The 121,429-nt window shown below is 43.0% G+C and overlaps 5 protein-coding genes across 9 annotated transcripts; 3 read left to right on the plus strand and 2 right to left on the minus strand.

Annotated features, from left to right (window-relative positions):
• Window positions 1-30,625: 30,625 nt before the first annotated feature.
• Window positions 30,626-74,959, plus strand: camkk1a (calcium/calmodulin-dependent protein kinase kinase 1, alpha a). 2 transcript variants are annotated; one of them, XM_035433032.1, is made up of 16 exons: window positions 30,626-30,973; window positions 37,216-37,263; window positions 38,442-38,495; window positions 44,962-45,013; window positions 45,360-45,493; window positions 47,850-47,886; window positions 48,319-48,340; window positions 49,725-49,813; window positions 50,793-50,992; window positions 56,158-56,211; window positions 56,379-56,452; window positions 57,273-57,360; window positions 58,906-59,034; window positions 59,959-60,062; window positions 63,273-63,320; window positions 68,640-74,959. In XM_035433032.1, exons 1-16 carry the CDS (start codon window positions 30,653-30,655, stop codon window positions 68,710-68,712), a joined length of 1,527 nt encoding a protein of 508 aa, XP_035288923.1. In that variant the 5' UTR covers window positions 30,626-30,652; the 3' UTR covers window positions 68,713-74,959. The 2 variants fall into 2 exon arrangements, with proteins under 2 accessions (XP_035288923.1, XP_035288924.1); XM_035433033.1 differs by lacking the exon at window positions 63,273-63,320.
• Window positions 74,960-77,353: 2,394 nt separating this feature from the next.
• On the minus strand, window positions 77,354-91,458 carry p2rx1 (purinergic receptor P2X, ligand-gated ion channel, 1). Of its 3 annotated transcripts, none has more exons than XM_035433035.1 (13): window positions 90,972-91,458; window positions 85,786-85,930; window positions 83,315-83,386; window positions 82,857-82,914; window positions 81,627-81,714; window positions 81,367-81,447; window positions 80,603-80,744; window positions 80,233-80,378; window positions 80,065-80,155; window positions 79,856-79,921; window positions 79,538-79,633; window positions 78,512-78,568; window positions 77,354-78,251 (listed from the first exon to the last, which is right to left on the minus strand). In XM_035433035.1, the coding sequence occupies exons 1-13, from the start codon at window positions 91,175-91,177 to the stop codon at window positions 78,246-78,248; spliced, it is 1,254 nt and encodes a 417-aa protein (XP_035288926.1). In that variant the 5' UTR covers window positions 91,178-91,458; the 3' UTR covers window positions 77,354-78,245. The 3 variants fall into 3 exon arrangements, with proteins under 3 accessions (XP_035288926.1, XP_035288927.1, XP_035288925.1); XM_035433036.1 differs by having other exon boundaries at window positions 78,536-78,568; window positions 82,845-82,914; XM_035433034.1 differs by having other exon boundaries at window positions 82,845-82,914.
• A 2,876-nt stretch (window positions 91,459-94,334) lies between these two features.
• Window positions 94,335-106,594, plus strand: dhx33 (DEAH (Asp-Glu-Ala-His) box polypeptide 33). Its single transcript, XM_035433653.1, has 12 exons — window positions 94,335-94,683; window positions 94,982-95,142; window positions 95,356-95,583; window positions 97,597-97,767; window positions 97,989-98,174; window positions 99,002-99,113; window positions 99,309-99,468; window positions 99,663-99,751; window positions 101,367-101,494; window positions 102,227-102,430; window positions 102,755-102,841; window positions 103,515-106,594. The coding sequence occupies exons 1-12, from the start codon at window positions 94,476-94,478 to the stop codon at window positions 103,821-103,823; spliced, it is 2,043 nt and encodes a 680-aa protein (XP_035289544.1). The 5' UTR covers window positions 94,335-94,475; the 3' UTR covers window positions 103,824-106,594.
• Window positions 106,595-111,190: 4,596 nt separating this feature from the next.
• Window positions 111,191-114,916, plus strand: c1qbp (complement component 1, q subcomponent binding protein). The gene is made up of 6 exons (XM_035433654.1): window positions 111,191-111,572; window positions 112,145-112,295; window positions 112,581-112,668; window positions 113,204-113,299; window positions 113,596-113,721; window positions 114,044-114,916. Exons 1-6 carry the CDS (start codon window positions 111,311-111,313, stop codon window positions 114,191-114,193), a joined length of 873 nt encoding a protein of 290 aa, XP_035289545.1. The 5' UTR covers window positions 111,191-111,310; the 3' UTR covers window positions 114,194-114,916.
• Window positions 114,917-115,206: 290 nt separating this feature from the next.
• Window positions 115,207-117,839, minus strand: rpain (RPA interacting protein). Of its 2 annotated transcripts, XM_035433655.1 has the most exons (7): window positions 117,672-117,836; window positions 117,000-117,188; window positions 116,846-116,918; window positions 116,392-116,506; window positions 115,897-115,960; window positions 115,602-115,742; window positions 115,207-115,347 (listed from the first exon to the last, which is right to left on the minus strand). In XM_035433655.1, exons 1-7 carry the CDS (start codon window positions 117,741-117,743, stop codon window positions 115,318-115,320), a joined length of 684 nt encoding a protein of 227 aa, XP_035289546.1. In that variant the 5' UTR covers window positions 117,744-117,836; the 3' UTR covers window positions 115,207-115,317. The 2 variants fall into 2 exon arrangements, with proteins under 2 accessions (XP_035289546.1, XP_035289547.1); XM_035433656.1 differs by lacking the exon at window positions 115,207-115,347 and having other exon boundaries at window positions 115,653-115,785; window positions 115,849-115,960; window positions 117,672-117,839.
• Between the last annotated feature and the right edge of the window lie 3,590 nt (window positions 117,840-121,429).

Genomic DNA, 121,429 nt, shown 5'->3' on the forward strand with positions numbered 1-121,429 from the left:
TATAGTCAGCGGTATCTGTCGTCCCTGATGGATGAAGTCTGTAAGTTGACGGGTACTTGTAGGCTACTTGAGTTTGGTGATCTGTAATTTGCTTAGCAGCCATCCTCATTTTTATTCTTTTTCATCTTGAAACTCATCCATATTGGAATCAACGATATCTCACATAATAAAGATTTTACAGTAGCGGTAAAATTATTGATTCTTTTTCATAGTGCTTACATATTAGAGGAATTAATAATATTACTCTCGGACATTGCCCACAACCATATAAAATTACAATGTCTAAAAAGATGGAGTATGAAAATGTAATGCATGTACTTAGTACACCATGGGTCTAAATTCAGTTCAATTGAATACATGTTCAAGAAACATACAGCCATTATCGCACAGAAATGACTAAATAAAAATTCCAGATATATATATGATTTTGTACTTTTAAACTTGAAGTAGCCTACTTGATGAGTGTAATCCGCTAAGCAATTCTGGGAGTTTTCTTCTTACACAAGTGTTACATTTAGTGATCACCAAATTTGTGTAAGAACTGAACACTTGCTTTTATTGATTTTTTTTTTTCAAAGGAAAAATCCTGTCGCTGTTTGAATGAGTGTGCGCTCTGGGAAAATAAGAGTCCTTTTATAACTTGGCTATTTAGCCGAACAGGCTTGCTCCAAATTATTTCCCTGTACAGCAGCATCTTAATGGCCGACACATTCAAAGCATGAGTCATGACTCTGTGACTGCTGGTGTGGGCCTCATACATATTACTGTTCTCAAAAGCTGACAAAATCATCATCAAGAGATTTGCTAGTGCCAGTATTTATATTAGGACTTCTGAGTTTCATCTGAATCGCTCTTCGGTTAAAAATTAGTTGATGTCCCCCGGACTTTCAAATTCATATTTCAAAGGTCAAGCGTAATTTGCAGTGGGTATATACCATGGAACTTAATGTCATTTAGTGAACAGACTAGAGGCAGCTGCTGTGAACTCATTGGAATTAATTTCTGGTTCTTGGAAGTTCTCAGGGTTTGTTTGTATAGCAGCAGAATGGCCGTTTGCCTGAGGAACCTTTCGTCTGTTTTGTGATCTGTTGCATTGAAGATGATTCACCTGCTGAGTCATGCTGTATGCAGGAGGCACCAGTCTTTATCGCACTTGTACTTCACTCTCCTTTGGAATGCTTTAAAGGCCATTTGAGCTATGGAGCCAGTTCAGCATAGGTGTGTGTTTGTGTCTATGCGTTTTTATCAAATTAAATGAAAGGATGGCCCAAAGTATTGACGCACATGCTCGTATGCACGCACGCACACAAACAAAACGCATACCACACACACGCACGCACACACACACCACACACACAAACAGACGTACACACACACAAACACACACACACACACACACGCACACGTACAAAGGCAGCATGTCAGCCTGTGGAGCCTAGCTACATCTCAGCGGTTATTTCTTTAAGATTCAGTCTACAGATTTATCATGGTAGTCCTAATGATATGTCCTGGGGATGTAGAGAATAGGTCATGTACAGTACACAAAGCATGTTGACTCAGGAAGTCTGAATTAATGTTTCAGCTTGGCTCCTGGACACTTGATTTGAATGGTGGAGTTTTTTCAAAGTATAAAGATTTAAATGATGCATGTTAATAGACTGATGTGTGTTTGCTACTCAGTACCTATCTACTCATTGCATAGAAACCAAAATTATAATCTGTAGCCAATGATATAGCCTATTCGCGACAGTGGTACAATGTCTCTATCATGTTACCATCTGTCTTGCTAGCCTAAAGGTACTCAAACTGCAAGACACTTTGTTCCTGCTGATAATTTTCTATGTCTGAAATGGCCAAGTGCAGTTGTACTCAGCATTTTGTTGTTAAGCCATTACATGTGCCCAACCCTGTGTCGGCTGGGATCTTCAATTCTGTATAAATCACCTGGCAATAAAAATAAAAAAATGAATGAGATGGAGTTCAGAGTAGGCTATGTTGATTCTTGCAACTGCACATTTACATTGCAAATAACCATGTAGGCTATATGAAAGGACATCGTGCACATGTATTAAAGTACTTCGGAATGACCGTTAATGGATAGTTACTAATAGGTTTTCAAAGCTTGGTGCCGATAAAAGCTCATTTTGTACTACGTTCTGAAGGCAGCAGGGGATGCATGGGTGTGGCCTTTTTAGTCATTCAAATGAAACAAGCCTCAAAATCAATCCTCCGTTTTCCATTTGTCTGAATGCATAGTGAAATGTACTAAACATTTAGTTTATGTAGAAATTACGTAGTTTCAAGTTGTCTGACAGATAATAGAACAGTGTTTCTCAACCCTGGTCCTGGGGACCCACTGCCCTGCATGTTTTAGATGTCTACCTGCTCCAACAGACCTGAATGAATGGGCCGTTATCAGCCTTCTACAGAGCTTGATGACGACCCATTCATTTGAATCAGGTGTGTTGGAGCAGGGAGACATCTAAAACATGCAGGGCAGTGGGTCCCCAGGACCAGGGCTGAGAAACACTGTACTAGAACAAAAAATATGATGTCATTTTTTTCTGCACCTAGCCCTTTACGGCTGCTTCTATACCACGAGACTCACATTATCATTTTTTCTTTGAACCTGTAAGCTTGTAAATGACAACAGATGGAATATGTGCTATTCACCTTATGTAAATATACAGTATATGGCTTTCGTGAAATATTAATTTGTGATTCCTGTGTTCGGGACTCTCGCGGTCCCGTTTTGTTCAATCGAGCCGTCTCCAGCTCTAAGGTGCTCTGTCCCTGATCCGCGTTGCTGTGGGCCTCAGTGCCATTTGGCTCTAATGCCCAGAGCCTCATTAGACCGGCTGGAGATAGCGACGTCGCCGCCCCGCTTCCCTCCTCGCAGGCTGTTCTCACATTATGCCTGAATGGCCAGGGTGGCTCACAGCGCACAGGCGAAAATGAGTCAGATACCTTCGTCTTTGGGCGCAGATGTGATTCCGATAAGCCGGCCCACGCTGTTTTGTTTGCGGATCGCACTTGAGAGCGAGTCAGGGAAGCCCCTTGAGGCTTTCAAAGTGAGCGATTTGAAAGTAACGTGTTTAGCAGGTGCTCTCTTAAATTGATCATCGAAATTCACGTTTTTAGCCCAGTTTTATCCATCGTTGCGTGTGCCTCAAAGGGGGTGGGGGTGGGGGGGGGGGTGGCCTCCTTTCTTCAGACATCTGTGATTCCCCCTCCCTTCTTCATTTACAATGGGGAAATTTTAATAGCACCTGTCCTCGTGCAGTGCATACACAGTACCTGGGATTTGCACTGCGTATTTATTTCTTTCAAAATCCATTCTGACATTTAAATTCATGCAAATGTGCCCAGAATGAAGCTTGCAGAGCCTTGGATAATTGTTGCATCTACGTTGACAGGGGACTGGGATATGCAGTTATTCTTTTGGAAGGAATTTGGAGTCTGTTATTTGGTCCTCAGTTTTATCTTCGCCTTCCCGCTGTCTGTCCGAGGAGCTCGGATTAGGTAACAGCAGAATATTTCCGGAAAAATCCTCAAAGGCTGTCACATACTACAGAAAAGCGAGAACTGGCATCTTTAAAACAAGCCTCTCCAGTTCCAAAAGAGATGACTAAATCAGAACAGTGGGCCCTCCGAGATCCCGCATGCTTTTGAAATGTCCTTGCTTTGTTTCTTAAGCTCAATAAAGAAAAGCAACTTCTCAGAATTTAAGTGTCCGTTCCACTGCCACATTCTTCTCAGCAGCCATAGAACCACCCACAGCAGTCTAACTCATGGAGCTGCTTTTTCTGGGCGTCATGCGAACAGTCTGTGCCAACTTGAACTGGGTGACAGACCAGAGGGGGGGAAAAAAAACTCTGATTGAGTTTCTACAGAACCAAACTGCTGATCTGGAAGATCAGCCCCTGCTCACAGCTCAGTGCTTTGCCGTGTGATTTGTCTGTTCTTCGAAGAGGCCGTCCTTCAGAGCAGGCTCAAGGGTGCGAGTGACAGTGATGCAGTGCTACCGTATACCAGGTTTTTATCTTGCTGTTTAGATCTGCTGTCTTCCAAGTGCTATACTATGCTCGGCTGGCTTGAACGTAATGGTGAAAACTCACACCGCCATTCTGCTAAGGGAAATTATACTGCCCCTGCTGTGTGTCTTTTTAAAGGGTGGAGTGAGGGGTTCTTTTTGTTGTGTTCTCTCTGTCTCCATTTGCTGGTTTATGAGTCAGACCCTGTCCGGGATTCCCTCAGGCATGACCCCATTACTGCTCGGTAGCAGAGGTGACAACTGTAAGCTTACCGAAGACCATGAGTTGTTTTTTCTAGTACATATTTACATAATTATTCTGGGTTTTTTTGTAAGTAATTATATGTCTTAAGTTCAATATTTTGGGAAGTGTGTGGGTGAGAATTAATTTGGCCAGTGAGCTATTAGGATGAATTACTGTGAGGGCAATTGGCTGGATCAAAGCCCAGAGTTCACAAAACCCTGGGAAGTGTGACTGAATTCAGTGAGTTTAGGATCGCAGATTAGTATTCACAGGTCTGATCTTGCTTTCACTCGATAATCTATAGATCTCAATAGTGATATACAGGACAGTTTGTAGCTCTCCGTTGTAGGTGTCCAAAAGTAATAGAACAAATTCACATAATCTTAAAGTCATCATATTTAGTATGTGGTTGGAAATCCCTTGCAGTTACCTATATACATCACCAGACGCTGGGTATCTTCCCTGGTGATGCTCTGCCAGACCTGTACTGCGGCCATCTTTAGTTCACGTTTGTTTTAGGCGCCTTCTCACTTCAGTCTTGTCTTCAGTAAGCGAAACACATTTTCAGTTGGACACAGGATGGGTGACTGACTTGGCCAGTCAAGAACATTCCACTTTTTGGCCCTGAAAAACTCCTTGGTTGCTTTAGCAGTATTTTGAGCAAATTTCCAATGAAATTTGAGGCATTTGATTGGATTTGAGCAGATAAGATGTAATGGACTGCATTTATATAGTGCTTTTATCCAAAGCGCTTTACAATTTATGCCTCTCATTCACCAGAGCAGTTGGGGGTTAGGTGTCTTGCTCAAGGACACTTCGACAGGCCCAGGGCGGGGTTTGAACCGGCAACCCTCCGACTGCCAGACAATCGGTCTTACCTCCTGAGCTATGTCGCCCCCGACATAGATGTTTCTGCACACTTCAGAATTCATCCTACTGCTGCCATCAGCAGTCACATCATCAATAATGACAAGTGAGCCAGCTCCAGTGGCAGCCATACATGCCCAAGGCGTGATGCTACCTTCTCTGTCACGGTTGAGGGGGTGCTTCGGATCTTGAGCAATTTATTTCTCCACACTTTTCTCTTTCTATCATATTGGTACAGGGTAATACCCGTCTCATCTGTCCATAAGACCTTGTTCCAGGATAGTTTTTTAATGTGCTTTTTAGCAAACTAACCTGGCCATTCTGTTCTTGATGCTTAACAGCGGTTTGCTTCTTGCATTGAACCCTCTCAGGTTATTCTGGTGTAGTCTCCTCTTTTATGGTAGTCTTTGACACTTCTGTGCCTACATCATGGAGAGAGTTCTTGATCTGTTCAACAGTCGAAAAGGAGTTTTTTCTTCATCCACAACAGTGGTCCTCTGTGGTCAACCAGGTGGTTTGCTGTTGCTGAGCTCACCAGTGTGCTCTTGCTTCTTAATGTACCAAATATTTGATTTTGACACACCCAGCGTTTTCGCTATCTCTGTTCAACCTTGTGATGGCCTGCTTTTCTGGCATTGACACTTATTTGGTCCGCATGTTGAGAGACAACAGCAACAGACTACAATGCAAATACTACGCCTAGAATCAATGGTAGACCTTTTGTTAGCTTTCTTGTGCATGAACTAATGATGCAACAACACATAGCTGGCTGAGAAATGGCTGTACCCTTAAAGTCTATATCTTTGACCTCATATTCATTATTTCATTTCAGATCTAATGTGGTGGAGTACAGAGGCAGAACTTGAAAATTTTTTGGCACTGTCCCAATATATATTAACAACTGTCTAACACTTGTCTTACTCAAGTTATTTAGGTGCTCATGCAAAATTCAGCGGCAGCATGTCTATTTTACGCATGTACTTTGGTGTCAGCAGTGATAAAATATTTTCCTCAAAGCAGAGAAGGCCTACAAATGGAAGGAAAATAAATTTTTTTGCATCCATTATGGATGAATTCACGAGTAACTGAGGATGTAATTATGTGTAAGGTCAATTTAAGGACCGTCAGTCATATCTCAGCCAAAGAAATATTGGCAGGTTGTCTATTAGCCTATAATATAGGTATTTATATTACCGCTTTGGGAACCTTTAGTCATTATTTATGGCTTTCATAGTGATTTTTGCATTTCAATTAATAAATTGCCATTATAAGCCATGGCATAATAAATGAATACCAGGATGTAATTTCTTAGATGTTATTTGAAATGTACTGAAAGCAATTTTCCAGCTCACCTTGTCAGGTTCTTGTTACACAAATCTACAGATTGCAGATAAAGACTTGGACTCTGGAATACACCTGTCAGAAATTGCAAATAGTATGTCCAACTCTGAACAGTAACCTTTACACTGACCTATAAATGGTCAAGATGTTTCGTGGATGATCTTCTGTTCGCCAGCCAAGTTTCAATTTACTTTCAGTCCAACTGTGGTGCGGAGTCCCTGCTAGATAATGGCTGTGTTTCGAAGTGTGACTTTTTGCTCAGAAATATCAGCATGAATCAAATTAGCTCAAACGGGTATGACAAAGGCCTCCATCATTTCAAAACCAAACAAAAGATTTTTTTTTTTTTTTTTTTTCCACTTGCCGGATTTTCACATGGTCCACTCGACATCCTTGTGTGGATGTTTTCATTTCAAAGGAGCCCCCACGTAGAGAGCCATACTATACAAATCTAGTGTGCTAAAGAGATTACTGGTGTAATCTGTTTAAAGAACCGAGCTTAAGGAAACAAAAGCCACACAAGATGGGTTCTCCGCCCACGTTGTTGCCCCTGCCACCGTGTGCCTGTGCAGTGCACACAGACGCGCAGCACATCCAGCGTTAATGGCTTCCTTTCCTCTGCTGATGTCATTCCTGGCCTCTGCTCTTTACACACCACCATCTTTTTTTTTTCCCCCTTAATTGGATTTGGCTGGTTTGATGCGTTTGGATAATAGGAGCAATACTGAATTTGTAGGGCACATGCTGAAAAAGAGCAAGGTGTACGATAGTAAGCATTTCACCCACTTGCAAGCCTCAGCGCTGGTGGAAAATGTTTTTAGGGAATCACTGGCCACTGTCCAGCATTATTATTTAAGACCTAGCTGGCTTTTCTTACAGTTAACATTTAAAAGCTTGTATTAGTAGGTAATTTCTTAAATGCTAATATAATACTAAGGTTATGAATACTATAGTTTTTTTGTTGAATAATGTCATGTTTAACATTAGGCTTATGTGTTCCCATTGTATGGCATTCTGTGCTCTTTTAAAGATTTTCAGAGTAACTCATTATGATAGTTCTCCTCTTCGTCTAAGCATAGGTAGATATCTGTGCCACGCATATGAGATTTGAGCTAAAATAAGCAGGGGAAATTAAGCCAATAAGTGCTCATGGGGGAGCATTCTGATACAGAAGGTAGGAGTACTGTGGTCTATATCCAGTACTTTACGACTGAAGAAAGCCTACTATAAAAACCTGGAGGCCCCTCTAGACGTGAGTCACAAACTGCGTGTCATCATGGGTTCCTGGAGACATAGCCCAGAAGACTTGATTTAAATGTCAAGTTGTATATGAGGCATGGTATGTAGGAGAGGTAGACAGAAAGTTCAATATTCAGTTGCTGGTACATGAGCTTTATGTATGTGCTGTATATATTGAGAGGCAAGACAGATGGTTTCATAATTTTGAATGTGTGAGATAGCTGTCATTTTTAGAATGAAATATCTCTGGAGGTCACAAAGCGAAAGCATTTCGCTAGGTTTTCATTGCATTTCTTCGAAAGATTTATATTAAGTTATCCAAACGATTTAGAAAAGGGGGCCTCAATTTTTCAACTTAAGATACTCTATTGTCCCTAAAATTTTTGGAAAATAATCAAACACATAGGACTATGTGCTTATACTATGTGGAAGAAAGGATCTTGACATGACAGGTAGTGTTTCAGATGACCAACTGGTGAGAATGTACTATCAATGATAAATTAATACATGGCCATTTTTCTAATGGTGAAAGTGAGCAATGCCCTTTCATTAATTTGCAGTTATGCAATAATCAGATACTCAGAAATAAGGGCAGTTTGGTCCTGCCTGTACATTTTTCATGTAAACAACCACATTGCCAGTGGGACGATTCACTTCCGTGCAGATACCTCAAAATATTTCGTACATTTTTGAAAAAAATCAGGTTGCATTACCTGAATTTAGTTATTTTCTGGAACTTGTAATACTGCAGTGCACAACAGAAGTCCCGTGTGCCTAACCAGACACAATGGAAAAGGAGAACTGAATCACTGAATCCCATAAATACTGAGCTCGCCGAGCAGCGCTAATGCCATATATGTCTTTATTGTGAGACACTGATTAATTACAGTTGTTAGGGTTTAAAACAATACATCAGGCTGGAGCATACAAAGGAGAAGTGACATTTGCGATGTTGTTTGGATTACCAGTTGAAAGGCGCTCGCAGTCTGAGCTCTGCGTTTTCAGCAAACAGACACTGTACCCTATAATTCATGTGAAATCTGCTGCTTGTCTGTCGCTGCTTTTGTTGAACACATCACAAGAAAACTGGGTGTGATGAAGCAGTGATTAATTAGCTCAATAGGGGCCGATCACCTAGCAAATGATCAAGTAAAATGGGTGGATTGTGGTATAAAAGTCTTTCCTTGAACAAAACTGTCCTAAAATATCCTTTTGGCGCACTCCTAGACCAAGGACTTGGTGTACACGAACACAATGATGCTTAAGTTTAGTAAATTAATATAAATATGAAATCCGAAATAATGTTTTTATTTACAATTAATTGCACAAAACAAAAACTTTTTCGCTTCATGTAACATTATTCCTGTGAAAAAATAGTAGACCAAGCATACTTGATATAAAGTAGCTAACTTCCTTAGCAAACTGTAAACTGCACATTCTGTTTTTGTTGCTTACTAGTGGTTTGCATCTTGCAGTGTAGCCTCTGTAGTTCTGTTCATTAGTTCACTGACAAATAGTAGTCACTGAAAAATCCATGCCTGAAGAGTGTTTTTGATCTGTCAGACAGGGTGTTTGGGGGTTGTTCTTCATTATGGTGAGAATTATTTGGTCATCAACTGTTGAGGACTTTCTTGGCCTACCAGGCCCTTTGCATTTACTGAGTTCACCAGTACTCTTTCATCTTAATGATGTTCCAATCAGTTGATTTTGGTAAGCCTAAGGGTTGGTCTGTGTCTCTGACTGTTTTTCTTATTTCTCAATCTCATAATGGCTTCCTTGACTTTCATTGGCACAACTTCAAAAACCTCAAAGGCAATCAAAAGCCTAGAATCAAGACTAGATACTGGAAGGCCTCTTATACCTGCACTAATGAAGAAATTGAACACATCTGACTAAACATATAAACATATAAACACCCGAGAAGCCATTTGTCCCAGACATTATGGTGTCCTGAAATGGAGCGACCATATATAAATTTGCTGTAATTTCTTCATGGTGAAACCAAAATGTATGAAAATACCCTTAAATCGTACAGTACAGAGTACAGAAAGAGTACAGAACCAAATCAAGAAAAATATGTCTTTGTCCCAAACATTATGGAGCTCACTGTACAATTTCATTTACTAAGCATCACATATTATGCAATGAATACTATCTAAAAGTCTAAAAATCCATGTCTAATTCAAATTATTTTGTGATACGTTGTGGTTCATAGGCAAGAGGACAGTTGATGAAATTGTCAGATGTCAGAGGGAATTTTTCTTCCCACTTTAGAATACAAACATAAAACAGATCCACAGTGAGATCTTATTAGTGGCGACTATGTCCTTCGTCTTTCCCTACATGTGAAACCGTCAGACATCATTTTGGTGCTAGGTGTTATGTAACCTATTAGACACTTAGCCACAGAACACCTTCTCCACAAGGAAGATTAAAATCTGGAGTCAGACGCTCAGATTACCTAGAGCAGGGTGAACAGCTCTGCTAATCCCCCTGGTCTGGCTCACTCGATGGCAAACAGCTGAAAGGGGTGGACAGTTAAATCCAGGCGAGAATGACTGGTCCCTTTGGAGAAGCATTCTTGGCCACAGATGTTGTTTTGTTTAGGGTCTATTACGGTGACCTCATTATGACCCTCGCCCAAGCACTGTTGTTGTCCACACTCGTGAGGAATATTCCCGTTGGGGAAAGGGGAGGGGCGGTAAACCCTTGGAGGATTTAATGCAGCTGGCTGGGGTTACCGTGGTTACGCCTGCTGCCAGGAGGAAGTCCCCGCTGGTCTCAGAGGCGCTGGTGTGTCCTTCGGCCTCCGTGGTGCCGGACCTCACAGTCCTGTGAGCTCCACCATCAGGACCCCAGTGCTACTGTACCTGCGAACACGAGTCCTCTTCTTCCCCCTATGTGAGGCTCCTGATGGCATCCTGTCCTTAGCTGTTCACGCTCAGAGAGGTTATCTGGGGATTTGGCTTGGATTGCTCCAGGTTATTTTAGTCCAGTCAGATCTTCCATTGTTCACTGGCTTTCGGATTTGAAGTGTCTCTGTGCTTTGTCCTGTTTCGTTACTGTTTATGTATTTTATTTCAGTCAAATTGTCAATTGAGTAATTTGACGTTAAGTTTTTTCTGTGATTTATAAGCCTAGTTGTGGTATTTACAGTGAGATGCCATTCTTTGTGTTTGTTAAAAGCTTCCCTGCCTGTCTAAAAAAAAAAAAACTTTGTTGAATTGCAGGAAAAATGCAATTGTAACAACACTAATGTAATTGTACATTGAGTTGAACCTGATCATGCAAGGCAAAACCCTTCAGTCAAGAAATTGGATATGCAGTATGATATGATATGCAATCTGTAGTCCCAGATTGACCACAGCTTTAGTGCTTAAAATCCTGTTTTTACGTTGCAGATACTAGCAGATACTATACAACGATCGCGGCCAAATTGTAATGCTTTACATCAGAATAGCTGGGTGCTGTGGTTCAGCTGGGTGAAAAAGACGGGTCCATAGGGATTCAAATGAGAAAATCCTGTCCAACTTCCACGAATAGCTGTGAGCGTTTTGTAGAGGCATTATTGAAAATGGTGGTTTTTCGCTTTAAATTGCTGCCTACAACAATGCAGACGTGGGGCCACAGTCATAAAAATGCCCCTGCACTTAAACGTAATATTTTCCCAAGTTACATTACATTACAGGCATTTGTAAGTTGTGTTTACGCCTGATTTATAAATTTAAAAAATGGACACCGAAAAAAGTAGCTAAAGTTGGTTTCTGCGTCTTACGCATCTGTGATATATAAAACTTGTGACGTAGAACTCATGTGAACATGTGTTACCATTACCTTTCTTTTGAATGCAACCAATGGCAGCCATCTTCCTCTAGATAGTATTCAAGCCCGAACACAGCCGACTATAGCCTACCTCCACATGTCCAGCAAGCAACGTACTTACATCTGGTATAAAATGTACGTAGAGATACGATTATATCCACGTCAGAGTGCGATTTTATAAATGAATATGTAGTCATGGTTTTCTGCGTAGGCCATTGTTTAAGATACAACAGGAGAATGGCTAATAGACGCCTGCTGCGCTCGGTGACAGTGTTTCGTCAAGGCAAGTTTACATAGCACAGGTTCCGCAGCTTCCTGGCATCCTGACACCAGTCCTTTGGTGTTCTGCCATATTTCCTGCTTTCCACGCTAACATATTGTCCTCCGCAATGATTCTGATCCGATACTAAAGTGTAAATGACATTCCAGTAGCAGTGTGAGCTGTCTGTGTCACACCTCGTTAATATACCCATGCCTGCCATGTACAGTAGGAGCACTTGAAAGCATCTCAGTATGGCCCAATGTAGCAAGCTATATGCTAGTAATGATGCATAGTTCATTTAAAATTTATTTTGAAACAATGTTGAGCCAATTCAACGTCTGTTTTATAAAACTTGTGAAACTTACCTATGTGCGATATTTGTTGTTTTTTTTTTTAGCTTCACAGAGTAGCTGTTCAAAGTTCAAAGGTCTGTTTTTGTTGCTTTTATCAGCAGTGAGACAAGCTAATTTGAATGATTTAGTAGTTCTGCAGCCGTATCCTCAGGAACTGAAGACTCTTACCAGCCCCATAAATCATTTTTAGTTTTTGATTACTCCTCTCCTCTCTGTTGCTGGTGAGAGAGACCTTGCTTTGCCGGCCAGAGACCAGAGGCAGAAACAATCTGGACAAAATCACTGAACATTTCAATTAAATTGGTTCCAAATGAATTACGTGCTCTTAACAATGTAAATGGCTTCAGGATAACCATCTAAACGTGCTCTTAGGGCTCGGGTTTGGATCACAAAAACACTGGCTTGTTGCAGGGAGTCTGAAAACAAGTTTCATTTCAAATCTAATTAATTTGAGCGGGGAAATGTAATAGTTCAGACATCAGATTGAGTAAAATCTGATTAATGAATTGTCAGTGCTGGCTGCATTCCTTATGTAATTTTGATTTGTTAGATAACACGCTGGACACGTTTAGTGAACTTATTCTTCTCCACAGTGGGCAGTGCTGGGCTCCACAGAGATGGGAATGATTCGGCTGGACTTACTGTCAGAGAGGTGGTGTCTTCCTTTAGCCAGTGGGTGAAACACTCATTGGAGAGCTCCCTGCTTCTATAACGCTCCCACCCCCTGCTTTATTTCATACAGTAATAATGTCAGCTTGTTTCCACGTCTTCATAGCTGCAGTTTTCTGCACAGCCAGACTCACATTATTTTGTCTTTTTTAAATTAAATAAAAAACCCATCGATAATGTTTGTACTCGGCCAGGATATTTCATTTCGTACCAGCTCTGTTTGTGTTGCAGCGTACACTGATTATGATGGCCCCCATTAATAGCACTGACTAAGATGGCTGAGCTTTTCTCTCGCGCTGGAGTAATGCGGTAAATGGGGTACATAAAATTACCGGAAAATAAATTACCAGGGAGAGCATTTCTGGTAAAGCATCCTTAAAATAATTGCAACTGTTGTGATTTGTTATTGCTTATTTGGTTCGGTTTTGCATTATTTTGCAATTCAGATGCCTCAGTTCCAGTCCTCTGATTTTACATATTATTGCGATTCTGTCTATTTATATTAATGAAATGTGAAATATTTTTATGTTCTTTTCTTTTTGAGAATATCAGGCGAAGCGGATGCTCCTGCAAATATTTATAAATTTTGATGAAATGCACTTTGTGGAATTTTAACTCAACCTGGCATAGAATGAACTGCCCACGCATAACTGGTGGTTAAGATGGCACACGCTGGCCCTGTGCCTGGAGCCTGAATGGAGAAAGTGCTTTGGGTATGGCTGAAAGTAATGGGGTCTGTGGCACCCTCATGCTCCTGCCTGTTACAGCCCAATTCACCAATGACCATTGAAAAGAAGCTGCTCACAGGATGATTGATGGCAGTGTCCAAAGCACCATGCAGAAGCGATAACAGTGACATCACAGTGGGGACGTCACTATGGGGACGTCACAACAGTGACGCTCACGTCTCTGGGGGCTGTGCTTGGATTGGTCAGCATGCTGGTCTTATTGGGCCAGCCAGGGCTGCTGCACCACACTGGCTCATCAGGGGGAGTGGCCTAGTTGGCACAGGCCCGCCCACTTCCAGATTTACCCGAAGAACAATGGGCAAAGTCAATGAAGAACCATGAATGGGAAAGTCAGGTTGTTCCCTTCAGTCTTGAGCCCTGTCAAGCTGGGAGGCCACTTCGTTCGGCATAACATCCATCAGCGCTCGGTAGAATCTGTTGACTCATCTGCCGCGCGGGTGATCAAACCTTTGATAACATTTGATACAAGAGAAATTAATTCAAAGAGATTGATGTGTGTGCAGGAGAAAGAACATTTCGGTTGGTTTTTGAACAGTGAAAATGGCACCTCTGATTGTCAGTTGGTGCGAAGAGCCTTTCTGGCCTATTGCAGTTGCAGATAGGCACTGGTATATCTCTTTTAACGGTCTCTCTGTTTGAATGTAAAGTGCTTAGCGGCGCTGGAGACTTCCTGTCAGTCCTGCGGCTGAGGAAGCCAGCAGTCGACACCGCGGAAGATGAGAAACGACAAACGCCGCGCGTGTCTCCCTGTCTCTTTCCCCCCGCTGTTGGTGTGCGAGCGCCAGCGCGGCACTGCAGTTCTCCTGGGAGTCTCCCCCTGATGAAACCTGTCACAGGTGCCCTCACGCAGGTTATCCGACGGGTCAGAAGTGTGTCCGACAGCCAGGCAGATGTCAGCTCCGTGAGCCACCGCACGTTATTCAGAGCTGCACTCCGAGCAGAATGAGGAATGTGAAATAACGGCACTCGTGCCCCACGGCCGTCGGGGTGAGCTGAGTTTGGATACAGTTCCCAGCTCTTTGAGGCCGTAAAATTCTCCGTCTCTGGCTTCTTGCAGACCTTAATAAGCAGAGCGACACGGATGCCTGAGAGCAAATGAATATGCGGCCGAACACTGGTCCTCTCGTGAGATTCGTTCCTCCTCCCTGACCTTTAAGTGGCTTACGAGACATCGTGGAAGCCGCGCACCTGGCACCGAGAGTCGCGTAAAATCACATTATTGCTGAAAAGCAGAAAAGTCTCCACCTTCTGCCACCTTTGTGTGAGATCGTTAGGGCTCTGGCTTGGACTCCGAAACGAAAAGTGTCCTGGCTAGTTTCAGCCTGACACTGTTGTCATTTCCCGTCTAGCGCCTATGCTGTTAAGTTAGCACATGACCTTGCTCCCACGCAGGCGGGTTGACCTCAAAGTGAGGTGTGGTTGTGGTAATTGTCTGCCTATTGCTATTTTGATGCAGCTGCAAGCTTTTGTGGTATGGCCAACCGATGCCCTGGTCATAAGACATGTGACAGTTTTACTGTTGTTTTAAGGACACAATGTGAAGATGGTAATGTGCCTGCATTGGCAGGTATGCAATGCGCATACATGCCTCTGTCTGTTACACACACAGTTGCACACACACACATGCATAAAAATATAAGAATGACAATGTGAAAGATTATTATTGTATATACCAGAAATACACAATAAAAATGACGACATGTCATAATCAACAGTCATAATATGGATAGAAATTAGGCAATCGCAGTAATGAGGAATAAAATTGGCAAATGGACAATTTTGGGACAATGGCTATCGTGTCTGATGACATGTATGTAGTGCTCGAATTGTAATGCATTGGATAACTCACATAAACACGCACTGTGGCCTAACAGAGACGAGTTTCGAGAACCGAAAATGCACTTCAAATGTTTGCATAAGACAGGTGTAAAATTACGGTACGGCTGTCAGCTGGCCTGAACATTCCTTTGTGGCGTGCTGCATAGCATTACCAAAAGTCGTGAGTGTCTCAGACATAAATGAGGGCACATTACGGGAGCGTGGTTGTGAACTGCCTGTCCAGTTAACGAATCGAAACGCACCAGCATCGCCGCTGAGGAGGAATCAGCCGCCAGGAGAGCTGCTTCATCCATAGCCTGGTAAGCAGGAGGAGTGGTTTATTTGATTGGTTTAATTGATCTGCTGTCAAACTAGCAAAAGTGGATGTGGCCACGCCCTAAGTGCACTAGCGCATTGCGCTTTCGACCGTTGAAACAGAGCCCTTAGAGTTACGCTTTGGCAAGGCTACAGTGTTGTGGTTTGCAATGGAAAATGGAGAGGAGTTCTCATGGTGTCTGCAGTTTGACTTTTAAAATGGTAAATCCTTCGCTGCCATGGTAATGCAATTTACGCACATTTGTTTGGGTCCCTGGCTGGCCCTGATTGGCTGATGTGGAGATACCCACGGGCTGATCCCTTAAGGGAAGCGGCCTGGTTTCTTTCACTGTTGAAATGGCATTGTTCTCTGCCTGGAAGTCATGGACGTACGGAGCAGAACAGTGAGGATTCTGCGTTGCGATGCCAGGTGTTCAGTGTGTTTTAATTGCCTGACCTTTTCCGAGTCCCCCACCCCGCCCTCTGCAGAATTCCTTTGTCTGTATTTACGGCGTGCCAGGGGAATAAATATCTCCCCTCTGCTCCACGTGTGCCAGCAGGGCTACGAGTAGAGTCAGGCCATCCCTCCACCTCTACAAACAGCTGGGCAAAAACCTCCAAAAACACCTGCGACCGTGACGGTAGCCAAATTGGGAGTCGGGGGGACATTTTTGTGCTGGCAACGTATTTGAGCCGCGAGGGTGGGGTCGCCAAAGTGTCGGGTTGCCGCGAGAGACGTGAGACGGCGGGCCGGTGTGTGGGTAAAACCCGATCTGCGGAAGGCGTCGGCCTGTGAAACTTTAATGGGCCCCTCTTTTGTAGGTGGGGGGCCCCCTGCACCACAGAAGAAGGCGGGAAATCCAGGTTTTCTCAGATCTAGGTGAGCCTCCGCCGCTCCACTCCGCTTTCTCCCAGGGGCTCCCACAGCTCCTGTCAGAGCTGCCGCTGCAGCCGTCCCAGTGGAATCCAGCTTAGCACTCAGCCCTCTACAGGGTCTCTTCTGTTTTCACGGCTTTGGCTGATGTGCTGCGTGTGTGAGTGTGTGTGTGTGTGTGTGTGTGGGTGTCTGTTTGTGTGTGTGTGTGGGTATGTCTGTGTGTGTGTGTGTGTGCTGTATGTGTGTGTGTCTGTTTGTATGTGTGCAGGTGTGTGCGTGTGTGCATGTGTGTCTGTCTGTGTGTGTGTATGTATACACGTGTGTATCTGTGTGTGTGTGAGTGTGTGTGTGTGCGTGTGTATGTGTGTGTCTGTTTGTGTGTGTGTGTGCGGGTGTGTGTGTGTCTGTGCGTGTGTTTCTGTGTGTGTACGTGTGTGCGTGTGTGTGTGTGCGTGTGCGTATGTGTGTGCAGTGAATTGAAATTCACACATTTCCTCTGAAGGGATGTTTTATTCATGAGGTATGAAGCTGCATGACGGTGCATCCTTGTTAACACCACAATGCGAAGAGCCCGTCAATATCTATTCTGCTACCGCTACATTTTCTCTTTCTGCATTCAGGCGTTCAGCGTTGGGTGCCTCATGCTGTGCCTTACATATGCAGCGGTCAGAGTCTGGAACTTCCCCTGACATTTTGAATCGAGCACCAGCACCTCCAAGCTGAAACAAATTCTCAGCTGGATGTCGTTTGTCAACAAAACCTGTTTTAGCGATGCGCCTCCTGTCTCCGACTAATGTTGACATATAAATGCGGTTGGTTGGTTCTGAGGTACCAGGATATAGAAGTAAAACGTAAGCAAAAATAGCCTTTGCTACATGTGAAGGGGGAAAGTACAATGACCTAGATACGTGGCTGTAGAAGTTCCATTGTGCCAGACACGCTCAGGAAAATTAAGGGCGTATACCCTAATTAATTATATCTCTTCTAAGGGGAAGTCAAAGCAAAAGCCCAACAATTGTGTGCAATTGATGCCTGCTCCTAATTCACAAAGGCAGACTCCCTGTTGAGGCTTCTTAATGGAAGGTCTGCGTCGTTATGATTCGGAGCAGTTCGTGAGCGTGTGCACAGGGTTGTGTTAACAGGCTGTGATGTGAGCCTGTCGCCGGCGATTCGCTGTCGCTCCATCACCTACGCCAGATCTCTCGGGGATGTATATGTATGTTTTATGAGCTCCTCGTGCGGCATATAGATCGGTATTCTGTTGCTATAATTCACGCACGTGTCAGTAAATGCCTTAATGGACCTGGAACATAAACAGAATTGAGCACATTAAAGGGTTTAATTAACTACGGCATTGTGGGGGAAAAGGTCTTCCCTTAACAGGCAATGCGGTGTGTCTTGCACCTTACTAATTGACAAATTCACAGATTATTTTTTCCTATGCACCTGATGTCATTACTGCAATAGGTTTTAAACATGTAATCATACATTTTACATGGGCCTGGAGTATTTAAATTACATTGCTGTTAATTTGTGACATTTGGAACGGTAAACGTGTTTAATGGGTGTAGGAAATGAAGACATACTTAGTCGAATGTTCATACCATTAACCTACGTGCACGCACACAACAGGGTGATGTCACTGCGGATCCTGGTGTAGAATCAGGGAGAAGAACTGTAAAGCCCCTTCATGCAAGTTGATACATTGACACCATTAATCCTTAATTTAAGGTCTCGGTGCAGTTCAATCTTTGTCCGCACTATGCTAATTATGTTCTGATTGCTGCAATTAAGAGGGGAAAATGTTGGCTGGGAGAGTGACCATGCTGTTCTTGGGAACCATCTTACATTTCAAGGGCTTATAAATGCATATACAAAATATAAGTTTTTTTTCTTTTAAGTGTAATATTCAAGTGTCCAAAGCTGGTATAAAAGGGTATGGCTGATACAGAGCAATGACAAGACAGGACTTGCACTCAGTTGTCATATGAATTAATTTTGATTTCCATTATTACATTTTCAAACAGTATGAAGCACATAGATGTGTTTTCGCTGACAAAATGTAATTCATCAAAGAAAAGTAACTTGGCAAACATAACTATAATATAACTAATATTTGTGTGTATTGCTGCCTGTAACTTCAGAGCTACTGCATTTCCTTTCATTCTAGTGGGAATTTTATTTTCAGTGACTTGGAGGAATAAAGTGAACTTTATTTATTTATCTTTGCAAATAGCTTTTTAGCTTCCAGCAAAAGTAGTTGTCTTTTGGGGTGTGTGGGTGCTGCATTTCCATTTTCCAAATTAGAGAATTCATAAATTGAAATTGGCGACAGTCTGTGTGTGTGCACATTAAGTTTTTTTTTATTATTACTTTGGGATTGAATGCAAACAAACAATTATTTAAAACATTAAATTAAGCTATCTAATTACAGTACAAACTTTTTATAGTAGTTGTGAGTTTTCCAGATCTACTGTAAGTCAGTTTATTTTACAGAACTTCTACACCAATAGGGAACATTTTGGAAAAAAATCTTTACAGATATCACATATAAAAGTTACTTCCCACTTCAGTCTGTGCTATTTTCCAACCCACCCCTGCAGTCCCCCCTAAACTTCACCCCTACTGCTCAGTCGCTTAGTTGCTGAGTTGCTTGGTTGCTTGTTTGGTTCACGTCACTTTTCTTGGTGATTTCTGCTCTGCTTGGGCTGCTGGGAAAATCTCATATTATCTGAGACGTGACTCATGCTCTTCCTCGAACATTACTGTCTGCGGTCTGAGTAGTATCACAAGTGGGAGCAGTAGGCAGAATAAATTCAGGGAAGGTTTGAATGACCTATTTTATAAGATTTCAAAGCCAGTTTAATTTCTACTCCTCTTATGCTTTCTCCCTTATTTCTTCCCTGTTGTTAATGCCCAATCAATTCATCATCGCTCACTGATGCAGCCTCCGCTATCAGTTTGGGAGAATGCAGGCAAGCATGTGCTGTCCTCCGAAGTACACAGTGCCAACTGACCCTTCTTATCTCACGATATTTTGTAAGTCCGGCTTGTACAGACTCGAGTCAGAGGAAGACCCCTCATGCTGAGCTTAACAGGCAGACTTGTGGGTGCCCTATCTACCAGTGGGAGTGGCTGGTGAGCAATGAGATGCTGTCATCCCAGCTGACTGAAGCCCACCCTTCCCTGGGTCACCCTGCTAGGCTGTTGGGCCTAGTGGTCATTGGCGTGGTCCAGAATCCATATCTGACCAAGGGACCCATCCATGACCTGGAGCAGTGTCTTAAATAATAGTCCTTAAAGGGCCAGTTCACCCAAAAATGAATTTAAGGTATGTTTCTACTCACTCGGAGTAGTATCTGTCCACTCAGATGGTTTTGCTGCAGTGTGATGAGTTTTCTAGATATTTGCTGCAGCTCACCTTGATAAAACAGACTGTGCAAGTCCATCCTTGTGCCTGAAAGCACCAAAAATTTACCCTCGAAAAATTCAACAGCAAGGTCTCTTTCCAAACATAATCACACAGTTACTCACAAACATCCACAGAGCTTAATTTGTGCCTGGTTTCATCGATTACTCCTACCACAATACACGTTTCAACCAAGGTATGCCATGGAGTGTTGCAGTTTGTAGTCCTAAAACCTGGAAGTTAGCATTTTTTACCCATGAGTTCCCTGTACAGATTTTCAATGCTTTTTCCCATAGGGTTTTCTTTTTGTGCAGAAAATAACATCTGCAGTTAACATAAACTTAAACGAGTTTCACGTTTTGTTATACAACATATATTACACTGATTAATATCTGAAACATGAATTTAAACGCTGTTATGTGCTTTAATAAAGTAAGTTGCTAACTTAAGTTGCTAAGTGGAATCATACCTTCATTTAATTTTTGGGTGAACAGCCCCTTTAATTTTTTCATATTAAGAAATGCCTGGTTTGATACCTTTTCGCACTGGCATTTTTGTAGCAATATCAAATGTCATTGCATTCTGTAATTGCTCATGTATATGCTATTTCCCTCTGGTGGTGTTGGGTGTGACAATCCCACCAAGTATTCAAGTGTGATGACATACACACAGGAACCTGCGTGCCGAATGGGAAAATCTAAAAGGCATCTTTAAAATGAGGTTTGATATGCTCCTCAATATTACTATGTCAGATGGCATTGTTGGTTTTCTGCAGGCAGTCTTATTTATCTGAAATATGCTACTGCTAGATTATCTTTGGAGAAAAATAAGCACAGGCAAAAATTCTCTTGTTTCGTTTCAAATGGAACTCTGGTATTTGGAAGTTGAAAACAACCACCAGTCACCACAGATGAAGGCAATTCCACCAAAACTGAAAAAGGATAGACACTTTAACAGGATGAGCCACTCAGCAGACCAATGATCTACTTCTGTCTGCTTAGCTACTTCATAACCAGCTCATTAAATTGGATCAGCTGGCAGGACACGGATATCAGGCACAGGCAAAATAATTCTGAAAACTGAAAAGAGCATAAAGGATCCCAGTTAATCAGCCTGTTATTTATCAGTTCAGCATTTATCTGTTTTGCTCTTATCATTTAAAATGTCAAGGTTAGTTATGCTAAGCTGTTTTTCCCTTGGCAAGATTTCATTCTACCATTTTAAATTTATTAAAATGCATTGTAGGGTCTGGTTTTAGCCGTTCATTGGGCCAATTCAGTGTATTGCCCTAGTTGAAAATAGAAATCCATTGTTATTCATGAACCTCAGAATTGTTAGAAAATTGGCTGCATCACTTAATTTTGCTACAGATGCACAATTTGTGATCATGAGCACATCAGCAGACAAAAGCACACAAAACAGTCACGTGCAACACATATAGTCGGCAGGCTTAACAGGAATAGTGAAAACGATAATTGCCATTTATCTATCCAATGCTTTCTTTACTAAAGGAATGTTTATGAAAAGGGTCGTTTTGGGGGGAGGGTCCAAATCTCCTCCACACCGGCTCGATCGGTAGGGTGCCCCAGACAATCTCCCTCAGCGTTTGCTCGTACGCACGGGCCTGAGCCGTGTGGAGCGTGGGCAAAGAGGCCGGGGGACGCTTGGGAACGCGTCTGATGAGGCGTACGATGGGCACGTGCGAGAGGAAAACGCTCAGATACGCCCACCTGCCACACGCTCGCGCACCGACGCCGCTCGCGCCAAGGAAACGGCAGGACGAAGCATCAGAAACGAGGGGGCGGGGCACAACTGTAAGACTGATCATCTCGAGGGGGCGGTACACGTTGCCCTCCGTGTGGGACAGACTTCTGATGAAGTGCCAGAAACAGAGGGGAGAAAGTGTGTAAATGTGCGTTTGTTGGTCTCTTCTGAAATGTGTTCTTTTTCGTGGAGATCACCTTTGTCTCCATTGGCTATGATGCCATGAAAGGTGAAGATTAGAATTAGAATTGATTTTCATCCTAACCTGAAAATAATTATCTTAAATTAATTTTTGGCTCACTGCACGTTTTATGCAGTATATCTGAATTATATTTTTTTTAAATATTAATTGTACAGTGGATTGCAATATATGGATTTCTTCCTGTATGCATTTTCTTGCATTTTTCGGGAAAGTGTGTACAAAAGCACTGCAGCTAATGAAGTTAAATGGGGTTTACTGTACATTTTCTTCATTATTAGGATTATGTATAGCAAAAATATTAAGGCCAGCTTCCTCATTCATTTTTTTCTTTGTTTAACTTCAGAAATCTGATTGATTATTTTAAGAGAAAAGGCAGCCCTATATGCAAATTCAGGTCAGGATACTGCTTGACGGCCAATTAATTTCTCAAATTAGTTAGCTACAGTAGTACCAGATGTCAAATTCAGGAGTGTGTGTTTAACTTAATTTGTCAAAGTCATTTTGACAGTGATATGATCTAATTTAAAGGTTCCATTAATTCCTCTATAAATATTTCAGTGTTAAGACTGCTGACATTTATCTTGAGTGCATGTGTTAGCTCCAAATGATTGTGCCCTGTGCTTTCACAAAATTGAAAAGAAAAAATGTTCTGGCTGCTCTCAATTACACTAAATTAAATGTTTTACTGAGGAAGAAACCAAACTACTGAAAACGGCAGTGTTGCAAACAGCAAAGAACAAGAAAGCCAGTAAAGCAGTTAGAATTTAGAACTATGTTACTAATTACTAATACATGTGTTACTAAATCTATTTGGCATTGATAGGTTCATTTTAAAACATGTTGAAAAATAAATCTGTTAATACATGTAAAATAAAAAAAGTTTAGGGATTACTATTTTGAATCATAAGTAACTGGAAACTTTATTTACACCAAACCTTTACTTTTCAGATTACAGTGAAGATTTACTTTATCAATGGACTGGCATTAAATTTCTTTTTACCTTTACAAGTTCACCTGAAGAATATTATTGAGTTAGAAGAGATTTTAGAATTTTCTAAATATGTAAACTCTTGTAAACCTCCTTATAGCACCAAGAAAAGGACCAGAAAACTCCAAAAGGCCATTCTATTATTGAAACAGTTAAAATGACAAATTATATAATATTCCGTATAATCGATACTAATTCTAATTAAACATCCAAAATTTGGCTATCCTTAACATTTCAGTTTTGGTGGATTTGGTGACATCTGTGGTAACTGCTGGTCATAACAGTTGATTTTTATACTCCAAACAACAGTTCCTTTCAAATTGAAGCTATTACTAAGGCTCCTAAGCAGGTGGAGTGCGTTTTTTTTTTTTGGACGATAATTCAGCAGAAGCGTATTTTGGAGAAAGAAGACTGCCTAGAGACAACCAAAGAAGTGGTGTGACATTGAGCAGCATGTCAAACATTTTTTAAAAGACACTTTTTGGATTTTAGAAGCTTGCTCTTTTGCATTCGGCATGCAAGTTCCTGTATGTGCATCATAATTGGCGGGATTGTTGACACTGGAAAACAGCAGTGTCAACACATTGAATTTATATCGCTAGAAATATGCCAGCTTGAAAATGTACAACGTGCCATTTTCTAATATGAAAATATTAAGGATTTTCACTTTAAGTGGACAATTAAACTGTAAACTGGTGGAATCTGCAAGTAGATATTTAAAGAAGTGCATAATGACAGAAAGATGAACAGAAATAATAATCATACACTTGCTCATGGATTTAGGCTCACTACATAAAATTAACAACAACAAAAAAGGCATTTAGAAAGACATTAGACTGAAAATGACCAGAGACCAGTAAACCAAGCATTACCAAATAAACACCAAACGTCTACCTTATGTGCAACAGGAACAAAAGCAAGGCAGTACAAAAAAAGATGGGCTAGATAGGTTAAGATAGAAAAACGCAACTAAGGAGGCACCAAAAAATGACTCAAGTCATTCTCTCAATTTTAAACTCCAAAATCTAAACTCTAAGTGCTTCTGACATCACTTGGCAGTCAGATAAATAATTCAGTCAGCTAGGGATTGAAGCTGCTGAGCATGACCGGGTGATGGTTGTTGATTTGTGGTGAGGGCTGGCTTGTCTGTGGTCTGCTTTTTCTAGAAGTACAGACTCTGTTAAAAGGACAGACTTTTTTCTGAAAGAAGCTGGTATGTCAAAGTAGAGCTTAGCACTGATATTTTTGAAAGATTCATTTATTTTTTGGGCCTCTTTTTAAGGACACCAAACAGAAATGTTATTGAATAGCCCTTACAAAAATAGTAAACTGTGAAACCGACGGACATTATTTACACGGGAATCGAGATATTTAAGTAATATTCTCAGTTGAACACTATGAATTGCTCTTTTTTATTTTAAAATAAATGGCTCAGGCCATTCAAACTTGAAATGGGTGCTAGTGTTCTCATAGTGCAGGGGTGGAGGTCCTGGAGAGCCAGTGTGTATGCAGGTCATTTTGTTTCCACCAGTTACCCTGGCTAAATGAGCCAACTGACTGTACACACCAACACTGGTTCGCTCGTAGATTAGATCACAGTACAATGTTTCACGTAGGGACACAAGGACAGTCTTTGGCTGTCATTCATGCGCTTATGAAGAAATGTAGCTAAAACATCAGATGGTGTAAATGTTCGGGCTAATTAAGTCATTCAGGCCTGGAGTTAGCACGAAAACCGGAAACAGTTATGGCCCACATTGCCCAGAGGCCTTAGTGTGATGTGGCCATAATCTAAATACTCCTGTGCCCGCATACCTTTTCAGTGAAGTAATAAATGATAAACGGCTCCTGAACACTTGTGTGTATCAAGGGCTTCATCTTGTCTTTAATTGTCAAAGACTTCCTTTTGATGCCTGGGTGGGAGGAGAGCAGGAAAGAGGCATGCTGGGTATTAAACTTTGCTTAATGGCTTAACCGGAGTGGATCGCCTTGCATCAAAACATACCTTCCCTCTCTCGTATGTTATCTTGAAAAACTAGGGGTCCAACTCGTGTAAACTTTCAATATAGACAAGCATCAATATTACGGTCATTCAGAGTTTTCTCTCTGTGTAGGAAAATTCATTTCACTTGGCTCAGTGAAGGCAATCTTAGCAGTACTCGTTCCGAATGGCTCTGAAGATTGTCTTTGCCTGTAGCCGCGGACGGACTGAGTCACGTACTCCCCAGGGGGTTTTCCCTGGCTCGAAATAGGGCCTAGGTGGTGACTTTCTGTGTGACAGCGACTGCGGCCCGTCCAGCTTTGGCGCCACCGATGCATCGTCTCCCTATATTTAGCTACATTTAGACTGTGAAGTTCTCTCTTCGAGAGGTGCATTGAGATGAGGAAACGTGACAAAAAAAAATGGAAACAATTAAAATATTTATTGAAGGGTTACATATTGTGCCAGATTGGGCTTTGGGGGAATACAACATAGCCTATTCTGAAGGTTTTACGTAGTGTAAGGTTGTCATTCTACAGGAACAGTGGTATTTGGAAATGCAAAATGTCTCAAAATGCTTTTTCATTTTCGTTGCTCAAAACTTGGGTGTGATATTAAGTGTTTTACTTAATGAATCCACACAAATGGCAGCTAACTATATTTAAATATTTTTTACACATTCTCTCAATGAATGCTTGCACCATCCTTTTTTATGACTGGTGTTACTTGTACCTTAAACAACATTTTCAGAATTTTATTTCGTAGCTCAATCTGCGCAGATAGGCAAAAACAGTATGGGTTAATACAGTAGAATCCAATTAATGGCATAATGGCCATATGCCATAGTTTGGATATGTTCATGGAATTATATCTAATTACATCGCATAATGATCTATAAATATACGTTAAATCTGGGCAGATGCGGCATAAATAAACAATTGCCGTATAAAGATGCAAATCCACCAAATTTTATGAAGGTAGGCGGTTTTTGCCGAAGGTCACGTCGATAGCGGACGCCTGAGTGGCATGTGTGGTTGTCAGCACTCTCTATCTGTTACTGTCTGTTTCCTTCTTTGTGCATTAAAGCAGACGCTACTGTAGACGCTAAAGTGTCTAAGCTTGAGAGCACTCCGAGGTTATGCGCGATTTCTCCTATAGGCGGCTCAGGCAGCTTGAAAAAACACTTAGGCGGCCCGTTTAAGGCATTTCGGTGCAGGAGAAACCCCGCTCCCCTTCCCTCTCTAGATACACCCTTGTGTTAATGGCTCAGTCAAATAAAGACAAAATGCCAGGTTTTTTTGTTCTACCTCAATTATAAAATTAGGACAAAAAACTCTGATGGGATTCTCAAATCATTATCAATGGAATGTTCCAAAAAAGGTACGACTGTATAAAACTAGACTATGACCTAAAAACAACTCTTTTTGTATACTTTTCGTTTCTTGCCTCGGGTTTCTTGCCTTATGTGTTTGATAAGTAAAGTCATGCTGACAGAAAGCAGGATTTGGATGGTGAATAGGATCAGGATGGCTCACCCACTACATTCTGTCAAAGGCGGATTATTGATTATTTGATGTATTCACATGCCAAAGGGAAGGAAATAACTTGAGTTTCACATGAAGTGGACTAAGTCAGCCAGTAGTGCTTGTGTTTTGCAGCATTTCTTAGAGAAGAGGGAAGTTACGTAAGCACAAGTGAAGTTCTCTGCAATTCCCTTGCCCTTATTTAGCTAGGCGTTTGATATTTCCAGCTCAAAGCCACCTCCCACCTTCAGACCTTTTGTTTACGCTACACGCAAAAAAAAAAAAAACAGCTTACAGACAAATAAAGCTTGTATTCCCTCAGGAGGAGTCGGCCTCTAACGGAAAAACACAGTTCCGATGGCTTTGAATGTCTGAGTCTATGCCCTGGATGACTGGTTTTGGTTAATTTTTTTGTGGAAAGATGGAAAAAATGCTAAAAGGGAATTTTGTTTTTCGGCTAGGAGATATCATCAGGTTTCTGCTTTGCTGAGATTGAGTGCAGTAATGGGGAAGTTATTGAATTCTGAGTGAAACCAAATCTTGTTAGGAGCAAATGGAGCATTAAATAAGGTTAAATATCAGAAGAGCATAAAGTTTCTAGTACTAATTGCATTTTTCAGGGTGAAAAATGGTATTTCATTTTAATTAGTGAAGCTCAAAGCCAGTGCAGAACCCATGCAGTGCAATGATCCAGTGAGATATTTGAATAAAAATAAGCATTGAAGGTGCCATGAGTCATCAAGATCATTCAAGGTCATTCAGAGAACCTGTGCAACCTGTGCAGGTGATACAGATAAATATTTAAATGTATTGAATGACACATTTTTTCAGTTCAAATAGTATTGCATCGTATGAGTCTTTGATGGATAGTTTTAAAATTGTATTATAAAGGGACCTGCTATTAGTCCAAGTAATAGATTTATTTGTTTGAGATTTAAATCTCCTGTAGTGTGCTGTAACATGCTGCATCACCAAACCATTCGGGCGTGTAATGTTAGATAAAATCTACTCACTGGACCCGGTGGACCTTTGGGATTGTAACTGAATTTTACAAATACACCTAAGAATAATTGTAATTGGTATAACACATAATTAGCTTAACTATTTACCCTGATCACAAATGTGTGATTTGAATGTTCTAAATTGAATGTCCACTACTGGTAATTGAAAGAAAAGGAGTCCTAGAACACTGACTTTTAAGTTTTTAGAATGTTTTTTATTTTTTCTAAATTCTACTCTTCAAAGGGTTAAATGTAAAATAAGCATGTGTCATAAATTGGGTCTGTCTCAAGAGCACTGGTTTAATATGTCATAGTGCATTTCCAAAGAAATTCTCTCTCTCTCTCTCTCTCTCTCTCTCTCTCTCTCTCTCTCTCTCTCTCTCTCTCTCTCTCTCTCTCTCTCTCTCTCTCTCTCTCTCTCTCTCTCTCTCTCTCTCTCTCTCTCTCTCTCTCTCTCTCTCTCTCTCTCTCTCTCTCTCTCTCTCTCTCTGTGTCTGTGATCTCATTCAGGTGATCAATTTAGTGGGAAGTGCGGAGGGGGGCAGGACACTGTTAAGAGCCCGCAATTGATTCCAAAACAGCCATTATTACTCACTCCAGTTATGGGCTGTCTGTGTTTTGGAAAGATAGGCATAGTGCCTCTGTGATGCACATGAAGAATACAAAACCCACCATAATGCAGCCAGCAGGACAATAGCCTGATTGGACACCGACCATGCATATCTCTTTACCTCCAGAGACAGGATACTTTGTAGTGCAGTTGCTACTCCTCACATAAAGTGGATTTTGGGATGTAGCCTATTGGCAGAGGTGTTTAAGGGAGGATTTAGTTTATATTTCCTCTTAAAAACTCTGTTCATAATTTTCTGTATTATCTTCACATTTCTCAGTTCCTGTGCATTCTGCGGCCTTGTTTTAGTCTCTCCCTTCTGAAGGCGGCATTGGTTGCCGAAAGCTTTGCTTTCTGCTGAGTGATGCCAGTAAAATCAATCCTTCTGCTCATGAAAGAAGATATGTGGGCCATGACATAAAAAGGACATACTTCTTTTGAACATGAAAAATTCAATGATGACCAATGTTATTTGATGGGGCATGAATAGATCCGCACCCTGGAAGACTGCAGTTCTGTGCTCGAAGGCCTAGTGGTGCCTGTACAAGTGAGGGGCTGCGTGTCATTTCGGAGTTAACGCAGAAGTGTTCCACGGAAAGTTCCGGAGGGTAAAAAAAAAAATCATTTGGAAACTTGGCTGTCCTAATGCAGTGTAATTTCCAGGAGAGAAGAGCGTTGTTTGTCAAATTTAAACGCGGGACATTTCTGACTGAAGTGTTGAGACTCTTAGCCACTGTAGGGGTCACGAAAATGAACCACATTGCATTAGCTTCCCTACATGGTTAGAGTGCTAAAAAGCACCATCATCGCACTCTCCCGTCTGCCAAAGCCTGTCGACAGCTCATTCAGATGAAAAGGTAGTTTGTTTTTTTTTGTAAGTATTATGCATTGCATAATACAATATTTCAGCTTAATGGGTTTCTTTCTGTTCCTAGTCAAAAGTTTTGAAAAAAGTGTTTATTATAGTTCGGCGGATTATACTCAACTCATGCGCTTAATTTTGGTAGTTAAAATATGAGCATTTATATAGGTAATATATGTTGTGTTTCTACACATGTGCTTCGGTTGAGTAGTTCAGTTGATACCTACATGATGATGTAGTGTTAATCTGAAGGATTTAAGTCAGGAGGTATTACCTACAATGATGTTGTTGACTGTGGGATTTCATCTTAATTTGAAGCTACAATGACAGTTGCTGCGAAGGGTTATGGTGGATAATGTGTGGTTTTTCTGTTTTTCTCCCCTTTGGATTTGGCTGTTTGCTTTGGATTGTGGGTAGCTTTAATCGTCTGATAACGTGTTTTACAAGCTTTTCTCTTAGCTAGTGCTATTGAACACATTACGTCCAGATAGCCGTTCATGACAAAAGGAAACCTTGATGAATGCAATTCCTCAGAAATCATGTTAGGATGTTTGGGAAAATTGGAAATCCATTATCGTCTGTCTGCCTTTACATGTACGAGCTGTAACCTTGCAGTATTTATGAAAAACGTAGCTTGGAATGAGCCCTGTTTTTGACTGACAATCTGTGACTTCCAAGTACCCCTCTCGAGCTTGTGAGTCTCTTAAGAACATCAATGTTGGAAGTCAGGTTTTGCAGTCCTTTAGTGTTGTGTGCTAATTACATAGAGAACCTCTCAGAAATGTTACATGTGGAGTGGAGAGGTGCATATCCCAACCATTTAGCCAGTTGTTAGCAAATTGAGTTGCACTAATAGGAAAAGAAGAGACTGCATCCTTAGGGCGGGCGTACATTATACGATTTTCTCACGGGTTACGAGGTCGGGAGTTCGGATGCCCTCTCACACTTAACGAGGTTCACGTTGTGACAACAGGTCAGATGATGGCATAGACTATACGAGCTCCCGACCAGATCAGATAACGTTACAGTCGACAAAGCACAGTGGGTCATACACGGAGCCACCTCCTGATTGGTCAACGGGAACTGAAACACAGAATCGGCTCGCGTGACCTCTCACACTTGACGAATTCAAGCTGACTGTACCCAGATTTTTTTGGGTATGTCAAAAAACATTCGGGAGCCCGTAAGCTCATACCTTGCGAATTATGACCTATTGTTTTTTTTGGTACGATTTGGTACCAGTTAGAAAAAAACTATCAGGAACCTGCACGTATAATGTACGCCCGCCCTTACTCTCCCCTCATTTAGTTCAATAGCGATATCATGTGTTGATGGTTCTTTATATGTTGAGGGGTAACATTGGTTTTCTTCTGATGCCTGAAAGGTCTTGTATATGACAGCATTGTAAAAAAAAAAAAAAAAAAAACTTTTGTGCAAAGAGCAGCTCTGATTCGCCCTGATGTCTCCGTCGCGGTCTTCCGGTCCCCTGTAATCCTGGGTCTTCCTGTTCCGCGCGGTCCCCGCTGCTCCCTCTGCGCGCCGCTCAGTCCCGCTTCTCCTCTTGTTGCAGCTCAGCGGAGATCCCTCTGATCCCGGGAGCCAAGCTGGCAGCCGTGACGCGGTTGATGCGCGCTGCTGGAGGCCCCCTCGCCCCCCCGCCGCTGTCCCCCGCCTGATCGCGCCCCCGTCCCCCGCCCCCCGTCCTCCCCCCCCTCCACCAGCGATGGCCATGAGCACCGACCCTGGCTACGCCGCGCCGGACTCGGACCCGGAGCACCAGACGGAGCTGGCCGACATGGTGGCCGCCATGGACGTGGCCGCCGCCAAGGAGGCCTCCGCGGCCGCCAACGGCGTGAAGGACAGGACGCCGGACCCGGCCGCCAAGCGGGCCCCCCAGCGGCCCGTCCTGTCCAACAGGAAGCTGTCCCTGCAGGAGCGCGGGACCTACCTGGGGGCCGGCGGGGGGGCCTACCCTCACATCTCGCCCAGGGTGGCCCGCAGGCCCACCATCGAGTCCAAGCGCGTGTCCATCTCTGACGCCCAGGTGAGCAGTCGCAGCAAAGGAATGAGCCTGCCACTGTCGCTCTGGGCATGCTCTTGAATTGAATTGAATTGAATTGAATGAAGGATAGCATAATAGCAAGAGCAGGCCATTGAGCCCATCTAGGCCTGTCTTTTACCTGTAGCCCAGAGAGTGTCCTACACTGTATTAAGCCTAATCTTGAACACCCACTCGGCCTCTGCCTCTACTCTATGACCTTGCAAGCTGTTCCATACATTAGCAGCTATTCAGACGGAAAATGCTTCCTGATATCTGAGGGGAACCTGCCTTTAATCTGCAGGGGAAACAAATGGCCGACCCCACCTGATGACTGTACGTTGTGGTCCGTGTTATTCCATGTAGAGACTATGTACATGCATGGCAGTTTTTTTTTTTTGAGAAATTGTTTTTGAAAAAGAAGAACATCGAGCTGTGCTGCAGCAATTTCTGCAAGGAGGTCAGAGCTTTAGTTTAGCTTAAGACTTGAGTCCTGATAAATTATGTACAGATAATCCTTCTTTATTTATGCTCAGCTCTGAGATAGATCAGCATCAGCTATGGCGGGTCCCATCCCAGATCCTGTGCTGCGGCCATCTGACAGTGAAATGTATTTAAATAAAATCTGTAATCCACAAGCCACATTAAAAGGCTGGCTGAGTAATTCAAGATTACTTTAACAGGTGACTATGCTGTATTTATATATTTTTCTTATTTAAAATAATGTGTTTTTAGGATGACCTACATCCTGAAATATTTATATTTAGGCTCAACATATAACCAGAACTTCCTCCAGTAGGTATGGAAGATTTCACACAAATTCCAATATAAAGCATCCACAGATATATGGTACTCATCGTACCACAGATGTGTTATAATGCCTAAACTCAATATGCTAAATTCAAACTCATAATGATATTTCACTGATTATATAGTTTATAACTGGTGGTTGGTGAAACATTGGCAGTTTTTTTAATTTTTTTTTTTTCAAAATGGCTGCTCAAACAAAGGAGGTGTTGGAATGCCTTCCTCTACACCACCCCATCCGCTGCATTACGGTTTGGAACACACTAAGGGCTTTACCGCACCTTACAGCGTCGAATTGTACATTCCTGTTTACTATTCTCCAGATCTTGCAAGAACATCATGCAGATAATCCTCATTGTTATTCAGCTCAGGCAATGCACCGCTAGTATTTTTTGAGATTTATTCCCCTTACACTAAGCATAGTCATTTGTTTGGCTGCTTACTTGCTCTTTCGTGTGGTGCCTGCCATCAGTGGCGATGGCTTCTTCATGCTCGGCTGATCAGTTCTGATTGCCCATCTCCTTGTAATTGAGGGGGCCAGTCTATCGGGAGAATCAAAAAGTGCATATCACAAAAGCATATCATATCATATCATAAAAACTATTTTGTCAGAGAATTGATACGCATCATGTGTGGGCTACAGCCATGAGGACCGGAGGCCTTGGGTCTTCTTATGTAAGTTGTCTTGCATAACACACGGAATATGTCCCATTTTCTTTAAACCTAACTTTTGACATTTTTGTTGAACCATAAAAAGAATCCTGTTTTTTGAAGGAGTTATTTTGCACTGTTCAGTTTTTTTTTCCCCTTTTTGGTTTGAAGTAAGAATGACATGAAAGTATCTGCTGCATTAAGTTCAATGTATCTCTTGTCACTTGGTTCAACTGACTTATTTACAGTAAGCTCTACTATGAATAGAGAATGGGAAAACTATATGAAAGCAGGTGCTTTGCTTTGTTTTTGTTTTTTGTTTTTCTAACAAGGCTGCCTTTTCTGGAAGAAGAAATGGATCACCATTTTCTGTGGGGATTTTTTTCCCCCTTTGTAAGTGAATCTAAATGGGTCTGACCCCACTCAGAAAGACTGACCCTTAATGGATTGTGGCATTGAGAGTGGTTTTCTGTCAGTGCTGACGCCGGCTCCATCGCTCTCCCGGGCTAACGGCTGCTGTCGCGCGCTTCGTTTGCAGGGGGGTGGAGGGGGGCCGGGGGGCGGTGGCGGTTTGGGGGGGACCGGGAACAGGGACAGATGTTCCCGCGGGCTGAACCCACCGAATAGGCCGTAGGTAGCCCTTCTACCTGTCCCGAGCTCGTGTCCCGGCTGCGGAGCCTGGAGGGGAAGCTGGTGTTGGCCCACCCCCCCCCCCCCCCACACACCTCTTCCCCCACCCCTCACAGATCCCGCGCAGCCTGCTAATCGGGACAGCAGCATCTGGCGCGCACGCTAACGTGCTACTACTTGCGCTTCGATCGAGATCGCTCGGCAGATGCTGAGGTCGGCGTCTGAGTCAGCGGCTCCTGAGCAGCGCCGATGATGCGATACCGCCGGCGGACGGGCTCCTCCGTCGCATTCCCGCCGCGTTTCCGCGGGGCACATCCGCTGACCAGACCAGCACGGCCCCACAGCGGGCTGGCTGGCCTCGCCGCAGACAGGACAGCGAGCTCTAATCATTCTGGGTGCCTCTGGTTTTGAAAGGTTAATATAGCGAGCTGTGGATAATACCCCAGATGGGGCATCCCTCTCTGCCTCTCGCTGAGATTTTTAATCAACGTGGGCCATTTTTGGGCTGGGATTAACTGTTATAATCTGGAGACAGGCACTGTGAGTCCAGTCAGTGTACCTGTGAATAACAAGTACAAAAAAAAACATTGAGTTCTGTTTTTTTGCGGTTTGTGTGTGTGTGTGTGTGTGTGTGTGTGTGTGTGTGTGTGCAGCTGTGTGTGTGTGTGTCTGCTTGTGCGTGTGTTTTTGTGTGTGTATGCGATCTCGTGTATTTGTGTTGCTGTACACTATGTTTCTTTTTATTCTTAGCTTTTAAAACAAATGCATCAGAAATGGTGAAAAAACTGCTTACATAGAATGCCAGCATGGCTTGGCATATCAGCATTATGTGTAGAGCTGTTTGGAGACCTAGAATCAAGTCTCCAAACAGAAACGCTTCCCCTCCAACTGAAGCTTCCCATATTAAAATGGTGACAGTACTTAAATTTAAGAGGTTAATAAACAATGATTATGGCACACTTAGGAACTGAATAACTACCATATTTATTTTAAATATGACCAATTCTTCATCACGTGAAATAAAAGGAAGACCAGAGCTTCAGGCTTGTGCGATTGTTGTCAAGCGCTTCATTCGTCATAGCTGTAATAATCCGCTTACCGTACAATGAGTTCAGCGGTTTTGTATTGAAGATGAAACACCTGCCCGTTCGAGAGCATCTGACGGAGTGTCTCCTGTCTCTCGGGCCTTCGATCACTCACGTCCTCCGAGGCAGTACTGAATTCACGGTTTTTGTTCACCTGCAGGTTACCTGCCTGCGCGGAGTAGAGACGAGCGAATATTCAGTGCAACTCCTGTGGCACTTTGCGTATAAAAATATGAAAGTGCTTCACGGTGACTTTGAATTCGAAATGCCGTTTCTTTACTCTCGTGGGTAGCCATGTTGAAAGACATTCTTTCTTTTAGAAAGTAAAAGGTTTTATTGGTTGAACAAAAAACAGTACTGTGCACAAATATTTATTAAAAGTTGTATTAGCTAATAACAGCCCATGTGCCAAAGTAACATTAGCATATATCCTATCCACTGTGATGCAAGGTTACATATTTCAATCACTATTGATTGACTGGGCATGGAAAAAATATAATATTATAAAACATTATATTTTTAACAGTTAACCAGTAAGAATGGCCCCCACTAATTGATAGGCAAATCTGAACCAAAAGCACATCTCATGCCTATCAGTTAGCCAAAAAGCTAATTTCAAAATTGGTTCCTCATTTTGTAGCCTGAATTCTGGTGACTGTAAGCAGAAGGGATTGACAGAATGTGACACATTTGGCTTCAACTAAAAAATAGAGGAAAATGCTCATAGTCAATAAATAAATAAGAGCATATCAGGATAGTGGCTCGGACATCCTTTTAAGCCTCATATGCAGGCTTACTGCTGACTTGTCACTGAATTCAGGTCCAGTCTTATCTGATGAATAAGAGGGGGGCTATCACATTTCCATATCAGATCTTGAAGAAATTTAAATAGATCTGCTTTAAGAGTATGCGTGCGGTACCTTCTAAATGATAAGATTAAGGTGCGCCATCCTAAATGAGATTTTTTCCTGGAGCTCCCCATTGAATTGAGTCACCCAGGGTTAAGAACAAAGCACCGTAAAAGTTTAACTGACTTCAAGGCTTAATGGTGACCTCAGAGCACCTCGTCTCTCTCTCCTGAGCGGAGTGAAGTGTGTCGCAGGAGCCATTGAGAGGCCCTGGCTCCGCTCGATTCACTGTGAAGGTCAAACGCAAGCGAAGAAAGGGAATGAAAAAGCCACGCTTCGCTTCAGACTCGGAGTAGATTATTTTTCAGCCGCGATATTAAATGTACAGGATTGTCTGACCATGAGAATCAATTCCGATAAATCTTCTTATGACCGAAGAACCGCCCCCCCCCCCCCCCCAGGCTTTACTGCTGGAGCGTGTTGAAATTCAGCGCGTGGCCTTCTAGCGTATGGATATGAGTCGTGACCTCCAGGGTTCACTTCTCACTCAGCGCTTACCAGCAGTTTAAATTAGTTTCACTCTTAGCGGTGGGAGCAGCCAGGGGGGAAAAAAAAGGTTAATAAAAAAAAAAAACAATTTAATTTCAGGAGAACGTTAACGAGCAGGCGGGCTGTAATGAGGAAATGCTTAATGGCCTGTTTGGTGAACCCGGTTGGTTGGGTGAGGTACATCTCGTAGTGTGGCGCGCGGTCCCTGAAACTGCAGGAGCCAGGGCAGCGCTGCGCGCAGTTTCACCGTGTTCATTTCAGGCTCGATATCCCGCCATTTTGTCGAGCCGGTTTCCGTTGGCAGTCTCTTCTTGGGAGGAAGGGGGGAAGGGTAGGGAGAGAGCTGGCCAGCCCTGACATACTTTCTTTTCTAGTTTAATTTCAGATGGAAAGTATAATCAATATAAATATGGCGGCGTGCGGGGGGGGAGGGGGGGATTAAATAAAGCGAGCAGGCTGCCGGTGCTCCTCAGGCAGGCGGGGGAGAGGGGGATATTGGAAAGGCTGTTAGCGGCGGGCGTTGCAGATGGAGCTGGCGGCTCATCGTATGATTTATTGAAGCCCGGCCGCCTGCGCGCTCAGCCAGGAGCCGCTCGGGCTGGAAGAGACTGAGCTCGCGCTACCGCAGCGCCGCTCGCACTGAGCATGTGCCAGCGCTCTCTCTCTGGCTCGCCGCCACCGCCGCGCGCTCGTCCCGCGCGCTTGCTTTATCCGTCCTCGCTCTCCCTCGCCTCGCGCGCTTTGCCCATGACGGGAGGCCGAACGGGTCGGAAACGCGCGAGATTGACGTCTGGAATCACGGGTTGTCGGCGCGCTGTCGACCCCTCGTTCGCGCGTTCGCCACGCGTCGACAGCGCGTGATTCCAGATGTCAGTTTCGCATGCTTACCTGTTTGGCCTTCCATACTAGGAAAGGGCAGGAGGAAAGGAGGCAGGGAGGTTAATAAATAAGCCATTGGAATGCGCCCACAGTCTGGGCCGCTGGTTTCCTCTCTCCTCAACCTGAGAGCAAGGGAGCTTGAGGCCATTTGGGTTTCTCAGATATGAGGGTTGTTTTTTTTTGGGGGGGGGGGGGGGGTTGCGGTGGGGGGGTTCGTTGTTTCCTCTGCACATTGTCCGTTTGTACTGCAGGTTGATATAAATTCAGCCAGCAGTTCCCTCAGGCTACCGTGGCTGCAGTGTCAGAGCCCCCGCTTGTGAACAGAACACAGCTGCAAGCCACCTTCTCTGACTGCCTCACCTCATTACGCCCGTTTGTTGTTATACTGGGTAAAAAAAAAGGCCTCCTAGAAACAAGTTTACTTTTGTAGTCAGCTGTTAGTCTAAGACAGCTGTTCGGGAAAGCATTTAACAGGGGGAATATTATGTAGAAATACAAAAACTTCACGTCCATCAGAAAAAACTTTTGTTTTCTAACTACGTCTTTTCTAGGCTTTGCCGTAAATTTCCACGGCTGATGTGAAACCTGTTACCTACATTCACTTAAAACGCTGCGCTGTTTCTGTTTTACATGCAGCTGATCTGTTGAGTTGATTTCATTGGTTGGGTCCCTGAAGTTAATCTGTGTGTCACCCTGCCTCTATGGCACTTTCCGTTTAATGGAGTTTTTTTAATGGGTTGATTTGTGTTTTCAATCTGGCCTAGCAGTGTGCTCAAACACCCCCTTCTCTTTCTTGCAGGACTGCATCCAGCTAAACCAGTACAAGCTGAAAAGTGAGATCGGAAAGGTGAGCGCATGTCCGCTGTCTCTCTGTGCTGTGCAGAGCACTCGGCGTTTTCTACAGCACTGGTTTTACATAAGCAAGCTGCCCTCATTCTAAATCAGAGCACATTAGCAACAGATTTGTTGTCAGGATGTAAGGTGTGCTGTTCATTGGCACAGTGTTCTATATAGAGCTAACCCCTTGATTGTGTACCCCAGACATCCAAATGTGCTACATTACTGAAAGACACACGGTGTTGTCGTTTTCACCTTCCTCTATTATTCCTGTGTAACAGGTCTAAAGCAACCGTTTCTGGAAGTGCACGTATTTAGGCATTTGCTCTGTTTACATTTGTTTTCATTAGATTGTAGTTCTGTTGTTTATTCTTGCCTCCATCGGTCCATTTATAATTAATGCCCTTGATGACGCTGCCATTTTTTATTGCATTGATTGGCTGCTGGTCCATTTCTTTCCTCCAGTGCAGGCTGTCGATACTGCCTTCCGGTCACAGTGCCGGGCATCAGTCAAATACACTAGACTTGCGCTATCTTTGCACTGATTTGGCAGAACTCAATAAAATGGCATGACCTGATGTCTTGTGAATAACAAATCACTTTTATTTGATTTTATTTATTATACTAGTTATATTATGTTTTACTGGATCATGAATAAGTAATATGTGAAGTCTTGTGGTATACAGAAGATTGGGGATTGGCTGCTCCTTATCACTCATATACCTTTAATGTGGTCCTGTTTAGCACTGCCAGGGTATATAATTGAATGTTGGAGTAGGTTCTGAGAATTTTTTTTTACATTTTTGAGTTGTACCCAGTAACGAATGGAAACCATGAACCGTGAAAGATGTCCCCCTGAAAAAGTAATGTTTAAACACAAATTACAGTTGCATGCTTTTATTTAGGAATATATTGTAAAGAAACGTATAATGTAATATACTGTATGTTATACCATATACTGTTTGTATACAATAGTGAGTTGTAAGTCAAAGTGGCAATAATTTACACATTTAATAATAGATTACATTTAGTTCACATATTTTAAAATACACGTTCCTTATGTTTTGGATTTTGTACTTTTCCATTGCTTTCTCTCGGCGGCTGGCTGAGCTGTCACACCTGGAAGTCCCCAGACTCAGTTCTTCTCTTTTCCACCTTCCCTCCCTTCTCTTGTGTCTCCTTCCACAGGGCTCGTATGGGGTGGTGAAGCTGGCGTATAATGAAGACGACGACAAGTATTACGTGAGTCCCCCCCGCCCTTCGGGAGCATAGGTGTTAGCCTGTCCGTCTTCCCGTTTTTTACGCGATGGGGTTCGGTGTCGTCCCCTCCCTGCCGTCTGAGTGCGATCAAAACATCCTGCCCGTGACCGCTTTAGCTGCCCCTGTAATTGGCTGAGACCTACTGGGGGGGGGGGGTCGCCGGGAGGGGCGTGGCTCCCGCAGAGTGGGTGGGGATCTGCCCCCGGCTTCTACAACAGCACCGGAGCAGCTAAGGGAACTCCGTTCTATTGTCCTGCTCTCACGAAAATCAATGATTCACCAGCATCTGACGTGCAGAACGAACTCCAAGCGTTCAACGTCGACAACGAGGTCTGAGAGAACAGGAGCCGACAAAGAGCGGGGGCGCGAAGCGAACACTCGAGCGCAGGGCTCGGGGCGGACCGCGGAGAACCTGATTCGCCGCGCCCGAACGCCCCTCCTGTTACCTTTCCCAGGCAGATTAAGTATGATTAATCATTTACACCTCTCCAGGGAGAGGGGCAGCCGGCCTTGAAATGTTATTTGAGTGACTCAAGGCTTCTCCTCTCCGCGCTTGTTGTTTTTGTCGAGCGGAGCGCGCGGCCGAGACCTCCGCGGCGGCGGCGCCGCATGCCGTACCGCACGATTACGCGGTCGGGGGGAGGGGGGAGGGGGGCGGGGGGGGGGGGGGGGGGGGGGGACTCTTCCTCCTCTGCTCTGCTCCTCTCCAGCTGAAGGAGAGAGCGGCTTTTAACTCTGAGATTGCGTGTCATTACCGCTCGTCGGCTTGAAAAGCCCGGCCTAGCCTGAGTAGCTGGGTACGGGGGAGTGAGGGGGACGGAGGGAGATAAGGAGGCAAAGAGAAAAGGATCCTCCGAGCTGTAATCGCGCTCATTCACACTGACAGGCTTCTTCACTGTTTGACATGAAGCTGAAAGGTGGTCAGGGAAATGGCCCGTTTTGATAAGGCATTGAATAGACTCAGTGCACAGCCACTGTTTGCTGCTCGTTGCCAAAATATTGTAGCCAAAAAGAAGAGTGGAATAACAAGACGCAAACAATATGCTTGCTGGCATTGTTCAGAGAATTGAGCTCCAAGGTAACAAAGCAAATGTTTTTGGAGAGGTGAATCTAATAGACTTGCAATGACATTGCTCATCTTTCCTCACTCACTCTCTGGTTCCAGCCTGGGGAGATCTTAGCTGGAGACTTTGATTATTACACTGCCCAGGCTGGATATGAAAAGGGGACGGCCCTGTAATCATGAATTTAAAAGTCGTTGCTTTCTGATGTGGAGTCGCCGGTAATCTACATCTGCCTTCCAACGCCCACCACACATTAGCCTCTGATTTGTCTCGGGAGCAACCGGTTTAGCTCGCCTGGTGCTTCGTCGCACATGCGCAGAGGAAGTTCACATTAGCGTAGCTGCCAACCAGTGAGCCGGAGACGTTCGCTAATTTGCGGTTTTATTTCCTTGTTTACAGACTGAGTCTGCAGTCGCCGTTTTCTTTTTTTTTTTTTTTTTGGCTATTTAGGCTGCTAGCAGCGCTGTAACCTAGTAACAGTGATGTGCCTGCCAAGCTCCTAGTCTGTCACCAAGGTCGGCAAGATTTTTTAATGTTATGACTAGCTTTCCACAATGGTGGCATTGAATTGAAGTGTCAATTTTGTCAGAAACTGTGTAGTCACTGGCAAACCAGAGACCTTTTCACACAGGTCCTCGATGTAGTGGACATTTTGTCCAGAGGCCTGGGAGTATATACTGTAGCACTGGTTGTCTGTGGCCTCTGCATTGTTCTGTTCCTCATCCTGAAAGGGATTTTTGTAGAAAAGACCACAGACCCGAGAGATCGGGGTTGCGCTCGGTTGTGCAATGGATCCAGTCTTGTTTATAACTACAGAACAACCTGTAGCAGCAGTTACAGTTAAACTGTTTTCTGTCTCTCTTCAGTCCTTCTGAAGTCACTAATCACACCATCATTTTAATCAAGGGAAGGTGTGTGTTGTCATGTTAAGGAGTGCAACTCGGTTAGTCACTGCGTTGGAGTTTGCAATCAATTTTTTTCCTTTCCTGAGAAAACAATTGATTGCAAATGAGATGTTCAGTTAAAAATTTCATGCAAATTTTCATTCATTATATTAGTCATTGCTTTCAGTTAATCATAAATGATCAGTTAATAATTAAAGATGCTACTGCATTTTACCTGTCATTTAAACGTAATCAGCAAGCTTTGGGCCAGATTTACTAAACCTTTTGCTACTAGCGTCAGCGGCTGATATGACATATTCTGCTCCAGAAGCGTGGGTCTTAGGTATCAAGCAGGCGCACGTGGCAGGAAGCGCGGTGTCACGTACGCCAGTCATCGCAAGGTGCGCTTCTCTCCTTCATGCATATGCATTTAAGCGAGGATCTTGCAAGTCATGGGTGGAGACATTACACAGTAAGTGTGGCCGATTATGCGTTCAGTTGAATTTACTGACGTTCAAGTAATTGACGGGGGGTCAGTTTTTGTGCGAAGGTTTTCTGCTGCTAAAGAGCAGGCGTAAATCAAGGTGCGAGCAAGACGGAGACCGGGGTATAGGCCTCTAAGATGCACTGAGAGAATCTTTGCAACAAGAATTACTCTGTTTCAACTCCTTGAGTAAGAAATCATCAAAGGGTGGAGATTAAGTAGCCACGCAATAATAACTAGGTGTTTGCCACGGAAAATACTGGCGAAAGTTGTTAAAAATAACGAAAACCTGAAACAAGTGGCAGAAATCACAGAGTGTTTTAAGAAAATTAATTTATTAAATTAACCTACAGATCTCATGCGCAGCAGTGGGAAATGATCTAAATAGAATGCCTAACTGTAGAGACAGTAGCAAGCGCTTTAATTTTCAAAACAAATCAGCAGGCAGTTTTCACTAGTAAAAAATATGAGCAAATACATTGATAGGCTGGGGCGTTTAATTCCTTTTGTCCGTCACGGAGAGAGCATGCTTTTTGCCTTTAACAAACATTTTTTAATGAAACAGCAAACTGCATTACTGAAAATATTCATGAAAACTTACTGTGTGTTTGTTTCTTTAAAGTTATATTTAAATGTGTGAGTCTTTCATGGAGTGCCTGTTGTTACTGACAACATGTAGCCACGGGACAAGGAGCACTCAGCATCAAGAGTTTAATTGCCACAAACATTTAATTGCCACAACTTGCTGTGGGCGGTGTTATAATTACCATCCTAAACTGCTGAAAACTTCATGGAAAGCTCTAAAAAATTAGGAAAGACACGGAACTGCTAAAAAGAGAGAAAAATCATGGAATCAGTGGCACCTGCGACTTCTGTGACAAACACCCAGCCCTAGAAATAATATATGACCTAGAAACTCTCTCACGACGTTCCCATTCCAGCAATAGGTCAATCTCCTTGCAGCATCTCGCATCTGGGTCATTTCAATCGACAGTTACCACCACATCTGGAATATCATGTTCCTCATTTTGTCCTGCGCTGTCTAGTGGTGGATACGCTCTTACACTGCACCAGAAGATACATCAAATTCCCCACATCCAGTCAGGATATTCGACGCACTGTCCGGGAGTGTTTCGAACTGTGCATTTTAAGCTCTGCTTCATTCGCAAAATGCAATTAGTAGGCAGTCTCATTCACTGCTAGCGTAATTAGCTGTAGCCTTAGTAAGAAGACTGCGTACGCACTAACATACCCTCGTCGGGCCGCATTCTGTGCTGTAAATCTTATATACATACATGTGGAAGAACACTAGTAACACTCATGAACTACAATCCTGTTCACTACTACATAACATTTAAGGGTTCCTCAACCCTAGTTACTGAATTGAAATGCTGTTATTTAAGAGCTGAAAGGCTTTCAGCTGTTTCCTTTCCACCAAGGAAAAGTATGGTCTGCAGGTGCAAGAATTAACACCCGATTAGTCTTTCATTTGAGAGCTTAATAAGCAGTATCTGGGAAATGTTTCAAAGCACTTCTTCTGGAGAAAGCAGAAAGCTGGTCGCACACAAAGGAAGAGGGTATCTTTTATCCTGGTAGCTTTAGTGCAATGGGAGTACACTTACTGAGTCACTGTGAAGTTGAAGTTGTGAAATACAGCATGTTGTCCTCTGGACAAATGAAAATGATTACCTCAAACATATCGCTGCACACACTCAGCATTGTGGTGATTTCACAAGAAGTGATGTGTCTTAGTACACTGACAGCAGAGCCCAGGAATTTTCTGTCAAGCATCTACACATATTATTATTATTATTATTATTATTATTATTATTATTATTATTTGTATTATTGTTGTTGTTGTTGTTGTTGTATTATCATTTCTTTTATGTATTATTTATTGACTTGTATTGTGTGACACCCAGCTTTATTCAGCAGTTCTTGCATTGCTTACTTTGTGCATGGTATCCGTTTATACAGCTGAATACATGCAGAAGCATTTCAGGTTCAGCACTTAACACTGTAACGGGAGCGCTCCAGAATTTAAACCTACGCGATCAGTTGTTATTGGCAGTTATTCAGTGGTAAATATGCTGTTGCCTACTTGTGCTCCTCGTCGGGGTTCTGACTGCAGCTTTAGTTGTGCGTTTGCTTTCCTGAAGGGAGAAATCAAGGGAGCTGTGGGTGCAGTGCACTGCTGAGTGCAGTCTTAATAGAGCACTTCCGCTACGGCCATCTCTCACTGTTAACATTCGCTCACATTAAGCACCAGCCGTGCCGCGAATCTTAAGTGTGCAATTAGGAAGCGCAAATTAATCAACCTAGGCAATTGAGAGTTTGTAAAAGGGTTTCTTTTTAATTAATATGGAGTTCCAGGAAACGCAAGAAGCCGGATCACTGCATCATCCGACGAATGCTTTCTGCCGTAAATATGCCTCTTAAGTGCTTTGTAGAATCGTAACGTGATTTCACAAAGGTTACAGCAACTTACATCAGGGTAATATTTAGGGCCTAATGAAAAGAATTATCTTCTTAATAGAACAACAATGAAGTTGTGCTGAACTATTTGAAAGATTACGCAACGGTGGAAACCCAGAGCACTTTTTTCAATGAAATAGGCCACATGAAATTGTTGAAGCTTGTGTTTCCCTGCACATAAACTGAAGTTTTATCTGATCTGAACTGGAGTAAATAGAATGCAGGGCCCTGGCTTGTCATACTGTAAATTCCTCCACTGCTGTCACTGCTCCCCTTGTAGGGGTGTGATTTGTCAATCCTAAGAAAAGTCCATTTTTGGAATGTTTCTAGTTGCTTTCAGTTGCCAGTAGCGATTGTTACATCAGCATTAGAATGTTCCGTTAAGAACATTCTAATCGTATATTTGTGATCTGATACCTGAAAAGGCAGCGTCTGTAATGAAAAGGAGAGTGGAGGGAAATACAGGAGCGACAGATCAGTTCGTCTGGCAATATGACGAAACGCAAAAAAACAAAAGGTTCAGACCCAAACTGTATTCATGTGTAGCTCCCTCTCTCTCTCTCTCTCGAGACCTTGTGAAAACACAGACCCGGTCTGTTTGTGTATCTGAGTCTGTCAGTGTTGTCATCTGCCATGTGCCTCTTTTCGGTGTGTGTCCCTTTTCGGTGTGTGTCAATACGTAAGGGTGCCGTCAACTTCATGCACTTCATCCAAAGGCCAGCCAGCATATATTTCTTGTCCTGAGAGGGCTACGTACAGAACACACTGGTTGAAACACATTCTGTAGGCATAAGAAACACCGAGGACACCCTTGTAAAGAAATGATAGGAAAAGGTTTGGTAGACAGAGGCAAGGTTATTCCTGATAGTTCCTGCATTTGTCAGGTTATTTTTGCCCGTCTCTTGTGCGCGAAAACGTAGCTGTGGCTCAGTGTGATGCCGAGATCTGCACTGCGTCTCCAGGACCCGCCCGACAGGGCAGCAGCGATCTCTTAACCGGCCGTCATCCCTACTCGAGATGAGAATGTATGTAGCTCTCAGTGAGCCAGGCAACGGCTTCTGAAGGAGGGCTCCCGGGTCAGGATTGGATAGATCTACTGTAGGTTACTGAGTACGAGTGCAGATGCACAGTACATCTTCAGCATCTGGGTGCCTCAACATTACACTTACAGAAGAATTTTAGTGGGCTGAATTAACAGCAGCCATTAGCCCCTGATATTCCTGATTTCCTGGTCTAGTTTTCCCACGTAGGAAGTTAGTAATACTTGAGACTCACCAGCAGGGCCGGCCCTAGGATTTTGGTGGCCCTTGGGTGCTGTTGGATTCTGTCGAGTGCGGTGTTGGGGGGTGCTGTTGGATTTTGTCGAGGGGGGTGGGGGTGGGGGGTGCAGTTGAAGTCTGTCGAGCCGGGGGGGTGGGGGCGGGGGGGGGGGGGGGGCGGGGGCAGGGTTCCCTCAGTACATCGTTATGAAATGTTCTATTGACATTCCATTTAAAGTTTGCTTGCTGTTGAAGCTCACACATGCTATTCAATCTCTTCAGGCAATGAAGGTTGTCTCCAAGAAGAAGATGATGAAACAGTATGGATTTCCACGTAGGTGACTTTTATTCATTTATTTAGATGGCTTCCATCATGTTTTGGGGTATCATTTAGCATGCATCCATTATCACCCTTTAGCTAAAGTTCACCCTCATTATTTTTTTATTGACTTAGTTTTTTTATTCCATATTTTTTATTTTTTATGTAAGTGTGTGTGTATGTGTGTGTCTGTGTTCATGTGTGCGTGTGTGTATATGTGTGTCTGTGTGCATGTGTGTGTGTGTGCGTCTGTGCATGTGTATGTGTGTACTTGTCTGTATGTGTGTGTGAGTGTGTCTGTATTTGTGCCTGTAATGACCCCTGACTGAGAGCACATTTGGGCTGGGTGATCTGTACACAGGTCGCCCCCCTCCTCGCGGGCCCAAGGCAGCCCAGGGAGAGCAGCCCAAGGTCCTGGGACCTCTGGAGAGGGTCTACCAAGAGATCGCCATCCTGAAGAAACTGGACCATCTCAACATCGTCAAACTGGTGGAGGTAAACCGAACCCTGATCCACATTCAAAGGAAGAGAAATGTGAGAAACAGGATATAATAGGCCATGTTCTGAACAGAAGATGCCATAGGTTTCTTCTTCTCATTTCAATGTTGAGCTTGATTACATTACTCAAGTCAGATTTTTAATTGTGCACATGTTATATTTCTGTCATGCTTTCAGTGATTGGTTAAGTTTATGCAATTGCGCCAATCAGCCAATCAGATTCAAGTATTAATCCAGGACCTGATATAAGTATGCATTGGTTTTCTGTGGAAGTTCTTATCTGCAGGGTATAAGGGAAGTGTTTTGGAGCTGGCTGACCTCAAATTTCTGAATTTAATTAATGCTATTCCAGACTAATAAACTTAGTGAACTTGCTGAGATCAGTGTGTGCATGATGAGCTGTAGTGTTGCATTGTGGGATTTGCCTGAGTGTTTGCCTCCAAAAAGGCAAACACTCAGCTGAAAGGACTCCCTCTACATTCGCATTTATGTGTCTTAAGTGCATTAAAGGTGTGAATTGCAATTTTACGGTTACCTCCAAGGAATTTGAAGGAATACATGCCAGCAGCGACTTATTATTATGGTAATACTTTTATTCTGAGTTAAGCATTTATTTTTCATGTGCTTCTGCATTATTTTGTCAGCACACAAAGAAGACAGCGATTCTGACTCCAGTTCTTACACCCTCCTGTTTTAAAGCCTGCACAATATTGTTCTCAGAGCATCCAAGGGTCTGGAATGTGACTACAAAAGAAATTCTTACCTGGGTGACATTGGCGGCGGCTAGCCTGGGAAACACTGTGTGAGAAGAGTGAGAGCACAAAGACCTTTACACTGTGCCCGTTAATGAACAGGGTGGACTGACATTCCAGTGTTTAAGAAGCCTTCTTCAGAGACAGAACAAAGCACAGGAACAGCACAGGGGGGCTTTCATAAACCCTTTATAATACTAATACAAGGTGCACATCTATTGGAGATTTAACCAGCAGTGTAACTCCAGAAGCATGGGGATGTGTAACAGTTGGTCATATGCATAAGATGAGGATTGTGTCTCATATTTGAAGTGAGGGCAGACTATGAAAGCAGAGAAACTGGTGGCCTAAATGAGGGCGAGCTTGTTTCTGCTAGCCGTACCCCCCCCCCCCCCCACCTCCCCCCTCCCCAGATGCTGAAATACCGCTGTGAAACAACTGTGTCTCATTCTCTACGCCGCAGTCGTGACGTTTGTAAATTTACAGCTGTTCCCGAGGGAAAATGGCTCTAGCAACAAACGAGAACCCATCACAGTAATTTCATAGGATTTGTTAGCGGCGCGGGGGCGTTTTTCACAGCGCGTTAGCATGCCTTCGCATTTAGGGAGTCAGGTGTTCAGTATTATCTCTTGGGGCCGTTGATGGCCGCAGCACGCGTGACCGCTGTTATCGCTCATGAAGATATGGTGTATTTAAAGGACGGCAAACCCACACCGCACCCCCTGTTCCCTCCGGTCTGACAAGCTCTCTCAGCTCTGGCTAACAAACTGCTGGGCAACGGCCTGGACGCTAGAAGTTGGCCTTGTCTTTAATGACTTATGTAATTAAGAGACAAGGGGTTTCAAACAGTCTGTTTCTCAATTAAACGCTCAGTAGGACGGATTTAAAGCAGTTGCTCAGAGTCTGTTCTGTAGGGGTAGGATTTTGAGGATTTTTCTGGGATTTTAAGTCCTTGATCACAGACATGTCTGCCTGGGAGCACAGAAGACCTTGGACGTCCTACTTGCAGGCTTGTTAGAAGACACTCCAATCACGTCCAGACCCTAAAGCAATCTGACAGTAATTAAGAGCCATCAGCAGACTGTGAGGGCCAAGTGCAGGACTCAGGGGTGGAAGGAGTTCTTCGGGGCACTTGCTGCTGCCAGTCCAATGATTTGAATGAAAAAGGACCTGCACTTGATAAAAATTTTCCCATCTCCGTTGTCCCACCGCTCTGCATCTTGATTGAAGCCTCGGTTTTTGTGTTTCCCGGCTGATTTCGATAAGGTTGTTTGTGGCACGTCTCCTTGAAGTGAAAGAGGTTGCATTGTGGGTATTTTTCCCTCTCCTCCTCATTTGCAGTCCAATCAGATTTTTCGTTAGAGCGTTGAGCTTGACACCCTGCTCTGAAAGACTGAAATGCGGAACAGGGCGTCAGCTTTTCAAACAGGGTTCGAGTGTAAGTGTTTGCCCTTGGCTTTGGGGATCAAATTTTGGATCCAGTCAGTTAGTCAGTCGTTCCAACCAGGATGTCCTGTGTGTTGACGCAATGCGTGACAGGCTAGTCACGCGCTCCAAAATTAGCTTTAATGAGTGTGGGTTTTTTTTTTTTTTTGTTCCAGGTTCTCGATGATCCATCTGAAGACAACCTTCACATGGGTAAGCTGCCAGCTCCAGCACCTGTCCCTCTCTGTCTCCTGGAAAAAGAACCGGCCAGGTGGTGCATAAAAACTATGGGGTCCTAAAGTCATGTCATTGACGTGCAATTGGAGAAGGAACCCATTGACCCCAGCAAATGCATTGCATTACTTTGCTGCCCTTTAGCAGACGCTCTTATCCATACCTGGTGCTGGTTCTGCTGCACGACTAGTCTACTGACCCCAGTACAGTTTACTGTGTACAGCTGCGATGAGCAGATGTTGGAAGCATGTGTCGCCAGCTTTTCCAGAATCCAGATCCATCACTTTTAGCCAGTAGGATGTGGATGCTGATCTCCGTAATTTTCATGAATAATAATTTTCGTTATCGTGAATAATAATAGTTTGTCTTGTTTCCCCCCCCCCGGTCTCTGTGTTTGTTTGTTTTGTGCAGTATTTGAGCTAATGCAGAAGGGGTAAGTACTCTGTGTGCCCTAGTGAATGTAATTAGTGTCTGACCTTTTTTCGCTGAGGCACTATTCTATACCCTGCTTTCCATGGTACCAGTCCTAAAGGGATTAATTATGTGCTTGTGCTCTCACTTGACAATTAATTCTTTTTTTTTTTTTTTTTTTTGCTGGCCTTGGTACCCTTCCAACTGTAGTGCCTCAAATTTGTTCGGTATTCTGATTTCCGGAGAGACGATAGGATCCGGTATTTCAAAAATGCTTATGAGGAGGCGGTGTTGAGCGCGTCTGAAAAAGCAGTCGCGCGCGTGCGGTGCGAGCGTCCGTTTTGGCAAACGCGACCTCGGTTCAACCGAAAACACTTCCGAAGGCTAATCCATCGCCCCGCTTTGGCGTGAAATAATGAGCTGACTTCTGTTCCCACGGCAGAGCGAAATTCATTCGCTCTGTCGACGCAATCAATCCTGCGTCCTTCATGTTACCTTCGGTAGCCTTAATCAAGGTCTGCAAAACAGCACCGCCAGTTTTCGTAAACAAGGTCTACGAAACTGTGGTTCCAGCCGAGCTGTGCGGTGTTCGTGAATGGCGCGTCCCGTTAGCCGTTACCGCCGAATGGCTTTGAATCTGTGAAAAGCATAATCATGGCGCGACCGGAGTGTGAAAAATGGGTGGTTTGTATATGGATATGCACTCGGGCCACCGTTCCCGCCTCTTCCTGCGTAATGCTTTCTGGGGCTTTAGCTTCCTTTGAGTTGATTGGCCGTTAGGATTGAGAGTGAACATCTCTGATATCCTCCTGACACCTTATTTTTGACATAATATAAGTGTCTTGACACATGACACAAAACATCTTGCAGTGAAAATATTTTCAAAAATATCACCTATTTTATTTTTATCGAATGTCCCAGTGTAGGTTTTCTGCATAGGAGAATGTATGGTTCTTGCAACTGAGACTTGAGACTCATGTTGCCTAGAGGGGACAGAAAGGAATTGCCAGGTCTTAGGAGGATATTCAGATAGGGAGCAACCATGGCCTGGGTGTGATAGGACCATATGTGTTTGTTAGTGTGTGTGTATGTTGGCATGTGTGTGTAGGTGTGTGTGTTGGCATGTGTGTGTAGGTGTGTGTGTTGGCATGTGTGTGTAGGTGTGTGTGTACATATGTTGGCATGTGTGTGTAGGTGTGTGTGTACATTGGCATGTGTGTGTAGGTGTGTGTGTTGGCATGTGTGTGTAGGTGTGCGTGTACATATGTTGGCATGTGTGTGTAGGTGTGTGTGTCTGTGTGCGTGTGTGTGTGTGTGTCTGTGTCTGTGTGTTGGTTCATGCACATACACATTCTGCTTGCTGAGGTGAAGGTTGGCGTGCAAACTGACCTTCGCGTGCTCCTCAGCCCTGTGATGGAGGTTCCCTGTGACAACCCTTTCTCTGAGGACCAGACCCGCACCTACTTCAGAGACATCGTCCTGGGCATCGAGTACCGTAAGGCCTTCCTCGGAAACCTCTGCTTTTCACAAACAGGAAGTGCAGGGGCCGTGCGCGTTCAGTATAAGCAGCAATAAGCGCCACATCTCATGGCAGCTGGGAGGATGCTTAAATGCACCAGTGAAATGTTTTCTATTCAGAAATACAGAATGCGGCCTCAACAACAAAATGTCATTTCTGTATTCTTTTTCTGGAAGGCGAGGGAAATTTGAGTAAGATTTATTAGGTGTTAACAAGGTTTCGATAAGTGCGTGGAAAAACGCTTACAACTTTTCTGGCTTATGAAGAATAAGAAGCTGAATAGTATTTAGGAGGCTTTACAGAGAGGGCTGTCGGAGGCCTCAGCAGTAGGGGAGACGGCAGCCACCCGACTGTGTTGCGGGGGCTTTTGTCTCTGCTGAAAGAAGCTTTTCATGTTTGCCTTGTGCGGCCCTCTCTATCCGCTGTGGGCGCGGAGTATATACTAATGAAACATGTGACATGATTGCTCTCTATTAACATCAACCTCAGACATAATCAGGGCTTAGTGTTAACTTTGCCAAATTGGTCTGCCAGTGTCGATCTACAACAGATCAGTGTGTGTCTTCTGAAAAGGGCATTTATTGCAGAATAATGTAACAGAGTTTATTAAACCTATTTTGTGTTTGTTTTTTGTTTTTTTTTTTGCAACACTTTCATTAAGAATAATTGAAATACTCTCTGAAGGGTTGTTGGAATCTTTTGAATTGCATTTAATTGGATTTTTTGTTAAGCAAAGGCTTTACTTATGTAATCAGGCTAATGATTCTGTGAATGGGCCCCAATGACCTTACTAACTGGTGTTGAGTGGTAATTTGAGGGGGGGGCTGACTCGTTCAGGACACTTGCTCTGGCTGATTGGAGGTTTGGAAGTTAGTTTGATTAGAAGTGTGTTCTGATTGGCTGTAATGACTATCCGTCAGGGGCTGATTTGGATCTCTCCTGCCCCTCTTCTCAGTGCACTACCAGAAGATAATCCACAGGGACATCAAGCCCTCCAACCTGCTCTTGGGGGACGACGGCCATGTGAAGATTGCCGATTTTGGGGTCAGCAATCAGTTTGAGGGGAACGACGCGCTTCTCTCGAGCACGGCTGGGACCCCCGCCTTCATGGCCCCGGAGACCCTGTCTGACAACCGCAAGAGTTTCAGCGGGAAGGTGAGGCTCCGCCCCCTGCGCGCTTCGCTCTTCTGCAGCCACCCTGCAGGTCAGCTTGTTCTCACTCAAAAGGGGGGAAATCAGAATGTGCGATTTCTCGACAAGAAACTGCTATCCAAAACGCATCCCGCGACGGCCATATCCTGTGTTCAGAAGTCCCGTCCTTGTAGTTGAGCGATGACGTGCGTGATTTGGTAACTCTAGCTATTCGTATTGAAATATTAATAATTCATGTCGGAAAGGGATCGTGCAATGACTCGCGACTCCTGCCGTGTCTGAACGTGGACGTTGATTTCTGACGCGTCATGGCTCCTCCCCTCCCCTGGTTCAGGCCGCCTGCGCGCTCTGGTGTAGGGTGAGCGTTTCTGCGATCCTCGCCTCGCTCGGCAGCGTTGTATTCATGCGGTCATCCTTTCACGTGCTAATTCCACGTCTCCGGCATCTCAGTGCGATGGGTCGATTTTCATGCGGGCCGGACCGCAGCCGGGAGCTGAAGGTTCGCGGTCCGATCAGAGGGGCCATTTCTTGGCTAGAAAAAATTGCTGTACAAAATAAGTATTGTATCTTACTGAACCTGTGTTTAGTAGTAGTCCATGAAATGCACTTCTTGTACGTCGCCTTGGGATAAAAGCGTCTGCCAAATAAATGTAATGTAATGTAATGTAATGGGCGTTCGGCGTGCCCAACGCGCCGCGCGCTAACGCTGGATTAAACCTCGCTGTCTGCAGAAGATACCGCTCGAGGCTGGAACACGGGGGGGGGGGGGCGGCGGGATCACCAAAAGGAGAGACGGGGTAGCGTCATGAAATTAAAACGAGCTGGGAGAGCGTTCCTTCGCCCTCGACGCCAGAAGGCAGCAGCTGAGCAGCGTCTGCCTGCACGCCAAACAAACCGACCGCCAAGGCGCCGCCAATTACTCAAAAAGCCATTAAGCAAAGGCGGAGATAAGAAGCAGAATTTCGAACATCTCTCGGACCAGCTCTCCTGGACTTCGGCTGTTCTGCTCCCAGCTAGACGGTTATTTGCAGCAGCAGATGCATAAAAAATATTTTCTTATTAAAACAGTGCTTCTCCAATATTGATTTTTTTTTATACCTGCGTTGTCCAGTGCTGTGGCTTTACTGAGAAGCAGTGCAAAGAAAAAAACAACATATTTAGGTGGAAAGAATGAAATATCTGTGTCACAAAAATATTGATTCAATGCCTTCCCTTAGGTAGTTCTGCAATAATGCAGTCTGTCAGCATTATAGATCAGAACCAAGCTTTCACATGATTCAACAGTGTCAAGTCAAGTCAAAGTTTATTTATATAGCACATTTACAACAACCACAGTTGACCAAGTTCTAGAATAGACTTAAAATCAGACTTAAAATAGTAATTTTTTAAAAGTGCATACAGTTCCCTCCAAAATTATTCACATATTTATTAATTATTTAATCGATGATCGATTATTTGCCCTGAGGAATTTGACTGATGAAATTGGATGATCAAATTGAACAATTTTGGGTCTGAACTGTAAAGGGTGTTTTGCTGAAATTCGGTTATTATTAAATTTCCACACAAGGTGGCACACTGGGACCATCCATGTGATCATGTGACGTGTTTTTGTCAGTCACATGCAGCCTCAAGGCCTTACTGCTGATTGACTTATGGTCACCCAGTACATAAACGTTTTTCTCCGGAAGCATTTCACGTGGCCTCTGAAGTGTGGTTGTTTACTACCGCATCAGATATTATTATAATTAAAGAGAAAAAGGGTAATTAAAAAATTGCATTCAATAATCAACAATATTCACAATATTTTTAAATTTTAATTCTCCTAAGTCAGCATATAGTTTTAAAATGTTGTTGTATAGCTTAATTTTTTTGAATTTATTCACATCTAGCATACTGTTGTTGGACCTTTCCTCTGTGCACGTTATTCAGTGGGCTCTGGCAGTGTGGTGTAGAAATAAGACGGAGAGGGGGAGGGAAGGAACTGGGAGGCATTAGTGTGTGAGAGTGTGGGTGTGTGTGTGCGTGCGGCCTAGCGAACCTCACACCACTCGTTCTAGAATATAGCGGAAGCCACTAGAGTGTCACTACTGGCTTTGTAAGTTGGTTTATTGCCTGATCTAGTCTCTCTACGTGGTAGTTCACAAACATTTGAGTAATAGCCAAAGCTTACACTCCCGAAATATCTCAAAATCCTTAATATTTAATGTCACCGTAATGTGAGCGGATTGTTTTCTCCTCTAACCTTAAAAAGATGTTGTATTGTAGATTGACCTGAACCAATAATATATTAAAGGGAAGAAATCAATAGTCCTTGGAGTCTCTCTTGACAATTAATGAAGTATGCACGGGCCAGGAGCAGAGGGAATGTACCACCTTAAATAAAATGTGGGCCTTTCTTTAAGTTTACTTAGTTGTAAGTTATCTGAATCTTGCATCTGTGTCAGGCATTCTGCATTTCATCCCTGGTCTTTTTATGGAATATTCTTTTGTCTGTTGCTTTTTTAACTTTTGTCTTTGCTCAAACTTTGGATTATCTTATGGAGTGATACGCTGTGGTTTGGTATGAAGTTGCAATTAGAACAGCTGGATTCAGAAAATGCCATTCTAAACACGTTTTACTGAATCCTCAGTTCCCTGACACTGTGTAGCATATTCCGAATGCCACAGAATACATTTAGCTAGCACTACGAGTCTTCTGTTTCCAATTGCAAGTATGTATATTTTAAATATAATTTTGACTTTCACTAGCTAGAATGACAGACAGACAGATGTAGTTTTTATTTGGGTTATTTGTGTCCCTGTGGGTTTATGTTATTGAAACTTTGTTGATAAGACCACAATGGTAGGTAAGAAACATTGTGTTCTTGAATTATGATTTCAGTAACGGTATGCGCTTACTCTCAGTGGTTGTTGCCCACGCTGTGGAGAATTGCGCTCCCACTGGTGATGTCACGTCTGGCTGAACCTGGCCAAATGGTTTTGCGCTGCAAAGCCCTCACTAATACTTTTGCTGTAAAAATCGATCTTGTTGTTGTTGCGGCTCATACTGCAGTATATTAAAAAAAAAGCGAACGGAGGCTGTTCAGCACAGACCATCGGGCAGCTGTCTCTCAGTGCGTACTGTATACTCTATCTGTCTGCTTTCCCTCATTCAGACTGGATGGCAGACTGTCCATGTCTCTTAAAAAAATTAAAAATGGAGCATCGCGGTAGTTCTGGCAGGCCACGAGAGTCAAGCCGCTCCGGCCGAATCAGCCGATGGTCAGCTGAGTGATGTTCACCTATCACAGTACATTCACATAGCAGGGCGGTCTACATAAACAGCCTCCCTCTGCTCATTCGGCTGCTCCTCCTGCATGCAAGCGCTGCACGTTGCTTTTTAAATCCCCTCCACCACCCCAGCTCCATCCCTATATGTTAGGAATTTGCATTGTTCCATCTCTATGTGTTAAAAAAAAGTTTTTGCATTGCTGCTGGATCTGTTCTGTGTGTACCCCTCTAGGGGGGGTTTGGCTGCTGGCCTCCCGGCCTTATCCACGCGGGCTGAGTGGTTGGCGGGAGAGCTCCAGAACAGAGCCGTACCGCCAAACTGAACTGTATTGCCTTTATTGTTAATAAAGATCTTACTTCTGCCATTGACAATAAAGGCAATACAGTTATGTTTGGCGGTATGGCTCTGTTCTGGAGCTCTCTCACCAACCACGCAGCCAAACCCCCCTAGAGGGGTACACACAGAACAGATCCAGCAGCAAAGCAAGTTCTTAACACATAGGGATGGAGCAATGCAATGTCTTAACACATAGGAATGGAGAAATGCAAATTCTTGACGCATGGGGATGGAGCTGGGGTGGTGGAGGGGATTTACAAAGCAACGTCCAGCAGCTTGCATGCAGGAGGAGCAGCCGAATGAGTAGAGGGAGCCTGTTTAAGTAGACCGCCCTGTTAGTGAATGTACTGTGATAGGCAAACATCACTCAGCTGAGCCATCAGCTGATTCTGCCGGAGCGCTTGACTCTCGTGGCCTGCCAGAACTAACGCAATGCTCCATTTTGATGACAGTGGTCCTGACAGAACAAATTTTTTGTAATTTTTTTTATTTTGTTTTGTTGACACGAATCGCGTGGAGGGGGGGTCCTGAACGCAGCCAGGAGCGGAGGGCCATCCATAAACACATTTTCAGAGGGCCGGGTTGCATCATGTCTTCATTCGCACTTAACGAGACCCGGCAGGAGGAGGAAGGCCCGGCTGTGCACGCCGCGCTCTCTTCCTCCCCGTTCTCCGCCGCGACCTCATCAGCCTCGTTCCTCCGCTCCAGGTCGCGCGCCGCCGCGGTCGCCCGCTCGCCGTTCGGTCGTGCCGCGCCCTTATTTTTTTTTACACGGTCGACAGGGGTCCTCGTCCTCAAAGACGGGTCCTCGTCCTCGTCCTCGAAGACGGGACCTCGTTCCCAAAGCCGCGCCTACGCCGGAGGGCCGCAGGGCGGAGACGGCTCCGCGTCGCGCCGCGGTGGCTCCCCGTCCGCCCGTCTGTCAAAACCCCCATCCCCCCACCCCACCCCACCCTACCCCCCCACCCCACCCCACCCCACAACCCCCCTACCCCCCCCCACCCCACCCAACCCCACCCCGCCGCTCGGAGACGCAGAACAGTCAGTCAGTCAGAACAGCTCCGGCGGACTCCATCAATCACGCCGTCAGCCGCGCTCCCTCCCTCCCTCCCTCCATCGCGCTTCCCTGGCAGCCGCCGGCGCGCACCCACGTTCCTGGGCGTGTTCCCGGCCGAACAGACCGCGGGGGAGAGGGTGCGAGGGCGTGCGCCGCGGCGCTCGAAACAGGCGGGCGCAGCTTGGGGGCCGCGCGGGAGCTGCCGAAAAGCCCGTCTCTACAAAACGCTTTCGTCCTCCAGTCAGACTTCAAATCTCACTTTCTTCTCTCCAGGAGAAAGCTTGTTTTAAGTTCCTTTGTGCTTGACAGGTGAAATCGTCTTACCCCCATTGGCAAATCTTGAGCAACTGTCTCGCCTAATTTGGTCCTGTTTAGCAAAAAACAAATAAGATTTAAAAAATAAGATTTTTAGTATGAGACTGAAATACTTGTGAAGATCGACTTATTTTTTTTCGTTTTTTCAGAGTGCTCTCTACCTGACTGTCCCGTGATTCTGTTTTGCAGGCCCTGGACGTATGGGCGATGGGAGTGACCCTTTACTGTTTCGTATTCGGGAAGGCAAGTCAGCCATTTTAAAATCTTTTTTTATTTACCTTGTTTGTTTAGCGAGGGGGTCGTTTTCCCTCAGATTTAGGGTGTGTTTAATGTGCTGATGTGCTTGCTGCGAGAGCGCTTCCCATTTCGAAGCCTGTCTGAAGTGAGTGCTTTCCCCTTCTCCCCGGCAGTGCCCTTTCATAGACGAGTACATCCTCGCCCTGCACAACAAGATCAGGAGCAGGCCCGTGGAGTTCCCGGAAACGTGAGCGCTTTTCGTCGCCTTCCCCGCCGCCGCCCCCCCCCCCCTCCCGCGGAAATCCCGCCGCACGGCACTGAGAAGGAAGCGATGCCGCACGCCTCGGAGCCCTTCCTCCTCCTCCTCATCATCCTCCTCCTCCTCCTCCTCATCTTCTCTCCGGGGTGTCTGTGATAGCCGAGAGCCTCGATATATCCCCTGAACACAAAAATATTTTTTTTAAAAACCAAAGACAAAATAAAAAAAAGAATTTGAAGAATCAAAGGTGGACGCGCAGCGTAGCCAGAAGGCGGATTTAATTGGATGAGATGCTGGCTGCGCCAGATGCTCGGGTTAGAAGTGTGAGAAAAGATGAGAAAGAAAATGAACGGCAGTCGAAGTATTTGTTTGTGCGGGTTTTGTCTCTTAAGAAAGGTGTTTCCTTGCGTGATTAAAAAAGGTTCAAGGCAACACATGTTATGAAATTAACTGGGAACATTTTGTGAATGGTCCTGCATATGAATTATCTGAGGTGTTAGCAGTTGTAGCATTCACTCTGATATAGTAGTAATAATTGTATTCACACTCAGTGACTCTCTGTCACCATCCATGTCATGAGTGGCACCATCACATTCACATTTGGTATGTCATGCTGTCATAGCACGGATGTTATAATACCGCAGCCTACGACAAGGGTTTATTAATACTAATGTAGTACTTATGAAGGCGTTAGGTAGAACCCTTTGAACACTGTTGAGAATGACCAGCGGTTCTCTGAAGATCCGTTCGCCTGCGGGAAACGTTGGGTGCGCAGAGCAGTCCTTACTCTGCTTTTTTTGCGTTGCAGGCCGTCGATCAGCGAGGACCTGAAAGCGCTCATCCTGAGAATGCTGGACAAGAACCCTGACAACAGGATCACCATTCCCGAGATCAAGGTGAACAGAGACCAGGCAGCACAGGGGCATTCTGGGTACTCGCAAGAAGCGCCGTTCCATCTATTTAACCGCTTAAGAGCACGTCGAAGCTGAGCGGCTTTGAATAATTGCTAGGCGGTACGCGTTTATTTTGACAGAATTTTGTTTGAGAATTCCCATTTGTTAGGTTGTTAGGGAGATATTCTATTGCAGTGCAAGTGAATATTCCTTCCACGGCCGGCTTCACCTCACCAGAACCCAGAGGAGGCAGTAAATATGCAGGCGGCAGTTATATTAACCAGGTGCGGGTTTACGTTGCACAGCAGTGACGGCTTGGCTTCCAGACCCACCTGGCTGTCTGCGATTGGCCGATACATGCCCTGAATAGGAGAAGGGGGAGGGCCCTGGGGGGAGAGCCCCGGCAGACCGCAGGTCGAAACGGTTGCCGGATTCTGTGTTTGTTTTTAGGCGCTGCACTGTGGCTGGTTAGCGGCCTAATTTGGATGGCGGAACACAGGGCCGGCCCTAGGATTTTGGTGGCCCTAAGTGAGTCTGTCAAGCGGGGGGGAAATGATGAAATCCTTCCTAAATTACATTGTTATTAACTGTTCTGTTGCCACTCCATTATCAATTTATACCGCTAGTTCCGCGATAGTTCCGGTGAATGACGTAAATATGAAAATAACGTTATTGACCTTAGATAAAAAACATTGGATCGCGTGGCCCTCCCTAGCGGTTGTGGCCGGCCATGGCGGAACGAGCTTGTCCCTCGACGTGGCTCCGGGCTGTTGATTCAGGTAGAAGTTCGGCCCGGGCGGGGCGAGACCCTCGCACGAAAATTTCGAAGCTGGCTGCCGCAGACTGGCCCTTTCCACCCCAGACGGACTTCTTCCAGGAGCCGGGGTTTCGTTTCGGTCGTTGCTCTGATTGGGAGGGGCCCATTTTGTGGCTGCGCAGCGGAGCGGTACGGAGCGGGGGGGGACGGAGCGCGGGGGGGGTGGAAACGGGAGCGTTAATTAGAGCCGGACCTCGCGTGCCCTCCATCTCGCGGAGTGGAGATCAGTATCGGGCTGCCGAGGGAGGATGGTAAACAGGCTGGGGAGTGATGGATGCCGTGCCAGGCTGCTCCTGGCCTCGGGCCAGCCCCTTCTCTCTCCACCAACAGCAGATGCCTCATTTCTGCAGTGTGTGCTTGCGCGTATGTGTGTGTGTGTGCCTGTATGTGAGGGTGTTGGTGTATGTATTGGGTTTCTGTGTGTTTGTGTGGGTGTGTGTATTGTGTTTGTGTGGGTGTGTGTATTGTGTTTGTGTGTGTATGTGTATTGTGTTTTTGCGTGGGTGTATAATGTGTTTGGGTGTGTATTGTGTTTATTTTGGTGTGTGTATCGTTTGTGTGGGTGTGTGCATTGTGTTTGTGTGAGTGTGTGTTGTATTACGTGGGTGTGTGTATTGCGTTTATTTTGGTGTGTGTACTGTTTGTGTGGGTGTGTATTGTCTGTGCAGGTGTGTGTGTGTGTGTGTGAGTATGCATCTCACCAGTGTGAATCTGCTCTCCATCCCAAATAGCTGCACCCTTGGGTGACCCAGAACGGCGCTGACCCGCTGCCCCTGGAGGAGGAGCACTGCACCGTGGTGGAGGTGACGGAGGAGGAGGTGCAGAACTCGGTCAAGTTCGTGCCCAGCCTCTCTGCCGTGGTGAGTCCGCACCCCGGCCCTCGGGCCGTTCAGAACCCTCAGAACCGGACCCGAGCCGGACCCGAGCCGGACCCGCCGCCGGATATCAACCGGATATCAGTCTCGTGACGAACGGGGCTGGTGTCTCGTGGATCCCCTTTAGCTGTAGTGAGGGCTTCACGCCTCATTGGCGTGCCTTCTGATGAGGCCCAATGGCCTTCCTGTTTACAGCAGTCCCCAGGTTTTCACTCATGCATCGCAGTTGCAGGTTGGTCGGTGAGATATATGGGCGGTGTCTGCGATGGCTGGCTCCTCCCCTACTTTCCGTCCTTCGCCAACCACTCCTCACCCTGTCAGTGCGGTCACGCCTGCTGTGATCTGGTCGTCTCCTTCCAACAGAATCGTCCAACTTTAGAAACAGCTTCAAAGCGAGTGTGCTAGAACTAAACTCATGAACCAACATATTGCGCTCTTAATTACTGATGTACTTTATAACTGATGTTGCACGACTTGTGCTATTAAGTTTTATTAATTTACCCCGTCTGTCACGCTTAGCGTTCCTTTAAACGTAATTGACTTAGAGTCTATTTTTGTTTCTGTACTAGCGTTCGCCTAACTGCATGCTGCATGTGCTGTTCTGTAAGGGCGACATAGCTCAGGAGGTAAGAGGCGGTTGGCTGGCTGGTACCTTGCATGGCAGCCTTTCACCGTTGGTGTGTGTGTGTGTGTGTGAACGGGCGAATGAGAGGCATCAGTTGTAAAGCTCTTCGGATACAAGCGCTATGTAAACGCAGCCCGTTTGGATTTTTTTCTGGGTGGGATGGTCTTGCTGGGTGAACGGGCGTAGAGGCCAGAACGTTCGGGCGCGTCGAGCGACCCTTTTTTTGACCGCCGCGTGTTTCGGGTCGGCGGCGGTCCTGCCGCTCGGCCCCCTGTCTCCCTCAGATCCTGGTCAAGGCCATGCTGAGGAAGCGATCCTTCAGCAACCCCTTCGAGTGCCCCAGCAGGAGGGAGGAGAGGTCCATGTCCGCCCCCGGGAACCTGCTCATGTAAGCATCGGTAAAAAAAAACCACGCCGGCGGGGGGGGGGGCTCCTCCTCCCCCCCGCCCACACCCGCGCACGCACCACCGCCACTCCGTCCAAGTAGCAGTGCCGAGGTCATGCTTTATTTAAAACCTCATACATAATGCCTAGGAAATCATTAACGCATGTTTTCATACCATTTAATGGTGAGTAGGTAGTTGGCTTACAGGATGAAAGCATCCTAATGAATAGCATTGCTTTATTTTGTAAATATTTGTCGTAACTCAGATGTACAAAATTGAGACTCCGAACAGATTTCTTTATTTATTATTTATCTTGCTTCCTAAATTATGGATTTTTGTAATGCCTCCGCGGCTATTAATTCTTTAACACAGTACTGCATGCGATAATTATTAATAGTCTTACACACCTTTGACCGAGGATTTTTTGCAGTTGTAAGGTATGGCACAGGAGCACTGTTTATCTTCTTTAAAAAAAGATGTGGAATGTATGCAAATGTGTTTCTCCTGTGGCCATTTTGACGCTGCCTGCATAATTATACCCTGCAGCGTTCGTGATGTTAGGTGTCCTTTGTCAAAAACATTGAGCGCTAAATTCAGCTAACTTCTAGCGCTACATTTTGTGGTTTGAAAACCTCCGACGGATACGATGAGTCAGACTTCCTGTTTATCTCAGTAAGCCTCTGTCTAAGCTTGTGTGGTCAGCACACGTTCTGTGTACAAAGGAGAGGTGGACGGCTGTATGCTACACACACTAATTGGGAGGGGGGGGGGGGGTCAGGTGGGAAATAAACAGCATTACCCATCAGTATTGGGGAAGAGGGTGCAGGGTTTGGGGAAAAGTGCCACATTTGGACGCGCTGAAGGGTCAGGATTCGGTTTTGGGGTTTGTGGAGGTTTTCCTCGGAGCCGCCCTTGAGAAGTGCCTTCAGTGTCTCTGCCCTCTCTGCCCCGGCCCGCTCCAGTGGTGTCCACCCGGCCCCCCCCCCCCCCCGCACCGCAAGGAGACGGGAGGAGCGGCGATGTAATCACTGAGCGCCGAATTAATATCTCAGCCTACATGAGCGAAGAACACCCCCCTCCTTCCCCCCCCCCCCCAACCTCTGTCCTCCTCTTCCCTGACTCGCAGGAGAGCTTTTCTGAGCGCTGTGGGTGGTTTCCTTTTAGCGCCGACAAACAAGCGCCTGCCTTTATTTCCCCTGGATTAGACACCCAGACCGAACCCGGCCGCTCAGAGAGATTACGGAGTGAGTCACTTCAGCGGTCATCGCCGCCCGGAGACGGTTCGCCGCCTGCTTTGAATCGCCGGACGACGCGGACGGCGGCGGCCGTCTTTTTTTCCCCGCGTGAAACCGACCGGCGCGTCCTCTGTGACTCGGAACGGCTTTTTTTTTCGCCGAGCGCTCCCCCCGCCTTGGGCGGAGAGAGGGAAGGGCGGACGCGCGTCCCGAATCGCGGGGAGCCCCCGAATCGCGGCCCCCTGGTGGCGCGCCGGGCAGGAAGCCCCGCTGCAAATCCCCCGCCGGGCTGCGGGGGCGGGGGGGGGGGGGTGGCGCAACGCTGCCCCCTGCTGGAGGAAGCTCTCACACCTGCAGGGGCGGAGACTGCCCTCTCCCAAGGTGGCTCACAGCCCAGCCCTTTAAGCCGCTCGGCGTGGCGGCGCCTGTACGCACCGCTCATTTCCATAAAGTTTAGCATTTAATCCTGAGCTAACGGCCGTTCTCCCGCCGACCCCGGGGGTTAGGCCTTCAAAGTCACGTGCCGCATTTCTGAATGACGGAATCTGCAGTGAATCTGCAGATTGCGACGGCCGTCAAACTAATGAAATGCATTCAGGTTATCCGAACCTCTTCGTGTAATTGCCGAAGAGTGACTCACGCATAAAAACCATGAGCCGCGCGGCTATTCGTGCAGCCCGACAGAGCTCTCTGCTGTGATCGCACACCTGCGCTGCGGCGCTCAAACTGCTCTGTTTGCATTCCTCTGTGCGCACAGGCGGACTCTTCTGATGAGACATTTTTGACATGCAGAATTTGTTTAAAAATACCCAGGGTGATTTTTTTTGGTTTCGGTCAGGAGCGTGAGAACAAGTACAGTACAGCCCTCAGGACACTAAACTTTTTCGCTTTCAAATTTTCAGTTACTTATAATGTTTTTTTTGTTTTTTTTGTTTAAATCATGGAACAATCTGTTCTCGCCTCTTGCGTCCCTCCCAGCAGCGCATGCAGTATTTTAATTAACGTGTCGTAACACAGTAATGTCGTCGATGAAGGCGTGCTGCTTGTCTCCGCTGCTGCCCCTGGGGCCTCTAATAGAATCTGCTTTTTTTTTTTTTAAACTATTTGATGTTTAACTTCCTAACTATGACACAGCCATTTTGTTTTACAAACACAGCAGGTCCAAGAAGTCAGTAGCCAAATCAGAAACGTCAGGCAGATGTTGTAAGGCAGTTAGGGCTGCTTCCTAAGGTAATGGCCTCTTGTACAGTACATGGGCTTGTGGATAGATATTCAAAGTTTGGCTTGGTCTTTGATTGAATTGCCCCACCATATTATGACCAACAACTGCTTTGCCTGAGCATTGATTTTTTTAAAAATAAATAATACCCTTGTAATTGCAAATTCATAAAAGAACTGACTGACTTAGCAATGATTTTGAAAGGGACACCTTTAGATACACAAGCGGTCGGTGGTTACCCCAGCAATATCTGTTGGGAAACTTAGCTTGTGGTCAGCTGTGCTGATTTGGAGAACTAGGTTGCGTCATATCGTCCCTCTTCCGAACAGGAGCGCAGAAGCATCTCCGTCCGTTTACAGTGTGCGAACGTGGTAGCAGGTGACATTTCAGTCACGGTCGAAAGGGCATGTTGTTTTATCACTGAATGCTGTCAGAGCACCTGTCCGGGGTGTACTCCTGCCTCTCGCCCAGTGCGTTCTGGGATAGGCTCCAGCACCCCCTCCCACGACCCTGACCAGAAATAAGCGGGTTAGAGACCGGGCGGGCGGACGTCGTGAGGGTCGGGAGTCTCAGACGCTGGAGCGGCGTGCGGCGATGTCGCATCGGGCCGAAGCTCACTCCCCGCCCCCCCTCCGCCCCACCTCTTCACCCCACCGCCGCCACCCCCACCACCCCCCCCCCCCACCTCCCCGGGGACGAGCCGCCTGATCTGTGCCCGTCTGTTTACACTCTGCTTTTCCTTCGCTTGTCTGCTGCAGGGACACGTGGCTGTTCCGCTCCTCTCTAAAACATCACCCCTCATTAAGGTAACTGTGTGCCGTGCCAGTGCAGTGTCAAGCCCATGTCGTCCTTGGCTTGAGGGAAGGGGGGGGGGGGGGGTGTTTGGACTGGGGGGGTGGGGGGGGAGGGGTTTGGGGGGTGTGCTGTGTTTCCCCTGCTGTGCTCCCTGTGCTTGTACGTCTCCTCCTGTGCTAATGGCTGTTGCTGTGGTTGAGTCTGATTGTCTGTGCCATATATAACTCTTTTTGTCTATTTCCCCCCTCCCCCCCCCCCCCACCCTGGTAACCGTGGAGCATCGGAGCGCTCTTATACACAGCCACGGTCACCTCCTGTCCCCATTCACACACACACAAAATTTTATCACGGTTGCCCGAAGGGCATCCTTACGGTTGCGGTGTGAAGGAGCAGGTCAATGTCTGGTCTGGTAGTATTGCCTCTGGTAGCATTAGCTCTAGTTATAATTCTGTCGTCAAAGAGACTGGAGTCTACGGTCCTGGTCAGATTCCGAATGTAACGTCCAGTATGTAACACAATGATTCAGCATCAGCAGTGTATGCAATGTACCGCAGTGCACTGGCCCAGTGGGTGGACTGTGGATTAAGAGAAGCAGCGCCTGGTCGCACGTGCTTCAGTGGTAAAGGTGTGCTTGTCTGTGCTCTCTTGAATTAATTGGCTGTCGCGGCTGGTGGTATGATGGACCTAAGAATGTGATTGGTTATTCTAAATTGGGGGGGGGGGGGGGGAGTGGCAAAGAAAAGCATGATTCAAAATTGATTCAAGAAGGAAAAGTGTGTAATCAGAGAGCTGCATAATGTTTGGAACAAAGACCTTTTTTTCTTGATTTCGGCTCTGTACTTCAGTTTTAGATTTGTAATCAGAAAATTCACTTGTGGTTGAAGTGCACATTCCCTCTCATGTAACGGTATTTTCATACACTTTGGTTTCACCATGTAGAAATTACCGTTCTTTTTCTATGTAGTGCCCCCATTTCAGGGCATATATTTAATGTTTGGGACATACTAATGTTATGTAAATGAAAGTAGTCATTTGTGGTACTTCGTTGCATTATCCTTTGCATTCAATGTCTGCTTGAAGTCTGTGACCCATAGGCATCATAAGGTGCTGAGTGTCTCTTCTCTAACCATCTTTAGCTCCTGCTTGTTCCAGGGGCTAGTTGCCTTAAGTTTTCTCTTCAGCATATGAAACGTGTGTTCAATTAGATTCAGATCAGGTAAATAACTTGGACAGTCAAGCATTTTCCAGTTTTTGGCTTTGGAACACTCCTTTTTTGCTTTAGCAAATTAGCTGTATGATTGGGATCTTTAGCCCCTTTTCCACTGCAGGGCCAAACGGTTCTGAGCACGGAGAGGAACGGTTCCAGTGGTGTTTCCACCTGGAAACGGTTTGGCGCGGAACGATTACAAACCGTGCCCTGCAGGATATTTTCGGCACGGTTAGACAACCGTGCTCAGTGCAGCAGAACCGTTTGGGTGGGCAGGCTTAATGACGTGTTCACTGATTGGTTTCACATTACGTCAGTTTTGTGACTCCGCATACGGTCTCTTCACGTCCTTTTCCGTAAGCTAGGTCAGTGGAGAAGCAAATATAAATAAAAATGCCAATCAAAAATCGTATTCCGTCATAGCAACAAGATAAACCCGACAATAGCTTTAAGATATACAGCAGTGAAAACGCTGCTCACTGAATAACGAAATAAACGGGACAAAGTTTTAAAAAATGATAGCCTACCATGTCATTCTACAGTCAATATTTGGGACTAAATATTGAATAAATAGGCTACATAACCTTACCATTGGTTTTACGCGTAGAGATGTCCCTTTTGAGACCGAGTGGTCATATATTGTCTTGGACAATCCGTTTATGAAATATATTTCGCGCATTTTTGATGCCTGGGTACATTCAAAATAGCTGTGCATAATACCACACATATCGTTTACGGCGTTGTTGCCGTTTTTAGTACAGTCTGGCTTGATTGACAATTAATTTATTCAGTAGGTGAGACTATAAGCTTTCTAACGATGTATAACATGTCTAATTTTGCTTTTGGAATAGCGTTTTATAGGTCAGCATAACCAAAATTTTTCTTATCATCGCATTCACTTACGCATTAAGACACTGCACCTAATGTTGGCCCCACACTAGAGGATAATTGGGCCGATTTTAATAATAGACCTATCTGACATCGTTTTCTGGAGCAAAACAGAAGCGGATTGAACTCGTTGATTTACTGTCTCTGTCTGAACACAGATACAATTTCATCATTGCTATGTAAGTATTACTGCTCAAAATATTTCAGTTATACACGTTATTTTTGGATTGAGAGTCTTTAAATAGGTTAGTGGTATTATATAATGTGGATATTTCACACTGTAATGTAAGCGTTAGTAGTTTTTTGAATGCATGCAACAGTGATGGTCAGTGGAGGATACGCTAAGAAGAAAAAACCAAAAACAGACCAAAATACACAGAATCCTTGTCCGTTTCGTCAGCCAACGAAACATAACATAACAAAAACAAAACAGTATGGGGAGCGACGACAACAACTGGCGCAGATTACATTCACAACGGGACGCCGTCGCTGATCCACCGCGTCACTTGCTGTCCTCACTAGATACTTCCTAGTCCTGGTTTTAGCAGCCCGACGGTGGAAACAGAAACCGTAACCGTTCCCACGAGTACTGAGCAGCGCGGAACGGCGCGGAGTGGTCCTGGTAACGGTTCGGCCCGACGGTGGAAAAGCGGCTGTTGTCTTGCTGTAGGATCAAGCAGCGTTCAATTTGAGGCATTCGGTTGAACTTCAGCAGATAAGATGCTTCTGTACATTTCAGAATTTATTCTGCATGGCGAAACCAAAAAAATCCCCTTAAATAAAAGCTGAAAATGTGCAGAGTACAGAGCCAGTTCAATAAAAAAAATATGTCTTTGTGCCAAACATTATGGAGCTGGCTGTGTGTGTGTACATCTATACATATGTAGTGCGTGTGGTGTATGTGTGTAAGACTCTTGGATATAAAACTAGGTTAGGACGTGCAAAGGGTTAAACTTTTCTTGTCAATGTCCCTGCATAATTCAGATAATTTATACAACCAGTTAAAGTGGTGCACTCACCTTAATTGGTGTAATAATTTTATGGTACTTGACTACCTTTAGTCATTAGCATTTAGATTTTTTTGTTGATTTCTGACTGTGTGTGTTCTTGAGTGCGTTGTCACCTGTGGTTTTAACTTGCCATATTAAATATTGGATGCAAGAAGGAAATGGCCAACAGTTTGAGGAGCATCGCATTAAATTAAATTAGGATAAGAAAGTCACAGTTAACCTTTACGTTTTATTTTCACTTCTCCCCTCCTGTTCTAGTGTCACCTTAACTGTGCCTAGGTAATTCTTGCAGTTTTTTTCCCTGGCTGCTTGCATGACTAGATCTTTAATTCTCAGTGTTTTATGTGTGTGAATTGAACAAACGAAGAGAGTTTAATTGCTTCATGCCACTGAAGGACTGTGATAAGGTCACTAGCAGGGTTAAAAAGATTAAAACAGGCATTCTCATGAGCTGATTTGGGCGTCTTCCTCTCTCTTTTATAAAGCGCTCTTGGGGCCTGACTTACTAAGAACTTTAGCATATGCTAAACCTTTGAGCACACGCAAAACTAATAACACAATCAATTATTGGTGCAAAACAAAGGTCGTGACCAATCATTGATCGTGTTATTGGTTTTGCATGTGTTGAAAGATAACGTAAAAGTAAATCAGGCCCTTATTCTCATGATCTCAATGCACTTCACAGTGTTGTTGGGAAAACCCATCCCAAACAGCTGGTTGCCACTAGAAAGCTACCCTGGAAAGGGCCAGCATAGATCATCTGGGTTTGGGGGGAGGGCAATCTTAATTTCTCTTTTTTTCAGACTTTTCTAAACGAATCTTAGCTTCAGCAGTGAAACGAATTCACACAACTGCTAGACGTCCCTAGTCTCAACAAAATGTAAAAAAAGGGTTGCTTGAAGGATTTGACAAAATAAAACGTAATATATTTACGCACTGACGGGAGATCCGGCTGTCTGCGCGACTTGGGCGGGTCTTCCGTCCTCTCTGGGGTGACCGTCTAGCGGTGACCCAACCAGTGCTTCACCCTGCGTATAACATCCAACTGGAGGGGCATTGGGGTTTGTTTGGTTCAGAGGGAAGACCGCCCCCTACTAGCCTGCCAACACTTATTTTTCCTAGGAGGCGTCTGATCCAGCTATTGACCAAACGCACAGCTGCTCACCGTCGGCCCTTCTGTAGGAACAGGGTGTAAGGTGGTACGGCTGCTGTAGCAGTTTTCAGCGCGCTCATAATCTTACGCACGGACAAACAAATTGGAGTTTGAGGTGAATTCAGGCCTGTTTCGGGAAACATTGTTTTACCCAGGCAAGGCATTTGGCTACTGCACCAAGCGCGCCTCAACTAAAATGGCCCTTGTAAGTCAGATCTATCTATTGACTTACACCCACTTTCCTGTGGTTATATTTTCTCACAGAATGAGCACAGCCACCATTGGACTCACATAAATTCTCATTCAGGCCAGTAGTGCACACTCCAGGTGGGAGAATTAGTGTCATTTCTTCAAGGTTGTTCAGGAGATCAAAATTATTAATAACTGCTCAGTCTCAGCTTGGCCCAGATCACTGTAATGCAGAGGACGCTGTAGCCACCTACCCTGCTCTTCCGCTGTGTCGATACCAGAGATTCAGTTAGTCACTGCTCACAGGAAAGGGGGTCGGTTGCATAAGGAAGCCTTGGGAAGCGCAGTGTTTTCTACCCTGTAGCAGTGAAGGCACACAGGTTCTGATTAGCAAAGGCTCAGCGCAGGTACTGATCAGCGAAGGCTCAGTACAGGTTCTGATTAGCAAAGGCTCCACACAGGTTCTTATCAGCAAAGGCTCAGTACAGGTTCTTATCAGCAAAGGCTCTGCACAGGTTCTTATCAGCAAAGGCTCTGCACAGGTTCTTATCAGCAAAGGCTCAGCACAGGTTCTTATCAGTGAAGGCTCAGCACAGGTTGTGATTAGCAAAGGCTCAGTACAGGTTCTTATCAGCAAAGGCTCTGCACAGGTTCTTATCAGCGAAGGCTCAGCACAGGTTGTGATTAGCAAAGGCTCAGCACAGGTTCTTATCAGCGAAGGCTCAGCACAGGTTGTGATTAGCAAAGGCTCAGTGCAGGTTCTTATTAGCAAAGGCTCAGCACAGGTTCTTATCAGCAAAGGCTCAGCACAGGTTCTTATCAGCAAAGGCTCCGCGCAGGTTCTGATAAGCTGCCCTGTGTCTGTGTTCTTCTCCCCGTGCAGGAAGGGCAGCAGTGGAGAGGGCAGCAGGGAGGTGGAGCTGGAGGACCTGCACGAGGACGAGCCGTCCGCCTAACTCTGTCCGCGCCCGCCCCTTTAGCACCCCCAACCCCGCCCACTGCCACGCCTCCGACCTCAGCACCCCGCCCAGTCACACCACCCCCCTCCCAACGCAAAAAGAAAAAAGATCTTCTCAAAAAAAACTTTTGTTTTTTTGTTCTTTTCTTTTTACCTGGAGAGCTGACTAGAATGACTACTTCTGGCAGTGCAAGGTGGCATTTTCTGACATGGTTTACAGGCATTTTGAGGCTGCTTGTGTTTTTTTTTTAAATCACATTTTATTTTATTCTTTGCTGCTTGCATTTTGCAGCACTGGACTGGTTGTGTCTCTGTTCTGTTTTGTGTAGCCTTACACAAGCCCAGCATGCACAGGCAGCTCATAACCACAGACTGCCGGGGTAACACTGTAAATGTCAGAGACGACCTGAGACAGACCACGCACTGACCTGAGCAAAACAACCGACATGCTCTCTGACCGGCAGTCGAGCGTTTGAGGACAGAAGAGTCGTGTCCCTCTTTGGGAAAGGTGTCTGTCAGTCACCACGGAGGCTTGACCTGATCGATCCATTGCATTAATGACCGCCACCAAGCTTGCAGCGATTCGCAGTGACATCAGAGCACGTTTTCCATTAGCTGCCTTTTCATTTTAATTCAATAGGAAGGCTGTCTTTCAACAACCACATTTAGAATTTCCATTTCTATTGGCTTTAAAAAAAAAAATAGATTCTGTAGATGTTCGAAGGCTGCAGTCACACATCCAGTACTGTTCATCAAGAAACATTGTCTGCCATGCATTGACTGGATTTACATATGGTCAGAACACAATCTGCACCCTTGTCACTTAAAATGTTTTTGTTTCAGTGAAACAGTCATGTACAGTATGCCAGCTTCTTTCTCTCTTTCACGCTATCTCTCATGCCCCCCCCAGCCCTCCCTCTCATTTTCTTTGACATGCATATTGCGGTAACAGCCATCGGCAGTTTTTGGCTATGATAATTCCACAGATCAAAATGTACTGTAAATCAAAGAGAACGGCTTTTAAGAACTTTGTCACCAATTCAGGAAATGTGTAACTGTTCCCTTGCAGACTGAATTCTGAACTCTTAAAGGGATTATCTGTCATTCCAGCTAAGTGCTCGTGATTGTATCTTGTGCCAAACTGAAAGCTTGTTGACACCGATAACATATCATTTTCCCATGAAGTACAGATAGAGAAGGCGAGTTTCAACACCGTATCGTGAAAAAGTGTTTGACCCCTTTCGGATTTCCTCTATTATTGCATATTTGTCACACTGAATGGTTTCAGGTCTTTAGACAAAATGTAATATTAATCAAAGGTAAACATCATTTTCTTTTCTAATTATTATTTCAGCCAGGCCTGTTGAATCAAAACCTCACTCATATTGAACCTTACCTATGAGAGTGAAATAATCACCACAGTGTTTCTACAAGCACTTTGGTTTCTGCCTATCTGCTTTCCCATGAATCCTGTTTTTTTTTCCATGAACAAAGTAAGTTACAGAATAGATGAGAAAACAGTTGTTGAAATATGTCAGTCTGGAAAGGGTTACAAAGCCGTTTCTAAGGCTCTGGGACAGCACCGAACCACTGTTAAGAGCCATTGTTTACAAATGGAGAACACTTGGAACAGTGGTGAATCGTCCCAGGAGTGGCCGGCCTGCCAACATTTCTCCAAGGGTACACCAACAACTCATCCAGGAAGTCACAAATGATCCCAGAAGAACATCCAAAGAACTGCAGTCATCTTTACCCTCAGCTATGGTCAGTGTTCATGACTCCACAATAAGAAAGAAATTGGGCAAAAATGGGATTTATGGGAAGGTATCAAGGCGGAAACCACTGCTAACTAAGAGAAAACATCAATACTACTCACATTGGCAAAAAATAGCATCTGAATATGATCCCCAAGTCTTTTGGGTTACTATTTTATGGACAGTTGAGTCAAAACATGGAACTTGTTGGATGGCATGGGTCCAATTATGCCTGGCATAAAACAAATACAGCATTTCACAATAAGAATATCATACAGTACCAACAGTCGTACATGGTGGTGGTAGTGTGATGGTGTGGGCATGATTTGCTGCCGCAGGACCTGGACGACCATTACTGAAGGAAGCATGAATTCTGCTCTATACCACAGAAAATGTCCAGTCATCTGTCCGTGAGCTGGAGTTGAAGCATAATTGGGTTAGCCAGCAAGACAGCGATCCTAAACACAAAAGCAAGTCCATATCTGAATGGCTGAAAAGAAACAACATTTAAGTTTTGTAGTGGCCAAATCCTGACTTGAACCCAATAAAGATGCTGTGGCAGGACCTGAAACTAACAGTTCGTGCTTGAAAACCTTCCAGTTTGTCTGAATTAAAGCAGTTCTGCAGAGAAGAGTGGGCTGAAATTCCTCCACAGCAATGTAAATGACTGATACTGAATTATAAGAAGCATTTGGTTGCAGTTGTTGCAGCCAATGGTGGTGCAACTAGTTATTCAGTTTAAGGGGGCATTTATTTTTTCACCTGGGTGATTGATAACTTTTTTCATGAATAATTAAAAAATGTGTTTTGTGTTTACTCAGGTTCACTTTGCCTAATAGTACATTTCATTTAAAGATCTGAAACCACAAAGTGTGGCAAACATGCAATAACACTGGAAATCTGGAAGAGGGCCAATACTTTTTCATGTCACTATATTATCAAGAACTGGCTGAACAGATATGTCCTGGGATTGGATTAGCAGTACCGTCTGGATTCCAGACATGGAATGGTTTACAATACCCTTCATTCATTTTAAATATGATTTATTACCCCCTAAATGCATGTACTTATTTTGTACAAAACACTCAAATGAAGATAATAAGGATTACTTTGAGCACTTTGGAAATGGTTAGTAAAGAGTCCAACTGCAAGGACGGTCACATTTTTGGGGCGGTTATTTCTGGAATTTTTGGTTCTTTAGAACCTGAGACACTTTCTGTTTTCTAGTAATCTTGTATAAAGTTACTTTACAGTCCTTTGTATATGAGTAAGATCTGAAAGTTCCAATTTAAGAGCAATTTTATGCCAAAGAGAGGAACAGTGTATTGCTGGCCATTATAATGTGTATTGTACAGATATTCTGTTGGAATATATGGTTTTTTTCACACAATTCAATTCTTAATCTGTCCTGTTTTTTATTATTAAGAATGGTGCGAGTTTTAAGAGGGAAACAATATGTGATGTACCTTTTGTACCTGTCCAGTGATGTGAATAAGCTGTTGTCCCTTGTGAAATTCCATTTGTGCTTATTGTGTCTTTTTATCGATTTACTTAATGTTCTTTATTGTGTTTTTCTTTTTTGTACTGCCCATTGTATGTTTTTTTTAAGCGTCATGAAAAAAAAAAAAAACTCCTGGGAAGGGTTTGATTAGCTGTAGCAAGCATTCGTGAATCTGCCTGAAACAAATCCAAAACGCATGCATCCCGCTGCTATAATTTGTGCACTGTTTGGTGCGCACTCTTGAGTGTACTCCGGAAAGCCATGACCAAGGGTGTGAGTGAAGTGACAGCATTGGACATGTGAGATTGGAAATGCACTTTAGCATCGCAATTCAGCAAGTAACCTAGCTTTATGTTTTAAAAAAAGTAAATACCAATATTACACCTGTACGTGAAGCTTACTTTGATACACAACGATAGGCAGTTAACAACCTAGAGTACTAACTGGTTATTTTAACCGACTTTGTATTTCAGTGCACTTCACCTGACTGGTTGAGCATGCAGGCTTGTTTGCATGGTTAATATTTAAATTGTATTTAAGATTGTGAATACCTATTTATATGCACTTTGTAGCATACTGTAAAAGCATTTGTTTTGGAGCATATTAGCCAAGGTACAGTATGTGCTTGGTATGGCCAACTAGACTCCTTCCTTCAGGGTCCTTCCTTGACACTTGGCATTACTTGAACCGAAGAATGTCATTTCAAGCTTCAGTTAGGTGCGTGTAGGGCCATCAACACAATGAGATAACTGGCCATGATACATCATGTGTTTGTCATTGTTGGAAATTTATCCATCAGGGCTAAGTCATCAATGAAGAACAAACAAAAAAAATGCAAGTGATTTAGTCAGGACACCATCAAGTGAATGAATATCCTGAAAAGTTTTAAGAATCTAATATCAACGTCTATGGTGTGTCTGCCATACACATTCGTTGTACATATTTGTCAGAAGTGCAATATTTTATCTGTTTGTCTTTATGTGTTGTTCTATGCACATGTACGTGTTCCCTAGTCCCCTGAGTCTCTCTGGCCTACTGTGTTCATGTGATGCTTATATCAGGTGCATGCTGGTTCCAGTGGCATTCATAGTCCTACACCCTATAATGAGTTTGCACAAACCCCCCCCCCCCCCCCACACTTCACTTCAGCATCCCAATGTACTCTTGTCTTCTAATGTAAAATAACATTCCAGAAGGTCACCATCTTGGAATATGACTTTGGTTTGAGATGGTGTTTCATTATAATTATTTTATTTTATATAATATATATACATTTGGTGGCCTCCACTTATATTCATATCCTTATAACATTGCAATGAAAAATATAAATACATAGCATAAGTAAAGAAAATGTGCAATCAGTTGGTTGTATAAATAAATTAAAATATGGCAAAAGTTGATGTTGCCATGGCACATGTTTTACAAATACTGTTTTACATGCTTTGTTTACTCACACCTACTGAAATCGGTATTTCGTTCATGTTCATTTAGCATTTGGGCTGGGTTTATAAACTTGAACCATCGAGAGTTTTGACCATGGCTTCTGCTCGAATTTCACCTGATTCTTTGGATCTCTTTGTTTTGATCCTGTGATGTTCTTTCTTTTTGAAGTCTGCAGGTGGCGCCATTGATTTTTGTCTCCCATCAAACACTCCCTTGTAGGCTTTGATGTGAGCCCTGGGTCATTAGCATGCTGGAATGCAAATTGAGCTTGAGTTTCTTAGATGGGGTTACTAAGGGTCTTGTTTGATTTACATGTGTGTGTGTGTGTGTGTGTGTGTGTGCTGTTGCGTGTGTGTGTGCGCGTGTGAGTTGAGATCCATTTGCATTTGTCGCATGTGTTCAAAGATGCAGAAACCAGAACATATCAATCTGCCCAAAATCAAGTAAATGAGCCTCTGTATTTTCCAAGTGATGATTATTTCAAAATACAAGCTTCTGATCACTAATCACTTAATGTGATTTAGATGCATTTCGAGTCATTTGAGCTTCTACTTCATAAAAACTCATGTGGCTTGGTGGAAATAGTATTGGTCATAATGGTTTGAAATTTTCAATCGTGATGATGCAATTTCCCAACCTCTTATCTCTATCATTGCCATTGGTTTTGATTAAATTTTCCCCCTACAGAATTTTTTTCACGGCATATCTCATTTTAAAAGATCTTCCTGGAATGGAAATGATTATCCCAGGAATTTGTGGTACAGTGGAAATGTGGTTCAGGTGAAATTTTGAAATTTTCAGTATTAAATTTTGAATTAAATCGAAGCAATGAATTCTGCGATTGCATTGATTTTTTGTTTGATATTTGCAGGCTGGGTCCTGTAAGGTTCTAGAAGCTTCAATTTATTCCAAACAATGAAACATAATATAGGTTTTGCATTTAAAGGCAGCAACAGTGAGATGAATGAATTTAATCACAGTTTTAAAAAATATTTGTAAAACATGTTGCTCTGTGTAGTAATATGTGCAAAAGGGGTACACGATTTCCATATATACTTGCAAAATTGTTGACTGGACATTTCAAGTCAGTCTTGTCTTGATTCATCTTATTTAGTAGTTTATTAAGGTAATGAATAAAATTGGAGGACTCATTTTTTATGGGGTATCAGGCAGCGAAAGAGTCAATCCTCAAAATCTTTTTTGTCATTTGCAAAAAAATTCAGAGGGCTATGAAAAGGTGGTGTGTAAATAGATGAGGACATTGTAATCTTAGCATCGCTGTTGTGTGTTCTACTTAACTGTCAGCCCTTTGTGTGTTTGAGGTGTCCGTTGTTGCAGTATGTTTTCAATGGATGTATGTGTTGCACCGCGTTACTATGAATGTACCTGTAGGTTGTCGAGTTCCACAAAGCATGGCACATCTGTACTGAAATGCAACCGTTACAATGTAAATATGTACTAATAATAAGAGGCTATTTTTTGCATGCTTTTCTACACTAGACATAATCGAAGACAATAAATAAAAGTCACAAGAGTTATGTCTCTGACCGAAGTGTTTATCTTATGCTTTCTTTCAAAATGTTGAACAGAGTCAGTCAGATATCTTCTCCAGGGTCTTCCAGTTATTGTAATATTTGAACAGAGGCTTTCCCCTCCCCATGCACACACACCTAACACATTGTGCTCATGCACTGAATACAATGAGATTTGTTGGGAGTGTATATATACATTTGGAGGAACATTTACCAGAAAAGCAAGTGTTTGAAGCTTTTTTTTTTTGTACAATCTGACAGGACAAAGTCTGTTGGACAAAGACAAATGATTTAAGAAGATCAACTAAACCAGTGCACAAATTCCAAACGAGAAACAAGCTGTTTGACTTGCTCAGTGAGAACAAATGTGAATTATGTGTACTGGTTTAAGTGCATGTCATTATCACAGCTAGTGCTTTAAATGTACCTATGTAGATTTCTACTGTGAGGATATTAATGCATGAATTCTATGGCTCCTAGATTTGAGTCCAGTAGTCCACTGTGACAATGACAATAAACTTGTCAGGGTTCGAGGGGTTAGGACCCAAGTGCAGAGTCAAAGAAAACACACAAAGCTCAAAAGGTAATTTTAAAACAAAGACTTCACTTATAACAAGAGACAAAACCAGGGCAACAAAATGAGGCCACGAAAGGCAAAACCAAAAAAACTCAAATCCTAGTAACAGGTAACAAGCAGAGGAACAAAACGCTTAAAAAACTCAGAATGAAGAAACAAATGACGAGGGCAGACACAGTACGGGCAGAAACACAGGCAGGCAGATACATACAGGTGGAAACACAAGCAGGAATGCGGGCAGAAACACAAGGAACCAGCACCCGAGTCAGGCAAACCAAGAACTTAAATAGACAGGGGCTAACAAGACACAGGAGAACATAATGCACAATTAACACAGAAGTGCGGGATGACGAGAGGCAGGTGGGAACAATGATTAAATAACGAGACAGAAAATAATTGAATAATGAGACATACACAGGCAGACCAAACTAAGGGACGTGAGACAGGACAAAAACTACGGGGAGGCGGGGACAGGCGGGAACAGAGGAGGCACAACCCTGACAAAACTAGTACACGCTATGAAATATGAAAAGTATATTTACAGTGCCCACCAAAAGTATGCTAACGGTAGAGTGAAATTTTATCTTTTTCCGATATACTTAACTCTTGCTTCTTCCTCATATTATGTATGTATGCAGTCCATGTGCACAGGGTCAAAAATGACCCTCCCTCGCTAAACCCTCTGAGTTGAAACCTCTTCATTGAAATTTAAACTCTGTATGTAGAAAAAGCCTGTGACTCATCCAAAAATTGGTGAATAACTGTTCCTACTTCTTCAGCCCACACATCATAATAGATTTTATTGCTGTAATATTTATGTGTGGTGCTTAACTTTGATTATGATTTCTCATGTCATAACTTTCTAAATTTTCCCATTGACGAATGATTTGGATGCCAGTGTGGCAGTGGCAGTGTGTTCGGGGTCATTGTCTTGCTGTAGGATGAAGCAGGCTGGTGAGGTTGGAGGAATTGCTTTGTACTTAGCCAGACAAAAGGTGAGTGAGGCTGTTCCTGAAGCAGCCATACAGGCCAAAGTCATGAGCTTGGGTGCATCCCATTACTTTTCACTCCTCACCTCTTTTCCTCCACTCCCCAGCTACCATTGGCCTCCTCCCCAGAAGTATGTGGAGGAAAGGAGGGGAGGAGACCAGTGGAGGACAGGAGAGAACAAGGAGGCGTGAAGAAAATCGGGATAGCCAATGGTCTTCATTATCAAAGCCGACTATTGATGAAATAGTTCTATCACAAGCCTTATAAACAGTCACATAGCCAATCATAGATTTCACACGTGGTCGTCCAATTGAAAGCTGCAAAATAGCTTGTACGTTTCAAGTAGCCTACAAGTAGATGCATGTACAGTAGGCTGTACAAACACCTGGCATTGTGGTTCGCGTCGAAACACTAGTTGACGTGTAATCAGCAACATTAGATCAAAATAAACATCTCACAGTATATGCAAATGTAACAATGTACTGTAATTTCAGAATCTTGATTTGCCCAATGTCTGAACGTACAGAGTCATATGTTTAGTCATGTTCATTTAAGCAACATGCATACAAGCAAATAAAAAAATTTGCTTCTCCGTCTTAAATTGCCGAATTTGTCTGTTGGATTAAAACCACAAAACTGACATTTTGTTATCCTTTGTAGACAATCTAACCTTTGGGTAGGATGCTATGTGTGATAATAATAATCTACTGAACCACACAGAAATTTGGCTAAATATCTTGCATAATTGGGGAAATTCAAGTTCTCTGCCATCACTGTTTTTTGATTCTCTGAATCTCGGTGGGCATGAGCACGGTGACGTCACTTAGACTTCAGTGGCTTCACTCTTTTCCTGCAATACTGGGATACTGGAGGGAGGTAGGACACATAGATCGGTTTCGGAGAAGATGACATGGTATTGCAGGAAAGGAGGATACATTTTTTGAGAATTAGGATACACCCACTACCTCCTTCATATTTCACACCTCCTTTCCTCCAGCACAGAACAAACTCTAATCTGGCCTTTCGATTCTTGCTGCTGATGAGAGGTTTGCAACTTGCAGTGCAGCCTCTATAATTCTGCTCTCAAAGTCTTTTGCGTACGGTGGCCTGCAGCTGCCACTTTCCAAACTGCTTTACTTGATATACTCAGTTTCTGTGCTATCTTTCTTAATGTATTCTTCTGTCCTCTCAGCTTACAGATCAGTTGTTTTTCAGCCATAGTTGGTCCTCCGGCTGTCTTGATGGTGTAACATTCTGACTCCAAATGTCTCCACAGATGAAAACAAAGGTCTCAGCCAAGACTAGACACGCACTGCTCTTTTACGTGTGAACAATCCATGCAAATGAAAACACCTGAGCGACAGTTAACACCAGTTAGTCATCCGTTAACTTTAGCACAGCTGAAAAATTGGAGTGACTCAACACGAACGAAAAGATGTTTTTGTGGTAAAACATACACACATAAATACCATGATATAAAAGCTGATTGTCTGTACTTTTGTCTCATATTCATCTTCTCATCTCAAATCCAAATCGTAAGTATATAGCAAAAATAACTAATTTCACTCTAGCGCTGCCATACTTTTGGAGGGCACAGTATATTAATGTTTTTTTCCATGTGGCAAATTCCATCGCTGCCTTGCTGCCCCCTCTTGAGTGTCCAGTGCTAAATCTATCAGTGCACAGCCAAAGGCCCAGAGCAGCAAGGCTCCGCTCTTCTTCCTTCATTCCTGTTCATCTCTGGGAAAAGAGGACAAAACATGGTCACCCTCTGAAATCCCAATACCACCATCAGCTACTGCCTGCGAAGGGAGGTAAGTCACTATATAATTTTGGAGGCTGGATGTGTGCTGATGGGAATAGGTTCTCACAACCCCTTCTCCAAACCATAAAAGTCTCAAAAACTCTCTAATCACTAGCTCCATGGGTTTTTTGATTCAAAATCTACAAGACAGCTCTTTAAAAAACCACTCATTTGGCATAGCTATATAAATAATTACCACAACAATGGGAAACGTTGCTACCTCATCTGATTCCTTGTCTGTTATGACCGGTGCCTGGAGAGGGAGAGAAACGGAAAACCAGGATTATTTCATGTCAAGTCCATCTGTCAAACAAAGGTTCTTGGTTCTTGGTTTGAGAATAATACTTCCACAAAGCATTTCATGTAGGCATTTAAAACAAATCTGTCGCTCTTATTTTCATAGAAGGAGTGTCTGAGTAGGAGGGTGACAGGTTAAGATTTGCCCTCAGATTTTCTTTTCTATGGAAAATGAACGAAAAACAAGTTCTATCAGAGCAAAGTCTCTATTGCCATAGCAACCACTGCCAGGAGGGCTGAGGACTGGTTCAGTAGCATGCTTTTTTGTCATATGTACCTGCACACTCAAAAACTGTTATATGCAAATGGAATATACATACACATATGATACTCAGGGGGGAATGGGAAGATTAGAATTAAGAAATAAGACATGCAAAAAGCCTTCCAAGGTTGTTCTAGCAGAGCATTGTTCTGAAGTTCAGCTTTATTTTCATTCGATTTGATGACATCGTTTGAGAGTGCAAGATCTTGGCTTTGCACGTAAGTAGAAAAAGGAAAGCCATTTGACACAGAGGAACTGGCCAGTCTCTGCTCCCTCCTCATGCGCACTGCGCTAACAGCACTCTAGGAGCCTGTACTTCATGTTCAGAAATAACAGAGCTGGTCTGCCTCTCACAGGAAAGGCAGTTTTCTTTTGAATCTTTATTTCAGATTTTTAAGCACAATAGAGGCCAATCTGTTCAAGAATAATAAGTCAAAGCACAAAGTCATTGTTAAGTGCGAATGAAAAGCGTTTCCAGGCAGTGGGTTGTGCCTCCACCTCAAACGTCCACTGACGTGTCTCTGCTGCTCTCTTGTGGTTGAAGAAATAGTGTTCATTGTATTTATAATGTCAACATAGCGCAATGACGTAAGGGCAATTTTTAGAACGTGAAAGTGCAGACAATGTCTGAATTTCTGAATTCTAATTTTAGCAGCAACGCACCTGTTCCTGGATGGTAGTGTTCTTGAATTTCATGTTCTTATAGAAGTCTCTCTTGGGCAGTATATATAGAAGCACCAGATCACATACTACAGTTGCCTGTAAAAGAAATTACATTCACATGTATAAAATACAATATATTAGAAATATCAGAAATTAATATAGCAAAATTGTAACGTGACTGAAATGATTCAATAATTGAAAAATATATATATATGTATATATATATATATATATATATATATATATATATATATATATATATATATGTCTGATTTAAATGTTTAAATGTTTAAATTATGAAATCACTCTGAAACTTACCACTCCAAAAATTCCCACACCTGACCCAATGGCTGTTAGTGTTGGAATGATGTCAAATTTTCTTGCCTGAGACAAAACATTCAGTCAATGTATTTTCTTTAGGAGCTAATTATCTTGGGCTACAGGTCTTAAAATTGATATACAATAAATAGGTGGACACAGACTCCCAGACACTTGGACTTGGACTTGCACTAAACATAAGAGCTTACCAGTCCTCGAACCAAAATGTCTATCCGGATTCCAAATACTTTGGTGAGAGTCCTTTTTTCAACGTTGCCGTCCATGTAATATTTTGCTTTCCTGAGAACAGTAAGAAATATGGTCACAAGCCATTGGAAGGAACAGAGGAACGGTGTGAACTCAGTCGTGTACTCTACCTGAAGTTATAGCCCATGGAGGCTTGCATGTCTTCCGGACCTTTCCCGGTCGCATACAGTCCATGGAAGCTATAAACTGGCTTACAGTGTTTCACGTCCCAGTCAAGATCACAGGTCCAGTCAACGAGAATCCCAACGGCTCCACCCTACCAGACAAGATGAGTACGGAGACCTTATCATGTTTCGTATTTCTACAGTTCATAGTTTTGTAATTTTTTTTGTAGTTTGACCCAAACGCTCAATACAGTCACAACATTCAACAATCTCACCATCACAAAATCCCCCCCCCCCCCCAATCCCCGTTAAGGCAGGTGGAAAAATGGTGGGCCAAAAAGACAAGTAATGAGGATCTGGCTCATGAAAGGACTACCTCAGGTGCTATCTGAGCAAAGCTGAATCCCGACATCGTCACAATGTCTCCCAGTCTGAATATGGGACACAGAGGGTCACTAGTCTGGTTGTAGATGCACGTGTTGATGTAATTTTTGTCCACGCCTTCCACCAGATTGCTTCTGAAAAACCAGAGGAGGAGAACTCATGAGAAGAGGTGGCTGTGTACGACGTCTCCTGCTCACACGAAGAACGCTCATCTCTAAGACAAGACAAGGCCAGAGTTCTGCAGAAAGCACAGCCTCAAACTAATCTTCTGTTGCATTTCTATCTTGGCGATTGAGACCTTTTTCCACAGCCCCATTAAATGTGCAGAGCAAAATTATCCAGCGACTGTGTTTGTTGTATAGCAAAACTAGAGAGGTGAAAAATTGCCTAACCGCAACACCTATAATGTGCAGATCACCATGAAAACTGCAATGATTTGATGATTGAGTGGAGACATATGCATGTGTCGTGAGCGTGCACAATGTTCCATTGTTGAAAGTAAAAAAATGAATGTGTGAAATACCATTCATGCACGCACGCACGTACACACACAAACACACACACCAGTGCACATCAAACAAACAGATAGTTACGCATCTTCTCATATCATTCTCTTTGCTCTGAGTATACACGTTCTAAGGCCATCTATGCGTTTAATTCTTTTGCTTTCTTTGGAAGGCAACTGGCACTCAGACCCCTGCCACATCTGTTCACAGAAAAGCATTTCAGGCAGGTTGTCAACCTGTAGTCACTTACCGTACAACCTCAAATTCTGGAAAGGTGATTGAGTTTTTGATGAACAACGTGAAATTCTCTGCTGCCATCAAACGAGGTGGACTGAGCAGAAAATCCAAGCATGTTAATGAAAGCAACTTTTGCAAACACACAGCACACAACAAACCAACATGTCGCAATTTAATAGAGGTTAAAACGCATTGAGACAATAAGATTATTTTTGCATAAATTATCATGATAATTTCATTATTTTTTGCATAAATTACCATGATATAACTTACGCTGGGATTTTAGTGTCATCTTCAACAGGACACCAGGAAAAGACTTCACAAGTTTCGGTCTCTTGCACACATTTTCCGGTCATCAGCCCTGCAGAGATAAAGGAGTATTGAAAAGGATCCGCCTGTCATATGATGGAGAAATCCTGTAAATTTGTCCACAATCTTACCAGTCAACACCTTAGTCAACAGCATCTTAACAATCCAAACTCATTTCCTGCATGTGTGTGTGTGTGTGTGTGTGAGAGAGAGAGAGAGAAAAAGGAGAGAGAGTGAGAGAGTGCATGTATGTTCTATGTGTACGCTTTGGCAATATGTACAAATGTATTTCATGCCAATAAAGCATTTTGAATTTGAATTTGAGAGAGAGAGAGAGAGAGAGAGAGAGAGAGAGAGAGAGAGAGAGTCTTAAATGCAATATTTTTCTGGTAACCTCTGAAGATGAATATGATAAAATAGAAGAAAACAGAAAATGTCACAAACAATTTTTCCACAAATGCAAAGATTTGCTTGCTGTTCTTCAGCAGCCATTGGTTGATCCCTCCTGTGGATTTTTTATAGTATAGGAAGCGAGCGAATTGCAAAGTGTAAATTGCACGTCGAAGTCCCTCGTAAACATAACTGTTATAATACAAACAAAGCCAACTTGTTCAACAGACAAGCCTTTTATAGACTCTTTATGAAAACAGATACATGAAAGAGCATCATAAAACAAGGGCAGCCTGCAACAGCCTTTTGATCTTGCTTATGCAATTGTCCATACAAATTTTTCATTTCCTGTCATTTCGCAAATGCCGCGCAAATGAGTTGAAGTCAGACACTAATGTGAAAACACCATCTTACGGCCATGAGCAAGGAATTGGCTGATCTTCGCAGTCGTTTTACAGATGAAAGACTGAAGAAAAAAAGTCTTTGCAGTCCCAAGCTGAGCCAAATATCCTGACAAATATTCGCTAATGTTGCGCAAGTGACATGGAGAAGATTATACAGAGGCCGGCGTCCTCTGCAATACATCAAAAGGCAGTAAACATTTACAGTCTTTCTCTGGGCTTCTGTATTTGGTTTTTGTTATGTGCTCAAGTTCACACAGCATTTTGTACAAAAGCTAATATCAGCCGTGAAGCTAAAACCATGCAGGCATCAGTTGGTATTTCTGTATGTGGCCGAGCTCTTTTGATCTCATGGCATTGCATGCAGACTGAGAAAGTGTTGTGCATTTACCATGTCCCGTACGTTTATATTCTCCTTCTTTGCAGTCCTCGTCAGATTTGCAGGTGAACTTCCCTTGAAGCTGAAAGACATAACAGGCTCTAATGAGGCGTCAGTGCACAAGGGTAAGGGTTATGCTGAAAAAAAAGTACTGAGATTCTGTGTGTGTGTGTGTGTGTGTGTGTGTGTATTAGCAATTTATTTCCCCCTTGACTATGTCTCAGCATACCTGTATGAAAATACAATTATTTTTCTCCAATAGTTTTTTCACTTCATTTTGCACATTCATCGCCCTCTCATTGGATAGGAAACAAAATGGAAAACTGTTCTTGTCTGGAAACAGTGTGATGCTAAACTCTCATCAAAGCTGGACATGAAAAAATAAGATAGATGTTGTGCCGTTTTGTCGTGTATAAGGTACACAGATCGTATGACCCTGGAGACTCCAATCACCGACCTGCGTCCCTAATAAACCTACTTACCTCTGGGCATTTATCCTGCTTCTGTCCCAAGGTCACAATGTAATTTGTCATCACCACAAAAGAACCGTCCCCCTAAGAGAGAAAAAGTAGAAGACATCCACTACATGGCCAAAATATGAGGACACACGAACATCACACGCAAATGTGCTTGTCGAACATCTCATTCAAAAATTATGGGCATTAATATAGAGTCTACCACTTCACGGCTGAGCTGTTTTTGCTCCTAGACATTTACACTTCACAATAACAGCATTTTACCAAGGCAGCTCTAGTAGGGAAGAAGTTTGTGAAACTGACTTGTTGCAAAGTTGGCATCCTACTTTCTACTACCAATGTTTATCTATGGAGATTGTATGGCTGTATGCTTGATTTTATGCAACTGTTAGCAATGGGTGTGGCTGAAGTAGCCAAACCCACTAATTAGAAGGGGTGTCCACATACTTTTGGAAATGTAGTCCATATTATATATAGTAACAATGATAAATGGCACCACTTACAGAGCAGTAAGCTGTTAGTGAGTATCAAGCCTCACCCCTGACATTTGGTGTGTTGTGTTACCTTCTGGTATATTTGGGGGCCTACGGAATGCAAATATTAAAATTTGTTTGTTGCAGATGTAAGCCTCGATAGGAACCTGTGGTTCAGCCTCTCAACATTCCTTATGTTTGGTAGAGGTAGTGAAATCAGATGCAAATGAGCAGATACAAATGAGCTGTCTGCCAGATAGTAGAATATGCCCATAATGAAACATTACTTCACTATGACTACTCTGCCATTATCAGCTGTATCTCCACCCAAACTCAAGGCTTATGTGCTTATGTGTCTTATTGCAGCTTAAATTCTAGCATTTCGTGAAAACGTGTTGAGTGAGATGTCACTTGCCTTTCTTTGAAGATTTGGGTTTCCATCTCATTATAGGAAATTATGTGTGATTATAGGATTATGTGAACCCCCCCCCCCCCCCCCCCCCCCCCAAAATAAAGTAATATCCACAAGCACACACTCAGACAAACAACATGACAGTGCTAAAAATGGGAAGATGGAAGATGTTGGAACATGTATGACATCCGCATGCTAAGCTTCAGCACACACTGAATTGAGGATGTTTTTTTTTTTTAATTGCGGTTCAACATGCACAGAAATTCTGGGATTCACAGCAAGGCCAAGGTAAGTGGCATTTTAAACATGAAAAAGTGCAATGAAATCAATGTAACACATGCAATCTTTTTTTACTCCAGCGCACAAGAAAATACTGGCACAAAACTTCAATCAGACGTGAAGGTTTCGGTTGCTGCTGGCCAGCATGCTCCCAGGGTGAATTACAGCACAATAGGTTTTTCCATATAGGGCTGAGACTCCCTCTGACCTTAACATTCTATTCAGGCACAAAGGCCTTTGAAGCAGGCCTTTTTCCACTTCATGATTTGTATGACAAAATCCAGTTTGGGCATGGGTATGTTACTGCCGAGAAAATGTATTTGAAGTCACCCAGCAAAGACGAGTTTCCTTAAAACAATGGTGTGAGCAGGTGTGTTTGGGCAAACATCAATCTCATCCCATAAAGTCTCTGGGGTAGGGAGGGTGCATTATGGGACAGGGAATTTCAGCAACCTGGAGCCACGCCTACTGGTTAAGCAGGTGCACTCACCTGGGATGCATTATCTAATCACCCTGAGGGTTTATAAGTGTGCTTCTTTATTTGCACTTGGAGAGTATGGACTGCACATGAGAGATGAAATACATTCATGAAATGCCACACAATGGCTTAAAAGTGTTCTTTTGTTTTACTTTGGTTTTTTCTCCTTCCTTTTGATTTTGTATTATTATTTTGAGTCTGAATCATGAGGAAGGAAGGTGAAGTTTTTTGCTACCTGTCTCCTTGATTGCTGGTCTCAAAATGATAAACATACCAGAACAACCATATCTCTTTTTCCAAGCACCAGATTCACAAAGTGGGATTAATAAATTAGCTGGATAACTGCGCTGATTAAAACCCGGAACCCTTCCAAATCTGGAACACGGACTGAAGTAAAAAGAGCTGTTCCGGGTTTTACTCGGCGCAGTTATCCAGCTAACCCTGCTTCGTGAAATACCCCCCGGATACTTCGTCCCTCCCAGCGTTGTGTCACAACTTCTGACAGTCCCTAACATTGCACCCTTAATGCTTACTTCTTTTTTTTGTAAGAAAAAAGTTTACACATATTAATACATCACTCAGATTCTAACTTAATTCTTGCATATCAGTCAAACTAGTTCAGCAAAAACATACCACACCTTAAACCTTGATATCACATCCATGTGTACAAAAGATCTGTGTGGCCTCGCCAGTGTCAACACTGCTCAACATATTTGCTTCTCTCGCAAACAGGGACCTCCGGGTTTGTTTCGGCTCAACGTCTTGTCTGCGGTTTCACGCACGAATGAAGACGTATTTGTAGACGTGACGTATTCTCATTATTTGACTTGCTCACCTGTTCTGGGAAGACGTAGTCACTCATGTCCCACACCTGCTCCTTGCCGTCCACCTGAGTGTACCCCACGCCTTTCACCTTGGTGAAGACCGAGCTGATGGCCGTGTCCGTGATCTGGTAACCCTTTTCATAGATGAACACCCACCTGCAGAGCAGAGACAGTCAGCCTCATATCCCTATCACATCCCCTGCAGACCAGAGACACCCAGGCTCACATCCCCATCACATCCCCTGCAGACCAGAGACACTCAGCCTCACATCCCTATCACATCCCCTGCAGACCAGAGACACTCAGCCTCACATCCCCATCACATCACCTGCAGACCAGAGACACTCAGCTTCACATCCCTATCACATCCACCTGCAGGCCAGAGACACTCAGCCTCACATCCCCATCACATCACCTGCAGATGACGCTGCACAAACAGCATCACAATTTTACTCGTCTGAAGTATTACACACAGACACAGAGTACCGTATCCAGACTTTCATCCATGAATTGCATAAAATGCATATTTCAAAGTATTTGACATCTACACAGCCTCCAAAATACACACGCACTCCCACACACATATTTGCATATTTGAATAATACAATGCATTTGCCATAAAATGATAAAATGCTGAAAACAAAAGCAACATATAGTAAGCTAGTAACTATTATTCTCTCCAGGTATGCCAGGGAATGTAATAGTGACAATGGTATTTGACGTTTTAAGGTTTAAAATATGGGTAGCATAACACACAAATTGTCTCTTTCAGATTTCTTTCACACAAGAGTCATGCGGTACACGAAAGAAGGTGAGCATTTTCAGACTGACACCACATCACTTATCTGTGTCTGAGCAATCTTTTTGTTTGCAGATGCACACATTTTATCATCGGGGCATCAGCTTGCAGGTAGGAGTCCAGGCTGTTGGTGAGGTCACACCGTCACAGTGTGCGCCATGCACTTGAGAGGCAGGTTCATTTATGAGGGGTGTAATTACAAAATAAAGCAAGGACAACCTGGAAGCGTGTCACTGAGCCGGATGCATTCAGTCAGCTGGCCCTGATACGCATAGCTGCTCTCATGCAGGGCCATCGCTGGCCTCCATCACGGCAGAGGAGGGGTTATTGTACGCGCTCACCGACCTGTGGGCGGTGAGCGTTTGGCAAATGCTCTTATCCAGAGTGACTTACAATGAAAAAAAACATGCACACAAATTGGGGGTAACAGCAACAGTAACCTTAGAGATGGGTGGTAAATACTCAGACCACAAACGTGAAAACCTAGGACTGTCTGTAAACTAATTAGGCCTGTTAGGGAAAAATACATGAGTATTACACACTAGCGGGACAAACGGGTCAGTAAAATAATCGCAATACAAAAAAATCAACAACACACAAGCTACAAGAAAACTTGTTTCCTCATGCTTGTAAGTCACGTGCTTGTACGTGCTTGTTTGCTCACAGCGACCGAATCCATTCAAGCATGTCTGGTCATTGAAGCTGCTCTCCTTTGTGTTATTGTTATCTACTGATAAAATGAGACTTTGAACTGTGCTACACTATGAACACTTTTTGATGTTAAGTTTGTGAGGAAAATCTATCTACAAGAGAAATGTGTCATCTGGGGCAATCACAGTCGATGATGAATAAATCTGCTGTACTCTAATAGTTCTGCACCCAAGGCCCAGGGTTCAAGAGGCTTGCACAGTCATGTTTCAAAATCGCCTTATCGCCTCATATATTCTGTGGTTGAGTGACTTTTGATATGATCTGTCAAAAAATGGCAACACCCTGATCATCAGAGTCCCTGACAGACACGCAATGTAATCTAATGCAACAACATGTCACAGCGAACGGTAATATTCCCAGACAACTGGTGGAATTATGTCCTCTGTCACTGTGCACAGTAAAAAGTAGTAAAAAAAAGCAATCCAAACAAATTCATGAATCACGCTGAAAAGAATTTAAAACCAAATAACACATTCTATTTTTTGAAAAATTGAGATGCGACCTGTTGTATTTTTGTAACAATAAAACTAAGGCCAGTGAAATAAAGTCCCAAACATTCTTGGTACATTCAAAAAATGGTTTCCATACCATTCATTTTGAAGTATTCCTTGACTTTTCAAACAATTTTTTTTTTTAAACCTCAGCAGTCTGATGTGCATGGTCAATGACAATTATAAGGCAGATTCCTTATTTTTTTTTCAGAGAAAAGTGCTACAGTATGTATACTATGAAAGAGAGCAAAACTTTATCTAGTCTTAACTAATGTTATCACACATCCAGTGTTTGGGAGTACTTTCACTAATGTGGTTAAACTAGTAGCTTCATTACTTTTTGCAGCAGTTTGCTGGTAGTTTAACTACATTCAAATTTGTGTATTGGTAGTAGTAGTAAATTACTTTTTTTCCAGGAACTATCAACTACTTGTGGACTAAATCATTTTTTTTCCCCAACCCCTTTGACCAAATAATACCTCCTCTCTCTCTCTTTCCTCTAATCTTGATTGTTGATATGCACTCTGCTCCACTATATTTGCCACACATTGCTGGTTCTCTTCACTGAGCTGTATAGTGGTTTTCGCCCTGTTCAAAAAGAAGGCCTTGCCCACACATGTATCATGCCTGGGGAACATGATAATGATGATTTTTTTACTATAGTAATTTGAACTACATTTTATGTGTAATTGGAATTTTTCAAGCTGAATTTCTCTTTAGTAAAGCATTGCTAAACAAAACCAAACCAGAGGTTAAGGTGAAACTTTGCGAAAGAAAATGAAAATGGCACAAAGCATATCATATGTTACAATCTCCCATGCAGGGTTTTGAAACCCTCAGCCTGCATTTTAAACTGGACTGAACTAAAAACAGAGATTGATATATGGTCATTTACCCCAAGGGGAAATGACTACCCAGTTAGCTCTATGTATGTCTAGCAACAAATATACACTTGTCAGGTATTGCATTGTGGTTCACCTTTGATCATTATCTGTCGTAGCATGTGCCTGTGTGTGTTTGTTTCACATGTTCTTTCTTGTCCTGCTGAGTCAACTACAGCGAGCTCAGCTAGAATTTAAACCTCAGGTTTAAATGCCTACAGCACAAAACCGAGTTACAACTGGAAGAGCTAATACTAATTTCAAATATTTTGATAGCCATTCCAATTGTAATACAGTTCAGTTCCAGCTAATCACACTGCAATTGACTCACTGTGTTTCCAAGGAAATGGTTCTGTTTGGGGTGGCTCTAGTTTGGCTGCCAGGGCCATGGGGTTTCTATCATCACCAAAGCAAAATTGCTGACACATTTCTGAGTAATGGACCTCAGATTTTATTCAAACTATGCATAAGGTCTTGATCCATTAGATTTAAGTGCTGCATTTTACACCATCACCGGTGCAATATTTATATATAGAATTGGTTTGGACCTTCTGTGCTCAATGTGCTCAGTTGGTTTAAATCATATTTGACACAGAGGCAATTCTATGTCAGGCTAGATGACCATATATCCAAGTAAACTGATATTATGTGGGAGTTCCACAAGGCTTAGTTATCAGGCCTCAACTCTTTATACATGTTCCCCTTAGGCAAAATTATTGGCACGCGTGCTCATTATCATACACATTAGACTGGATTTTAAATGAGTTTGTGTCTTGTGCATTTTACTTTTCACTGTGTATTGCCTTTTTATAATTGTTTTTTTTTCAGTTTTCAGTTTTTTTAGTCTTTATTTCTATTATATTTGTTTCTCTATTGTTATTAAAAAATATGTAAAGCACTTTTGTTTGTAAATTGTTGCATGTAAACTATGTAATTTATTGATTTCTTCCACTTCCTTCCAGTAATCAGCAGGTAGTAATACATATGAAGTTCAATATCTATGAACAATTCATTCTGCTAAGTACTTCTACGAATGTTTGCAAATGGATAGGAGTGCAGTTGTTGCCTTATGTAGTGCATTTGAAGGCATTATTCAAGCATGAAAATAACCCCTAACGTGAAGTTGTCATTCAACACTGTCACTTGAATGTGGGCTTTGTTTGCATATCTCAAAGCTGAAAGAAAAAAAAGACCACATCAAACTGAATATGATGCTATGTCAGATTCTACACTGTACATGCAGTAGCAGCACCATCATGTGTACCAAGTACAGTTAAAGCTGTCCGCTGAAACATTTGATTTTGGATAAATTGAAAAGCAACACAGGCTAAATAGCATGACGATGAGTAACACAGTTGCAGTAGAAACTCACCAACATCTGTATAAAACCCAAAGTAGCAGGCTAGCGCTATGGCTAAAGAATAGCTTACATTATGTCAGAGTTTTGTATAAAGACGGGGACAAACAAAAGAAAGTCAGAGATATCGGATATTCAGAATGCCCATGTAGTAAACAAAGACATTGTGGTGGTTTATTGGTCAACCTACAAATAAAGTTTCGAATTTTAGCCTCGCTACAGAACAAGAACAGCCCTTAAAAAGAGGCTACTGTAGTGTGCATTGGCCCATTTTGGCTGGTCAGAAGCATAACAGGTGAAGAATATATATTTTGGAGGCCACAAAATATGATGCTGAATTTTTATGAAGGCCTATTAAATAGCTTACAGTATTTTTACACAATTTACACTGTCATTCATTGTTTCAAGAACAACAGGGCCAGATCTGGCTAATAAGATTCCCTGACCAGTGAGTACTGAAGAACAACAGTCAACTAATTCATTACAATCAGTGTTGAGATTCATTGTGGAAATTTACTTTCAATTTAATTGGTTTCCCATATCCTCAGTTACTTAACAGCAGTCATTTTTAATTCTCTTACGGCAAATAATTACTTCTGTTGCCTTTGTACTTCAAAATATTGGCTTCTGTTGCCTCAGCAGAATCCAGATATTTTCGTTATGCCAGATTATCCCAAATTTTAATTGCAAATTACTTGATCCAATTTCTTCTTAAGAACTACAGGTTTAACTGCTTAGGTATGATCTCCTCCACTACAGTTTTTTTTGCCACTTTCAGGGTGTGTCTGCTACCTAAATTCTAACATGCAAAAACTGTGCTTTCGAAACAGTTACGACATCCTCACTGAATTTTCAGCATGCCTTCAGACTTGCTGGAACAAGCTCTACAGACCCCTTTCATTGCTCTCCTTGCCGTACCTCTTTAAGCTGTACGAGATTTGGTCGGTCTGGAGCTTACCCGATGATGTAAGCCAGGACCACCAGCTGGATCACTCGGCACACGATTCCCACCCGCTTGCTCTTCACCAGCACCTGGCGGGGGGTCTCGTACTCGAATAAGAAGTCCGAGAGGGCATCGGTGAGGATGCTCTTCATCTTGCAGTCCCCGCTGGTCTCCTGGGTCTGACGCGCGCTCAACTTCCTCTTTCTGTCTCCCGCGCTCATTCATGCACACAGATAATGTGGTCTTGCTTCTTCTGTCACGCGGCTGAGATGCTTCGAGGGGAGTGTCAGGTCACTAATTTGCCACCCCTACCTTTTTTTTCTCTCTCTATCTCTCTCTCTCTCTTTCTCTCTTTCTCTCTCTCTTTAACACGCACACATACACACAGACACAGATATATACACATTCATGTCTCTTCACTAAGGCAGTAGGGTGAGTGTACTGTTGCAATTTTATCTTTGAGGGTGGAGCATTCACCATCTGTCCACTGTAAACTGTGTGTCTTGGAATGTTGTGCTGTTTTCTACCGTTTACTGCACTTCATGAATAGTGTTTGGATTGGCAGTGAGAAGTGAAATTAAAAATGTGCTCTCATCACAGTCACGTGTTCCTGTTTCTTGTTTTTCAAAGAAGAAGTGAGTGTAATGTGTCTGTAAATCCCCTTCACCATATAAGTATATTGTTTCTGTTAGTCATGCATGCACTGATGCTGTCCAAATATTTGAACAGCTTAAGAGCATTAATTTGTCCCCCATTTTTTTCTTGTTGCTTTTTTTTTTTTTTTTTTTTGCTTTGAGTACAATGTATATGTTTAAATGAGTATATATGTGTCCAGTCACAGTGAACTCAAAGTTTAGAGAAGAGAAGATTAGTTAATATGTGTATTTATTGAATAACAACCCGCAGTATAAACTTTTTTTTCAGTTTCAAATTCCAAGACAAGAAATATGGCAAAGAAGAAGGCACTAGGCTTAGATGTGCATGGTTATTCCCCGTGAGAAATTTTTCATTTCAAGTGTTTACTTGGCCCTGAACATCGAAGCCTAACTGCTTCTTCTTTGCCATATTTGGTAAATGGACTGTATTTATATAGCGCTTTCATCCAAAGCGCTTTACAATTGATGCCTCTCATTTACCAGAGCAGTTAGGGGTTAGGTGTCTTGCTCAAGGACACTTCGACACGCCCAGGGCGGGCTTTGAACCGGCAACCCTCCGACTGCCAGACAATCGGTCTTACCTCCCGAGCTGTCGCCTCTATGTCTTGCAACATTAGCGCATATATACTGTGTGTGTATATATATATATATATATATATATATATATATATATATATATATATATATATATATATATATATATATATATATATATATATATATATATATATATACACACACACACACTATTTATATGTACAAACGAGTGACAAAAAAATAAAGCATCATGCTCATGCATTAGTGTGATATGTTACGAAAAACAGAAGAGCAAGATTTCCTCAGGAGACTGAGAATATCAATGTGTCAGCAAGAACAGTTCATTGACAACTACATAAATAAGGATATTACAGTAGGGTTTCAGTGCATAAACCCCTTATTACAAAGACAAATTTCAGAGTTCAGTGGTGAAAAAACAATAGGCACTGGTCTACAAAGATGTAGAAAAAATTTATATGATCAGATGAGTAATCCTTCACCATATTCTTGACAAGTGGGCAAGTGCATGCGTGGCGTACACCAAGAGAATGGTACAGGCCTGAATGCTCGACCCCTACATTGAGGGGGTCCGGTGGCTCTGTTATGCTGTGGGGGGCATTTTTCTACCATGGTTTGGGTCCACTTGTCTGCTTACAGGAAAGTGTCACTGCAAATCAATACAGTTTTTATGAGTGATCACCTTTATCCTATGATAAAGCAAATCTATCCTGATGGAAGAGGTCTTTTCTAAGATAACAATGCCCCCATCCACAGGGCACGAGAGGTCACTGAATGGTTTGATGAATATGAAAATTATGTGAATCATATGCTATGGCCTGTGCAGTCACCAGATCTCAACCCATCTCGACCTATGAGAGATTTTGGACTGACATATATCATCAAAACACCAAATGAGGGATTATATTTTAGAAGAATGGTATTCCATCCCTCCAGGAGAGTTCCAGAGAGTTGCAGATTTTAAGCCAAGGTGCACTGAAGCTGTTGTGGCAGTTTGTGGTGGCCCAACACCCTACTAAGACACTTGAGAGTTTGGCACTCAGCCCTTAAAAAACATTCATTTATGTAGCTTCTGACCCCATTTCATCAAAAATGTTATACTTCCACACAATAAAGCCCAAAACTGAGGGGATTTTGCGTTTGTTTCCTTTGTGTTCTTCTTTTTCCTGCATGATTACACCATCACAATTGCTCCAAGCCCACAAAGAATGTCTCCCCATTGGACATTTAGGTACATCAGCCAATAAAACCTTGGATACACACACAAAATGGACATATATACAAGTGCACAACTACAATGTCTATGTCGTGGTGCAATGGGTAGCACATTTGTCTATGTAGCTTTTTGGACGAGCGACAGGTTGGGTTCAAATCCCCCTTGGACTCAAGCAAAACTTTAATAACTCATTGCACTGTCCAGCTGGGTAAGGAAAAATAAAACACTAAAACTATTGCTTTTGCATCTGTACATTCTTTCAGGAAACCCACTTATATTTCTGCAATCCAAATAAAATACACCCACACTTTAGACAGTTCCACTTTTAACATTAACATTTAACGATAGCTACCTTTCTAACCAGACCAGAGACCGAGTGTATAACGTTAGTAGCCTACAGGTACCGAAATTAAGTTGCAAATATACAAGAACTTGTACATTTAGTAAAATGAACTTGACAATTATTCACCAGCGGTTTCATACGTTTTGCCTGAGGCAATTTTTGTTATTTGACACTTTGATGTGACACAAAGTTTGAATTACCAAATTGTCTTCAGATGGTAAGATTAAAAAACACAGGGCCGAGTTACAGTGATTTGTGCGTGTGAGTAATTTGGCATGTTTGCAAATTGAACGTTTTTATCAGATACATATGGAGAGAGAGAGAGAGAGAGAGAGAGAGTATATATATATATATATATATATATATATATATATATATATTCATCAAATAAGAGGAAAATAGTCCACTATTTTCTAATATTTATGGGCCAAATAATATAAATCGTCCAGTATTCAATCCATCTATGCCGAGAGTAGGCCTATTACAAATCTGTCGCAAACCTCTGATCTGAAGTTGCTTTAACGGGGCCAGCGCAAGGGGGCACTCTCCATAAGAAAAAAGAGGAAAAAATGACGCAAAATATCTGCGACTGGGTGCTTGACGAACCACGTGGGAAGGAGTGCATCTTTGAGGTAAATAGCCGCACTGCTGTCTTTTTCACCACCGCCCAGCGATAGATATTTTTGTTTTAAGGTAGATTGTTGGATCAAAACAGACTGTGTATTTTGTAGTTTTTTGGATTCTAGACCATGCCCCACGACCCTGACCCCCCTCCGGCAAAAAGATTTAAGCCGGGGTCTCCTTTTTTTCGTTTGAATAAAAAACCTGGGATGTTGCTACCCAGAAAAGGAAACGCACCATTGCCTATAGACGTACAACGGAAACATCTTCCTATTTACCAGGCGAAATCCCAGCTCATCAGCCAACTCAGGCAGCTGCACAATGCTGTCCTCATAGGTAAGCCGTGAACACGAAACAAGTTTTTTTTAAGTAGATTGCAAACCAGCCAGCCAAATGCGTAGACTAAAGCTGCTGCTTGGCTCGTCTATGATTTTACACTATCCTGCTACTAGATTAATGCAAGCAATTTTGCTGACTACTCAGTTTTAAGTTGAGTTTTCAGATGTGTGTATCTGTTTACGTATGAATGTAGCTAAAAAGAAATGTTTCCTGGATAAATTATGTAGCCTTTGACGTGCACGTTATTCTGCGAACTAACGTTTGTGTTTTTCCTACGTGCTAATTATTTGGACAGGTGAAACTGGTTCGGGTAAGACTACACAGATTCCACAGTATCTTTACGAAGCTGGCATTGGGCGACAGGGAGTCGTGGCAGTTACCCAGCCTCGCCGGGTTGCTGCGATCTCGCTGGCAGCGAGGGTGGCAGAGGAGAAAAAAACCCAACTTGGAAAACTGGTTAGTTTAATGACGTTTGGTTATCTTTTTAAAATAATTAAATGCGATGGCGCTTGTTGTATTATAACATGATTTCAGCCTCACGGACAGACTCCTTTCTTAATGCTTACAGAATTGTGCCTATGCTGGAGGGATAACTAGGGTCAGGTTGGCCTCCATGCATATAGTCACCTTGAGTGGTGTCACCCTCGACTCATGTTCTGTTTTGCTCAGGTGGGATACACAGTGCGGTTTGAGGATGTTACTTCCGCCGAGACAAAGTTAAAGTTCATGACGGACGGCATGCTGCTGAGGGAGGCTATCGGTGACCCTCTGCTGCAGCGCTACACGGTGGTGATCCTTGATGAGGCGCACGAGAGGACGGTGCACACTGACGTGCTGTTCGGAGTGGTTAAGACGGCGCAGAGGAAACGGCGGGAACAAAACAAGTTCCCTCTGAAGGTAAAACCTGTCTCGCGCTGTGAGGACGAGAACTTCACTTGTAAGGTTCGCAGCAGGCCAGGGTCAAATACATATTAGTTTTGGATTCAAATAATTTTCTGTGTTCTATTGATCTTGCCTGGTGTAATTGAGCCTGCCAATATGACCAGAAGGTGGGGTTTGCACTTCTTGAGAGTATTTCATTAGCCGCGTTTCCACCGCAGGAACTATACCCCGGAACTAGGAACCTTTTGAGGAACTCAGTGCGTTTCCACCGCAGGAACTAGGGTCTAAATTTAGTTCTGGGGGCTTTGTTTTACCCCCCAAAACGTTCCTGCTCGGGGGGTAGTACTTTCCGAAAGTACAGGAACCTTTTGGGTGGAGCTTGCAGCGCTGAACATTTCTGATTGGTCGAGTACTCGTAGCATTTGTGTTGTATTTATTTTCCGCCATTACCCGCCATGTTTGAAAATATGCAGCGGCAAACCAATTTATTTTCATAATAACAAATCAAACTTGTATGTTATGCGGCGCAGTAGCCTACTTTTGGTTATAGCCTGTCAACGTCTTGGAATTATAACGTGTGCTCTTCTGTTCTTTTCTTGCTTTAGTATTCGTTTTATAAAATGCTAAGCATTCGTGCTGGGACAGCATATTACGTAGGCTACCAAAACATTCAAACGGATTAATTCGGTTGCTGAATATTTTCTTCCGGATTTTCTTTGTTAGCCCGTTGTAATTGACTCAAAACGTTTGATACAGTTATGTGAGGTATGCGGTAGTTCTGCATAATTAACATTGGTGATACAGTACAAGCAAACTGGAAATCACCTTCCGCACTTTTTATCCGGGTAAAATAACAGGTTAATTCTAGTAATCTTCCCTTTAGCTTTTTCAGACTGCCGTAATTTTACTCAATTTTACTGCCATTTTTCAATTCCACGAAAAGACCAGGAAGACTATGGACTCATTTATGGTGCATGGTTCGCATCTGGAGGGCACACTTCGCTGCTCGGCTAGCAGTAACTTCGAAGGAAAGCAAACGGTGGCTGTACCACTACTAATTTACATTTTCACGCAAGTCCGAGTTTTCGTTCTATTCTTGTCATTTTGCGATTAGCCTATATGGAATTGACGACGAGAAATAATAAAACGTGTGCATGTTTTCTGCTGTTAATGAATGTGTTTGAGAGGATATATGAAAATCAATAAATACAAAAGTAACCATATATAGTCATTGTTGGTAACCCGTTGTATATAAGTGGAATAAACCCCTCCGGGCTGTCCCGGTTATTAGAAAATAATGTAGGCTACTTCGGTGGTAGTATGGGGTTACAGAAGAAATCATATGACAGATGGACCGACGACAACGTCAGTGGTAATTTGCCTAATCTTCGCGGTACTTTAGACCCCGGTGGAAACGCAGACAACCATTGGCTGAAGGAACCTTTTAGTTCCTGGTAAAGTAGTTCCTGGGACTGAAAGTTCCGGGTAATTTTGGTGGAAACGCGGCTATTGTTTCCAATACACCAGACAAGATCAGTGAAGCGTAGAATCCGAAGTATTTGAATCCAAAACAAATACGTATTTGACCCAGGTCTGGTTCGCAGCCTTGTATTACAGTGAGCCTGATTAGCTGAACATTCTGATGTGAGATAATTCCACCTAAATTCTGGGAATGCGCTTTTGGAATAAACTAATTTTCAGCTGCTGCTTCTGATGAATGTGATCTTGTGTAAAGTGGACCTCTAGTTGTGGGCAGACCTATAACATAATGCTGGTTAAAACTGGGTAGAACCGGTCAGTTTGAGGAAAGCAGTCACACACGCTGTAGCTTCTCCTTCCAGACACTGTAGAGGGAAGGTGTAGATTTATACATGCGCTGACCCAAAGGTTCTCCCTTTTCATTTGCATTTCCCCACTCCTTTTGTCCTGGCCTTCAACACTCGGATGAAAGTAGGACACCGCCCACCACGCTGACTGCAGCTGGGCTTCTGAACTGAAAGAAGCTGTTTGTCGTCTCTCCAATGCCAGGTGCTTGTAATGTCGGCTACTATGGACGTGGACCTGTTCTCCCAGTACTTCAACAAGGCCCCAGTTTTGTACCTGGAAGGCAGGCAGCATCCCATTCAGATCTATTACACCAAGCAGCAACAGTCAGACTACCTTCAGGCTGCGCTGGTATCCATCTTTCAGATCCATCAGGTGAGTGTTCTTACCAGTGACCAGTGTGTCAGGTGAGACACAAAGGGGAAAGGGATGATAAATATGAACCTGGTTTTGTTTGCTTTACAGCCCTAATAAGCTATTCCAGTTTAATTACCCTTTAGTAACCTTTCTTAATGCGTCACCTTCGGTACAGCAGCCATGTTTTTGCGGTCTTGACGTGAAGCTTGATGGTCGGTGGCTGTGTGTTTTCTGCGCAGGAAGCACCCCTGTCACATGACATCCTGGTGTTCCTGACCGGCCAGGAGGAGATTGAGGCGCTGGCCCGCACGTGCCGTGACATTGCCAAGCACCTCCCCGAAAACTGTGGGCCAATGACGGTCATTCCCCTCTATGCCTCCCTGCCCCCAGTGCAGCAGCTGCGGGTCTTCCAGCCGGCCCCTAAGGTAAGCCCGCCCAACCAGGGCACTGCAAACATTTCACCGCTTTGTTCCTTGAGCCTGATAACAGGGAATTTCCCGAAGTGGAATTTAGCGGTTGGTTGGCTAACTTTTGTAAACATTTTGAAATAGCTCGGGCTTTCATCCAATCAGATTTCAGCAAATCAGAAACATTTCTGAAAGTTTCCTTGCCTCACTCCTTAATCCCTCACTTTCAGGAGGTTTTAAATTCATAATTCACAATCAGAGTGTTTCTCTCAGTGTCAATGCTTTATTTAAACCTTGGAGAAGCATTGAGGGAGAGCCCCGCATTTACAATACACGTATATTGTAAATGAGGGGGTTTGCATTTTACATGTTGCTTCCCAGGAGAACAATGGTAATAAAATACAGCTTACCTTCCTGACATAGTAGCGCATCACAGAGTGGATTGGGGGTTAGGTGCCTTGCTCAAGGACACTTCGACACACCCAGGGCGGGGTTTGAACCGGCAACCCTCCGACTGCCAGACAAGCGGTCTTACCTCCTGAGCTATGTCGCCCCAGAGTTGTACACTGCCCTTGTACCCTTGAGCAAGGTACATAACCTGAATTGCTGCAGTATATATCCAGCTGTATAAATGGAAGCAAATGCTATGTAAAAAGTTATGTAAGTCACCCTGGATAAGAGCGTCTGCTAAATGCCTGTAATGTAGTGCTTGCATTATGCTTGATTCAAGTCATTTAAAATGTATAAATCGTTAATTTATAGGTTCATAAATTATACGTTTGACTTTGTAAATAAGTCGGCAGTCACATGGCCTTGAACACACTTTCTGTTCTGTGTGTTTTCAGGGCTGCCGGAAAGTGATCCTGTCCACCAACATCGCAGAAACGTCGGTCACCATTTCCGGCATCAAATTCGTAATCGACACCGGGATGGTGAAGGCGAAGAAGTACAGCCCAGGTGAGGTTCCTCTGAGTCCGGGAGACGGGAGCTCAGACCCCCCCCTCTGCCCAGAATGACGCGCGCGGTCACGCTGACGCAACAGCGACGGGCAGAACGAAGCGCCCGCTTCGAGGCTGCCGACGAAAGAGCTTGCGCGGGTAGCGCCTGGCGCTGACGGCCGGTGGGGCGGTTTCTGTCGTTTTGTGGTGCCAGACAGCGGGCTGGAGGTCCTGGCCGTGCAGCGGGTGTCCAAGGCCCAGGCGTGGCAGCGTGCGGGCAGGGCCGGCAGGGAGGACAGCGGCCTCTGCTACCGCCTCTACACCGAGGACGAGTTCGACAGCTTCGCCAGCATGACCGTGCCCGAGATACAGAGGTGAGGACTGGAGGCAGAGCTGCCCTCTAAGTCGCCCTGTTTGTTTTAGCTCATGTAACGTAAGATGCACTGCAGTTGTATTGAGGTGAGTGACTAATTATTGACTGAAAGTGCTTTTAAATGACTTGGCTGAGGGTTGATGATGTGGTTGTTGTAAAGCCAGTGAGTTTGTACTATCCTGGTTGTTTCTGCAGGTGTAATCTGGCCAGTGTCATGCTGCAGCTTTTGGCTTTACGGATTCCTGACGTCCTCAACTTTGACTTTGTGTCTAAACCATCCCCGGGTAAGTATATTTTTTATATATATATATATATATATATATATATATATATAATATAATTTATTTAATTACAATACACATTGATCAACATCACTATCATGTGATGTAAATGTGCCAGATTTAGCTAGATTGCTAATTTCCATCTGTTGTCCCTGGGCAGGCTGATGTTAACACATTAATAACAAGCAGACCAGACTAGAAGCCATAGTACAACATTAAAAGCACATAAAAACAGACACACAGAGCTTGTAAGCAAGCATTAGCAACACAGAAGCAGGCACATGCAAAGGAACAATGGAGCACATAAGGCAAGCATATACAGCATAAAACAAGCACATACAGAAAGTATTAAAGCATAAAAAAGCACAAAACGATGCATTACATGATGACATGCAAATACTCCACAATATTACACAACAAACATGCAGTTTAGTGGTGACTTAACAGCCATAATATACATACATATATACATACACGCATACACACATACATATATATATATATATACACACACATATATATGTGTATATATATATATATATATACATACATACATACATATATACACATATATCCACACATACATAGACACAGTATACACATATAAACAAAATTTAAAATACTGACAGCATATTTAGATATCATGTTGACATTGTTGATTACCCAGTAACCAAATTTTTAAATTTCAGGTGAATGTGCCAGTGTTTGTCAGGTCCCTCAAGTCTGCAGGCAGGGTGTTCCAAATATGTGATGCTTTCAAAGAAAAGGCTGATTGCCTAAAAGTGCTTTTCCTTAATGGTATTATTCAATCCCCTCTTGTGGATGCCCTAGTGGACCTACTTGTAGTTTTCTTCACAAACTCTGTCAGCACAGGAGGAGCAAGACAATTAAGGATTTTAAAAACTAAACGTGCGTCTGCAAATTTGACCAGATTTTCCCAATTTAGGAGGTCATACTTGGCTAAGATGTCACAGTGATGATGTCGGTTTGACCTTTTGTCTAGGACCTTTAGAGCTTGTTTGTATACTGTCTCAGTGGGTTTAAGAGTTGTCTTACATGTCTGTGTCCAACTAGTTTGACAGTAAGTGATATGAGGGATAATCATGGCATTCAAAAACAATTTTGCAGCCTCTGTCTCTAATAAATCTAAAATTAGCCAGGTTAAATTTCACCTTGTTCACAGTTTATTTTTGTATGTTTCTTAAAATTAAGTTGTGAATCAATTATGAGTCCCAGATATTTAAACTCATGTACTACCTCAAGTTTCTGCCCTTGGACAAATACGTCGGGATCAGTTACCAAATCCATTCTTTTTGTAAAAAACATGCAAACAATTTTTTTAAACTAAGACGTAAGCATGATTTGATCAGCCAGTCTGCATGGTCTAGAAATGAACCATGCAGTTTATATCCCTGACTACACAGTGGCCTTTGATCTGTTTAACAGCAAGGAAAATGATATGGCTAAAAGTACATTTGAACGAGCGAGCTCACATCTGGAAGAGCTTACAATGGTGCGTTTATGTACACCTGAAGGGCTTAAGCAAAGCCACAGCGAGCATGCGAGCACATTGTTTGTGCTGTGACTTACGGGATGTGTTTCCATTTGTTTTGGACAGAGGCCATCTGCACTGCCATCGAGCAGCTGGATGTGCTGGGGGCCGTGGAGCGCAAGGACGACCAGGTGACGCTGACGCCGCTGGGGAAGAAAATGGCCAGCTTCCCCCTGGAGCCCAGGTTTGCTAAGGTACAGAAGGGCGTTTGGTCTGTCGTGTTACCAGGGTTACGGTAAGGTAGTACCGCGTGCGTTAGAGCGGCGCGTCTTTTAGACGCCCAACAACTGTGGCAATAGAGGGGTGGGCGTGGCTTTACCTGTGTTTGCTTTGTAGTGTGTGGGCGTCTTCCAGGAAAATTGTCCAGGTACTTACTTTCTAAATGGCACCTTAGAAAGTACCTGGACAAGATACTGGTGGGTGGACACACTTCTCCCCTTTTCATCCAGAACGTTGTATATACATCCTTTATACACCCTTTTGATAAACTGAACCCGGTACCGAATGAACAGAGCTGGCCGCTGTCGGCAGCATAGGGACGGGTTGGTCCAGATACAAGCCCATCCCACCATCTTATTCCTCCATTTGCCACTGGTGAAATATACTGCTCTTTTAGGTTATAGGCGACTTAAGACTTGTCCAAGATAACCCTAGACAACCAGTAAATTAATATCCTTTATTTCCAAACCATTGTCATGTCTATGTTATTTCACTAATTTAGGCTGTACAGACATACCAAATTCTGATTGGTTGTTCAACTCCATTGTTCTGAATAAAGCTGACCAAACCTCACTGCACAACATAGCTATTAAGATTACAGTATGCTTATTTCGGACAGGACTGGGCCACTCTGTGACACCCCTTCCAGGGTACTGACCTCCCCCCGCCCCCTCCCAGTGACGCTCTGTCTCTCTCTGTGCCTGCAGACCGTGCTCATCTCTCCCGAGTTCTCCTGCTCGGAGGAGGTGCTGACCATCGTGTCCCTCCTGTCGGTGGACAGCGTGCTGTACAACCCGCCGGCTCGGCGGGAGGAAGTCCAGTCCGTGCGCAGGAAGTTCGTTTCCAGCGAGGGCGATCACGTGACCCTCCTCAGCATCTACCGGGGCTTCAAAAATGTGGGCGGAAATAAGGTGGGTGGGTCTAAGGCGTGAGGAAGAGCATTAGCCTATGCGCTCATGCATGTGGGGAAATTCTCCATCCATCCATCCATTATCCATATCCGCTTATCCTGGGCAAGGTCACAGGGGGTGCTGGAGCCTATCCCAGTGTGTGGTGCTGTATTCAAACCAAAGACCTTTGCATATCGGAAATAGATCTACATCTTGTTGACGTACACAGTAAAGTGTGCAGTGTTAAATCAATTTTTGCTGAGTACATATGGACACCGCGCATTTTACTGTGTACCGGTGGCATGGCCGAACCTCTCACTTGATCCGCTTCTTCTCTCGTCACAGGAGTGGTGTCGGGAGAACTTTGTAAACAGCAGGAATATGGGGCTGGTGGCTGAGGTGCGCTCTCAGCTAAGAGAGATCTGTATTAAGGTATGTAAATGAGCTCTCTTTTATCAGTAATGGCCTGTTCTGTGTGACATCGTTTGTTAGTCTTTTAGAAATGTGTTGTATTGAGTATGCATGTCATTGTGTATACAACACCATACACTAGACTAGAGAAGGGTAAGGGTTAGTTTGCTGTGTGACCGGTTAAGTTTAGATAGTTGTCCCAAGTGCCTATTCTCTGTCTTGAAGGTTTGCTGACTGGTCAAGTGTCTGTGTCAGAGGTTCTCCCATGTGACCATTCTCTCTCCTGAAATGTAGCGGGGGATGACAGGTTCTCCCATGTGACTATTCTCTCCCCTGAAATGTATCTGGGGATGACAGGTTCTCCCATGTGACTATTCTCTCTCCTGAAATGTAGCTGGGGATGACAGGTTCTCCGATGTGACCATTCTCTCTCCTGAAATGTAGCTGGGGATGACAGGTTCTCCCATGTGACCATTCTCTTTCCTGAAATGTAGCTGGGGATGACAGGTTCCCCCATGTGACCATTCTCTCTCCTGAAATGCAGCTGGAGATGACAGGTTCTCCCATGTGACCGTTCTCTCTCCTGAAATGCAGCTGGAGATGACAGGTTCTCCCATGTGACCGTTCTCTCTCCTGAAATGTAGCTGGAGATGACAGGTTCTCCCATGTGACTGTTCTCTCTCCTGAAATGCAGCTGGGCATGACGCTGGAGTCCTCTCGCGGCGACATGGCGAACGTCCGGCGGTGCCTGGCCCACGGGCTCTTCATGAACGCGGCGGAGCTGCAGCCGGACGGCGGCTACGTGGCCCTGGACAGTCACCAGCCGGTGGCCATCCACCCGTCCTCCGTGCTCTTCCAGGCCAAGCCGGCCTACGTGGTGTTCAACGAGCTCCTGCAGACCTCCAAGTGCTACATGAGGGACCTCTGCCTGGTGGACGCCGACTGGCTCCACGAGGCCGCGCCCGAGTACTTCCGCCGGAAGCTGCGGACCGGCAAGAGCTAGCCGCCGGGCGGCCCGGAAGCGCGGCGGCCAGACTCCACCTGGTCTCTGTTCAACTGCTGGATCTGTACACTCGTTTTCTTAAAGTTGGTTCACTGTGGGCCGTTGGGTCTGGTCAGATAGACCTACATTGTAGCAAGGCTAATGGGGGAGAGAGGGGAAAAGATGGAGTAGTTTTCAGGGCAGAAGCTCATTGACTGGGTTTTCTTTGTCATTGCCTTTAGGCTTCATGTGTTAAGTTTCAGGGGTGGTCTGTGATGGCTTACCTCTGCAGTTTCAGGACTAAATCAAATGAATATACCTCTGGTTAACCCTTCTGTTGCTGTTTTTAGTGTGCAGTAGGGCTGGGACTTTTTCAGATTGATACATTGATTAATTTATGGTGCAAGTCTTATTTTGCATGTAATGTAGCAAAGTGATTTCATAGGGCAAGTTATGCAGAAAATTATTAGAAATTCGGTTATGGAGACTATTGTAAACTGGATTGGTTATTCTGATTACATCCAGCTTTCCTGCTAACTGCATAAAATAGGTAAAAATGTGTTGAATATTTTTCAAAGTTTCCTTTGAAAACTGTGTATAGTTTCCTATTTTGGTTCCTTTTTTGGTTTCCACCAATGAACAGCAGTGAATGCACATATTAATACTTATGGGTCCATTAAAAAAACCTAAGCTGGTGGACCAGTAAATTTATATTTAATGATCCACCCGCTGTAATATGCGAATCATTTGTCCCAGCCCTAAGGTCCAATACAGTACATTTAACTGCCTGTTTACAGTCTTGTATCTGCTAATTGAACGCTGCATTACCAAAATTTTGGAATATTTTCAAACAATGTATTGGTTGCTGTTCTTTTTCCGGAATGTTCTATCACATGGTTTGGTACTCCTGACTACAACTTCAACAGTTCCTGTACCTGGCAATGTCTGGTAGGACTGTCAACTCTGTATGTTTTTATTGCAGGAAAGAGGAAGTCCTTTTCTTTTAAAAAGCTGATTTATTTCTTCTGTTAATCTCCGCAACAGAACCACCTCAAAAATCTTCTTATGTGTTGACGTTTGGCTCTGTTGGGTTTCATTTGAGCTGACTGAGTATTCACGTTTCTTCCTAAATTGCGGAAACCCTTTGTGAAATTGAACTATGTCCAGACTAAAAATTCATGACACCCATGAAATATAGGCCACTAACCCAATGATTTCTCAGTATTCTTATGAGCATATTGTCTCTCTAGGTCAGTGAATGAGGTTATGAGTCAGTACAGTGTCATTTGGAGGAACATGCCCACTGGATTGTAGTGCACAATGTTCTCATGAGGAACCAGGAAATGATCAGGCTTCACTTTGAGTCACCAAATGCATGTTATTTTGTAGTTTTATAGTTAAACTAGTTTTAGAAAAAAAAGTGCTGATGTTCATAAGTTTAGCTGCTGATCTAGACATGGCCTGACATATTTTATCAGTGAATTCATATTAGTAAACTTTGAGCGCTGTTGCACAGTGCTAGTTTGTTCATGCCAGTTTATTGTAGATAGATGATGCTATACATGGACTATGTGCTGTAGAGATGAACCTCAGGTTTTTTGGTAAATTTAAATGTGGAGTAGGTGATGGTAAAAATTATCTCCATGGTACATTGGCATTCAATGTGATGCACATTGGAAGAAAAGTTTTCTTTTGAAGAATATATATTGCACGCTGTCTTTAAACTTTTATATATGTATGATTGGAAAAATTAAAGCAAAGCCAATTAGAGTATGCGGCAGAAAGTTTTTGCAGCAGTAAGATTCTTTACTGATGTGTATCCGGACAATTTTATACAGCTGTTTTACAGGTATTTATACTGTCTTCTAACTGAATGGCATTGCGAATTAGATTGAGTTTGTGCATGCATAGTTAATAATAATATATTGACCTCTAGATATTTCATATTGAAAGGATAATTCCTGAAATTTTGGAAACGTACATCAAGCGATTCCGGTAATTGAGCAATCTAAGGAGGACGCGTTTGTCGGCCATACTAACGATGACCACCACTGAATTAAGCAGAGCCCATTCGTTTGCATGACAACCTAGGATGTTTACCATAATATTTTCATAATTAAAAAAACATTGCAATCACAGTCATTGTTAAACATAATTGTAGTGATTTCTTAAAAACAAGACCTTTACGTTAAAACCTCGGTATTTATTAAAATGATGCCAACTGTGGCTTCAGTATCCTCTTAAACTGGAAATCCAACATTCTGCTTCAATAAATGATTATTCACATAGAAGCTAAATGGGGACTCATGCTAAGACACTGACTCACATTGATTTACGCGAAACTAATGAAACCTTGTCCCCACTGGCACCACTCCAGTTGTAAGCAGCACAAGATTGTGGAATCAATATTTAAATTTGATATCCCACAAATCCCCAAAAAATCTTTTTTACCATGATGTTATCCCATTGAAACCCCATTTTAAGATTTCCCACACATACTCAATTAATAGTCATGACCAAACACTAAGAGGCCAAGACTGAGCTTATAGTGTTGAGCGTTGAAGGGAATTTCCGGTCGGTACATAGAGTATCTGTCCTCATGCTTTGTCCATGGCTGCTCGGATGAATTGTGTGTGGCAAGATGGCAGCAACAGAATTTGTTGTTAGTTTGTCGAACTTGGTGCAAAATAATGCAGAATATAATGGAGAATGTTGCTTTGCAGTTGTATGAGATTTGGTCAGAAAACTTTGTATCATTCATTTACAGTGTTTATAATAAACTATTTCCACACCAACTTTTATTTGTGTGCGCATACCTAATTATTTTATTATTTATTATAACATTTTTATTTTTCAAAAACAAGATTTCATGATAAAATCCTAATTGGGATTTTTTAAAAGCAGACCCAATCGTGATTTGCACTATAATTCCACCAGGACACAGTAAGCAGTTAATAACAATAAACGTCAATGGTCAAAGTCTATCTGATTGCAGAGCTGAGTAAATTCTGACAGACTTCCCCGATACTGTGAGTGTTTTCAAATATTTGTTTTACTGGAAGGGTTTCCAAACTCTTTTCTAATTTCATAAAAAGTTACAAAATTTTGGAAAAACCTGCTTGCAATACCTCAGGACAAGTGAATATATAAGACAGGAGGGTGCTGCTACCTTTGGAAGATTTTCTTGCAACCTGCCCACTCAGCATGGATGTGCTTACTGTGGCCGCTGTCCTCAGCCTCCTCTCTGTGAGTGCAGCTAAACCCCTGAACTGTGAGGATCTCGTTCAGCCTCTGGCCCTGAATGAAACTCAGGTAAGCCACTGCATTCCGACTTGAGACACGTTCGATCAATCAAACTTTAGTGGCGTAGCACATTTCATAGTTATGGTTACAACTCGATGCGCTTTAAACAACAACAAAAAAAGAAGAGATAAAGCTAAAATTAGATTACTCAGTGATAGCAAAAACGGCAAACAAGGTCAGTAGTAACTTAGTAAATGAAGTAGATGAAGATGCCTGGAGTAAAGAAATGTGTTCATAAATTTAGATTAACCATATAATGTTATATTAACCGTATGTGTAATTCAAAATAAGGAAAATGTCAGCATATAATAGAAATTGAGGCAGGTTGGGGATATTTCACACAAACTGAAGCACACATGGATATATACAGTAATTTAAAAGAGCTTGTAATACAAACTAAAGCACATGTAGACATACAGTATAATACTAGTGTTGGGGAAACTACCCTGAAAGTTTAATTGTACAAACTGTACAAACTGCCAATTACTTCACACTAAAAGTAGTTCAGCAAAGTTGCACTAAAGAGAAATGAAGCTTGCAAAACTATAATCACTCAAAAAAATTCAAACTACTTTGCAAATAAATATTTTAAAATGATCATTATCATGTTTCACAGACACAATGCTCAGCAATGCCTTATTTTTGCTCACGGGAAGAACCACTATACAGCTCATTGGGGATCACCAGCAAAGTGTGGCAATTGATAGTGACTGTTGGTAACTATAGTGGAGTGGACAGCTTCTCAGGATTAGAGGGAAAAGAGAGGCGATATTTGGTCAAAGGTGTTTGGGGAAAAACATTTAATTTGATGCCTTCCCTCACCCGATGTTTGTTTTCAGATATCAGGGAGATGGATCTACACTGAAGCAAGAACAGACCACCAGCATTACGTTGACGTGTTGAAAACCCTGAACAGCTCAATGATGGATATCGTGCTGTCGCCACAAAATGGCACTGCCGTCATCAAACAGAAACACATGTTGTAAGCGGCTTCAAATTCAAATTCATTCACACCACTTTGAAGAAGGCAACCCGCCTCACTCACTTTCACCATTACTAATGTGGTTCCTTTTCAATTGCAGGAATGGAAAGTGTCGCTATGCTGTTCGTAATTTGATATTGTTGAACAACACCATGCGTAATTTATGTAAGTAACACTTTTGTCTCCCTGTTTTTTGTAGTATATGTTAGTAGGAATTTTTACTTGAGAGGCATAGAACTACATGGCCACACAGTCATGACAGATATTTGCAAACTGCTGTTATCCTGTCATTCAGTATTATTATAGGAGCACTTAATGAAGAGCACATGAAAAACCATACACTACAACTACTATAAAGCACACATAAACAAGTTTATCTCCACTTGAAAGACTGGTGAATAACCTTTATTCAAACAGAGATACTTGATTTAAACCGCATTTTCAAAAAATCTGTTAACTACTTCCTACTTTGGTAGATTTGGTTCCTCTCTGCTGTTAAAACTATTGAGGCAATTGTTCAGGGTAGTTCTGGTTCCTCTCTGCTGTTAAAACTATTGAGGCCATTTGTTCAGGGTGCTTTCTACTGGGTACACTGGTTGTAGACAGAATTTAGCAAGTGAAGGGGATGGTGGGTTGGTAGATCACTCTATGATGTTCCTAGTGTATCTAAAGTAGACGCAGGAAGTGATTTCTTGCACATTCAGCACACTGAAGAAGGCTGTTGCTGAAACATTGGTGCTTATTGTACTTCATACATTTATGGAATAAATTATCAGTTGGAGTTTACTAGCGACTGCTGTCTGTGTTTTTCTCCACTCAGTGTGACAGCTAACCGTAAGATACATGATACAGAAAAGGATTGCAGCTGGGCTGCAACATTCAGTTAATTGCAGCATAAGTTAGGTGTATTAATAAAACTACCTTTAAGTAGGCAAGCAACGTAACGGTGTATTTAAGTGAAATGATGGCATACATTGGTGACATGTTTTAGATGGCTCTGTAAAGCTCATTCTCTTCCTCAGATGAAAATGGTAGTATGACTATCACCGTCCTGCCCGCCTGTCCTGACTGTCTCGCCCTGAGCTTCACAAGAATGGAGCCCGGACTCGTCATCAGAGCACTCAAACTCTATGGTATGTCCACTCTGGAGGCAGCCAGCAAACTTAACCTCTATGTTATAATGTGACGTGAATGCTAACATAATATTGAACGGATACACACCGGCATATTTGACACAATTTAAGTGAAAAGGACTCAGGTGCTGATGGGTAATCCTCACTTTAACTGGCATTTTTGTAAAGTGAGACCATTCAAAAGCAGTTCTGAATCAGTGTACAGGTGGAGTTAAAGGTAAAGTTACCTGCTCTCCAAATTCCTAAACTGGATCAGTCTCCCACATTCCACAGTCTCCTGCCAGCTCATCAGGCAATCAAACTGATATATTTTCTTTTTTTACAGCAAAAACAACAAAGTTAAGTCCTTCCGACTTGGAGATGCACCAGAAACAAGCGGAGTGCCTTGGGTTACCACAGCCAACCTTCAAATACGATGGAAAGCAAGGTCAGTGACCACATCATCAGTTGTGTTTCTCTCCAGCTCTGCAACTGCCACATCAAAACTTGGCTTAACAATAACACAGACCATATACAACAGGTCTGGAAGAACCATATAATAGTAGTGTCTTAACCTCATGTGCACATGACCACTATGTTACTACTCACATGTTATGTCTTATGCTTACGTTTTAAGGGCCTTCATCTTAAACTGTGCAAATTGCATTTACAGGCATTTCATTTCATAGGACCTAGGTCACATAAAGGCCTTCCTCTTCTGTCCCTTCCTGTTGCTGTTCACAGCCTTAAGCATACTATTCTCCTTTTGTCATCATTGCATCCTATTTTCCGAGAAGTCCATTTGATTTTGATTTTTTTTTTTTTGGTTTTGTGAGACAGTGTGATGACATTAAATGGCCTTATATACTATACTTTATGTAATTATGTACACTGTTATATGAATTATCTACTAATGATTTAATAATTTGGTCATAGTGTATGTCAACTGCTGTAGTAAATATCTAGCAACAGAAGTCTGCTCTAGAATGTAAGAAGCATGCACAGTGAACCCACACAACCAACATATTTAATCATCATCAAAATTTGCACATGACAGACAATAAAAACAAAATATCCTTCCTTACAGACTCATCTGTGTCTGAACCAGAAGGAAAAAAAATTACCATTAAATCAAACATGGGAATTCAATGGTTTGATGACAATCATTATTCTCATTTACAGATTTCTGTCCTGATGAAGAGAAACCTGCAGTCACAGAGGAGGAAAAACAAGGCGACAAACAATGAAAGTGCTTGGTGAAAGTGGTCATTGAGTGACATATTAGGTACACTTTAGTGGTAGGAAATGGCAAACATTGTTGGGCTGAATGTCCTGGTCTCATCATTATGTTATGTTTTGTAGTGTTATTTGCAAATAAATGTTTCATTTTCCCACGGCATGTTGTTGTTTCTGTTACTTTCATCACACACAATAGAGAAAGCCGTGAAATAAGGATTAGTTACAAAGGGATAAGAAAAACATTCAAAAGCAGCACACACAAATATCTCATTTTCACTGTATATCATATGCACTGCCACTTGGTTTCCACATAATGACTAAAAGAGTTAAAAATAAATAAATTAATTAAATTTAAAAAACCAAACACACAAGACACCCATTTTAACACCGGCTGACTATAAAGGAATATACTTAAGTGAAAAACACTAACACTGACACTGACACCTAGTGGATATCCGAATCTCATTTACACTAAAATTACACTAAGAAAATAAATGTGAACGTACAGAAAGTTGCGTTCCTCTATTCACTGTGGGAATCCGTGTATGTATGGTTGACCTACTAACGTTGTATCATGCTTGTGAAATATACGAATACTTAAGACATTTTCAAAACTCCAGTTATTTACAAAACAGTACATTTCATCAGTGTGAGCGCTAACCATAGAAGTGCACTGGGATAATACAACCGTCAGTACCATAGACTGTAAAAACTATAATGGAAACGATATCCGGGGCAAAGTTCGAAGTTTAACTTCAACGACGAGGTCAAGGTGTCCTTTCACACGTGTTTCCAGCAGTTTCTGAGCAGTGAGCACTCTGCGTCGGAAGAGCGACATCGAGAGTGTTTAGACCGTTTGCTTGTCCGCAATAATGTTAAAATCTCTTGCCAGTGTGGTGACCACAGCGGCTCGTTTCTCAGCGAGGACAACCACCGGGTCCTGGGCCCGAGCAGTGGAACCTCTTGGACGACCGGCGCTGTGTATTCCAAATTCGGCAACAACTCGGCCTTTCACCCGGTCGATTTGGATGATGCGAAACAGCGGGTCTACCTCAGGATACAGCCCAACATTACTCTCCTCAAGTCGTAATACTCCACCTGTGTCATGTGGTTGTGGAGGGCTTCATACAGAAGGTCGGTACATTTAATAGCTAAGTCTAGATACGTATTGTTTCTGGCTGTTTTAGCTAATGTGTCATGCTGTTAGTTAGCTAGCTGTCCGCGAACTTGCTTGCTTCACGATTGCTGCCTTTGGTGACCGTGATAGTTAGCTAAATTGAATTGATTCATGGAGCCACTGTTTAACTCGCTAGCTATTTCGATGAAGAGCTGCGATCTCTAGTTTTCTACTTTAGAGTTCACTGGAGCGTTAGCTGTGTAGAAGCATCAGCAAGATAGAGATTGAAACACGTGACCTTGGGATAAGCATGGAGATGTACGTTCGACAGTGGTATAAAGCATCTAGGAAGGATCGAATAACAAAACAAGGATGCATATAGCTTAAATTAATCTCTGTGTTAGAGTTAATATATAGCCGTTAATTTAACCCCCATCACATGGTGAGTAATCTTAATATTGCTGCCTTTAAATGTTTACTGTATTTCTTCTGATTTTACAATGTCCTGTGTTTCACAGCAGGAGTAATTGTGAGCCGTGTAATTGTACCCTTGTGACATGGTTCAATATACACGGTGCCTTTGTTTTAGGGGATAAAGCATTTGCAGAGTTCCTTTCGGATGAAATCAAAGAGGAGAAGAAGATTAAGAAGCATCAGTCACTTCCCAAGATGTCTGGCGGGTGGGACATTGAACTGAATGGCACAGAAGCCAAGCTAATTCGGAACCTTGCTGGAGAAAAGTAAGACTCCAAGCGCAAGTATTATTTTACGTCATGTTTTCGATTAGTCATAAAATGGAGGAGACTCAGAACTGTTAAATTGAATGTTTGGTTTTTCTTGTCTTAAATGTCAGTGAAACAGAATTCACGCTAAGGACTAGTTCTCCGAAATACTGCAGTCTTCTATTCAATAGTTTATGTGCGCAGTGCAAGACTAACCATTAACTGTTAACCACACTGTCAGAGATGATTGATGGTTAAAACTTAAACAGCTTCCTACCTTTTCTCTCCCTCTTAATCTTTTAGAGTGTCCATCACATTTAACATCAACAACAGCATCCCTCCCAACTTGGAGGAAGAAGCGGATCAAGGGCAGAAAAGTGGAGAGAATGAGGTGAGCCACTGCTGTTCTCCTGCCAGTCCTTAACTTTCATAACCAGTGGGCCTATACCTGAGGTGGGCCACTGCTGTTCTCCTGTCAGTCCTTAACGTTCATAACCAGTGGGCCTATACCTGAGGTGGGCCACTGCTGTTCTCCTGTCGGTCCTTAACGTTCATAATCAGTGGGCCTATGCCTGAGGTGGGCGACCAGCTGGCTTTAATTATTTAATTAGCCCTAACATTTACGCCATCTGACGTTTTAGCTACATTTCTTGGTAAGCCATGAGTGTTAATGGAAAATTGCTCTTGTGTCTCTTGTGTATAAAATGTTTTGCTGTGATGTAATCTTCGAGTGAACTAGTATTGGTGTGTACCAATTAGCTTATTTGTTCAGGGTAGTTGGTGGAAACAAAAACCTGCATGCACACTGGCCCTCCAGGACCGGAATTTCCCACCCCTGGCCTAGATATTTAAGCCCTTTTTTTGGCTTGCTGTCCTATTTGACTATGAATGTGTGAGTAATACATTATGTCTGTGTGCTTCCTTAGCCTGAAATAGTGTCAACACCCAACTTTGTGGTAGAAGTAACCAAACAGGCCTCAAACACTTCCTTGGTGTTCGACTGTCACTATCCAGAAGATGAGGTGAGTCTTGCATGTTTTTGACTGTTATTTTTTGCCGGACTTAATGGTTACTTATGCAGCTGTCAGCAGTCCTCTATTAAAATGCCTTCTTGTGTTCTGTGCTTTCCTTTGGACCATTTTGATTATTTGAGTTCAGAGTCCAGTAAAATGACTCGTATGTATCTGCTTTTCATTTCTTTGCCCAGGTGCATGTGGTTACATGAATATGCTGGCTGTGCATTAGGCAGTCTTGGTGTGGATGTTGGTGACTAAAAAAAAAAGTTTTTTCTCAATGGGGACACTGCTTTCTTTCTCAGTCCGGTCATGGGGAAGGAGAGGAGGAGAGCGACATCTTTGCTATCCGCGAGGTCAGTTTCCAGCCCATAGGGGAGGCCGATTGGAAGGAGACCAGCTACACGCTCAACACAGATTCTCTGGACTGGGTATGCAACTCACCTGGGGTTCTATAAGGATGTTTTATAAAAAACAATGTTGATTCTACTACCTAGTTGATCAGGGCTAATTCAGCCTGTTTTTGTGCCACCCAAAGCGATTATATTTTACTTATCCATAGCATGCTAAATGCACAAACACATACTATGTATCTTTATGTGAAATATGTAAGTTGTGATTATAGCAAAATGATTTAGTGATTCAAGTGGTTTTGATATTCCAAGTGCTTAAAGCTGGTGTACATGCTAATTATGTAGTGCTTGATAAATTAATGGAGAGAAATATTAGTGATCTTTTGACCTTTAACCTTAGGCTCTGTATGACCATTTGATGGACTTCCTGGCTGACCGTGGAGTGGATAATACCTTTGCTGATGAGCTCATCGAGCTGAGCACTGCCCTGGAGCATCAGGAGTACATTTCATTCCTGGAGAATCTCAGTGGCTTTGTCAAGTGCCATTAAGATCAAATGGCCAACAAAGACAACCTTTTCTCACATAACACCTCTACAGAATCCACAAAAAGAGAAAACAGGCATTGTTCTCTGTTGTCCCTTAAGTGAAGTTAACATGTAAGAATGTCACACATTGAAATAGTCAATTTGGACCCTCAAGACTTGTTAATTGTGTGCAATGATGGACTTGTCCTTAAGCAACTTTGTGAAGGCATATGTAGTATCAAGAACTGTGGGTTCATTGCTGGAAGCTGGAATTTTGGATATTGCACAACAAAAACAAAATAACTAACATATGTCTTGGGCCATGTCTGAATCGTTACACTTGGCTACTGTTGAGTACACAAGCTGCATAAAAGTTGTATACAAATTGCACACGCAGTAGTAGGCTAGTGTGCGGTCTCGGACATGGCCCTGGTTTCGTTGAAAGAAAAGCATCTCAAACTCCAAAGTAGTCGATGGCAACTCTAATATTTTACCACTCAAGTAAACTCCAGCAGAGTAGTTTGAGCCTTTTGAAGAGTACATGTTCAGTCCTCCATTTTAATATTGAGGCTTGAGTAATGGGAAAAAAATTGTGTGCACTTAAATCACAGAATTCCCCTCTATTGTTGCAGTGTGGTGGAACAAAATTAAAGAAGGGCAAAATGTACCAGTTCTTAAGCATAGCCTTATAATTTAAATGTAAATTAGAATTCTTCTGGAACATCAATAAATATGTTTACTTATCAAGTGCTTGACTGTATTTTTAATGCCAGTTCTCTAGTGTGAATTTTACAGTGAGAAGTTGTAGTTTGTGTTTTTACATGCAAATTGTCCCCTTGGATAATTTAAGCAAGGCTTGACCAGTACCTGGGCTTGAAGAACCAGTCTTTCTGCACAGATTTTCTAGTACTGCACAGCTGATAACTGCTTGTAGTAACACCTAGGCTTATCACTTACCCTAGACTAAACCACATCCTGTTTTCCAATCAATGACCACGATTATGAGTTGCAAACTTGCATTCAACAAAACAAGCTCATTGTGTTTTAAAATTATCTTTATTTCACAGAAATTAAATCCTAGTTTCCAAACACTGAAATTTGAAGGTACAACACTGGTCGCTACAGACAACTATGTTTCTGGAGCATCTTCATAAAACGACTGACAAGTAGTCGCACACCTGAAAAATAAATTTTACTCAGTTACATACTTTGGCAATGGCAAAACTATTTTTCAGTTGCTTTTGTGTACAAATTTCATGTTGGCCATTTAGTGGAGGCAGTACTGAGAAATTCAGTACTGGCATAATCATTTGTTTCCATGCCGCTCCCAAATCAGTACCACATGCTTGAACTGAAGCTCAAATCATCTGTCAATGAGCTGCCAGTAGAAAATGTGAATTCAGACAAAGGCATTAAAAATTCAGCCAGTTACCTGGCAACTGATGACCATATTTGGAGATCCATCCGTGCTGCTGGCCATGGAGAAGACTGGATTATGCAGACACTCCTCCATGTGCTCTGTGACCCTGCTCTCCAAGAGAGCCTGCAGGTGTGTAGGTGTAATGTTCCTGTGCTGGATATGAGAATCACAGGGTAAACAGATTCAGGTGCGTCAACTTTGTTGTACGTCGCTCTGGATAAGAGCGTCTGCCAAATGCCTGTAATGTAATGTAATGTAACTGTGGTATAGTGAGAAATAGAAGAGGGACAATGAACAAAAAGCCTACCCTTGTGTTGATGTACACCCCGCACAGACATGATGTAAAATGGCTGTTCACCGTCAGATAGTTCCTGGAACAGTAGGGAACACATTTAAACAGTGTTTAAGCAACAAAACTTGCCCAACGCAACCTCACCATCAACTTCTCCAACCAAAATGTTAAGACAACAAAACTGATTTCAGAACGGTGTTGGGCTCCAGCTGGTCCTTCAAGACTGATTTATTTGAAGAACAGCAGTCAGTTCTGCCATAAAAATACAACCCTTGTTTATGTAAAAGTGAATCGAGGCATCATGTCTGAAAAACATCAGTCCAGGGCACATGGGCACAGCCCTGCACAGTGTGTGTGTGTGTGTGTGTGTGTGTGTATATATATATATATATATATATATATATAATGCAATAAAAATGCATCGTTTTAATGAAAACAAACAGGTACGCACACTGTGGTGGTTCACCATATCCAAGTCATGTTATGAGACCAGGTCCATGCCATACTCACATGCGACAAATCGGACACACAATTTGTCCTTCTTCCTCCATTCCTTCCACTACAGCGTTTAAGTACCTCTCCTCGTACTGCATGCTTTTCTCAAACTCCTCAATAATCAACAGTTCTGATGAGGGAAGAACAGTTTCGATTTAGATGCTGTATAAACAACATATGTAAAGCAATCTGTAAGCCCTTTTGAAAAATCCCACTTGCCGAGTAACAGGTTAACTATGCCAATGTACTAACATGGGTAAACCCTTAAAAGTATAAACAGCTGGTGTATAAACCATAGTTTATAATCTAAAATTTAAATCCCCTAAATTTTCCCTTCATTGATCTGAAACTCTAAAACTACTCAGAGTTTGAAAATAGAAGGACATAGAATCTAATTAAAGATTCCTTGGAATATTTTAAAAATGTTTTATCTTTAAGGAGAAGGATGTCAGCATGATTAATAAACAACCTTGAGAAACCAGCTCCTGCTGGATCTCCTCAAGCACGGCCAGTTCATCACTCTCCTGCATGAAACTGTACACCTGTAGAGACAAAGGGATGATTATCACATAATGAAATTAACCGATGAATAAACTGCTTGAAACAGCAGCACAGAGACTCACCTCCCCAATGCCGTCTTTACGCCAGAGCGAGGGCAATCTGCTGTCCGCAGACTGAAGCGCATTCCACTCCTCCTCCATCACTTCTTGGACCAGGAAAGATCTGTCCGCTCCGCAGCGTAGAGTCCCTCCAATTTGCCGGTACTTCTCCAATAACCGTGAGCGACTGTTTTTTAATCTGTCCACACAGCGCTGCCGGGCAAAACGAAAAAGCTCAGTAACAATGCCTTCACCATTTATGAAATGTGTTGGCGTTTTGTGTATAGTTATGCAATGAGTTTTATATACAACCAGTACTCCAGTCTGTTGTACCTCACTTGGCCTTATATTTATTAATGGTATCCCTATCCATAGCATTTCTCTTTCGAATAAAATTCATTTTATTCAGATTACTTGCTACAGCCTTTCTATATGTAATATGCTTATGCAGAAAAGCTGACACTGATCTTAGCCATATTGGTACTATTGCTAGTAGTAGTGCTACTACGAGTGTAATGAACTCAACGCTTATAATAAAATAATCTTTGCACAGGTTGTTCTCAACCAGAGTGTTCTGGCGCAGCCGAATATAAGATGTTGCCGCTGGACATTTAAAAGTTGTCAAAACAACATTAGTGCACGGTACTTGAAACGACCTTGGATACAAAACGAAATAAAAACGCCGATGTTTGTTACCTTCCTGTAAGTTTCTTTCCATGGCGGAGTAGTACCCTTGTACATGGAGCGATGTCTGTGTAGAGCATCCATCTATTTTAGCTAACACCTTTAAAACGAGTTTGAGACCGAAGACAAACACAAACTTACTACTCAACAACACATGAGTACACGTCTTGTTTTTCCCGGTTCGCGACTTTTAACCTTTTCCAAGGCGACGTAATTACCAGGAAGTAGCTCAGTTGGGACTTGTAGTCCAAGCAGCCTGCATAAAATAACTAGTCGCTGCTAGTGAATACGATTTTATGAACATGTATTTACTAATATTGAATTCACACCAGAAAAGTAAAGTTAATACATAAAATAATTATGCATTACTTTTATATTTTACAAAACACAATATTCTCGGAATAGTGGGAGGCATATGCCAGTAAAATTTATTAATTTTACATAATTCATTAGTATACAGGTTTTTCTATTTTTTATTTGGCATATATATTATTTACTTATTATCCTGCATTTGAAAGGCTGTGTTTCAGGTTACTTTGTCAGATTCATTTTTATAAATCTATATTTAGGTTAACCCGTTTCTGCTGAATATAAACACAAATATTTAAATAAACTCACTGAAATGCAAATGACAAAAGTATAATCATAAAACATTCCGTGCATCGGCTTACAGACCATGCAGATGGCTTGTATTTAAAAAACAATTATGGTGATAATCTCAATTAGTCTATCTGTGTTTCTGCGTACTGATTTACTTACTTGTATGACAAATATAAATATCAGTGCAAGAGCTTTTGATCATCCAACCTAGAAAAGCTGCTCATGGCAATTTTTTCTTCATGTCATAACACTCACTCTATACATACTTAATGAAACAAACAGCAACACCTTTTTATTATCAAACAGGCTCTGTTTATTAGACACTCCAGGTGACAGTAACTAATGGACCAATAAAACTAAATAGAATTACATTTTATCATTGCTGTTGCTCAGTGGGTAAAAATGGCTGTGCCCCATCATATATATTTTCACAACATAACAAAAAAAAGATGTTCAAAATGATCATAAGAACAACAAAAAAAATGTTTTTCCTAATACATTTAAGTAATATCGGTTCATTATTTTAAAGCTATTTTGCATGGCACAATAACATGCCTCAGACAGAATCTGCAATGCTTCTGTGTGTAATGCAATAACGCAATTCAATACTCTGTCTGATAGTTTTTTTTGCACATATGGCAGACATAATAGGATAGAGGCAATTTTCAGAAAATATTTGTTTGACAAAAATATGTTAGATTATTGAGTGCCTACTTTGAGTATAACTTTATGCTCATGCTAAAGGGTTTGTGAGTAATTTCCAGTTGAATTCAGACACTATCTTGTAAGCCAGAGTGAACACACTGTACAGTAGTGTGTGGTCAGGCACCAAGACCTGTAGTCAGCTATACCACTACCAAACGACCATTGACCAAATGTTCTGTAAATGGTTCTTTGTTTTGACAATGAAGGGCATTTCCGATGGAACAAATCATCACTCCTTTTTTTCTAAGATCCATTACCAGGCCCAATAGGTACTTAGCTGTGCTAACAAAACAGGTTAACTATAAGCAGACCTGACGCTGAAGTGACGGATAGATTTACCATTGTCTAATGAGGCGTCCTGCTCTCCCAGCATACTTTGTCAGCCCTTTCACTTCATCCGTCTGGACTCATGTTAGGCCAGTATATTTCAAGTTACTCGCATATATAAAGCACTGCCTGTGAGGCATAAATTCAAACTTCTTAAATGTAGGCCTGCTGTTAAAAGAATTGATATCAAAATAAGGTGAAGTTACTGCTAACAATATTGGTTATCTTAGCTCGCACACATTAAACATGCTTTATTCCAAAGCAATGCTATACAATGTTTCTGTAAGTTGGCCCTGTGTTTACTTTGTTCAGTAAATTGTGCTCACATTTTAAAATAAATTATACTTTTTTACTTATTCTGCTAAACGTTATCTGGCCCACAAACATATAATACATTAATGGGGCAAATATATGTCTGGGTAGGTCTATAAAACTCAATATTTATTAATCTATATGCATATTAGATATTGGGCGGGGACGGTGGCATAGTGGTTAGCACTATTGCCTTGCAAGAAGGAGGTTCCGGGTTCGAATCCAGGTCTGTTCCAGGTTCGAATCCGGGTCCGACCGGATCCTCTCTGCGTGGAGTTTGCATGTTCTCCCCGTGTTCGTGTGGGTTTATTCCGGGCACTCCGGTTTCCTCCCACACTCAAAGACGTGCATGTTAGGTGCGCTCCTGCAGCTGCCCTTGACCAAGGCACTGGCCTCAGAACTGGAGTTGGTCCCCGGGCGCTGCACTGTGGCTGCCCACTACTCCTAGGTAACTAGGATGGGTCAAATGCAGAGGACAAATTGCCCCACGGGGTTCAATAAAAGTATATCTTTATTATGCATATAAATTTATGGAACATAAGATAATTAAATCTTGAGAAAGACGTGCATTCACATACATACATGCAAACACACATACATTCTAGCTCAAAGAAGCACATAAGTGTACGTTTTTCTATTACCATGAATTACAAATAAATGAAAGTGTTTGACATATTTTTAAACAAATTTTGGTAAATGTTTTTAATGGTTCATTGTATACACGATAGAACTACTAATTGTTTGTATGTTGGTAGATGATCTATAAGCCTAGCTAACATTAATTTAGAAACGTGGTGTTTGCAACATAGCATTAAGATTTCCCTTCACTAGAACTAAGGGACCTAGCCCAAACCATAAAAACAGCCCCAGACCATTATTCCTCTTCCACCAAACTTTACATCTGGCATTATTTGGGCCAGTACAGTTGGTACTATGCATTCCAAACTGGGTAGCACTATGGAACTAGTTCCCATATGACCGGTATCTACCAGACCGAATCACAATGCAGATTTTGGTGCTTCATGTCAGTGCTGTCTCCATTAACATTACACTCACCCCATCAGTGTCAACTCAGTCAGTGACAGTCAGTACTGCTAGCAAGCTAGCTAATGTTAAACTCATTCAAAATGCCAAAGGCAAAACTGTCTGAAGTGTGGCTGTATTTTACCCTGACGAATTCAAACAATGGGACATGCCTTTACATTAAAGAATATGTTCTTGTCATTGTTCGCTTGCTATTTTAAAAAAGGTAGATGGTTCAGGCACAATTTAGGCACTGTACTGTTTCAAAAGCATCATTTTAGCATGGGTTTCATCAAAATATGAATGATTCTCATCCATAATTATGAAAAGATATTATGTGGGGTTTGCATGTGAAATCATAGAGAATGAATTTCAGACATATAAATGAGTTTCCCACAAAAATTGTACCACTGTAAAAGCAATTGTTTTAATTTTTTGCCAATTATTAGTCAGCAAGTAAACTAGCTTCCACACAAAACAAAGTTGATGGTCACAAAGTTGTTCAAAACGCATTCTATTGGCTGAAATAGCATCACATGTTCACTTCCTAATACGTCCATTTTGTTTGTTTATCCAAGTATCATGCAATTGGCTACTTTGATCGGATTACTTTGATCAGATGTTTTTATTGGCAGATGTAGCTAAATGTCCAATGGGGTGAATTATTGATTGTGAAACTGGAGCATTTGTGATTCTGAAATTGGCAGGAAAAAGAAGAAGGAAAAACACAATATAACCAGTTTGGGCTTTATCTTGAATCTGAGTTCTGTGTGTGTACATGAGGTCAGAAGGTACAGAAGTTA

Source organism: Anguilla anguilla, chromosome 9, assembly GCF_013347855.1.
Source record: "Anguilla anguilla isolate fAngAng1 chromosome 9, fAngAng1.pri, whole genome shotgun sequence".
Taxonomy (NCBI): domain Eukaryota; kingdom Metazoa; phylum Chordata; class Actinopteri; order Anguilliformes; family Anguillidae; genus Anguilla; species Anguilla anguilla.

What these genes read in the sequence shown, in the direction of transcription:
- camkk1a (XM_035433032.1), top strand. Translation starts at nt 30,653, where the DNA reads ATGGCCATGAGCACCGACCCTGGCTACGCCGCGCCGGACTCGGACCCG. An exon ending in ACTGTTTCGTATTCGGGAAG is followed by an intron (nt 56,212 to 56,378) that starts GCAAGTCAGCCA and finishes TCTCCCCGGCAG; the next exon opens with TGCCCTTTCATAGACGAGTA. An exon ending in CCCGTGGAGTTCCCGGAAAC is followed by an intron (nt 56,453 to 57,272) that starts GTGAGCGCTTTT and finishes TTTGCGTTGCAG; the next exon opens with GCCGTCGATCAGCGAGGACC.
- p2rx1 (XM_035433034.1), bottom strand. Translation starts at nt 91,177, where the DNA reads ATGAGCGCGGGAGACAGAAAGAGGAAGTTGAGCGCGCGTCAGACCCAG. An exon ending in GTCCTGGCTTACATCATCGG is followed by an intron (nt 85,931 to 90,971) that starts GTAAGCTCCAGA and finishes TCTGCTCTGCAG; the next exon opens with GTGGGTGTTCATCTATGAAA. An exon ending in ATATAAACGTACGGGACATG is followed by an intron (nt 81,715 to 82,844) that starts GTAAATGCACAA and finishes TTATCTCTGCAG; the next exon opens with GGCTGATGACCGGAAAATGT.
- dhx33 (XM_035433653.1), top strand. Translation starts at nt 94,476, where the DNA reads ATGCCCCACGACCCTGACCCCCCTCCGGCAAAAAGATTTAAGCCGGGG. An exon ending in GCACAATGCTGTCCTCATAG is followed by an intron (nt 94,684 to 94,981) that starts GTAAGCCGTGAA and finishes TTATTTGGACAG; the next exon opens with GTGAAACTGGTTCGGGTAAG. An exon ending in AAAACAAGTTCCCTCTGAAG is followed by an intron (nt 95,584 to 97,596) that starts GTAAAACCTGTC and finishes CTCCAATGCCAG; the next exon opens with GTGCTTGTAATGTCGGCTAC.
- c1qbp (XM_035433654.1), top strand. Translation starts at nt 111,311, where the DNA reads ATGTTAAAATCTCTTGCCAGTGTGGTGACCACAGCGGCTCGTTTCTCA. An exon ending in TGGAGGGCTTCATACAGAAG is followed by an intron (nt 111,573 to 112,144) that starts GTCGGTACATTT and finishes CCTTTGTTTTAG; the next exon opens with GGGATAAAGCATTTGCAGAG. An exon ending in AGAAAAGTGGAGAGAATGAG is followed by an intron (nt 112,669 to 113,203) that starts GTGAGCCACTGC and finishes GTGCTTCCTTAG; the next exon opens with CCTGAAATAGTGTCAACACC.
- rpain (XM_035433655.1), bottom strand. Translation starts at nt 117,743, where the DNA reads ATGGATGCTCTACACAGACATCGCTCCATGTACAAGGGTACTACTCCG. An exon ending in GGGTGTACATCAACACAAGG is followed by an intron (nt 115,743 to 115,896) that starts GTAGGCTTTTTG and finishes TCTCATATCCAG; the next exon opens with CACAGGAACATTACACCTAC. An exon ending in ATATGGTCATCAGTTGCCAG is followed by an intron (nt 115,348 to 115,601) that starts GTAACTGGCTGA and finishes TTTATTTTTCAG; the next exon opens with GTGTGCGACTACTTGTCAGT.